The sequence below is a fragment of the Pongo pygmaeus genome, chromosome 5, assembly GCF_028885625.2.
Source record: "Pongo pygmaeus isolate AG05252 chromosome 5, NHGRI_mPonPyg2-v2.0_pri, whole genome shotgun sequence".
Lineage (NCBI taxonomy): Eukaryota > Metazoa > Chordata > Mammalia > Primates > Hominidae > Pongo > Pongo pygmaeus.
Genome location: NC_072378.2, coordinates 98,623,928 through 98,768,106, shown reverse-complemented (window position 1 = coordinate 98,768,106; position 144,179 = coordinate 98,623,928). Strand labels below are relative to the sequence as shown.

At 36.9% G+C, this 144,179-nt stretch overlaps 1 protein-coding gene across 2 annotated transcripts; it reads left to right on the top strand.

Annotated features, from left to right (window-relative positions):
* Positions 1-54,254: 54,254 nt before the first annotated feature.
* FBXL4 (F-box and leucine rich repeat protein 4) lies at positions 54,255-126,414 on the top strand. Of its 2 annotated transcripts, XM_063666441.1 has the most exons (9): positions 54,255-54,435; positions 72,527-72,644; positions 73,423-73,874; positions 82,624-82,969; positions 88,504-88,748; positions 100,807-101,020; positions 119,706-119,777; positions 124,608-124,920; positions 125,897-126,414. In XM_063666441.1, exons 2-9 carry the CDS (start codon positions 72,591-72,593, stop codon positions 126,058-126,060), a joined length of 1,860 nt encoding a protein of 619 aa, XP_063522511.1. In that variant the 5' UTR covers positions 54,255-54,435; positions 72,527-72,590; the 3' UTR covers positions 126,061-126,414. The 2 variants fall into 2 exon arrangements, with proteins under 2 accessions (XP_063522511.1, XP_054348095.1); XM_054492120.2 differs by lacking the exon at positions 54,255-54,435 and having other exon boundaries at positions 72,526-72,644; positions 73,291-73,874.
* The last annotated feature ends 17,765 nt before the right edge of the window (positions 126,415-144,179 follow it).

The window sequence follows — 144,179 nt, the reverse complement described above, 5'->3', positions numbered from 1 at the left end:
TGGGCCACTGAAACAGGTGTGTGTGAAAGGAAGGCTTCAGTACCTTCAGTGCAACTTGCCAGGCTTTCACCCACTGTATTCGTGATGACATTTCCTCATTGGAGATACCACTCCTTTAAGAATCACTCTTCCTGCAGTTACCTCCCCAACAGGATCCATCTCCTGTGGGAAACTGTGCCCCTCACACACATAGTAAGAGTAGCTTGCTATGGGTGGAAGGATGTTGACATAGACTTTAACTGAATGAATGGTGTACAGGTAAGCATTAAAATGATTTCTTGCTAATATTATTTCCTGTACCTAGCACAATGCCTAGCACATAGTGGGTTTTAATAAACATTTGTTCAGAGAAGTTTGGGTGTAGGGAGTGGAATTGTACAGAGGTAAAGAGAGAAGTGTTAGTCTGAGGGAAGCAAGGTATTGCTACTGACTGTAAGGAATTAGAATGGCCAAATAACCCAGTCAATTTCAGTTTTTATTGTACACATATAGAACTTGAGTTAAATGAACTGGATTTTGATGTGACAAGTACTATTGTGTCAGAGGTGTGTGCTAAAAGTTAAAGTATGACATCCCCATTGGTTAAAGGAAACCTTTTGATCTCTCTCTGTGATATGTGTCAACAGCCCCAAATAGGCATCATTTGATCCAACCCAAGCTCAACAAGAGATCACACTGGATCTACCAACAGACAACCAGGGAGCTGTCAATTTCCTGGACACTTCCCTTTGGTTGCTTGGCCCAATGTTCAGTCCAGCTGGAATGTTCTTACGAATGGGCTTGAACACTTGAGCACTAATAGCAGCTCCTCATGGATGAAAACCAGATTTTATGTCCATATCAAGGAGGTAATTTTCAGCAAGTGTACACTGGTTTGGTTGTACTGACTGTTAAGAGATCAAAATATTTTTGTACCAGTGGTAAATGTCTGCTGCCACAAACACTACCTACCCTCCTATACCGAGTGCTCCCAGCTTGCTGCCTTGGTTTCCCTCACTATCCAGCAATGCCTGACCCAAAAGGGTTCTTCCCAGACTCTGGACCATAGCTGCAGCCAGTGTCCATTCTTAGGGGTCAGTTGTTGCATGGTTTGAATATTGCTCCTGCCTATATCTGTGCTAGGCTCTTTTCAGTTACTCCTCAAGTGTTTTTGTGTTTCTTCCTCACTGATTCAGTCCAGAGAGGTTACCACATTCACTCCTGTTTATTAGAAGCATATAAGCGAACTACCTGCAGTTATCAATGAAGCAACTAGTTAACATCTTTAGCCTATCGACACAGAGACTGGGCCCAAATATCCCAAGGTGAAGTTTAGAGGTTATAGTTATCTGGTTTGTTTAGATGTGAAGGCAGTCAAACTAGTTTTCTTCATACCAAATACACTTTGCTGACTGAATTATTTAGGTTGGCTAGTTAGGGAGACTAAATAAATCAGATAGTTGACAATCTCACTTTGTTCTAGGTAAACCTCACTGTTAGCATTTTATAGAAAGAAATACAAGCACTTCAAACATTTTTAGCATTAGCAAAATTCCTTTGTTGATAGTTCATTTTTCTAAGCTATCAATTTGTTTTCTTTTCTTTTAAATCAATTTTATTCAAATTGTAAGAAGTAACCATGACCAAATTAGTTGACAAATGTCCATATTTTAAAATACAAAGCCCTTATCCTTCTAGTAAAACTTCAGCTTAAACTAAAGTTATTCTTCATGTATGGTGGCAGAATGAGCCTGAGCACAGCAGTGTTTTTTCCACTTCTAAGACTCAGCTGAGCTACAGTTGATAGGTTTTGCCAGAAGTACATTCAACAAATGCTGATTGAGTTCTTATTATGAGCCATGCACTTTTCTGGGTTATATGGATTCAGCAATGAGGAAAACGAAGTCCTTTCCCTCCTGGGGCTTAAATAACCCTAAACTACTATGCTATTGACTAGAAAAGAATCACAAATTCCTTAAGTGTTTTGAAGATCTTAAAAAAGATTCTGCTAAATTATTTTTTATCTTACTTTTCATTAATTCTAATACTTTTCCATTCTATATTATATCCCACCTGACAATGCATAAACCTGTAAAGAATTTTTAAAATTTTAGAAAGATCCTTCTGATTATATTTACCATTTACTTATGCTACAAATCATTAGATGTATTCCTACAACCTGTTAATAAACTGCTTTCCCCTACATGTTTCAGGAAAGGGCCACCTTATTTGTTGGCTTTAGTAAAATGTACAGTGCTTGGGAGGATGTATCCATCCTAGAACCCTCCCTGCGCTGTGCTGAATTAGCCCTCACACCGGCATCTCTGAATGGAAAGCTCTTCCCTGCTCATCTCCACCTGTGGAAGTTCTATCTTCCTGGTCATTTACAGAGTAACTTCTTTGCTCCACACTTTCTCCATTATACATGATATGAAGGGGGAAAAAGGCAGGGTATTACAGCTATCTTAGTTTGTCCATCTGCTGTAATAAAATACCATAGACTAGATGGCTTATAAACAACAGAAATTCATTTCTCCTAGTTCTGCAGGTGGGGAAGTCCAAGATCAAGGCACTGGCAGATTTGATGTCTGTTGCAGGCCTGCTTCCTCATAGATGACACCTTCTTGCTGTGTGCTCACATTGTGGGAGAGGCAAGCCAGCTTCCTCAGGCCTGTTTTTATAGAGGCACTAATCTCAGCCATGAGGGCTCTGCTCTCATGATTTAATCACCTCCCAAGGGCATTTAACCTCCTAATACCATCACCTTGGAGATTAGATTTCAACTTACGAATTTCAGGGAAGCACAAATATTCAAACCATAGCAACAGCTATGTGAAGACCAACCCTTCCTTCAAAGCCTTGCTCAAGCATTGGTTGGTCCAGGAACCCTTCTCAGATTCCCTGGGATGGAAAGCGCATCTCTCTTTCCTGTCTGCCGTGGTTCATTATTTGGTACCCTAGGGCTCTTTGCGTATGTGCCTGCCTCTTCCTCTAAAGTTGGCACTTGTAGAGGGCAAAAGCTGTATTTTAATCACTTTTGTATTTCCCAGAGTGCCTAGCACAGTAAGCTATACAAAATAGTCACCTAATAAATGCTCATAGAATAGAATAGAATAAGTTAGTGTTGATGCAATCCTTTATTACTCACTTGAAAAGATGGAAAGAGAAAAAATTGGGTTGAGCTAAACCATACTATGTTTGCAATATACTGTATCAGACATAAAGGTTGTTCAACGTATTTGTTTCAAGTTTCTTCTAGAACATTCCTTCAAATCCTAGATATACTGTAGACTGGAGTGCTGAAGTGAATTACACATGAGGTGCCCAGTCTTACGTACACAGGATTTACAGAATTCTCTGTGCTTTGTGGGACCCCCAAAATGAGGAAAATAAAGCCCATCAAACTTTTTTTGAAATCCACTGGAGAGGAATAAAATACAAAAAGGCAATCATGCAGTAGCAGCAGCAACCAGGCTCTCTAAGTTGTGTCAAACTGCCTGACTAGTTAGAGTCGTGTTCAGGGCGTCTCTCTCGCCTGATTCTCTAACTCTCCCTCTCTCCTTCTGCTGCCTTGGGAAGCTTTCTCTCATTAAAAGGGATGAGAAACTAGCCACATCATTATATTCACTTAAGGCAGAGTTTAGCTGGTCAGTTTTTGCCACTGTCAGTAATAGCTGCCACTTTGGGATTTTGAGCTCTTATTGGCATCATGGTTTGGGTTGGGATTTTTATTTGTCTTACTTTGAAATTTACATGTCTTCAGAACAACTAAAATTCACAAGAACAAACTAATTAATGGATTCCATTTTTGACAGCTACAAGAAGACGGATGAGAAAGTAACATGCTTCTGGCAGTGTGTTATCAATTGGGAGGCAACAGTGCATTCCCTCTATGTGGAACAGTGAGCTGGAACCGACACTGACAGATGACATGGCCCTTTGACAGTGACGCCTGTATAAGCTGACAGCTCCACTTGCAGTCAGTCAAGTCCATGCTTTGCAGTGAAATTTTAACGGGCTTGATTTGCAGAATATTTTTTGTCTACTTCTCAGCTTGTGGTAGAAGTGAATAAAAATTTCAAAGCATTCACATTAAAAGAGGATTCTAGGATCTGTTATCCAACCTTCTTTTCCCCTCAAAGCTAATAGTAATAATAGTAAATAAAGCATAATCTTGGGGGCAAAAACCTGTAGGATATCTAGGAAAAGAACAATTCTCCTCCTGAAAATTAGGTTTTCTATAATGCAAGGTAATTTATATATTAGTAAAAATCTTTTAGGAATGATGAGATACCAAATTTCCCAAATTAATTATAATTAAATCATAAAATATGTGTGTATGTATGTGTATATATATAAACACACATATGTGCATATACACATACACAAATCATATTAAAGGAGACTGATTTAATTATGCTTTTAAAACATATTATATGATCAAGTAAACTGCTTCCAAATACTAGAAAATATTTTTCTGTAAGAGAAAGAATCTTGCTCATTCACTTTCAGGTTTTGGGTCATGCTTTCCATTTTACCTTTTTACAATCTATTCTCTTTGAACAAGACATAGGCATGAAGCTGATTTCCTGTGTGACTTTTGTAAAGTTACTATTCTGTGTTTCAATTCCTTCACCAACAAAATGTAGCTAATCACTCTGTCACCACCAACATCCCTCACAGGCTAAGAGCAAGAAATAAGGTCATCAGGGGTTGCAAACTAGTGAGTGGAAGGCCAAATTGGACTGGCAGGGGTGTTGTGAATTTTTGCATTTGAATGCCCCGAGGCTGGGCAGGCACCTCCAGTTTACATAGCCTCTGCTCCCTGTCTAACACTGTATCTCTTTACACATTTATATAACTTGCTTGGGCCCTGAAGGCAATTGAATTTGTCATCAACCAATGTGTTCGCACTACTCATAGAAACACATAATAATTCTAACATTCTTGGTTTCAAAAGACTCACCATAAATGGATAAAATAAATAGAATGTAATGATGGAGACAGGCAAATACAAATGAAATAGACATACAATGACAAAGAACAGCTAAAGTTAAAAGCTAATATTGACATATAATGCAAACTCTGTTCCTAGGGTAATAAGCTAGCACTGCGCCACACACTCTGCAACTGTCCTAACTAGTCCTTCCTCTTGCTCCCCACTTCTCCATAAACAAATACAGCAGAGATCTGAGTCTAGCAATCTTATGCCAGGCAAAGATAAATGATTCACTTGTTATTGAGATTATCTAGCCAATTAAGGCGACTGATGCAACTGCTATGGTTTTAATGTTTGTCTCCTCTAAAACTCATGTTGAAATTTAATTTCCATTGTAACAGTATTAAAAGGTGGGACCTTTTAGAGGTGATTAGGCCATGAAGGCTCCACCCTCATGGGTGGAAATGGTGCCCTTGTAAAAGGGCATGTTCAACCTCCTCTTGTCCTCTTTTGCCCTCTTACCTTTGACATGGGATGATGCAGCAAGAAAGCCCTTGCTGCAAGATGCCAGCTTCTTTATCTTGGACTTCCCAGCCTGCAGAACTGTGAGCCAATAAATTCCTCTTTATTATAAATTACCCTGTCTCAGGTCTTATGTTATAGCAAAATAAAATGAACTAAGACACCAACCTTCATATATGTATAATTATAAATGATTAAAGAAAATGAGATGGAAAGCATATTAGGAGAGATGAGTTTTTGAAATGTCTTGGAAGAAAAATAATTCATAGATTGGGAGAGGAAAGGAAAAATCCATTTTATGCAGAGAGAATGGTTTATGCAAAGGTTCAGAGATGGGAAAGTCTTGAGTTATCATTGCTAGAATAGAGCACATGCAGTTAATAATGAGGAAAAGATAAGGTTGGGTTCCCTGGATTAACTACATATACAAAGTATTACAGCATATTAATTTGTAAGGAAACAAAATTCACAGACTGCATACAAAAACCAAGTAAAATATAATGACCTTCCATTTGTTTTATGGTAATTGGACATTTATTTCATAAAGTAAGTACTGCTATTATACCATGACCCATGATGAAAAGGAAAACTTCTCAGTTTACATTTCACCCATCATAACCTTGAATATTAAAATAAACTTACATGCTTCATTAACTAGAAAATAATTCTCTTCCATGCTTTGAATTTGCCTAGGGTGTGGTTCTCGGTGAAGACAAGTTCAATTGATATGCTTGAAGAATTCTAATTAAGAAACAAGGTAATTTCAAAGGTATGACATTTAATGTTTTACTAGCGACTTTTTAATGCCTACTTTTATTCCATCCTTCAGTTTCTTGAAACTTTATATGGTTTTTGAGATTTAACTTTGTGATTTCTATATCAATTAAACCTTATTGGCCACCTCTTATACCAGAGATGAAAATTATCATAGGCTGATAAAGAATATTTGATTAGTGCCTAGTATGCTTAGAATAATGTATCAATGAATATTTGTCAGATGTCTATGTGTTAGGTGCCCTGGTGATGAAGCAGTTGATAACATAAAATAGATAATTGTGGAAATAGATTTCCTCATCAAATTAATGCTCCTTGTCAGGTTTCTCTTTTTCTTTAATCTCTGAACAAACAATTTTTATTGGGAAAGCCATTGATCAATTATATGATAGAAAAACACAAAGTGGTTATACTATAATATCAAGTATTCAGGTTACATAAGAGTTTAAAATAAGATGAGTAAATTGTAAGAAATTATTAAACATTTTCCCATTATAGATTGAAAAATGGAGGAACCAAAATTCAAATGAATAACTCCACTCAGGTAGCAGAGAGGTATTTAAGTCAGTTGGGACTCTTACATACTCAGGACATGCAGCGCTCTTGTCAAATCTCTCATTGCCATTTCTGTGGACTACAGACCATTGCATTCCCTCAGTGGAACTGAAAGCCTATTTGTAGGAGAGCCACAACCAAACACCACATTGTATGGGAATGAAAAAATGAAGCCAGTCAGGAAACACATGGTGAGATAGATTACTTTTCTGTGACTGGATTCCTCACCCCTGCCATTTTTAACCAGGATAACAAATGTTCTTTGTTTGGACATCATTCTGAGCATATAAGGATTCAGGACAGGATTACAGGTGGCTAAGATCAGAAGTAATGGTTCCTGAATTGAATGAGCAATATGTTCAAAACATTAATCTTAAAATTAATTAAAAACTCTATTTGATTATTTCTGTATACCTAAATCAAATTATCTGTGTTATGAATTTCCAAGAAAATAGGTTGTGTGGAATTATGTTGGTTGGCATATTCCTCTTTCCTCATAAGTCAAGATAAAATTGAAAAATGGAACATTATCTGATATTAAATGACAATTTTAATTAATAAGAATTCTTTAATAGCAAATATAACTAGTAATGAGTATATTAACTACAAACAGTCTTTGTTTTTGAAAACCTATTGACTTCATTTATTTATTTTTTCTTTTCTTTCCTAAACATAATTTTGGACTCAATTTCTTCGGTGTTTGCCTTCTCACATCTTCTGGGACTCCACTCAGTCTGTCTTACAAGAGCCAGGAAAACCAAGACAACAGCAACTGAGTCGGCTCAGGCTACAGATATCTTCCCTTCCCCTCTTCTTTTCTTCATTCATTTAACAAACATTTATTGACTGTGTGCTGGACTGTGCTTAATGCTGAAGACAGTGATGAACAACATAGGCATGGTCACTGTCCCCTGGAGCTCACAGTCTCAGCAGAGGCAACTACTCAAGCAGTTACAATGCAATATAGGAGGTGCCATAATGGGGAAACATAGGAAGGGAACCCAACCCAAAGGCCTGGGAAGACTTCCTGGGAGAAACGACACTTAAGCAGACACCTCAAGGATAAAAGGGAATTGGCCAGTGAAGAGGTGGAACATGTTCCTGGCAGATGGTACAGCATATGCCAAGGCCCATAGGCAAGAGACTCTGAAAGAAATTCGATATGGCTAGAATAGAATGGTGGGGATGAGACTGAAGTTAGATAAGTAGGCAGGAGCTAGATCACGTGAGGCCTTACAAATCATGCTAAGTTAAGACTTCATCCTTAGAGCAATGGGGGAGCCACTCCAGGAACTTCTATTTGAAGCACATATACATTATCTATACTCCCCTTGATGTCACAGGCAAGGAGGGGAAGGGGGACGTAATTCCTTTCACTGACAAATACCATATTATCCTCTTTATCTCATTATGGGCTCTCTCTTTCTCCCCCCACCCCCCACCAAGTGTGTACGTGCATATGTGCTGGCAGAAAAGAATTTCCCATCTATCTGGCATTCTTTCTCCCCCAGAATGGTCTTCCAAAGGCCTGTCTGTCTTCTTTAGCCTCCAAACCTCCTGTAGGAAAACAGCCTGTTGCATGGCAACAGTGATGCCATCTGGAAGCAGAACTGCCATGATGACCGATGTTTCATCCCTGCATGCCACGGTATTCTGCAGCAAGATCTTCAAACTATGCTCATAGCATAGATAACCCCTCGTAAAGAAACAATACCTGTAGCATGGACAACTCTTCATGAAGATGCTTACTCCCCAGTGATCATGAGTTTCAAAAGAAAGTATGCAACACGACCACCTGCACATATTTCACCAAAAACACGACGTCTCCCAGCCACTGAGACATCGTGTCTGTTGGTAAGTCCCTATTACATGTTTCTCTTTGAGAAACTAGACTTGTCAGCCTCTTTCTTCAGCTTCTCAGCTTCTTTTGTCTTTGGGGATATGTTTGCATAGATCTGTCACCGTGGAACACCTCCTTTCTAAAGTGGGTCTTCATTGATGATACTATATTTATATTATATTATTATTGTTTCTTTTTTTTTAAGAGACTGGGTCTCATTCTGTTACTCAGGCTGGAGTGCAATGGTGCGATCATAGCACACTGCAATGTCGAAATCTGGGCTCAAGCCATCCTCCCACCTCAGCCTCCTGAGTAGCTGAGACTATAGGCATGTGCCAAATATATATATATTTTGAAGCCCCTACTATTGCCAGTCATTGTGCTAAGCAGGGAGATAAAATTGTGGGCAAAGACACACTCTGCCTGCTCATTTGGAATTTACATCTTTGTCACAGTTTCTTAAAAAAAACCCCACTAAGTTAAATAAATAATAGATATTTTCCAGCAATAAAGGAGTAAAAGTTTAGAAGCACAGAGCAATGTTTTTTTCCTAAAAAGAACCCTTCAGAGAATACAGATCTGGATTGAAATGAATTATTGGCTCATGTTTAAGCCCTGTTGACATGATGATAAATAAATATTTAGGCAAGTTATAAACTGATGTGTGAAGGCCACAGCAGTATCTTAACTTCCTCATCCCCTCTCCCTGCTTCACTCAGAAATGTTTTGTGAAAATGTTTCAAACTGCTGTAGAATACTGTCACACCAAAGGCAGGTTTCCAGGAAAAAAAAATGTGGCAGCAGCTTCTCTGCCACCACAGAGATGAATGTTTTTCAGTTATTTATATCCCATAGCATGTGACTCTATGGCAGGCCTGAAGGTGTTAGAGAGCAGGAGAGAATAGGGTACTTTCACCAAGGAGAACACGTGAGAGGCGATTGAAACACATGATGACAAAAAGAGAAGACATGAAGGCAGGAGAAAATAAAATGTATGCAGTTTTTCATAGGATTCAATGAAGATGATATTAATTAAACCTCACTTGAGAAATTCACATCCCATAGGTGATACGTATTTTGCTGATATGATGGGAGGTTGACTCTAAGCTTATGATAATTAGTCAATGAGTATGTATTGACCACTTTTGATTTGTACTGGATGGTGCAGGGACATACAGAAGAACAGAAATCCAGTGAGGATGTGAGAGAGTTTTGCTTTATCTTATTTCTATGCCACTCGTTCCCACTCTCTGGTGGGGAGGAGCAACTGATCCCTGGGGTGAAGGTACCAACACCTTGGAAGACACTCAGGGTCAGGTACTCTTCCCTCTGGTTTCTCCCATGCTGTTCTGGGACTTCCTCATATTGGCCAAAGCTTTAGAGAGTTAAAAAAAGACACTTCTGTAATGAGGCTGTAGATGCTGCAATATGGACATTCTTTATCCAGGAACACTTGGGATGCGGTTACCATCTATTGAAGGCTCATCTGGCTAACAGAAATGCTGGAGAAAACTTCTACTGAATTGAAAGTGCATTTCAAGTAATGTTCCAAAATCTGACTATCCATCAGAATCCCTGTAAGGGCTTTTAAAAATATGCACGCATAGCCTAATACCAGACCTACTGACTGATTCAGAAGATTCAGAGCACCAGAATCTTGATTTTTAAAAAGATTCCCCAGGTGAGTCTTATGCAACCTACACTTTGATGTGTTTGGGAAAGACTAAATGGCAACCCATACAAAGACTCTGCTGTTTAATACTAAACACTTTATCTTTTGAATTTCATTTCAATTCAACAATGATATTTTAAATATCTACCAGGTGCTATTCAGAAGCCATCCATAAAGATGTTTGGAAGTGTTTTTTGTTTGTTTGTTTTTGAGACGGAGTCTCACTTTGTCTCCCAGGCTGGAGTGCAATGGCACGATCTCGGCTCACTGCAACCTCCGCTTCCTGGGTTCAAGCGATTCTCCTGCCTCAGCCTTCTGAGTAGGTGGGATTACAGGTGCCCGCAACCACACCTGGCTAATTTTTGTATTTTTAGTAGAGACGGGGTTTCACCATGTTGGCCAGGCTGGTGTCAAACTCCCAACCTCAAGTGATCCACCCCCCTCGGCCTCCCAAAGTGCTAGGATTACAGGTATGCACCATTGCTCCCAGCCCAGAAGTGTTTTTTTTAAATGTAAATTAACAACTGTAATCCTTAGCCTCTACTGAGCCTATCACAGACATCAGCTAAACAGTTACAACAGCCCTATGAGGTAGATACTATTACTATCCCATTTACAGATGGAAACACTGAGGCTTAGGCAGTTTAAATATCTTGACTAAGTCACGTCAGGATTTGAATTCAGGTGAGTATAACTCAAGAGCCTTGAGCTCGTAACCTTTCTGCCTATTGAATCTCTCTATATACTTTACCTTAGAAAGAAATACTATTCAGTGTATTGTTAAAGTAACTGGAAAAATTATTGCTTTCTGGATAAAATGCTTTAAGTGGGCTACTTGCCTAAAGAACTATTTTTTAAAGTTAAATTAGTGGGTGAGCAATATGTCAGATCTACTCACAGGTAAGAATCCAAATTTATAATATTGCTGAATTAAATATTTATGAATACGAGTAGACAGTTACTTATTTACATAGATCGGTGTGAATATAGCCAAATATAGACGTCTGTAATTTTTTCCTCAATCAGCCTTTTCCTAGAATTCCTACTTTGATATATTTTAGCTGACTTATATTTACCTCAATGCTGTGGTGTTTATGCCCTTCAAAGTTGGCAGATTTTAAGGTATCTTCTAAATTTGCCTGTGTCCAAATTTAGACAAATAACAAAATGACCTTGATGCAAATGCCATACTTTATTGAATTATGGGAAATAATATATGTGACCACAGAAGAGGGTACATCAGTTTGATCATGCTTTTTAAAATTATCTATTTTTAGTACAGACCTATATAAAATAAATGTTTTCATATAAGGTTATGCTGTTTGCTAATGATTTTGGTTTGGCCAGAAAAGAGAGTATGAAAGATAAAAAAGCATTTATAATAAACCCATTGGAAACCAATAATATATGTCATAATCTTAGAAACTCCTTCACTTTTTAATTACATATTTAATTATGGTGTGACTGAGCAGGTTACTTAACCTCTTTGTACTTCAGCTCCCTTATCGGCAAAATAGAGTTGAGAGTAGTACCCTCCTCTCTGGGTGGTAGAAAAGATGAAATGAAATAGTGCATGTAAAGCTGTTTCAACAGTACTTGTCACAGAGTAGGCACCCAATATTAATGGCTCTCATTATTAATTCAATTCAGCAAATATTCACTGAATGACAATCATAAAAGCAATTGATCATTTTACAAATAATAACTTGTATCTCAGACACTAAGCCACACACTATATTCATATTATCTCATTAAATGTTCATAATAACTCTATGGAGTCAGTATACTTTTAATCCCACTTTACAGATGAATAGACAGGCTTAGGGAGGTGATATAGTTAGAAGATGCTGATACCAGTGTTTTAACGAGCAGTTGAACTCCCTGGCCCTCCTGACTACCAGACTGTGACTCTATATCTAGTACCACACCTGGCACTGGAAGGCAATGGTGAGCTGAAGAGCCAGGGTTGCTTACCCTTGGGAAGGCTACCGTCTAGAGGAGAAGGCAGCCATCAATCAAAACATTACAAAAATAATTATGATCCAATGCTTCTCTGAGGAATTGACATTTAAACGGATTACAGATCCCCCAAGGAGTTAGCCTAGTAAAGGAAGGGTGGTAGTCACTAGGGGAATATTTTAGGTCAAAGAACAGTACAGGCAAAGCCTAGAAGTGGGAAGGAACATGGCTCACTCCAGGAAATGCCATTTAGCTTCAAATAGCAGAACACTCGTGTGAGGAGATCCCTTTTAATCCAAGCAATAACAACAGAGGGAGATATTCCACAGAGGAAGAACTTCTGAGTAATGGGGCAAGAGAATCTTCCAAATCACAGTCAACACAGAAAACATGTAAAACCTAAAACCTGAAGAGTTATAACTCCATTCTTGTCATGGGCACCACAGACATTCATGGACATGAGAAACTCATAAATCTAACAAAAAGCAGGATTTTGTAGGAGGCATTTGCAAATAAATTTGCATATAAAGGGTCACGCCTCTAAGGACCAGCAGAATATGGTTGGTAAGCCAAATCCAATTGTCTATCTGTTCTTTTACAACCCACAAGCTATGAATAGTTTGTACATACATTCTTTCACAGTTGAAAATCATTCCAAAAGAGAATAATATTTCACAACATATGAAAATCACGTGAACTTCACATTTTAGTGGCCATAAGTAAAATTTGAGTAGAACACATCTACATCCATTTATTCATATTGTCTCTGGCCACTTTTATGATACACAGGCAGAGCTGAGTAGTTGTGACAGAGACTGCATGGCCTGAAAGACCTAAAGTATTTCCTAACACCTATATGGCCTTTACAGGAAAAGTTTGCCAAGCCCTAATCCAGCCTATCGTCATTGCTGGGAACTATGTAATTGCAAAAAGGAATTTAAAAAATAAGTACAAATGCCCCAATGTCTACAAGGCAAAAAGTCTTTGCATTTTAAAACCTAAACTTCGAACCATTGCAGACATTGAAGGAGCAATCTCAGTGCAATTAGTTTGTAATTTTCTATACAAAGAAATTGCCAGCCCAGCAAGTTCTAGTATGGATCTGTGATGCAAGGCAGAGTTAGTGGCTGTCTTGTTTGCCTTTGTCTATCCAGTGCCTAGACCAATGCCTTGTTCATAGTAGCATATGTTCAATAAATATTTGTTGGATGAACCATTGACATGTCAAATAGATGAGGCAGAATCAGTATAATGAAAGATAAGGCTTTTGGGCAGCATTAGAATAGCAACACCACCCTAGCCTCCTAGCTGAGAGCCTCACTGATTCTTTAGTGGTAAAAGACCATGGTTATACCTATAATCAATTGTGGAGCAGTCTGGTATTGATAGAGTAGAAACATAATCACTTTTTCCCTTTCAAATCACAGCTTTTAACTACAATCTGAAAAATTTTCCTTTCTCATCATTCCATAAGAACATTATCAACAGTCTCTTTCAATTAAAAAGTCCATTCTAATTGAAACTTCAGTCTCACATCTGATTTAGTGTTCACTTCTTCTTCCCTCCCCAGCATCAGCCTGGCATCAGCCTAGCTTTGATAGAGGGACTTGGCTTTTTCCCCTTTTCCTCTCACAGGTTTGCACAAGGAGGAGGATAATGGAAAGGGAACAGAATCTCTTATTTACCTGGGTGTAGCCATGGGCCTGTCAGCTGTCTCTGCTTTCCTGGCCAGGAATGACCCTCTGGGTGGCAGGTATCTACATCCTGTCTCTCTCATGAGATGAAGGTGTTCCAGGTGTTCGACAATGAGGGCTCTTGCTCTTTAGGAAACTTTGCAGGGATGTTGCATCTCCCACTGCACCATGCCCTGACTTTTGAGGCTCACTTGGCTCATCTCTTCCAATGCCCCTACTTTCTTCTCTAGGAATACACCCCACTATATCTTGATTCCAGTGTCCTCTCACTCTTGACTTAAGTTCAGCTACCTTAAGTTCAGCTAATTATCTCCTTTGTGTCCATTTGATCCATGGAGAACCCAGCCATCTTTGCCAGACCAAATGGTGGGAGTAAGGCCACTTGTATAGTCTTCTCCTCACCTTGCCATCTCTCTCTGTTCTTTCTACTCAAAAAGACACTGCGAGTAACATAAGTACATGTTCAACCAGAGAGTGAGAGGCCAGTCTCTTCTTTTGACAGACAATCTCTACAAGCAATCCTCTTAAAGCCTTCTTCCTAATTTGGAAACTGTTAGGAAAGAGGAAATAGAAAGAAAACTCACAGTGTTCCCCATTGAGTTGTTAACTTATGACTCCAGTAATTCCTTTGAATTCTCCCTCCCTGTTGTTTGGCCAATTCTTAATAAGCTCTGAGTAGGTATTTGTTTTTAATTGTTTTCTGATCTCTTTATAATATGAGGTAATTGATTCCTCTTTAGTTTCAGTCTTGGGTCCTAGATGCCAATTCCAGGGGAATAAAAAATATTTCTAATTAATATCTTATTATATCTTTCACATTTTCCAGTTTACTGTTCACAATTTCTGCTACCACCTGACATCTTGAGGGGAGGAGGGGAGGCATTTCCTCAAACCCCAGCTTCTGAACACAGGCCTCCCTTCTGGCTCTATAAGTCCTCCATCCCATATATTTGTATATTCTTTCTGCTGATATTTTTGTGGCTTACTAGTGCCAGGTGCTTTTTGGGGGATGGGGGCAATAAAGAAAACAGAAAAATTGGCTACCCCATGGAGCTTACGCTCTAGGTTAGAGCAAACATTCTCCAAACATTCTAGTTTAGAGCAAACATTCTCCAGGAGTTTAGCCGTAACTCCTTTCAGGTTCTAAGGTATAATAATCTACCTACATGAATGTCTTGGGCTGGCCCAGATTCTTGTTCTTCTTCTGTCTGTCTGTCTCTCTCATTGACTAATTCTTAATCTGTCTTAGCTATACTCCTTTGGCTACCTACAAGACCTCTTTCTTTCTAAAACTGTCCTCTGCCTCTTGATCCACTCCACTGAGTTTAATTTTGATCTCTTGTACCCTGAAACGAGAACCACTGAACTCCTGGGTGATCCACACCGCTTCCTCATCTTTTAGAATAGATGTCTCCTGCCCCTTTGCTCCCTGCCCCTTTGGACATGCCTCCATTAGAGCATTGACCATACTTGAGGTCAGGGACTAGGTCATTCCTTTTTGTAACTCTCTCCCCCTCACAGACGCACACATACCACCACCTCAACCTCCATCACCATCACCCCCGCCCATGCTACAGCTGTCAACACTACCATCTTTTTGTGTTGGACAGAGTAAGAATTCAACAGAAATTGTTTGAGTTGAACTGTTTATCTATTAGCAATTAACCTTTCACAATGCCAATGTAGTCTTTTAATAACTCTGCCAGGTCATGCAATATAGAGCCTCTTCCACTTCCAAGCTGGCAATGAGGACAATTTACTGCAGATGATTCTATGGGAAGTGACTGACTCTCACTGCTCAGCTCCCCAATAGCTGTGACTATTGTAAGAATAACCAGAGGCCTCCAAATTCCATGTCCTCTCATGATCCATGAACTCGAGAAAGATAGAGACATAAAGGAGAGGTCTGTTTCAAAAAAGCTTTGCAGTGTTAAGCCAGCTTTTGAAACCTTATTTATTGTGTTTCATAATACGTCAATTTAGGACTCATGTTTGGTCAACTCTGCTAAAAAATGTTAGAATTGCAATCTGAGCTTCCTTTGTTAGTTTGAATTTTCCATAAAAGAATTTCTTCTATAATGAAAATAACCAAAAGGCCTTTCATTCATGAAAATATTTGAGGCATCTGAAAGCCTAGTACATGTAGGAGTACTTTTGTACTGGTCTTTTTGAAGGAAATTTCTTTTAACTCTTTTTTAACTGTATCAAAAATGTTATGACAGCTCTCTCGGTACTTGCTTCTTTACAAATGACCAAAAAATAGATGCTAATTTTATAAAAATATATTTTCACTGGGAATGGACAAAATCAAGGTTAGTCACAGTCAAAGAAAATAAAGATCAAAAAGCCTCCTGGGGTAATATGCTGAAAAAAAATGAATTTTCCAATGCCAATTTATGGCAAATTTTCTATGTCAATTACTGATTAAACAAAAGAATAAATAGAGAGCTTTACATGCCACTTGTTCTCCACCTGACTTGGAGAAATTGTGAACCGTACACACTTTCCCTAATTTTCCCCCTCATTACGTGAAACTGAGCCAAAGCCTTGGTCGTTGAGTTAGAGAATTGGAAGAGCAATCCCTGGAACCTTTAGCCACTCATTGTTCATTAGTAATGTGGTCTTTCAGGAGATCTTGGAGGAAAAAAGTCAAGTTTAACATTACAGAGGAGAATGTAAAGGAGGATTACATGAGGGATAGACATGGAGGGGATGATAGTCATTAATTTAAAGTGGTTTAGAATAGAGCTGGCCGTTATTTGTTTCTACTTGAGAAAACAGTAGATGATTCCCCTGTTAATCCATTCAGTCATGTTACAAATATTTATTTTTCATCTATTATGTGTCGTGATGAAGAGTAATAGATAATTAAAGCTAGAGAAAAAAGCACTCAAGTAATAAAATTAAACTCATTTATTTTTAAATTTTTAAATTTTTAAATTCTGGCTTCCATGAAACCTTAAAAATTTTTATATTTCTGGGGTTTTCTCAGAATTATGAAAGGCAAAGCAGAGAGGTTATGTCAGTGTGTTGTTGAAAACAACACACTGACATAACAGGATTGGTGATTACATTTGGTGTGTCTCATAAAACAAAGTAAGTATCTAACATATTAGAAAATTAAAATTTTAATAATAAAATTGTTTATAATTGTAATAATATGTTAAGAGGGAGATTCTTTCCTTTCTATCCCTACAGAATAAATTCCAAACAAACATATATGAATAATTCAGTAGCTTAGTAATTAAAAATACAAATTAAAATAACAATGAGATACCTTTTTGCCTTCAAATTGATAAATATCATTTACAGTGATAGTGCCTGTTGTTGGTGAGAGTTCTTGAAAATATGCAACCTCAAATAGCTATCGGTAGGGGTGTGAAGTCATACAGGCTTTCTGGAGGACATTTTAATAAATATAAAAAGCTCTAAAAGTATTCATTCTTTTTAATCCCGCACTTCTGCTTTGAGGAATGAAAGCTATACAAAGAGATAAATATCCAAGGATGTTTATCACAGCATTACTAAAATAGCTCAAAATTATAATCATCTAAATGTCCAACAGTAGAGAATTGTTAAAAAAAATTAGATTGTATCCATATTTTGCTGTATTTTAAAGTAATTCAAATCACACTGTAGAATTGTCAATGCATGGAGAAATGTTCACAATGTATTAAGCAAAAAAACCCTAAATGTAGAAGTGTATTAATATGTGTGTATTAGTCTGCTTGGGCTGGGCTGGCATAACAAATACCATCAACTGGGTGGCTTAAACAACAGAAATTTATTTCTGGTAGTTCTGGAGGCTGGAAGTCCAAGATCAACGTGCCAGTTGATCTGGTTCCTGGTGAGAGCTGTCTGCCTGGCTCATAGATGGCTGCCTTCTAGCTGTGACCTCACATGGCTTGGGAGGGGACGTGGCAGGGAGTTCTCTGGTATCTCTTCTTATAAAAACATTAGTCCTATCAGGCTAGGGCCTTGCCCTTTTGACCTCATTTAATATTAACTACCTTCCACAGGCCCTATCTCCAAATACATTGGGGCTTAGGGCTTCAATATTTGAATCTGGAGAGTACACAAGCATTCAGTTCATAATAACACATATAGTGTCAAATATACAATGTGTGCTATATATATACGTGGGAAAGAAGCCAGAAGGATATACATGAGGTATATTAAAATGTTAACAATGTTTGTGTTTGGGTAGTAGGATTAAGGGTAGTTTATATTTTTTCTTTCTTTGTGCATTTCTGTCATTTCAAAATGTTCTATTGAAAATGTATCAGAAAACCACTATAAACAGCATATGTGTTTTTAATTTCGACACCATAGCACCAGCCCTCACTGAGCAGACCATGTGCAGAGCAGGCTGCCCGTTTCAGGGCTGGCCCCGGAATCGCTCTGGGCAATGTATGCACAGCACAGTAGGGAACAGAGAAACTTGCTGAACTTCCAAAGGAACCCATAAGACAAAGCTTTCATGGGATTTCAAGAAACAGCTACTTTTCCAGGAAAGCTTTATTATAAATGGGGTTTCCAAAGAATATGAAAGCCAAATAGGAATAACTAACGCCTGAGTGGCACTTTTAACTTTTCCAAAGCACTCTCCCATTTATTAATTCATTTGATCTTCATAACAACTATGCAGGCAGGGCGTCTATTAGTATTCCTATTTTAACAATGAAGACATAAAGGTAGAGAGCGATTAAGAGGCAAACTCCAATCACAATTAGCAAAGTGGGATCCAGATGTCCCAGCTCTCAGTCCAGCGCTCCTGCACCTGCCTGGGCACCCTCACACATAACACAGCCTCTGGGAAAATCTAGGATTTTTTCAGCTCTTATTAAAAGAAAAAATTTCCTTAGCTTTCTTGTGAAAAGAATGAAGCCAAATAGGGCTGTAAGAAATAATATAATTCAAAAGGCAAAATACAGCCTGCTATCACCCAGACGGAAGGCTTTGCAGCTAGCGTGTTATGTGGTTATTTCTGGTCTTAAGAAGGTGTCAGTTTTTTCATTGACTATATACTGTTGCTCATCTGCCCTGAGACCCAGACAGGTAACAACTCTTTGAAAGCTAAGTGCAGTGAATCCCACCATTGTAAAGTGCTTTAGGGACAGTGAATTGAGTGACTAGTTGTGTGATATAGAATTATGTGGTCCTAACCTTCATCTTAATTAAGAATGATTTCCTATCTAAGGACATTGTTTTCTATACTAGATGACTTCACAGTTCTACTTAAATGCAGTGTAAGAATATAATCTAAATTTTTTTTTTGTTTTAAACCCTCAAATATGGCAGCTTGGGAGATACTTTACAACTCTATTTTTAATGAACTGATTTAACTATAGATATTATAACTGCAAATAAAACACATTTACAAAAAGCTGTTGTCTTTAGAATTGTAAATCTGGCAAGGTTTTTAGCAGTAGAGTCTTAGATAAATAAAAAGTTGCATCTTTTTAAACTGTGGGTGTTAATTGGGCTTTTCTTATCATCATGAAGAATAAAAGCAGATGTTGATCTGAAACAATGCCTTATCATGCATAGTGGTCTTAAGGGAATGCATTTTCTTTGATGCCCTTATTTGTTCTGATTTATTATCAGCCAGATTTACCTGCTGGTCACATACTTATTCTGACTTGGAAATACCAACCAATGGTAATTCAGGAGATAGCTATTACTAGAGAGAAAGTATCCAACAAGAATGTCACAAACGTGTTTTGTCAGTGGACTATAGCCGTGTCAAGGTGAGATAAACTAATCGTTTCACCTTGACGTGCTAAATTAAGTAGTGTGAAGAAATCAGAAGACAATGGTGAATAAAATGAGCTGAGTGAATAACTTGCTATTTCCTTGCATAAATAAATTTTTTTGTGATGATTAGAGCTTAGTGAATAAGTTCAGGGGTGGGGGTGGGAGAGGCAATTATTTCACATAACAGAAGAAAGCATCTATAATTATTTCATGATGACTATTTAGAGTCAAACAGAAGTTATCAGAAGGGATGTAGTTGTATATTTATTTAGTGAGCTAGGAAAGGCAGACTTTGCCATTCAAACTCTGAAAAGTTGGATTCAAACCCATCTCTTTCCAAATGAAAAAGAAATACTATGAACATGGTCATTTAGGAGAAGATCAAGTATTAAGAGAATGAATGTAAATACTAGAACCTGTTGGGTGTAAAGCAAGTAGTAGAAGAATGAGCAAAAACAAGAAAGCTTGCTCTTGTCGTCCTGTCTTTCTTGATTGTACTCTTTTTCTCCTTCATTTAGTTCATTTCACTTCAAAGACAGTATTCATTGAGCATTTTCTAAGTTCAAGGTTCCATGCCAATGGGCCCTGTGAATGCAGCAGAATCAGTTACTACACACCGGGAACTCTAGGATAGAGAGGTAGTTCTAGTAGATGAATTTCTTGCTTTATTTAAGTGCTGCCCAACTGGGAGACTTTCCACATCAGATTGGATATGAAAAAGTAGCTTCAGAGCAGCTAATCAAGGCTGAACAAAACAAATACATATTACTAGATAAAATGTTGATGAGCAACAGCTGCTTCTTGGGAGTGTCCAGTTAGCCTCTCCCTCAGCTGTGTGTGCATATGTATGTACATGTACATGTTCGTGTATATGTGTACATGAATATGTGAGTGAGCACATGTCTATGTGTACATATGTGTGTATTTCTGTATATATATATATATATATATATATATATATATATATATATGTATGTGCCTCTAGTAGATCAACAGTCAGTATGGCATGGAATCTTGCAAGTTTAAGTGCATAAGTCCAGGACTTTAACAATTCTACTTTTATATTACTATTTATTCTATTTCTAAAGTTGGTGATTTTCCGTTGTGTATGTATTCTAACAGAAAACTTCCCCAAATTTCCCTCACTTACATTGTTCCCACTTGTGGGTTTACATTATGCCAACATTTTGGTTGAAACTTCTCTTGCCTACCCTAACTCTCTTCGGTTTATACTCTTTTTTTTAACCAGTACTGACTAAAAAATTACTTTACCAAAGCTAGTGCAGCACACATGTACTTGGAATTTTTTTGCTTTCCTTACAGAGGAGCAAGCTGACAATGTCACCGAGAGTTGTAACATTGCATTTTTTCCATTAAAATGGGGCAAAGCAAGGTCAAATGCCAAACCTATTATGCTTGGCTGCTGCTTACAAGAGTGTGAATTCAGGTTTCCTGCTTAGCACCATGTAAGTGTCATGACATGCCATTGTCATAGGAAGGGCACCGGGCTTAGGCTATGTAGTGAAGGGAGTCTTCCTGGAGGAGGCACTGTCTAAACTGAGATGTGAAAGATGAGTAGGAGCTAGTCAGGCAAAAGGGAGAGGGAGAGAAAGCATATTTCAGGTAGAAGGCCCAACAAGGGTTATTTCAGAGGTTAGAGAAAGTTATACGTTTAAGAAGCTTGTATTAGTTTGCTAGGGCTGCCATTAGAAAAGGCTGGATGGCTTAAACAACTGAAATTTATTTTCTCAGCATCCTGGCAGCTAGAAGTCTAAGATTAGGCTGCTAGCATGGTTGGTTTCCCCTGAGACCTCTCTCCTAGGCTTACGGATGCCTACGTCCCCTCTTGCTGCCTCTTCACATGGTTTTTTGTGTGCACACTCGTATCCCTGATATCTCTCCTTTTGTGTTTAAATTTCTTCTTCTTATAAGGACCCCAGACAGATTGGATTAAGGCCCATTTTAACAGCATCATTTTAACTTAATCATCTCTTTAAAAGTTCTATCTCCAAATACAGTCACATTCTGCATTTGTACTACAGTGCATAAATACTGGGGATTCAACATATGAATTTTGGGGGACACAATTCAGCCCCATAACACAACTTAACACAAAATTCAATATTATAAAAGCACTTATTAAAGACAAAATATATGCCTAAATCTCACAACCAAACCACAACATCAAACACATCAATATTCTGAGACAACTCAAGAGACTGCATTAACTATTTCACAAGGAACTACTGGTCTATCTCCTTTCCCCTCCAAATGGAACTGAAGACAATACTTTTTCTACATGAGTTGAAGATCTGGGGTTAAAAACATCTTAGCAACTTGATAGTAGCAGTTTCTGGAATATTTGTTAGAAAAACAAAACCTCTGCTTTAAACCTGAAGGACTTTGGGGAAGAACTAACAACACTACCACGTGTGATTCTTGTCCAAGCACCTAGAGTGACATGGCTGTGAAAAGGCCTGTTGGCCAAGAGTCACTTTTGTCAGCTAATGACACAGAGTGTCATCATTTTTATTAAGACTAAAGAAAGTCTGTACGTGTATAGAGCATATGCCTGTCTGGGTAAACTTGTAATGAAAAAGGTAATCACAAATAAGGTTTGGGCCTTTAGGGCATATCACGATGGTCTAACTAAAGAGAGTGACCTCTGCCTGAGCTGTCAAGAGACACCATTTGAGTACAACAAGTTCTGCTTACTGTGATCCTGATGTCACTTTTGGCACTGATATTCTGTGATTCTATATCCCTAGTATATCGAGTCATGTCTGAAAAGTATCACAGCTAAAGAGTTAATGCTGTACTTATTCTTTGTCAACATCTCCAATCACGAACGATGAGCTGATGTCAGAAAGCTGGCCTCACATACCCCCAGCCCTGAGACCGTGGGGATGGCACTATTAATGGTAGGACGCTTCACTTTTCTTTTCTGGGTCTCTGGGCACTAGGCAGTGAAACCGTGCAAAACTTAGAAAGCTCTTGCCTTCATGATTTATGGCTATAGCCACTTCTTTATTCCCTTACTTTCATAAGCACCAAATTCTGTTAGAAAACTTAGGGGAAAATCTGCCAATCCTGGGCTATTTTGAGGTTTCTTCATCACCTCTTGACCTTTGATTTGACAAGCCAAATAGCAAAATGAAAAATGGGCTCTGTAGTCTTGCCTATGATTACCAGCCAGGATAGGCAGCATCCGGAAGGAAAAACAAAAAAGCCACCAACCATTTGGAGTAAAAGGCTCTGAGCTAGTAGCAAAGGAGAAACTTGAGAATTTGGACACAATGTCCCAATAAAGGAAAGTAAATTATTTTAAGTTTGACAAATTATGTTTCTAATTTGCATCTATCTTTGTGAGATAGAAATGGAAGCTTCAGGAATTGCATGCTGTTTTAAGTGGCCGTCTGTATCAGGCACATCTTAAAGGGTAATTTTGACATTCTTGACTTCTGCGAGAGTGAGGCTATTGGGTCTATATAATCTACTTGGTATTATTAATATCTTTAAGATAGTCTGCAAAGTTAACATTTTAAAATTTTGCTTGCCAACAATCATGATTTTCCTGTATCGTGTTGTAATTTTGTATGAACATCAAGGTATTTCAGTATTGTTGACAGTTTTCCATTCTTGCTATATATAACATGTCTAAATTTGAAAGTGAAAGCAAAGTAATGAGGAAATTTGCAAAGCACAGAAATATATTCCACTCGTTCCCTTCCTGAATTTTTCCTTGCAGGTAAGGAAGAAAGTGCAATGTGCCAGTTAATCTATTTAAATGAAACCATAGCTTTTTAAGATTTGAGGGAAAATATTTTTCAGACATTTACATGCATAAACAATTGCTCTATGAAAGCTAAACTTAGTCATACAATCTACCTAGATCTTTAGAACATGCGCATATATTAAACCACTTCAAAATTAATAAAACTCTCTAAATTATGCATGGCGCAAAGGGTGAAAAAAGTTGATAACAGGAACTGCTGCCTGGCTGGTGCCATGCATTTGGTAATGCACTGAGAGCAACCCTATGGCTATGCACTAGAGAAGATCATAATAAGGTATAATTGTTGCTTGCTCATTTGTTCGAACTCTAAAACTATATCAAATAACACTTAATTATACACATAGAATACCATTACAGCAAAGAACTCACACTTGAATAGCTCAGTATAAGGGAGGACATTTAATATTATTTGGCTCCAATAGGTGCAAAAAAGATACAAAGTAGCAGCTGCTAATTAATCTGGAGTTCTAGGTTTGCAACCTCAAAAGAAAATCTAAAGAATATTTCCTGGAGTTTGAATATGTAAAGTTTTAACTGCTCCATCTGGTACATGCCCTCTGATTACCCACAATGTTGGCTGGCAGTTTGAGGGACGCATTTGATAGCCAGCCAAGTTTAAAGGTCTATTGGAGGTAAAACAATGCCCACCCTTTAACAAGAGTGCCATTGTTCCTTAACAATGAAGCTCTCTGGCTTATTTGAATGTCAACAATTCAGAAAAGTTGATGTTTGGAGCCATCAAATAAAATGTTTTTGTGAAACAGTTTATTATTTCAGTGGTAATTATTTGAATCATTCATGGTAAAGGATGTTTGCTAATGAGAGCTTGGCTGCTGTAAATTCCAGAGAGACTGAATGCTCTTTGTGCTGACAAAAAGACCCAAATCACTGGAGAGTGACTGACTGGACAAATCATTCATCTATGCAAATGCCAGCCGAAATGGTCAGATGCATTTATTACCCTCCTCATTATAGTAAACAAGGCAGGAATCGTGACTGGCAGTTATCAACTTGCCCTGAAGTATGATTTGTTCTCCTACCACTATTTAAATGAGAGGAAAAAAGGCATGCCACCAGGGACTTTGTTGGTTTATAAAAGAGTAAATGTCACATAGCCCAGTGCTTAAAGACTTTTGATTGACAAATGTTTTATTTGACATATCAAACAATGATGGTTTTCACATCAAATAGTCCATATTTGTTAGCAAAAATCTTAACCCCTTGAAGTTTGGCCAAAGCTTTTAGCTCGCTTCTGCCAATGCTTAGAAACTAGAACACAGATGGCAAGTTACATTAAAGGCAATACCAAATATCTCTACACATAATGTGCAAAGACCTAAAAATACTCTGCATTGGGTGACAGAAATGACACAGTGTTTTATCACAACACATATAGTGTAAAATGTTCTTCTGAACTGATAATGCAAATTAAAGTGATGTTGACCTACTTGCACTTACTAAGTATTCTTCTGCTGTTTAGTGCAAGATAAGCTAAACATTAAAGAATTTATACAGCATATGTCACAGTGAAATCTAAATTGTCTGGTGTAACTCTTCTTAAATGTCACAACAGTGTCACAACACGCTCAGGGTTTCAGGGCTTACAGTTAAAGCCACAGCACCCTTACATAACCCCTTGTTCTCATGTGCTCAAAACTTTTCCCTTCTTGTTTCCTGTGACTTAAGTTTTATATGCTTCATTTCAGCCTGGTTGATATTTACAAGTATACCTCGTAATACAGAAGCATGCCAGGCAGATATGTGAGCTTACAGAATTTGTAATCGAGGTCGTCACTTGATAAACATCATATGACAACTTGCCTGAGAGACACTTAGGGCGATGTGTTCCCACACATGCTCTCCTCTCCTTTGTTGCTATATTTTAGGCTGTCACCACTGCTGGAGTTTGGTGCCTCTTCATTCTTTGAACTGCGATGGAACTGTTCATTTTCAAAAGCCAGAAGTAACTACAATCACTGGAAAAGGTTCTAAACAAACCTAAAACTGTGGTTTGTTTTCCTAGCATAGAATACAATATGAAATTTTCATGGAAACGAAAGGTTTTTCAGGCCATTGTGTTTCATTCAGTTAAGCTGACGTATTTTTTGGCTTGTGTATTATTATTCGAAACATAAAAATACATTTAGTAGGCTTCACTGATATAATTTGAGTATTTATGCATTTTATCAGAAGGAATAATAGCATCCCTCCTTTAAATATATGATTATAAAAGTTTGGTGGTTCTTAAGTAAAATCATATCATCTTGGATTTGAACTTTGTCCATAGAAACATTTCTATTTTTATGATAAGTTGTAATCACAAAAAAGAATATAGTTGTTAGGGGATAACACTTATTCCTAATGCTCCTGCTTCCTTCCATGTGCGTGGGGGGCCGTCCATTAGGAAACCCTCGGCCTATGTTGTCCCCATCACTCAGTGGTTTCTGGGCCTGGTGCACTTGGGAAAAGACTAACCTTTTCTCTGACTATCACTTTGGGTTACATCTGCCTGGAGAAAGCATGAGCTCTGATCTGCCTCTGGAGGGGGAAGGTTGGATCTTCAGCTCCTCCTGATGCTGAGTGTAAATCTGCCTAATTCTGGGTGCAGCATTAGGAAGCCCACAGGAATGCCATGGTCTTCAGTAGTTCCATCAGAAATTTGATCGTTATCCCATTGACTCTTTTATCTCTCAGTCAGTTCAGAACTTGGATGAGCAGGAGAAGTATTTTAATATTAATATATAATGAAATTAATTTCATTAACAAGGTTTTGAGAACATATTTCTTCTGTACAAGATGGCACAAATGAATTAAGAAAGTCTGGACTCAGCTGGCTCTGGTAAGTTCAGAGATTTGGGGGTTGAACAAGAAAGAGATGGGATCATGGGAAGTAGCAGCACAAAATAAAGTTACTGGGTAGTGCCTTGATAGGGCTGCATGAGAGGGGAAGTCCCTTCTAGTGAGAGACCTTCCAGTAACAGCAGCAAGAGGCCACCACCTAAAAAAGGGTATAGGGCAGGGAAACTCACAAGGGAGAGGGGAAAATCAGAGAGGGGGCTTCCAGGTCTAAGTGATGTTGCTCAGCAACAAGGTGGGTGTTTCTAGGTCAGAGAACTCTGAAAGGCAACAGAGTTTTGGCATCTTTTATAGCTACACGCTTTGTCTTATCTATGGCGAACAGATGTTGGGTGCGGTTTCATGGAGTATATAAGTAGGTAGGCTCTGAATGGCTAAAAATATGTTTATTTGGACTATATTTAATGGATGTGAGGGAATTTGGGTTTGCTGTTGGCTTTGGGCTAATGGTTCCAGCCTACTGTGAGGAAGTAACATTGGAGCCATTCTAGGCTAATAAACAAGACCTGTCTCTGGCTCACTTATATAACACTGGCTCAGTCAAATTTCATTTCTTTTAGAGGATATATATATATATATATATATATATATATATATAAAACAAATGCACTAGGCTTTGTTCGCTAACTCACTAAAATTTCTCTGGGGTGGGAGATTTTGTCTTAAGTAGAAGGGAATATAAAAGGTCCAAAGTGAAAGCACTTTTCTGATCAAATGAAAACTTGTAGTCCTGAAATCACACTATGTACATGGCTACCTATTTCACTTTCTGTATGGGCTGAGAAGTACATTTCTTGATGGAAAGCTTCCTGAGGGCATACTGTTTCAGATCAATGGCATTTGCTTTGGCTCCAGCTATCGACTTTGCAGTTTTTCATTGACAGTGAGATTCCATGTATGAATTTGTCTAGTCAAACCTGGACTAAACCAGCTATTTTTCTTACACTGTCTATAGTCAAACCCTGTCTTTTGGTCTGTGGTTAAAGCTGCTCCTTAAAGAAATAATCATCTTTGTCACAGGGCTTTTGCTGAAGAAATGGTTTCATCTTGCACGGTAATTTCTGTGTACTGCTATTGATGATAAGTATGACATGGTGTTACTCTTCTGGTTTATGCCCCAAACACAGCCTTCACTTTCCAGCTATAAGAGTGTCTTCATCCAGTTGACTCTGCCGATTGAAATTCTGCCCTCTGAAGTGTTACCTTGGTCACCTTTGGATGATAGGATTATGAGCATTGAGATTATTTGCTATTTTAGCCCACTTTATCTTGTCTTTATGCTTTGCTATGTTTCATTTTATAATTAAGAAAAGGCTATGAAGCTATAAATAGAAAATACTCAGATTCAAATGATGTCATCAGTTGCTCTCTGGTTCCTCTTTCTTTACTGCTGGACTATGCTTTATTTATGTTGATCTTTTTCTCCGTCTTGCATTCTTTTCATTTATGCAAGATGGCTGCCCATTGTCCTTAGGGTTACAGTCTTCCTGGCTCATGCCCAACAGGAAAATGTGAGAATATTAGTTCCAGCATTCTCATTAAAAATCCTGAAATTTACTTTTTTGGACCAGGTTAGGTCATGAGTTTATTTGAACCAATCATTGTGGTCATAAAATATGATGTATTGATTGGCTTAGGCCTGGGACTACCCCCTAGGGCCAGGAGAGAGCCTCACCTCACCCCAACAATGAGAACTGAGCATGGGGGAGAGAAGCATCACTAGTCAGGAATTATCCAGTGAAGAACAAATGTCCACTCTGTGTTTCTGGCCACCTTCATGTGAAGTGGCCAAGAGAATAGTTACTAACACTACAATGTTGGTGGGATTCTTATGACTCTCTTTAACATACCTGAGTTACCTTTTCTGTGTTGGTAGCTATGATTTTTGTCATAAAGATTTTTAAAAGTTATTTCATTTTTCAGAAGTTCCATATAGTTTCATGTACAGCACCTTGAGTTCCAGTTATTCCAGAATAAAATTTAAAAATAACAATACATTAGCACACATAAAGTTTTGTAAATCATGCAGACCTGCTAAGGCAACCGTTGATAGATCTACAGTGGGAGACTGAATATACAAACAGGCATTAGCCAGGCTGTGTATGAAAATAGAACTCTGGCCCACAGCGTGCAGCAATCAGTCCACGAAACTAACTCATTATCTGCAATAACCAGCATGGAAGCCAGTCTGCTGTAAGTCAGATTTGTAGGAAGTAAGACCACCATCTCTAGCAATTGATTCTGGAAGCCAAATAATAACCTTTGTAACAATTGGCCCCAAATGGCCAAGATTTGATTAGTAACAGAGAGCTTCATAGTTTTTGTTCTTGCTCCCAACTCAGGACCAACCAGAGAAAGCCAAATTTGAACCCTTAACCAATCACATGGGATGTCCCACTTTTAGTTAGTCTGCCTACAGCTTCCCCATGCCAACAACCTCCAATCAGGGCACACCTAAAGATTTTTTTTTTTTTTCTCAACTATAAAGCTTTCCCATTCTTCTGCCTGCCTGTGAATCTTTGCCAAAATGCAAGTGATGGTGGCTGACTCCTTTGATATATTATAGCAAGTTCTGAATAAAAAGCCTTTGTTTGTTCTCTTATTGATGGTCTTTATTTCCATAAGTTACTTGAGAAACCACCTAATCAATTAAAGCATGTATCCTATAGTCTTTTGTATGCCTGCAAATAAGTTTGTAATTCTGTTCACTAAAATGGTATTTTTCAGTTACATAGTAGCAGATATTTAAAAAATATTAATTCTGGCAGGGTCCTCATATTGGTATCTCTATTTTACAAATGAAGTGACCTAAAACCGCTAAATTGAGTTACTTATAATGAATAAAAGGCAGAGTTAGAATTTGAATTTGACAGTTTTGTTTCACAGCTGATCTTTAAACAAACAGATAATAGAAACTATAAGAGAAAAATAGGGCTAAAATTAGATTTCTTTTTTATATCAATGTCTGAAGAGAGAAAAGATTGAAGTTTATGAAATAAAGAAATATATCTATACTATGGATATCCTCTGATATTTGAAAGGCAACATTAAGACAAATGAAATAAATTGCTATTTTGTTTGGATGACGTAAAACATATTTCTTAGTTGCTGTGTTCTTTGGACTGGTAAAGGATAATAGAAAAGTGGAAGAATTGTGTAGTTAAGCAAAAATCAAAGGCCTACCTACTTACTTCCCAGGACTGATTATACCCATCTTAGCAATCATGGACAAGCCACTTTACCTCTCTGGACCTCAATTTCCTCATCTTCTAAAATGAGGTTTGTAACCTCTATCTGCCAGACTATTGCAGGGATTAAATGAGGTAACATGTGAGAATATCCTCAGTAACTGGCATTTAATACATACTGGTTCCTTTTTCCTCTCTGTTCAGGGTGTTGTCACTATCAGAATCATAGCTGTACATAGATGGTATAGTATCATCATTACTGATTTGCCAGTCAGTCATTGTCTCTCCAGATTGGATTTCTCCAGGATAGGAATGGAAACTTAGTTATCTCTGTAAAATTAGTGCCTCCTTGGACATAAACACTCTGCAAATGATCACTAATGTAGATAATCTTGGACTTCAGGAAGGAAGTACGTATTCCACAAGAAAAGAATAATGTGTGTGATATGACAAAGGAATGACATAAGATAGCAAAAACTAAAGTGATAAAATGGAAGGCACTGAGTAAATGAACAAAAAAGAGTAGGTGATGTTGGGAAAAACATCATTAGAGATGGATGAGCCTTGAGGTAGACATTAGCAAGGGAGAGGATTTTGCTACTAAAAAAAGGTACAAAATGTAGTGCAAGAGGAATGTGTAAAGGCATAGAGGTAGAAATAGACATGAATGTCTTGGAGGGATGCTGAAAATATAAGCTTAACTAGCATAAAATTCATCTGACAATGAAAAGAAAAAGAAGATTGAATAGCTATGGTCACTAATGTAGATAATCTTGGACTTCAGGAAGTATGTACTCCACAAGAAAAGAATAATGCATGTGATGTAATAAAGGAATGACATGAGACAGCAAAAACTAAAGTGATAAAATGTGAGGCACTGTGTTTATGTCCTATCAGGCACTAGTGATACAGAGATAACCAAGTTTCCATTCCTATCCTGGAGAAATTCAATCTGGAGAGAGAATGAACGGCAAATCAATAATGATGATACTATGCCATCAATGTACAGCTATGATTCTATTTAATCTGTTAAATGGGGTCTTGAGTTTGTCAACAGGTATGTCTGAGTAGCTAATAATTGCCTATACTTGCAACAGCCTACATCCTCTGCCAAACAAACAAAGAAAGTCATTAACATAAAAACAGACTATTCAAAGAGTAGAGCCAGAGTCCTTAAAAGGGCTCCCAAAGCGCTGCTGATCTGATCCTCCATGGTGCTGCCCTGACTGCCTCTCCTTCCACTATCCTCCTGGCCTGCTCCACTCCACTTACACTGGCCTCCAGTTTCTGGAACATTCTAGGCAACGACCCACAGTAGAGTCTTTGCCCTGCTGTTCCCTCTGCCTGGAATGCTCTTTCTTTCTGGCATTTCCTTCACATCCTTCAGGTTTGTGCTCCTTTCTCACCTCCAGGAGGTTGGCTTGATCTCCACCTCTAAAACAGCAGCACCTCAACCCCACCCTACTCTCTTTATTCCTTCCTACCCTGCTCTACATTTTCTTCGTCTCAGAGCACCAATCACCTCCTCACCTACCATAGATGTACTTATTTGTCATTCTTATTGTTTTATATCACCACTCTGGTGTAAGCTTCATGAGTGAAAAGTCTTAGTTTTATTCACTGAGGTATACCGAGTACCTGGCACAGAGTAGGCCTCAACAAGCAATCATTCACTGAATACATGAAGAAATAGAAAATATTCAGTTTTACCAAATGAAAACAAGAATGAGGTTCCAGATTCAAGTAAACCCTCTCTCTGGAAGTCAGTTTTAGGATTATTGATATTTTAGCATTTCAATTTAAGATCCTGACCATTTTACTACTCAGACCTATACAGAATCTGGACTTGTATGTTTTTCATTCATTTACTCCACTGAAAGTCATTTGAACTTTATAGAAGTTGGAGAAAAGAAGAGAAAATAATAGATGGAGGGCCACAGATTTCACACTGACATTAGCTGCAGCCAAGGAGACAAATGCAGAACAGAAAGCCCTCAATCAATGAACTTGGTTTCAAATGTGTATTAAGAAATCCTGAAGTCTTAATTCCTTTTCTCAGAAATGTAGAAAGGTCAGGAACCTTGGTGACAGAATTTTGTTTGATCTTTCAGCTGAGGTTTCCAAGTGTTTTTCAGATATTTAAATGTGGATAAAAAGGTCAAACATCTTGAACTAAAAGTTATGACTAGGCTTTAAAACTTGATGCGTTAAACAGTTACACAAACTAAATCATCGTTCATCAGGGAGCAAGAGTAACTTAGAAACAAAAGCCATGACACTTACACATTGTCAGCACAAATGGTAATTTGGCAATCAGCTTAATTCTGAGCAAGAAAACTTCTTTTCCCAATGGGGATAATCGTTCTAAGTATAATGAGAATCTTGTGCCAAATGGAAGAAAATAATTTAATCATAAACTAAAAATTCAAAGAGAAGTTTCTTATTAGGATGAATAATATTATTTACCCATGGTACTCCAATCATGTGTCTTTGGTACTTTAGACAGGAATTAGAAATTGAAACACAGGAGTCATCTTTAACTTTTGTTTTTTCTTCTTAATACACTGTATTATATTAATCAATCATCAGAGTTTATAAACTTTTCTTTTTTTTTTTGTGAGACGGAGTCTCGCTCTGTTGCCCAGGCTGGAGTGCAGTGATGCAATCTCAGCTCACTGCAAGCTCCACCTCCCAGGTTCATGCCATTCTCCTGCCTCAGCCTCCCAAGTAGCTGGGACTACAGGCATCTGCCACCATGCCCAGCTAATTTTTTTGTATCTTTAGTAGAGACAGGGTTTCACCGTGTTAGCCAGGATGGTCTCGATCTCCTGACCTCGTGATCCGCCCGCCTCAGCCTCCCAAAGTGCTGGGATTACAGGCATGAGCCACCGTGCCCGGCCAACTTTTCTTTTGAAATAGAGTGGGCTGGGTCAAGCAGCTCCCTCTCCATCTCCACGTCATCACCATCTCTGTTCCTGTCCTCGGCCACCACTGCCGTGGACCATTTGCTGGGTCCCCACGAAGTGGCTAGGAGCTCTGACCCTCCCAAATTACTCTTTTGAAAATTCACTAATGCTTATACCTGTTTTTTGCTCTGGGCAGGTGGTGGGGTCTGAATACCTGAGATCAGTCATATGTCACTGCATGCCTACATGACTTCAATAGACTAAATATTCTATATATGGACACTTAATTCCTAATGTGATATATTTGGAGGTGGGGCCTTTTGAGGTGATTTGATCATGCTAGTGGAACCCTCATGAATAGGATTAGTGCCCTTATATAAAAGAAACCCCAGAGCACTCCCTTGCCCCTTTCTGCCACTGAGGTTAGAGTGAGAAGGTACTGTCTATAAAGATATTATGAACCAGAAAATGGCCCTTCTCCAGATACTGAATCTACCAGTGCTCTGATCTTGACCTTCCCAGCCTCCTGAACTGTGAGAAATAAATTTCTGTTGTTTATAAGTGTTATGGTTTGTCCCCACCAAAAGTCACATTGGAAGTTTAATTGCCAGTGTGGCAGTGTTGGGAGGTAGAGCCTAGTGGGAGGTGTTTGGGTTATCGGGGTAGATTCCTCATGAATAGATTAATGCCTGTTAATCTTTGAAGTAAGTGACTGAGTTCTCATTCTCTGGGGAATGGATTCATTCTCTCAAGAATGAGTTGTTATGAAGTGACTTGTTTAGTCCCTCTTTGCACATTCCACTTGCCTTTCTGCTTACCCACCATGCCTTGATACAGCACAGCACATGGCCATCACCAAAAGCTGAGCAGAGGCTGGCACCATGCACTTGAACTTTCCAGCCACCACAATCGTGAGCTAAAAAAAACCTATTTTTTTCAAGTAAATTACTCAGCCTCAGGTATTCTATTATAACAACACAAAATGGACTAAGACAATAAGCCACTCAGTTTATTGCATCTTGTGATAGCAGCCTGAACAGACAAGACAATGACTGACCCCCGGTAAAAACCCTGAACCCAAGACTTAGTTGAATTGCTTGTTTGGTAACACTCCATGTTTGTTGTCACCTATTGTTACTGGGAGAATTAAGTGTGTCTTTGTGCAACTCCATTGGGAGGGGACACCTAGAAGCTTGTGCCTGGTATTTCTTGAACTTTGCCCTATGTCTTTTTTCCCTTTGTTGATCTTTATCTGTATCTTCTCACTGTAATAAACCATAATTATGAGCATATTAGTTTTTTTGACTCTTGATACAGATGCATATGCACGCAAACCCACAAATTATTTTTTAAAAAGTAATCACATACTTAGATTTCAAATATCATCTTTTCAGTCAAATTTATGTTTATTACATTATAAACTATTTTCATCATCTACTATTAGCTTAATGCCATAGTTTTCCTCTAATTTATGGGACAGTCAGGAGATCAAAGAGTGAAAACATTAGAAAGTGACATCTGCTTTGGGCATTATCCTCAAAAGTACAACCAGCTGGGACATATCCAAGTCCTCAATAGGCCATGCTCTGTTCCATACAGGCAGCCTCTTTAGGATAATGGGGCAATGCCAGTGGCTCATATCAACCCTATTAATATGAAGTGAGTTTCTTGGTTGGTGAAAATGTTTTGTAGAAGGAAATGAGGGTTATAATGTATTCCATGAGTCAATGAAAAGAATTTATGGCAAAGGCATCAGGTGTCAAAGGTGGGTAGGGAAAGCAAATCCAAATTCAGAATAATTACCTATTCCCATAAGGACAAACTGCTCTGCTATCTATGATGAAAAGAGGCTAAAATGATCAAATTGTCAGCTGAAATCTGTCATTTCCCACCCAGTCTTATGCTTTAGCTACTTTGGTCTCTTTGTGGTTCCCCAGATGTATCACACTATTTTACATCTCTTGGTGTTTGTGCATACTCTCCTCTGTGCCTGGAATACCTTTCCATTGCTTCTCCACATGGGTAACTGCTACTCGGATATTATGTAGTTTTTTTTTTTTTTTTTAACTATCATGCTTAGCAGAGCAGAAACACAGTGAATGTTTTTGAATTAAAATGGAAGATGATATTACCAAAAGAGAATAGAGTGAGAATAAAACCTGATGAAAAACCTTGGAGAATACTTAAATTTAGGCCATATGATAACGTAATTCTCTATCCAAAGCCTAAATATATATATAATGATATATTATATTATATATCATTACATATAATCAATATATAATTATATATAATATGTATCATTATACTATTATATATAATGTGTTATCTATAATAATAAAATAGATTATATCAATTATATATATTATGTTATGTATAATATATAATACATATAGTATACTATTATATATCATTATAAACTCTATGTCTCCAATAATGCAACTATATTTGGCTATATATATGATGTGAAGTCAAAGAAGTGAGAATCTCAGGAAGGAGAGTTGATTGACTATCAGATATCGCAGAGAAGTCAGGGGACCTAACTGGATCTCATTCTCCAGGCTCCTCATTGGACTTTATTCTCAGACTGACTCTCTCCAATTCAATGTTTATATCCTCCTGTTTAAGAATTCCAGTGAAAAAAACAGCATCTGTTTCCTAATAACTTCTTCAAGAGACCTAAGTCTAACACTCACTGACTCTGATGAACCAGTCACTAGCCAGAGGGACACGGTGCTCTGCTGGGCCAATCCTGATTCAAGTGGCCAACCCAGAGCTATTGGGATGGGGTAAGCCCCATCTGAATTTCTTCAGTGGATTTTCCCTAAATAAAGTGCAAGTGGGCCAGGTGCGGTGGCTCATGCCTGTAATCTCAGTACTTTGGGAGGCTGAGTGGGGAAGATCATCTGAGCCTAGGAATTCAAGACCAGCCTGGGCAACATAGGAAAACCCCATCTCTACAAGAAAATAAATAATAAAGAAATTAGTCGGGCATGGTGGTGCAAACCTGTGGTTCCAGCTCTTTGGGAGGCTGAAGTGGGAGGATCACTTGGGCCTGGGAGTTTGAGGCTTCAGTGAGCCATGAGGGTGCCACTGCACTCCAGCCTGGGTGACAGAACAAGAACCTGTCTCAAAAAATTTTTTTAAATAAATTTAAAGAAAAGAAAGTGCAGGTGCTGTCACTAGAGGAAGGTGAATGAGTGTTAGGCAAAAACAATAGAAATCTACTCTAGCAGTACTTGAAGTAGCATAATTCTCAGTGTAATTAGTAAAATACTCTACCAACATGTAGATCATAAGAGGAACTACGGAAAGGAAAATTATTTTTAAAAATTCTGTACATATTTGAATCTATCTCCCTCTTTTGGTGTGGAATGGCAAAATGAGTTAAGTCAGCCCTTTCTGAATTGTGGATGGTGGAGAGCAGTCAGTGCCTCTGGAGTGACTGGAGGAGACCTGTGTGAATGCTTACCTAGAGTTCTGTTTTTGAGGCAACAAATTCAGGACATATGTGTGTGTGTGTATATGTGTGTATATGTTTTCCATACTATCCCTTAAAATTGGCTACAATATATATTTCAAAGTCATAGAAATTAAATTCACTATTTTTTCATTCATTAGTTATATTTTTATTTAAGCTTGAAATATTGGTTAGGAGAAGAGGGTACAACAAAACCATATTTGTATCTATCTTATTATTGCCCATATCTGGCTATATCCATGATGCATTACTTCAAATAATAAAATCTGGCCAAAGCACTTCCTATTAGTAAATCCAGCTCCTCATATCAGCATCACAAAGGTATTCTACTATCAGTGTAATGTGGATTTTAGAGCAGTAAGGGACTACAATTCTGAACTTATCATCTATCTGAGACTGGTCATTTTACAAATGAATAAACTGAAGGTCAGAGAAGTGAGTAAGTTGCCCAAGATCTATCAATGTCAGAGCCAGGTCTACAGCAGGAAGACTGGGACTAGAATTGTGCTTTTGTTATTATATCCCAACGCTCAGTGCTCTCAGACCCTAATGGAAACATCCATAAACATTTAAATACATGTTGCATTTTGATATATGTGGCCCAGTCAAGAATTCTGATCTTTATTTGAGTCTGTCTCAAAATTTGAAGGGTGAGATACTTAGTACACAGGAACTCATCTTAAATCATCCTCTTCCTCTTCTACTGTTTAGCCTGAAATTCCTAGGAGCTTATCAGTCTTTTATTCAAGATCTCTGTCTCTCTCTCTCTCTGTATCTCTCTCTCTGTGTGTCTCTCTCCCTGTCTCTCTCTCTTGTTCTCTCTCTCTCTGTCTCTCTGATCCTGAACCATCAGCATCCATTATCTTACTCTCTCAGTTATCTGTTTATTCCATGCGACCTTTACATGACACATTCTTGTGCCACTCACCACTATCTAGGGATTATTGTTCTTTCTTCTGCTTTGACTTTTTTATTTTTTAAAGAGAATCCATGTAGATGTTGTGCCTGTTTTCCTCTAAGAGCAAGGATGGGTAGAGAAAGTACCAGGAGAAGCTAAAAAGGGCAGTGTGAGGGAAGGCGTACATCTGTGGAGGTGTATAGTAGTGATACTGAAGAGCATATCCTTATTATATTTCAAATCTGGGCTTGCTCTCTCAATAAGCAGAACTGCAGCTCACCCTTGCTCACGACATCTTTGTTCTCATAAGAAACGATTGTGTGGATTTGCCACCAGTCAAGAAAGAATGCTCCATTTAAACAAGGTTTGGCTCCACCATTAGGTTGCCTTTGGTTCCTATATCAAACTCTTCTCCAATCTGCAGTGTTAAAGTGGCAGAGTTGTTTTGCTTGAAGCTGGAGGCATATCTCATGCCAGCTTTTGAGGAGGGATAAAACACAGTTTAGTAGACTCTCCTTAAAAAGTGGCTGAACATCCTGCAGGCTCTTAAGTCTTCATGGACTTTTGTAACATGACAAGCACACTCCTCCTTCCTTACCCTACAGGTTGTACAACGAACTTAACTATCAATAAATATTCAAAACTACAGTGCATACCCAGTATGGTTCCAGGTGTAGCTAAGGTTATGGTTTCTGTCCTGTTCTAGTTGGCTACTCTTCTTGTATTGAACTGGCTTATTGATTTTTTTTTTCTGTGTCCCACACTGTTCAGGTTCTCTATAGTCTGTGTGTTACAGATCACCGCCTCATACCAGAGCTGTTATTGTCAGTTCCAGAGCATGGGAAGCCTTTCTATCAGTATTTGCTTCTTTATCAGCTGTATTTCTCCCTGACAACACGTTCAGCAAAATGCCTGCTGTAGCTGCTTGTTTTCTAGGAGTGGGGTTTTTATATCTGTGCAGCGTTTTCTGCTTCCTACCTTGTCTCCCTGTACACTATACCCTCTCTGCTCCAGGGCAGTGCTGTGGGAAGCACTTTGCAACCCATTCTGAGAGAAAGGAATAGATAGAATTAGACCAAAACAAATTCCTCCACTGTACAGAATGTTTGGAGTTTATGATGCTTTGTGGAGTCTCAGGGTTTTATTGTTTAACCACTTCATACCCATTTTAAAAGTAGATGATAGTTACGGCAAACATGGAATATGCATGCATCTTCCTACTTCAAATTTATCAAAACAAATGACCTTTTTGTATCACAGGATGATGATATGATTTTTCTCTTTTGATCTATTAATAAATTTTCTACTATCAAATTAACGTTGCATTTCTGAAATTAATTTACTAGGTCATTCTCTAACATTTAAAAATATTTAAAATAATTAAGTGTATCTTTTGTTTAGGAGTTTTGAGTCAGTTCTTTTAAGGGCGATTGTTCTGAAGTTTGTGCTTTCTTTGTTAGATGGATGCTGACTTCATATAAAGAATAGAGACAGTTTCTTTCTTTATCTATGTTCTGGACCAGTTTATATAGCATAGAAACAATTTGTTCCTGGAAAGTTTGAAATAATTCATCTGTAAAACCATCTGGGTCCTGCACATTTTTGAGGAGTAGTTCTGTGACAACTTTATTTTTTCCATGAAAATTGATTTATTTAGGTTTTCTACCTCTTCAAGGGCCAATTTTGGTAATTTATTTTCTTAGACTACTGTTCATTTCTTTAAGATTTTATTAATATAGAGTTGTGCAAAGTATTTTCTTGGAGTTCTTTTAATAGTCTCTTGGTTCCCTTTTCATTTCTAAGTTTGTGTATAGGGCACTTCTGACAGCATAATTGGTTCTTGTACAATAGTTAGAAGTCAAGTCATGCTTAGGCAAATTCTTTTTATCCTATTTATACAATCTTACAAATTAGAGTTCTGGTTCTGTTCATACTATAAAAATAGCAGTGTTAATCACAGAAGCAAATGCAAGGAAAATACAAAATATACTTGTTAACTAGAAGCAAATATTTATAAATACATAAAGCAAATATTTAGAATAAAATATAGATTTCAAATATTTCAAATACTCCATTTGAAGGATTTTTCTCTGTGGAATTATACTAGGTAAGCTTTTTCAAAATGAATTTAGAAGGTTTGGATTGAGGGGTTTTTTTAAAATTTTTTTTCTTTTGCTTGAAAAATACTTTGAGGCACACAGAGGTACTGTTCGTTAATTCAGTGAAGATCTGCCTTGAAAATTTCTATGGCACAAAGTTATTGAATGGTAAATTCTGGAGGATGGGTTTATTTTCATGATAATTCTATATGGCTGATCACAGGATGACAAGGTAGAGGTGAATCTAGAGACAGAGGGAGGGAGCAGAGAACAATGTGTCATGGATATTTCGTACCATATATAGAATTCAGGGCCAGATCTTGTAGATCGTGGGAGGCTATTGAAGAGTTTTAACCATTTGTGTGTTAGGTGGGTGTAAAAGGAATCGTGGTTTTGCAATTACTTTTAATTGCAAGAACCGCAATTACTTTTGCACCAATCCATTTTGCACTTCATAAATACAACTCTGACAGCAATGTGAGGCATAGATTAGAAGGAAGAAAGCATGAAGGCAGGGAAACCAGTTATAACAGAAGGGAAATAAGTTAGAGGTCAGAAGGGTCAGATCCAAGTAATATTTAAAAGGCAAAAGGGCAAGACTTAGAGACCAGTTGAATGTGAGGAGTAAGGGGAGAAGAAACATTTAGATTGGTTTACAGATCACCCATGGCCTGAATAATTGAATGAAATTATGGTAACAATTCAATTACTTAAGGTAATTCAGAGAGACCCCTCCATTTTAGGATTATTTCCTCAATTTTTTTAAATCTAAAACTGCCACCCCCCTCCCTAGTGGGTTTCAGCTGGAGTACAAAGTAATGCCTAGTGCCTGTACTTGCATTCTCAGCTGAGAGACTCTTACCCCAGTGACCTCTTATGCCTTCCCAGACATCTTCTCTGTATACTGAGCTTGTCAGATGGTTACCAACATAGCATTGCCAGATGACTCACTTTTCCATTTTTTTGAGTACTCCGTAGACTCCCAGTGAATGTTTATAATGTCAGTGAATGCAATCCTCAGTTGTCCTGGGCAATTTAAAGAATTAAAATTATTGTGTATGTGCTCCTTAGAAAATCACTTTCTGATTTAGAATTTCTTCACATACCAATCTGTACTCAAAAACTATTTTCACAGTCTTGATGAAAGCAGGTGAAATTCTGGATAGAACACTTTGAGGAAGGAGAAGCTTTACTGTTTTTTCCATAATCCCTCTCTAATCACCAATCCCAAAATACTTCCAGCCTTTTTCTCCCTTTGTCTTAGTCTGTTTTTTGCTGCTACAATAGAATACCTAAGACTGGGTAATTTATAATGAAGAGAAATTTATTGGCTGACAGCTCTGGAGGCTGAGAAGTCCAATATCAAGGTGCTAGCATCTGGTGAGGGCCTTCTTGCTGTGTCATCTCATGGTGGAAAGAGGAAGGGCCAAGAGAGGACTGAAGTCATCCTGTGATAATGGCACCAATCTCATCCATAAGGGTGGAGTCCTCATGGCCTAATCACCTCTTAAAAGTCCCACCTCTTAATACTGTTACAATGGCAATTAAATTTCAACATGAGTTTTGGAGGGGACAAAAATTCAAACCACAGTACACCTGAATGCTTTTGTTCATGCTACTGTCTTTGTTGGGAAATCCTAGAAATTGTACCTATTTTTTTTAAGCTCAGTTCAATATGCCAACTCCTTTAAAAAGCTGGTCCTAGTGGCAATCTTGTCTTATTTTATGCTCCCATAGAATTTTATTCATGATACTTTTAAACCCTCTTCTTGTGGGTTATTTGTACACATGGATTATGTCCTTGGCTTGATAGTGAGGTCCTTGTTAGTCTTTATTTCTCCTACAACATTTAGCATAGTGCCTTTCCCATAATAAATCATCAAAACAAATTTGTTGAGTTAAATTTCTAACTGAAAAGGAATGGTAAAATATTATAATTAGGTTATAATATTATAATAAGGTTTATATGTTATGATAAGCTTTAGGTATTTTAAACTGATGAGAGGCCTTGACTTGAGACTAGGGGTGTGTGTTCATGTATATGTGTGTGTGTGTGTGTGTGTGTGCACATGTATATTTCATGCAATATATACTGATATGTCATTTCCTTCAGCATTTCTACAAAGTATTGTTCCCAGTATTTGGACTTAACTTTGTGTATAAATTTGAAAAGGGTCTGAAGGGCCTACCTGGGAAAAACCAAGGAATTTGAGTGATGGCAAGTTAAGACACACATCTAGTGTTAAATCTGGATAGTAACTGGAAGTTTATACTAATTATTCAGGTCTGATTACAAATTAATAAACCCTTATAGCAGCTAAATGTGAAAATTTGAACATCAAAAGTGATAGCAAATATTATAAGAAAGAGCAAGAAAGAAATTTCAATACTTTACTATAGTTCCTACTTTAATTTTAAAAATGTATTAGCATTTTGCTATCTCAAAATATTAGCTAGATATATGGAATAGTGTCTATTTTGGAAGAGAGATAAACCACATAAAATAGTTATTTAGAACAAGTACACATTTATGAATTATATCTCACTAACAATATAATATACATCTTCCATTCAATTATATTAATATCAATTATTTGATATTTGAGATTTTTTTTCAGTTGCAGCATTCCAACTAACGTAACCATCTCTTTCCATAAACAGAGATCTGTGCTAATTTTACACTAATTCCTAAGATGATTAATTGATATATTGGATGAAATGCTTTAAAAAATCTGAACCTTGATTGGTGCTTGAAGTAACAAGTCTCAAGCCATGGGTTAATCAAGAAAACTATACATTGGTCTTCATTAACATATCAAGAATCAGCCCACCAATAACAGAATCACCGAACATGTACATTTACTGTGGAAAATTCAATTACACTTAACTCAGCTTGAAAATATCAGTGTCTTAATAATCTCTTGTTTGATATAGACTAGAACTTTTCCTGTGGAGAGAGCATAGTTCTTTTGCACATTTTCTTTGATTAACCACATTTAAGAGCAGATACAATTATCCACACTTGACAAAATATCTAGAAGGTGAAGTAATTCAGCCAAGGTCACACTGCCAGAGAGAGACCTAAATCAGCTCTAGACATCTTGGCTGCAATTAACACTCTCCTGAATCCAGAAATAAGTAGGAGAACATATATTTCTATGCTTGGACAGTTCCAAGTTATTGTAAGGTCCCAGATGATGTTGTCACCAACCTCTGCTTCCCTCCTAATGCTAATGAAGGGTGAAAAGTGATGGAGGAAACATCTGACAGGAGTTTTCCTGGAAAAGGATACAAATGAGAACCTGAGACACAGCTATGTGTCCCACTATTGTGAGCTGTGGATTGGCAACAAACATTCTATAGTATGGTTTAAGTTTGCTATAATGTGGTCATTCATGAGTGTGGAATGAGTTACAAAGCCCCAAGGCAATATGTGTCCCTTTGAATATGCCGGAGAACAACAGTTGCCATGGATGTGTTCTGGGGAGCCCCTGGTGCTGGTTAATGATAAAACAAGAGGTAGGAGAAGTTTGAAGGTAAGGTGAAGTTGGTAGAGTTGTCTTAGGCTCTTGGTATAATCCTTCCTCAGATTTAATTTTGGTGCCTGGTTAATACTTTTATCTTACATAGAGGGTGCCAGATAATGGGGAAAAGAAAAGGAAAGAAAAGAAAAGAAAAAAGGAAAGAAGAATATGGAATAGAAGCTGTGGTTGGTATTAGATCTGGATTAGAAAATGAAAGGCACATCTACTTACATTTCTCTATCGTATGGCACTGGAAGTGAAACCTATTTGTCACCAAGGACTAGATGCTCTTTAGAAATCGTTCTTAGTTGTATCATTATTTTATGGCACTTAAGTAAAGAGCTTTCGAAAATTATAGAACAATAAAATTTATTCCCCACATGCCTTATTCTCATTAATTGCCCTCTGTGAATGTGCAGAAGTGTGGCTGTTTTTTTCAGACAGATAACTTAAGGCAAGTAAAGTGTTGACAGCAACAGGTAAAAGAGCAAGACGTCCTCTATTTAGATATAAAAACAGCAAAGCTCAAAGAGAATGTGAACTTACTGATTCAACGTGTTTTCAGAAGATGAAGGTCTGTTAGAGTCCTGAAGAAAACAAGACTGAGAAAACTTTGCCCATAAATCAGCAATTACTGGTAGTTAGTCAATATTACAGATTTGATAAAGTGCCAGAGCCCACTAATGATATGAGAACATTAAGTTTTTGGTCACAAAGTCACAGCAAGTCCTTGCTCAGATTTACTTTGGAGCTGTCTGGACTTGGAGCTCTTGCTATGAATAATAAATCTGATGTTTTTCTTATGCCCTCATTTCTGTGGCATTGTGCTGCACTCACACTTGGTGAAAACAAAGGCAGGCTGAAATGCAACAGCAGCTGGAGACGTGACATTACTGGTTTAGAATTTTTACATATAGAAAGTTAAACTGATGAAGCTCATATATTCTTGGTAATGCCAAAATTCTGTCTCCCAAATTCTGCTGATATTGGTTACTGGGTTGCTCAATTACTTGCAAGAAGGGTCAGGTATTTAGTCTTCTGAAATGAAAGGAATGCCCACTAGTGCCATCACCTCCTAGGTTTTTATCTTGCACCTGCCTTTACAGTAAAATGGAAATAGAATATGGAATACCTCTCTCCATTCCCAAGAAAATCCAAAAACTGTCCAAATGAGTCAACACAGATGTTTAACAAGATTCTATCCATTTGCTTTGCCCGTGTCTCCAGCTAAAGTTAAGGCATTGCTTTGTAATTTTAGTACCTGTTCATGGTCAGTCTTCGTAGTTCAGATAAAATATTCCGCAAGTGGAATGGCCTACAACTTTCTACTCAGGGTGTAGTTCTGGGTTCGGTGACATCTGTATCACCTGGGAGCTTGTTATTAATTCAGAACTCAGGCCCCACCCAGAATCAGAATCTGCATTTTAACATGATCTCCAGAAGGTTCATAAGCACATTAAAGTTTGAGAAGCAGTGGCCTATAGGTCTTTTATTACTTTGACTGCAAATGGTATTTATCAGGCATTTTATGTAAAAGAATGCCTGCTTAGATACCTATGATAGCAGTTGGAGGCATAGACAAATTGGAATAGAATATCATACCAAACACAATTTATATGTAAGATCTAACTTTTAGTTTAAGTAAACAAATTCTTATTAGTGAGTGAATAAAATACTAATACTGTTATTGTCAAAAAATGGCCTCTCCTACCATCAAAATGCTACCTTCAAAGAAAGTAGCTCAAAACTCTACTCTTCTGAGTTTCAAATACTTGTATTAGTCCCCTAAAGAGTTTTTTTTTTTTTTAAGTAATTGCATTAGGATTCCCTTCTAGCTGCACTAATGGCTATGGAAGAATATTCATTTTTAGGGAAATAGAACATACAAATATGAAATTAGCTCAAGACCTCTCATCCTATAAAATGGTCCAACACTATATGAATAGCAATCTACTTAGTAAATAGTAAATAAAGTGCTTGGTTCCATAATGGATCCATCGCACTGACCATCGTTAAATCTTGTCTGATCCAGCTCCAATTTGTTTATACTGCCCTGGCAGCCACAGGCATTCTCAAAGGGCAAGAGGCCAGGAGTCAGGTGGAAGGAAAAATGCTGCCTGCAGCCCTTCCTGGATTATCATCCTCTTGTAATCCTAGTGGCTTGCTTTGTGAGTCATCTGTTTTGGAGGAAAAGACCCCTACTCTAAAGCAATCAAATTTCTTACCATTAAAGGCTGAAATGATAAGCAAGAAAAAAATAGTAAGAGAATAATGTATAATAAGGAGCTTTATCCTTTGTCACTTTTTTTTTTATTATTATACTTGAAGTTCTGGGAAACATGTGCAGAATGTATGTGCAGGTTTGTTACACAGGTATACATGGGCCATGGTGGTTTGCTGCAACCATCAACCTGTCATTTACATTAGCTATTTCTCCTAATGCTATCCCCACCAACCCCCCAACCCCCTGACAGGCCCCAGTGTATGATGTTCCTCTCCCTGTGTCCAGGTGTTCTTAATGTTCAACTCCCACTTACGAGTGAGAACATGTGGTGTTTGGTTTTCTGTTCCTGTGTTAGTTTGCTGAGAATGATGGTTTCCAGCTTCATCCATGTCCCTGCAAAGGACATGAACTCATCCCTTTTTATAGCTGCATAGTATTCCATCGTGTATATGTGCCACATTTTCTTTATCCAGTCAATCATTGATGGGCATTTGGATTGGTTCCAAGTCTTTGCTATTGTGAATAGTGCTGCAATAAACATACATGTGCATGTGTCTTTATAGTAGAATGATTTATAATCCTTTAAAAGGTTATGTACCCAGTAATGGGATTGCTGGGTCAAATGGTATTTCTGGTTCTAGATCCTTGAGGAATCGCCACATTGTCTTCCACAATGGTTGAACTAATTTACACTCCCACCAACAGTGTAAAAGTGTTCCTATTTCTCCACATCCTCTCCAGCATCTGTTGTTTCCTGACCTTTTAATGATTGCCATTCTAACTGGCATGAGATGGTATCTCATTGTGGTTTTGATTTGCATTTCTCTAATGCTTGGTCATATTTTTGATCAGCACATTAAAGAGGCAAAGGCATTTGCACCTCAAAATTCTAGAGACCTTCTACCAATGTATAACCAGAAGAAAAAAAGGGAAAGAATTTTTTAAAAATCATTTTCTTTATTTCTTTTTAAATGACCTGAAACAGAGGAATTTTTCCTAACAAGGCACTGAAGAATCTGACCAAGAAACCCCTTAACAGTTATAGTATCACAAAGGATGATATTTAAAGATGCGCTTTTAGGGAGCCTCTTATCAGTTTACCTTTTTCCTTTCACAAATTATTCAGGAGAGATACAGGGCTGCCAGATGAAGGAAATGCATTATTGAAGGGTACTGGGTTTGGGGAAAACTTTATAATAAAGTCTCATTAATTATTATAATTATTTAATTTTGAAATACACAAATTATTCTTCAGTCGTTTGTATTTACTATGTACATTATATTACTTAAATATTAAGTATAAGGGGAAATATATTTATGGCTCAATAACAAAAACAAGATACACTTTTGTATGTTTCAAAGGAGATGGGTAACCCAGGAAAGCATTATCTTCCATTTTTTGTTTTAAATTCACAAGTCGTGTTAACATGGGGAAGGAACATTAACAGTTGTGCAAGGGCATGTATAAAATGTATATAAAAAATCCATATATATAAAAAATCCAGAGTTTATCTGGATAATCCAGCCCCCTCAAGTCTTCCACAGAGGACAAAATAATTGCAAGACGTTGAAGACCTTGAATTATATGGAACATTCATATTGAAACTCTCAGACAATCACTTGTCGCTTTTGAGTTACCTGTATGGACAGAAAATCCTTGTTTTTCTATAGATTAGCATGTCACTGTATGAACAGACCACAGGCACCTGCCTAATACAGATACACAGGAGCTCTTTCAAAAGCATCTCCACTTAAAAAAACGAAAAAATAGGGAGGAAAGGAATTGTAGCCTCAGTTGAGCTTACCCAAGGCCCTGGCGGTAAGCTTCATTTTCCTAGCTGTTGGTAGGTGTAAAGTTACCTCAGGAAGAGGGCTCTTTGGTCCTTTGTCTCTAGGTAGTATTTCTCCTGAATTACTCCTGACCCCTGACAATCTTGATTAATGCTAAGTTTTTGAGTATGTAGCCCAGGCTACAGAAAAAGGGACAAATCAAATCAAAACAGCATAAACAGAACAAATTAGAGAGGCTTTTGTTTTTTAAATGCATTTCAAGATATTGCTTGTAGGCCTGTGTAAATTCAGTTTTAAGTTTTATCATATTATTTTAAATAATCTTGCAATTGGTATTCACTTATTAAGGATATTAGAAATTGTTCAGTGTAAGCTGCAAGTTAAGAGACCTACATTCAAGCCTTCACTTTGCAAGCAACTTGTCACAAATCTTTGGGTAAGTCATCCAGTCTTTCTAGGCTTTTCTTTCTTCTGGTGACAATTGAAAGGGTTAGACTAGAATGAACTTGAAGGTTCTATTCTGACATTTTGTGTTGGAAAGGCTCAATTACTGATCTTTCACGTGTTTTAATAAATATTAATAAAATTCACACATTTGCATACTACCTTGTAGCTCACAAAGTACTTTCATATATATGATCTCTTTTAAATCTCTCCAGTACCTGTGAGTTAGGAACGTTTCATAAAAGTGAGAAAACTCAGAGAAGTTGCAACTTATCTAGGATCACAGAACTACTAAAATGGCAGAGCTGGACAGCAGGTCTTCCTACTTCTAAGTTCAATTTTTCCTTCTATTATATTCAGCTACTTCAAGGTTATGGTAATATGGGAGCATATTTAGTTAAGTTTATTGAAGTGTAAAGAAATATGACATCATTAAAAAAACCCAAATTTCTGGATTTAAAGTCACAGAACTAGATTTCATTGACAGCTGTGTCACTCTGATTTGGGGAATTCATTTTGCCTTTCTAAGCCTCAGTTTCCTCATCTATAAAAAAAAGCATTTGGACTCCATGGATTTGGGCTTCTTATTTGAAATTCTAGTTTTTGGGCCAGGAGTGGTGGCTCACCCCTGTAATCCCAGCACTTTGGGAGGCCCAAGCAGGCAGATTACTTGAGGCCAGGAGTTTGAGACCTGCCTGGCGAACACGGTGAAACCCCATCTCTACTGAAAAAACAAAAATTAGTGAAGTGTGGTAGTGCACGGCTGTAATCCCAGCTACACGGGAGGCTGAGGGATGAGAATCGCTTGAATCCAGGAGGCAGAGGCTGCAGTGAGCCGAGATCACTGCACTCCAGCCTGGGCAACAGAGTGAGACTCTGTCTCAAAAATAAATAAACAAATCGGTTGGGTGTGGTGGCTCATGCCTGTAATTCCCACACTTTGAGAGGCAGAGGCAGGTGGATCACTTGAGGTCAGCCTGGCCAACATGGTGAAACCCTGTCTCTACTAAAAATACAAATAATTAGCTGAGTGTGGTGGCACATGCCTATAACCCCAGATACTCGGGAGGCTGAGACAAGAGAATCACTGGAACCTGGGAGGTGGAGGTTGCAGTAAGCTGAGATCATGCCATCGCACTCCAGCCTGGGCGACAGAGTAAGCCTTCATCTCAAAAAATAAATAAATAAATAAATTAAATAATTAAATAAATAACAAAATAAAATAAATAAGTAAATACAATAAAATTATGGTTTTCTTTTTAAAAACTGTGACTATTTCTAGATCAACAAATATTAAGTGAAACCTTTTTATGGACAATAAGAGGTTAAAGAAAAAAGTAGACTCCAAAATTAGTCCCCCTGGCTACTGTTCATGCTCTTTGGCCACTGGGATATTAAAAATCTTGAACCAATATGATTGACTGAACTCTACTTTCCAGCAAAGCAGTTAACCTAAGATTTCACAGAAGGATAAATTATTTTAGCAGAGTTACGTAGAAAATGTATGGAGCTGCATTTTCTGAGAGGCCTTGACTTGAGAGAACTTTCTTAGAAACCAATGATAGAAAACCAAAGGGACTTATTGTAAAGACATTTTTGGCCCTCTGCAATGTTCTGATTCTCTACCCTCTGACATCGTCATGCATACTGACAGTCCTGAAAGTTAATAATTGGTAGACATTTTATTTTAAGATAAAGAAAAATTACTTGAAAATAGTAAAGGGGATGATGGTGAGTGTTTCAAGAGTTAGGGACAAAGAAGAGTTTTGAACCTGCTGCTTTTTTTGCCCGCCTCCCCATCTGAGTAGAACATTGCAACTTTTGAAGCTCACATAGAATAGATCACAACCAGCTTGCTGAGTTGGTGACTTTATGCACAATTAAGCCTTGTTGGGACTTTCTTTATTTGTGATAGTGCTGTTACAGCGTGGGATGCTATTCATTTCCAAACAACATTCCATTTAATAACGAGGCATTAGTTCACCCATTAAATCAGGGCCATCACTAACTGATAAGCATCGCCCTTTTTTTTTCTTTGGCCTCACTTGGCTCTCCTGCCCAGCAAACAAAGCATGGCAACAACATGGCCCTTGAGATGTAAAGGTTGGAGGAAGGGTAGATTGAGCAATGATGACCAAAATTCCATCTAGTCACAGAAATCTAACATTCCCCTAGGCCTTTCCTTTCTTTAAATAAGAACTTTTTATTTCTAAGCAGTACTTAAAGTGCCATTACAAACAAAGCTAAACAAAAAAACTAAATAAATAATAGCACCAACTTCCACATCTCTTAAACATTGAAGAGATGAAAATGTATGGAGGGAAATGCAACAGATAGGCACCCAAAAGATAAGCACAAGAATGTTAATAGCAGCATTGCTTACAATAATCAAAACTAAAAACAGCTCAATGTCTATCAAGAGTAGAATAGATAAATAAATTATGGTATATTTATGTAATAGAAACTCAAGAAACTATCACTACACTTGACAACATGAATAACACTCAGAAAGCTAATGTTGTGAGAAAGAAGCCAGACTCAAAAGAGTGTGTAATGTATGATCCCATCTACCTAAAGGACAAAACTTAGGAAAATTAATCTCTGGTGTTAAAATTCAGGTTACCTTTGGGCAGGAGTAAGGAGAAGATATTTAGGAGAGAATCTGGGAGGTTTCTGAGTACTGGTGATTACCTACTTTTTTATCTGAATGGTGAATACAAGGGTGTGTACACTCATCTTCTGCGTTCTTTTCTGAATATACTTTACACTTAAATAAAAACTTATTTAGAAGTTATCTAGGATTAAGAAACCACTGTTAGACTGAATGTGAGCATTGAGTTCATGCTTATCAAATCAATGAAGTCTCATCAGCCACCATAAACAGATCAGTCTTATTTACTTATTATATTATTTTTTAATCCAGTTTTAATTTTACAATAGATTTAGATTTACAGAAAAGTTGCAGTGAATAGACTGACATTTACAGAAGAATTGCAGTGATAATACAGAGAGTTCCATATATCACTCATCTAGTTTCCCCTTATTGTTAAGAGCTCATGTTACAATAGTATGTTTATTACAACTAAGAAATCAGTATTGGTGTGTTATTATTAAATAAATTCTACTCTTCATTCTAATTTCACTAGTTTTTCTACTAACGTCCTTTTTCTGTTCCAGGATCTCATTCAAAATATCGTATTAGATTTTTTGAAAAGATAAGTAAAATCAACAAACCATTAGCCAGACTAAGAAAAAATGAGAAATGACCCAAATAAACAAAACCAGAGATAAAAAAGGAGACATTACAACTGATACCAGAGGAATATAAAGATCATAAGAAACTATTAGCAACAATGATATGCCAACAAATTTGGTAACCCAGATGAAATGGATAAATTTCTGGACACATACAACCTACCAATACTGAATCATGAAGCTATAGAAAATGTGAACAGATCAGTAACAAGTGGCAGATTGAATTAGTATAAAAGGTCTCCTATTAAAGAAAAGCCCAGGACATGATGGCTTTACTTCTACCAAACATTTAAATAACAAATTGTAATTCTTCTCAAACTCTTCCAAAAAACTGAAGAGGAGGAAATACTGCCAAGGTCATTCTATGGGGCAGGCATTACCCTGATAGCAAAATCAGGCAAGGACACAACAAAAAAAGAAAGCTTATAGGCCAGTATTCCTGATGAATATAAATGCAAAAATCTTCAACAAAAGAGATCACTAACCATGGTCAAGAAGGATTCATAGCAGACATGCAAGAATGATTCAACATAAAGCAAATTAATAAATGTGATACATCACTTTAACAGAATGAAGGACAAAAACCACATTGATCATTTCAATAGATACAGAAAAACATTTGACACAATTCATTATTTTTCTCGATAAAAGCCCAATGAATTAGGTATAAAAAGAATGTACTTCAATACAATAAAGGCCATATATGACAAGCCCCCAACAGCTAATATACTGAATAGACAAAAGTTGAATGCTTTTCCTCTAAGAACTGGAACAAGACAAGGATGCCCACTTTCTCACTTCTATTCAACATAGTACTGGCAGTCCTAGCCAGAGCAGTTAGGTAAGAAAAAAATAAGGCATCCAAATTGTATAGAAGTTAAATGGTCCTTGTTTGCAGATGACATGACCTTATATATAGAAAAACCTAAAGACTTTACTAAAAAAAACTGTTATAACTAATAAATTTAGTAAGTTTGCAGGATATAAAATCAACATACAAAAATCAGTAGCATTTCTATACACAAAAAGCACACTATTTGAAAAAGACATCAAGAAAACAATTCCACTTACAATGGCTACAAAAACAACCCATAAAATAAAATACTTAGGAATAAATTTAACCAAGGAGGTGAAAGATCTGTACACTCAAACTATAAAACCTTGATGAAAGAAATTAGAGAAGATGCAAAAAATGGAAAGATACTCTATGTTTATGGATTGGAGGAATATTTAAAATGCCCATACCTACCCAAAGCAATCTACATATTCAATGCAATCTCTAACAATATATCAATGATGTTCTTCCCAGAAATAGAAAAAAAAATCCTAAAATTTGTATGGAACCACAGAAAATCCTGGATAGAGAAAACAATGTTGAGCAAAAAGAACAAAGCTGAAGTCATCACAATACCTCACTTCAAAATATATTACAAAGCTATAGTAATCGAAACAGCATGGTAGTGGCATAAAAACAGACACATTAACCAATGGAACAGAATATAGAGGCCAGAAATAAAGCCACACATCTATGGTCAATTGCTTTTTTTTACAAAAGGTGCCAAGAACACACAATGGAGAAAGGACAGTCTGTTCAATAGTGTTGGCAAAAACTAATGTCCACATGCAGAAAAATGAAATTAGAACCTTATCTCTCACCATATAGAAAAGTCAACTCAAAATGGATTAAAGGCTTAAATTTAAGACCCAAAAGTATGAAACTTCTAGAAGAAAGCATAGGGAAAAGTCTCCATGACATAAGTCTGGGCAAGATCTTATCTTTTTGGTTAAGATCTGAAACACATAGGCAACAAAAGTGAAAATAGACAAATGGGATAACATCGAGCTAAAAAGCTTCTGCACAGCAAAGGAAACAATCAAGCGAAGAGACAACCCACAGAATGGGAGAAAATATTTGCAAACTATTTATTTAACAAGGGATTAATAACCAGAATATTTTATATAAGGAGCTCAAACAACTCAATAGGAAAGCAAAAACAAAAACAAAAACAATCCAATTAAAAAATGGGCAAAAGATCTGAACAGGCATTTCTCAAAAGAAGACACACAAATGGGCAACAGGTATATGAAAAAATGCTCCGTATCACTAATCATCAGATAAATGCAAATCAAAACAATGAGATATCTCACCCCAGTGAGAATGGTTTTTATCAAAAAAAAAAAACCAAACAAACAAAACAGGGAACAAGAGATACTGGTGAGAATGTGGAGAAAGGGGAACCCGTGTGCACTGTTGGCGGGAATGAATATTACTAGAGCCACTGTGAAAAACTGTTTGAAGAGTCTTCAAAAAACTAAAAATAGAACTACTATATGATCCAGCAATTCTACTATTGGGTATAGATCCAACAGAAAGGAAATACATATATCGAAGAGATATCTGCACTTCTATGTTTATTGCAGCACTATTTACAATACCCAAGATTTAGAATTGACCTAAGTGTCCGTGCAACAGATGAATGGATAAAGAAAACGGGGTACATATATACAATGGAATATTATTCAGCCATAAAACCCTCCACAAAATCCTTTTATTTGCAACAAACATGGTTAGAACTGGAAGTCATTATGAAGAGTGAAATAAGCCAAGCACAGAAAGACAAATAATGCATGTCCTCACTCATATGTGGGAGTTCAGAAAGTGGATCTCAGAGACTGAGAAGTATGGGGGGGTGGGCCGTGGGAGAGCAAGGGGAGGTAAACATACACTTAGAAGAAACATACACTTAGAGGAAATAAGACCCGGTGTTCCACAGATCAGTAGGGTGACTACAGTTAACATTAATCAATAGTACATGTCAAAATAGCCAGAAGAGAACAATTTGAATGTTCCTAGCACAAAGAAAAGATAAATATTTAAAGGGATGAGTAATCCAGTTATGCTGATTTGATTACAGAAATGAATCAAATTATCACGTATACCCTGAAAATATGTACAGCTATTATGCATCAAAAAGTTGAAGAAAATAAAAATTTTATTTTTTTTGTATACAATATATACTGCATATCATATATTGATTCTGTTCATATATAAGTAAATATCCTTACTGGTTTGCCTCATTGGAGCATTCAGACAGCAAATAATGTGTAGTTCAACATTTTATTAAATATTTTCCATCTTAGTGGATATTTTGTAACAAGATAAATATAATGCAAACTAAAAAAAGTGCCAAGGCCGGGCGCGGTGGCTCACGGCTATAACCCAGCACTTTAGGAGGCTGAGGCAGGTGGATCACAAGGTCGGGAGATCAAGACCATCCTAGCCAATATGGTGAAACCCCGTCTCTACTAAAAATACAAAATATTAGCTTGGCGCCCTTGTAGTCCCAGCTACTCCGGAGGCTGAGGCAGGAGTATCGCTTGAACCTGGGAGGTGGAGGTTGCAGTGAGCCGAGATCGCGCCACTGCACTCCAGCCTGGCGACAGAGCGAGACTCCGTTTCAAAAAAATAAATAAATAAAGTGCCCTACTGAATCTACCAAAAATAAATCAAAATGAGTAAGAGAGACTGCCAGACCATCTTCTTCATCAGAGGTAATGGTCAGAGGCTTCTGAACGTTGGTATGGAAATGAGCCTGCAGGCAGGATTTGTATGCAGGGCAGAGGAGGTTTGTAAACTAGGTGAATTATACCTTCAGAGTGCATATAATGTATATTATACTTTTCCTCTGCGTATGCGTACCAGCCGTACGTATCACCTGATCCACCAAGTCTGGACTGAAGAAGTCCTAGTAGGACCACACTACACATGGCGAGCCGGTACTCGGAGGGGATTATTCCGAAGAGGATTTGTAGACACTACCCGCTGTGTATGACCTAGGCCCTTTACACGGGCACCACTGGAGCGGGGAAGCCCGCAGGAATCTCCTCCCCCTGGCCTGGGAGCGGGCTGTCCATAGGACCCAGAGCACCTCCCACGGGAAAAACGCCCGGCTTTGCTTCTGGCCCCGCCCTGCCTCCCTCCAGGCCCCGCCTCCCCGCCCCGCCCCGCCCCCTCGGCCCCGCCCCGCCCCTCGGCCCCGCCCCGCCTCCCCGGCCCCGCCCCGCCTCCCCGGCCCCGCCCCGCCTCCCCGGCCCCGCCCCGCCTCCCCGGCCCCGCCGCTCCTCGCGGCCTCCGCGTCTTCCTTCCGGGTCGCGCTAGGCCGGGCTTGCGGCGGTTGTGCCGCAGCCAGAGAGTCGGGGAACCGCCCCCGCACCCAGGCCTTCTCGCGCTGCCTGGTCGCTCGTGAAGCCCGCGGCGCGCGCCTCTCCCGGACCCTGCAGGGTACGGCCCTTCCTTTACTTCTCCCTCCCGTGGGTCTCTGTCTTCTTCCTTTGGCGCCGGGGCGGGGCCGGGGCCGAGCCAGCGCGCAGCTCCGCGGTTTGGGGAGTCTGGACGCCTAGCAGAGGCCCCCTTTGCCCGCCCTCCCCGCCCGCGCCCCCGCGTCTCCGCTTCACGCTTGCGGGGCATGCTGGGGCCCCTGAGAACTGCTGACGTGCGTCGGGCTGTTTCTACGCTACAGTCTGCTTGCAGGCTGTGAGGCGTCGTCCGGACGTGTGCGCGGCTCAGGGTTGTTTACACCGCGGGGGACTGCGGGTCGCCCCACACCCGCGCTCGGTGCTGCCCCGGCAGCCACGCGTTGGCCACATGCCCGCCTGTGCTTGTGATTCCTGTGCCTGCTGCCTTGATTTCCCTCTGACATCCGATGGTTTTTGCCTAACCAGGCCTGTTTTCTTTCTTCAGGACTGCTACAAGGTGCCCAGCTACAACCTTGTTTCTGTGTTTAGGTTTAGGGGTGCCCCTAGAGTGTGATGATGACCGTCTACTTGGCCTCCTTGTCAACATATTTATAACGGGTAGTTTTGGATTTCCTTGATTTCCCAGTAATCATTGCCACAAACCTTCGAGATGCATTCACAGATTGAAATACAGTATACAAATAACTATTATAGAAGGTGAAGATGGTATAAGCCTGTGGTCAGGTAGTTGCGTTGGCAGGATGCCCGTCTGGCTTTGTGCTCCGGAGGGCACATTACCACCAGGTGCAGGGATCTCTGCTTGCTTTGGTCTGTTCGCAGACACAAGCTGCCTTTTCTGCTTCTTGCGTGCACTCCTCGGTTTCTTAAGTTCAGCTATAGGTATATATTTTTTTCTTTCAGGCTCACTTCCTGCTTCCATTATCCTGTACCGCATATTGTATCTGTTGGTTGAGTAGAGAGAGATTCATCCAGAGTCATCAACGCTCCAATAGTCCTTTATCAGATGAAGGACTTGAGGGAAATGTGCATTATGCTCTAGTAGGCACTCTAAAGTTCCTTGAATTGGATTCGTCTTTCCACACTTATGTTCTGAGTACTAACTTTGTTTTAAAACTTCTGCGCCAAAAGTTGGCTTTTCTGAACTCTGCATTTTCAAACTCTTCCCTTCTGTTATTTGAAAATCAGATAAATCAGCTCATTGTAAGATGGATAATTTCTTTACTCATGCCATGATGAAATAATGCGATTATAGTACTCTGTACAGTGGTACATATGGTACTTACACATATGGTCAGTTAACAAAAACTGCCCCTTCTTTCTTTACTGTGTTAGTCTCATCCTCTTAATTTTGCTGTGGTTAACATTCTCGATCTTAACTTCGCGAATCTAACTCAGTGTCCTTTAAAAAAGGCCTTTATCTACATGAATTGTATATAAAATCCACCTCCGTTTTCTTCTAGTGTAGTTAATGATCTTATTCATATTTAATGTGAGATAAGAAGGCTCTAACTTTATAATTTTGTTAGTGACTCCATCATGATTTGTTGAATTCTATTTTTCCCTGCTGATCAGTCCTATAAATACCATAGGCCCTAAATTCCCGTGTATTCTTGGGACTTTCTGAACTGTCGTCTAGTATTCTTTGGCTCCCTGTGGTGATCCTGGCTTCTGTGATGCTCTTATTGCTCTAGGTTTATAATGTGTTTTAATATCTAGGGATTTGAACGATGCCTGACATATTGTAGACATCACTAAATATTTTTGAAATGAACACATTTAGTGGGGGCAAGTTGATTCCCTTTCTTTACCTCTTGCCTCCCTCCCCCCTTTAAAATTTTCCTGCCAGTTATTGAGATTCGTTTATTTTAGCTTGCTTTTTCCATGGTCAGTTGAATCATTAACTGTTAGTAAATAAATCCCTTCTGTTGCTCACTCAGAACTTACGACTAGAGTTGCTTCTTACAGTTACACAGAGAAGCAGCCTGATTAAAAATCTGTATGCCTTTTGACTTTGCATCGTGTCATAGTAACTGTAGTGTGTCTCTCCCCATCACCTGTGATTTAGGATGTTCTGTACCTGGTTTCTAAGAGAAAAATGGTTATCTAAGAGATAAATGACTGTAGAAGTGTTCCCTGGGACATCCTCATATCCATTTGTATTTTACCATCACAACTGGATATCTAAAATGTAATAAATTTTACAATGGACACTTAAAACCTTATTAGCTCATGAAATAAATGTATGCATTCTTTAAAAAAGATCAAGCAATACAGAAATCCTTAAAGGAGGAAGTGAAAGTGCTGTGTGCCCACCTACCCAGTAACCTTGTTCCATAAAGATGATCACTGCTTGCGGATTTTAAAAATACATATATTTAAGTCTACTTTTGTTTCATAAATGGCAGTGTACCATCTATAATTTTTATAGCTTCCACTTAATAATAATAATTGATGAACATCCTTCTGTGTCAGTGCATATAATAGTATCTTGTCTTTTTTGTAAGTCTTTTGGTATTTCATTGTAGGAATAACCCAAAAGTTATTTATCCAATCCCCTGTTGGCATTATTCCAAATTTATTACAAACAGAACTGCAAGGATCATTTTTGTGTTTATTCTGTATACTGTCATGTTTGCATGTTTATTTCCTAAGATATGGAATTGCTAGGTCAGAGGCTACATATAAGTGTTAAATTATGAGAGATTCTGCCAAAGTGCTCCTCAAAAGTTGTTGGTAAGAGTAAATTTATACAGTTTGTTAAAATGCTGCTTTTGCCATATCACATTGCCAAGAATTGTCAAGGATCTGAGATCATACCCTACTTGCAAGCTAACAGTTTCATGGAAACTGGCAGAAAATATGAGACTCCTGACTCAGAGACAAAGCACAACAGTAATGGTAGCCAGAGGATCATCTTATGCTGATTTGCTGGAGCCCTGATTTCCACAGGGGGATGTGACAAGAGCCCAGTGACACTAGCAGGTGAAGTAGGTTATGTTACAGGAGAGGAGTCCTTAGTTTAGGGAACCGGAATCTTTCATAGTGAGCTGCAAATAAACCTGTCTGATCTTTGCCAGAGAGGGAGACATTATCTTTATTTTCCCGCATGGTAAACAAACCTGCCCTCTGTACCAGAGGGAGACATCTCTTTATCTGCCAAGGATATTTGCTGTATAAACACCACTGAAAAGATAAAAAATAAAGGCCATCAGTGCCTCTACTTATATGATATGCAGAAACTTGAGAGACCTGCTAAGATGAAATGATTATTTTTTATATTTAGTAATTTTGTGGATGAAAAATGCTATTTTATTGTTTTAGTATTGCATTTCTTTGCTTATTGATGGGGTTGACTATCTCTATGTTTGTTGGTCATTTGTATTCGTTTTTACTTGCATGATCATATCCTTTGCTTAGGTTTCTGTTGAAATGTTCCTCTTTTCTAATTGATTTGTCATAGCTCTTCACATATTGTGGCTATTAATAATTTGGTTCACCATTTGCTAGTATTTTCTCATAGTCTATTCTTTAGTGTTTCTTGGGGCTTTTGCTTTATAAAAATCTTTAATATTTATGTTGCCAGTTCTGCTGTTGTTTTCCTTTATGGCCTCTGGGTTTCCACCCCAAGATTATTAAAATACTCTTTGTACACATTCTGTTATCATAGATATAGATTTTTAAAAATGGTTGCTATGGCATACTATTACAAATTTATTTTTCCAAACTGCTGGACATTTTCCTAAAACATTTATTTTGATAAACTGTCCTTTCCCTGTTATTTGATTTGACACATTTGTTGTAAGATACTATATCCTTAATTTGTTGTTTTTCTCAAAGCCGACAAATTAGTAAGCAAAGTATGTTAGATGTTTACTGTGATTATGATTTTGGTTGAATTCAGCCTTAAAGATAATATGTGTAATTTTTCTTAGTGGATTTTATCTTAAAGAATATAAAGTATCTTTTTTGCCCTATTTAGTGATTTTTTGGCTGGGAGTCTGCATTGTCTTATATGACTCTTGCCTCTCTGTCAGTTTTGTGTGTACCTGATAGGTCTTTTTTGCCCATATGTTTATTATGTTTATTTTCAGTCATTTTACACCATTTTGCTTTACTTGCCTTTCATAAACATCAAACATTCATGTAACTGAGCTGGACTTTTATTTCTCCCTGAAATCTTCCTCCTTGCCAATTTGGAAGTTTGTCTTCTTTTTTTTTTGAGACAGAGTCTTGCTCTGTCACCCATGCCAGAGTGCAGTGGTGTAATTTTGGCTCACTGCAACCTCCATCTCCTGGACTTAAGTGATCCTCCTGCCTCAGCCTCTCAAGTAGCCTGGACTGCAGGTGCACGCCACCATACCTGGCTAATTTTTGTGTTTTTTGTAGAGATGGGGCTTCACCATGTTGCCCAGGCTGGTCTCAAACTCCTGGGCTCAAGTGATCCACCCGCCTTGGCCTCCAAAAGTGCTGGGGTTACAGGTGTGAGCCACTGTGCCCGGCCTGGAAGTTTGTCCTTTTTTTTTTGTTTTGTTTTACATTTCATAAAACTTTTTAAAAAGATCATTGTAGATTCATATACAGTTGTAAGAAATAATACAAAGAGATCTAGATCCTGTGTACATTCACCCAGTTTGCACCTATGGTAACACCTTGCATAACTACAGTACAATATTATACTCAGGAAATTGACATTGATACAATCTATAGACCTTATTCAGATTTCACCAGTTTTACTTGTACCCATCCCTGTGCCTGTTTAGTTGTAAGTAATTTTATGTAGATTCCTGTGAACACCACCGCAGTCAAAATAGACAACAGTTCCATCACAAGGTTACCTTGTACAAAATTGGGTTTATCTCTTAATAAGACAATTTAACCTAGTCATATTAACTATTCTTTCCCCTCTCCTGCAAGTTGGGAAATTCTGAAACCATCTGTAACTGACTCTTTTTTGTCCTCATTCTTCCCATTAATAAGTTGAGACCTGGATCTCTTGCCTTCTTTACATTCTTGGTTTTATTGATTTGATTTCTTTTCTATAGTTGTAATATTCTGTTCCCACATTGCTATAAGGAAATACCTGAGACTGGGTAAGGTTTAATTGGCTCACAGTTCCATAGACTGTACAGGAAGCATGGTGCTGTCATCTGCCAGGCTTCTGCAGAGGCCTCAGGAAATTTACAATCATTGTGGCAGGCAAAGCAGGAGCAAGGGTCTTACATGGCAGGAGCAGAAGGAAGAGAGTGGGGGGTGCACTGTGTACTTTGAAACAAAAAGATCTCTTCAGAACTCTTATGAGAACACCACTAGGGGCATAGTGCTAAACCATTAGAAACCACCCCCATGATCCAATCACCTTCCAGGTCCCACCTCCAGCACTGGGGATTACATTTCAGCATTAGATTTTGGTGCAGACACAGATGCAAACCATATCAGTAGTTCTTCTGTTTGTTTGGGTTTTTTTTTCTAACCATTTTTTAAAATTTTACTAGTATCATATCACTTAGATTTAACTATAAGGTCACTGGTTACTTGAATAGTATGTCTTCCCTGTTTTTGAAGGATTTAATTCTGTTTTTTTTTTTTTTAACTGGCATACATTTTTAAGTAATAGTTTTAGGAAGAGTTATGGGACGTATACTTGCATATCTAGAATATTTTTTTTTTAATTTTGTTTTTTCTATGTGAATAAGAGTTTGAGCCATTTTTTTTTTCCTTTAGAATTTCCTTGAACTTAAATCAGCTTCAGTCTTTATCTTATATAGATGTTAGGTTTCTTGTATATGTGCTCTAGGTCATTTATTTGTCTCTTAATTTTCAATTTATTTCAGTCACCACCTCTTCTAAGAATTTTTTTAAGTTAGTTTGTGCTTATTTCATGGATCCTATAACCTATTTATTAACACTAAACAATGATTTTTTTAAAAAAACTATTGTCCTAATTTTGGCATTAACTTTTCCTGAATGCCATTTGCTGTAATTGCTTAACTTGTTTCCCTGTCTTTAAAATGGTTAATACTATTCAGACATATAAATGCAGATCTATGTTGACCATCTTGGTCCTGGTCTGAAATATTTCATGTCATAAGGGTCACTATTCTCTTTTCCAGACAGGTAGTTTCCTAAGGCAAGATGAGTGGTTGGGGCTGTGTGAGCAGGCTTTGCCCTGGGCAGAATAAGTGGCCAGAACATGCCAACTAGTACATATCTTTAAAGAGAACAGACAAGTAAGCTAGCATGTGCATAACCAAATCAATGCTAGAGTATCGGATTTACAGGTTGACTTGTTTTGATTGAAAACAAAAGCACAAAAACAAAAAACTGGAGGTGTCCAGTTGCTATTGCAGTGAGCTCAAATATTGCAGGTATCAGCTTCCAATGCTGTGTGAAGCTAATCATTGACACATGAGCAGTTTGTCTCTCTAGTAAATTGTGTATTACAGTAAGAAGTGATTTCTTGTGATTCTCACGTATTTTTGATCATGCTTAGTGTAATACCATAAACTTTGAATAACACCATGGGACCCTTAGAAAGTGCCAATGGTAATGTCGGAAGTGATTCCAAGAAGCAGACAGAAGTCATGACATTACAAGCAAAAATGGAATTGCTTGTTATGTACTGTAGATTGCAGTCTGCGGCTATGGTTACCTGTCATTTCAAGATGAATCCAGCAAAAGGACCACTGTGAAAAAAGAAAAGAGAATTTATGTAGCTGTTGCTACAACTATACCAGCAGGTGCAAAACCTTGCCCTTTTTGTGAAATACCACTTTATCTCATATTGAAAATGCAGCTCTTATGTGGGTGCAGGATTGCTATAAGAAAGGCATACTTGTAGACTCTAATTAATGATTTGAGAGAAAGTGAAGTTAATGTATGACAGCTTAAAGCAAAAGGAAGGTGAAGGATCTAAAGCTAGAGAATTTAATGCCAGCAAAGGATGGTTTGATAATTGTAGAAAGAAGTTTGGCTTTACGAATGTTAAGATAACAGGAAAGCAGCTGCTACAGTTCAAGAGGCAGCAGATGATTTCCCAGATACCATTAAAATAATTGAGGAGAAAGGATATCTGCTTAAATGGGATTCTTTCTCTCTCTCATTTCATTTTGTTTCGTTTCGTTTCATCTCCCTTCCTCTCTCCCTCCTGTCTTGTCTTGTCTTGTCTTTTCCTTTCTCTTCTCTTCTCTTTTCTTTTTTTTTTTTTTTTTTGAGACAAGGTCTTGCTCTGTCACCCAGGCTGGAGTGCAATGGCGTGATCACAGCTTACTGTAGCCCCAGCCTCCTGAGGTGGAAGCAGTCCTCCCAAGTAGCTAGGATTACAGGTGCACACCACCACACTTAGCTAATTTTTTTATTTTTTATTTTTGTAGAGGCAGGGTCTCCCTATGTTTCTTAGGCTGGTCTTGAACTCCTGGTCTCAAGTGATCCTTCTGCCTTGGCCTCCCAAAGTGCTGGGATTACAGGCATGAGCCGCTGTGCCCAACCTCAATCAGGTTTTGAATGCAGACAAAGTGCCCTATTCTGGAAAAAAAAAAGCCACAAAAGACATTTATTATTAAAGAAGTAAAGCAACCACCAGGATTTAAGGCAGGAAGGGATAGAGTAACTCTGGTGTTTTGTGCAAATGTATCTGGGTTTATGATAAAAACTCTGCTTATTTGTAAAGCTGCTAACCCCCAGCCTTAAAGGGAAAAGGTAAATGCCAGTTATCAGTCTCTTCGTTATGTAACAAGGCCTGGACAATCAGAATTCTTTTTCTTGATTGATTTCATCAATGCTTTGTCCCTGAAGTCAGGAAGTATTTATACCTTGCTATAAGGGACTGCCTTTTAAAGTTCTTCTGGTATCAGACAATGTCCCTGGCCACCCAGAACTCCACGAGTTTAACACTGAAGGTGTTGAAGTATATTCCGCTTGTCTCCAAATGCAAAGTCCCTAATTCAGCCTCCAGATCAGGGGGTCGTAAGGAACTTTAAGGCTTATTATACATGGTACTCTATGGAAAGAACTGTGAACTCTATGGATGAGAACCTCAACAGAGAGAACCTGTAAGTTTGGAAGGATTACACCATTGAATATGCTATTGTTACAGAAAAAACTGTGAAGGCCATCAAGACTCAAACAATAAGAAAACTAAAGAAAACTGTACCAATAGTGTACATGACTTCACAGGATATATGACAGAACCAATCAAGGAAATCATGAAAGAGATTGTAGATAGGGCAAAAAAAAAAAAAAAAAAAAGGGTGCAGGGGGAGGATGAAGGGTTTCAAGATATGGATCTTAGAGAAATTCAAGAGCTAATAGACTCCACACCAGAGGAGTTAACAGAAAACGACTTGGTGGAGACGAGTGTTTCCAAATTAGTGCCAGATGACGAGGAAGAAGACATAAAAGAGGCAGTGCCAGAAAACAAATTGACATTAGACAATTTGGCAGAAAGTTCCAATTATTCTGGACAGTTTTGACTTCTTTTACAACATGGACCCTTCTATGACGTGGACACTGAAACTAAAGCAAATGGTGGAAGAAGGATTGGTACTGTATAGAGATATTTTTGGAGAAATGAAATAGCAAAAAGTCAGGCCGAATTTATAGTATATTTCCACAAAATTGCACCGAGTGTGCCTGCCTCTCCTGCCTCTTTTTACACCTCCTCCATCACTTTCACCCTGTACCCTGAAATGGCAAGGACCACCCCTCCTCTTCCTTCTCCCTCCTCAGCCTACTCAACATGAAGATCAGATTGAAGACCTTTGTGGTGATTCACTTTCACTTAATGAGTAGTCAATATATTTTCTCTTCCTTATGATTTTCTTAACAATACTTTTCTCTAGCTTACTTTATTGTAAGAATAAATTATATAACTTACAAAATATGTTAATCAACTGTTTATGTTATTAGTAAGTCTTCTGGTCGACAGTAGGCTATTAGTAAAGTTTTGGGTGAGTCAAAAGTTATATTCAGATTTTTTTTTGAGACGAAGTCACCCCAGGCTGTAGTGCAGTGGCACAATCTCGGCTCACTGCAACCTCTGCCTCCCAGGTTCAAGCGATTCTCCTGTCTCAGCCTCCTGAGTAGTTGGGATTATAGGTGTGTGCCACCACAACCGTTTAATTTTTGTATTTTTAGTAGAGACAGGGTTTTTCCCTATTGGCCAGGCTGGTCTCAAACTCCTGACCTCTGGTGATCCACCTGCCTCAGCTTCCCAAAGTGCTGGGATTACAGGTGTGAGCCACTATGCCAGCCTATATTCAGATTTTTTACTGCATAGGGGGTCAGTGCCCCAATCCCATACATTGTTTAAGGGTCAACTGTATAATGGAATTTGATTCAGAATAAAAAGGAACTGAACTACTCTTACACATAGCATCATGGGTAAATTTGGAAGATAGGCTGAACAAAATAAGGTAGAGACAAAATAATACAGTTGATCCTCAAACAACATGAAGGTTAGGGGTGCTGATCCCCCATGCAGTTGATCCAGTTATAATTTTTTACTCCCCATAAGCTTAACTACCACTGAATAGCCTATGATTGACTGGAAGCCTTACTGATAACATATACAGTTGGTTAATATATGTTTTATATGTTATATGTATTGTGTACTGTATTCTTACAATGAAATAGGCTAGAGAAAGAAAATATTAAGAAAATCATGAGAAAGAGAAAATATATTTACTCTTCATTAAGTGGAAATAGGTCATCATAAAGGTCTTCATCCTCATTGTCGTCATGTTAAATAGGCTAAGAGGGAGGAAGAGGATGGGTCAGTCTTGCTGTCTCAGAGATCGCAGAGACAGAAGAAAAGGCACATATAAGTGGACCCACACAGTTCAAACCTGTGTTAAGGGTTAGCCATACATACTATATTATTTCACTTTCATATAATTCTGGAATAAAGGACAATCTGATTTGTAGTGACAGAAAGCAGATCAGTTTTTGCCTGGCACAGGTTGTGGATAGGTGATTGACCAGGGAACCTTTTAGGCTAGTGGTTATATTCTGTATCTTGATTTTGGTGGTGGTTGTGTTGGTTTCTGTCATTGTCAAAACTCATCAAATTATATGCTTAAAGTGGGGTACATTTTATACTAAAGTTAATTTAACAGTATTACACCATTTTAATTAGTTGCTATTTTAGCTATAATGGCAAGCTATGACAAGCGTATTGTCCTTGAATTTTTGTTAGGCAGGGTGTAAATCCACTATATTTTTTTCTAGGTAAAATGTTTTCTATGTTAATGTATAAAAATATATGGCTAGTATTTGGCTAAAGTAAATTCACATAATTAGCATGACTTTAATAAACAAAATATCATTTTTCTTTCTTCAGTAAGTTCCTTAAATTTATCCTCAACCAGATATCTCCAATTTTTAATATTTTAGTTAAATATCATTGCATATCTGCTAAAGATTTAGGGTTATTCTAGAGTCACAGTTCTTCTCATTCAGATGGCTTATTCTTACCCATCGTTAAACATTGAAGAAAAAGGTAATATATAGGTAATATAGCAGTGGAATCTATTTCTAAGTTATGTTGTATCATCGTACCTGTGTAATTAGAAACATATCCTTTCTTGTCACTTTGTGAGATAGCATGTTGGGCAGGAAGAGGGTTTCCAGATCCATTATATCAGAAAAAAAAAACAAACAAACCATTCCACTCATCCTATAGCTCTACTTTAAAAAAAAAAAAAGATTCCTTCAATTCCTTTTTCTGCTTTTCTTGCTACTAAAGATCGATTATGAAATATTTCAGAAGTTTAGATATGCTTGTTAAAGAAAGTCTAGGAAAGAAAAAACATATTCTGCAGAACTAACCTTTATCAATTCCTAGTTTAAATTGGTTCTAAATCTTATCTCGTTTTCTGATAAATTCATTCCTACTTGACTTCTTGGGTACCTCTTGCTTAGTTCCTGCCCTTTATTCATTAACTCACCAGAGGTTTTTGCAGAGTCTAATGTATTCCAGACTTTTTGCATTATTTCCTTGCATTTTTGAGATCTACCTTGATTCCTTGAAGAGAGTGGTACTGTTTACCTCTGGTTTTCGAGATTTTTGCTCTGCTTTTAGATTTTTCTTCCTGGCCTGGTTCCCTTGCCTTCTCCATTTGCTTCATTCGCTTGGATTGTCAAGAAGCTTTGAAGCGGGATAGGAGTCTCCAGTCTTCCTCTTGATCCATATGTTTTAGATAAGAACGCCCCCTATTTTTTCTACTTTGGGGCGTTATTGATTAAAAAATACAGTCATAATAAAAATGTTTTAACTGGGGAAGAATTTACTTACAGGAAGACAGAGGCACATAAAGCCTTAAGGTACCATCCTGAGTAGTTTCTATGCTGACACTGTTACATTTTTTCAATGTTAGTTTTTTAAGATCTAGTACAATTAGAATATCAATAATTATGATGAAGAAAAAGGGGAGCTTTTTCTAATGCTTGGCCTTTGCTCCTTTATATCATCACATCTAATACGAGAACAATATTAAGCTGTCTTGTTACCTTTGCTGTTATATTACGGCCTGTCTCTTCTGTCTCTCTCTCTCTTTTTTTTTTTTTTTTTTTGAGATGGAGTCTCGCTCTGTTGCTGAGGCTGGAGTGCAGTGGTGCGATCTTGGCTCACTGCAACCTCCGCCTCCCGGGTTCAAGTGATTCTCCGTCTCTTCTCTCTTAACTTGTAGGTTATCTCTTTAAGAAATTCTTTTTCAGCCATAGTTTTTCCAGTTCTCCATAATCAACGTACCGTTTTAACATAGATTTGGAGTGCAAAAACACCATTGTATTTGAGGAAATGGCTTTTACCTCTCTAATCATCTCTTTCATGAATCTTTCTTTAATTTCAATCAGAGTTTCTTTGTGACCAGAGTTAAGACTCTTTTATGTATTCAGAAGCTGCTTTTGTACTAACAGAAGTTACTACTTTTTTCATTCTCTTTGAACAGTAAAATTTCAATATATGTACTATTCCTTCTTGGATGGCTTCAAAGAAGTTCATACATTTGATTCTTACCTATTGCGTTTCAGTTTTTATTACCTATTTCCTCTCTCTTTTCCTCTGTATCAAGATATGGAACATTTCTTGCATAATTTTTTTGGTTTACGTGTGCCTTAGGAAGAGTTGCTGGTTTCTTCTCTGTGTTTATTTTAAACTTATTTATTTTAATTCTCTTATGCCATCTACTCTTCCAGTCTCCATAAAACAACAAATGTTTGTTGAGCATATATTGGCATGTGCTAGGCCCTAAGGGTATAGTTATAATTAAGGCATGTTCTCCGAACTTGAGGAGTTCATAGTCTATTCAGGTAGAGAAATATTTCAGCATGTAAGAAATAGCAAATAATACGAACATATAAGAGCAGAGGAAAGGTGCATGGTAGATAAAGTATGAACCTGACCTTGAAGGATGAGTAAGAGAGTGCCAAGCAGTGGAAGAGAGGGGGCATTCCAGAGCCATCCAGCCTCAGTTGAAGATTTCAGGATGCTGAGGCATGAAAGCAGGAGTGCTGCTGAGGGCATGGTGGAGGTTCTGGTGGGTCTACAGCAAGGGTGGTGGGTGTGGACATGAAAGGGAAGGGGAAGGCGGGCTCAAAGTTAGATTGAATGTTCTTGTATATCATGTTATCAAAAAGACAGCCTTCCTTTAATGGTACCTCTGTGTATATGAGAAGAATTAGGAAGAAGAAAACCTGGGAGGAGACTGAGAAGTTACCAGAGGCAAGAGGGGGCATAAGAGCACAAGTTGGTGTAAAAGCTAGAGAGGGCCAGCCAGGAAAGAGAGCTGATAGGAATTTCAGATGCTACATCAAATTCACATTATCATTCCCCTCTTTTCTCCATTGATGCTTTCTTTCATTCCCCTATGTTTTGATTTCTAGATTAAACCAGAAAAGTCCTTCCTCAAAATAGTATGTCTTGATCAGTTTCAGCAGGATTCAGAAATAATGAGCATTTAAGGGTCGTCCTTTTTTCTTGATTCATTACCACATTGAGCATTCTAATTACATTTTGGTACTATGTAGCAAAGCTGTCTAAACTTGCTCTTTTTTTTTTTTTCTATGACTTCATTGACACGTCTCTGTGGGCTCTTTTGCAAGTAAATATTGTGTTACAATTTGCCTTCTATGTATGCCTGTGCCTTATTGCCTGTCCTTTTTGTGTTTTTCCATGTTTTTTCACTTTAGTATAAGTTGAGAATAATCCTCTTTTGAGTTTTAAACTTGTTTTCAGGTTCTTTCATCTCACTGTGAACCTAGCCTTTACACTGTCCTGGCTCTGGTTCATTCTCATTGCTGCCTTTGTTATTTTATTAACAGTCCTTTTCCTTCCTCTTTTCCCCTTCGAAGTACAAGCCGACTTCTCGGCAGCTCCTGCCATCCTGCTTCTCTCCGCCTCATCGATTCCCCATCTCACTTCAAATCTCAGTAGTAAACATATGTTCTCCCTAGTCTATACCTCTTAATTTCTCTTTTCCACTGTTACTGCTTTCTCTGTAATTGTATTATTTAACTTCGTTAAGCATTTTATAATATGGAAGATGTGGTTTAAACCTAAGTTGTATTATAATAAAATCATGTTGTATAAAAGCAAGTTGTTTCCCAAGGAGTATGAAAGTCTCATGATACAAGTTAAAGTGGCTGTTGTTTTGGTATTCCTTGATTGTGCTAGTATAAATGTTCAGTGTAGAGAATTTCTCACTTCATAGTCATTGCTTAGATTAAGCAACAAATGAAATGAAGATCACCCTAATTCTGACTTATTCTAAATGGAAAATAATATTTTTATATGTTGTGAGTCCTTAAAATTAAAATGGCTCTTTGAATGAACAAAAAAAGAAAATGTCTCCCAGAAGGTCCATTTTATAATCACTCTTTTGGACAAATTAAGTGTTCCTGACTAATATTTATTTATTTGCACCAGGTGGGAAAAATAATTTTATCTTTGAATCCCATTCTCCTCATAAAATAGAGTTATTGTATCTTTTACACTTGGTTCATTGCCCATTGGGATATTCATTGGTTACCACAAATTGCCTCCATGCCTTGGCAAAAGTCCAGACAGCGCCTGGACAATTTGGACTTCTGCGTTTGAGTCCTGAGACAATGGCTTCATTCCTTTTTTCAGCTTCATTTCCCAGGGAAAAGTAGAGAGAGCTATCCTTTCTTCTCCATATGTTCTTCCCCACCCCTAAAACACTTTCATGTGTCATCTTAGTAGATTGGAAAGGAGTTTAGAATCAGTGAAGGACGTTAGCAATGGGTTTGTACATTTCTCTTTTTTATTTCTATGCCTTGCTTATTTTCAAAAACAGGTTTTAACTTCTATAGCATTTTCCGAATAGCACTGCTGGGAAAAGAATAAATATATTTGCTTTTTTGGTATATCAGACTCTGCATTTCCTTCCTTTAAAAATTTCTTTTGCCATTTTTAACTTTATTTCCTGAAAAAATTAGCATTAAATATTATTTTTATCCATAGTTGAAAAAAACTAAAGCATCCATTTTACATTTCTATATTGAAGAAGTTTGAACATATAACACATATATTTACAGTTTATAACTCATTTTTACATATGTTGCCTCAATGCAAAATTTTGCTTAACTTTAACATAGCTTAAACATAATATTGCCCATATGACAGTCTTGCTGCTTTTGATATTATCTTATAATCTACAATGGTAAAAGCTGGGAAACAGTTTCAAAGTTTGTGGCTTGGTATGTCAAACAGAATTTGACTTTCACAATTTGTCTAAAATCTTTTTGCCAAAAATGCACAACACAGTTTTATAAATAAAGGGGGAGGAGCTTGGTTGAAGCAATTTGTAGACCGTGGAGTGAGAAGTGATGTCCAGAGATTAAGCAGTCAACTTATTCATCCACTGTGGCAGATGGTTTTCTGTCCTTCCCTTGATGGTTTCCAGGAATAACACATCCATAGTCTTCTAAATTAGCTGATTTGTCAATTGGTTTGAATACGTGTTATAGGTTGTTCTTTATTTCCTAAATTTTATTTTTGCAGTTTAACTTGTTAATTCTTTTTCTTTTTGAAAAGAGGATACTCAAATGACTTCTTTGGAAAATGGTTCTTAATTTATCTGCAGCCCTATTTTGAAATAAAGTGTATATGATAAAGGAAAGATTTGTACCATTTCAATTTTTTTTGTTCAGGATTGAGACTTGAGTTGCAAAAAGTTGTCTGTCTGTTTTTGAGACAGGGTCTTGCTCTGTGGTCCAGGCTGGAGTACAGTGACACGATCATGACTCACTTCAGCCTTGAACTTCTGGGCTCAAGTTATCCTCCAGCGTCAGCCTTAAATATATATATTTTTAAATTTGACAAATTTATACTTATGGTAGGTGAAATGTTTGAATAAAGAAGTAATATAACAGGTAGTTATTTTTCCCCCAATTATAACATGACATACTTCAGTACTTGCTATTATATGTTCTGAGGTGAATCTGGTTCATTGACTCATGAGTACATCCATTAAGTGTGTGCTACAGAAACACCTTATTTATTTATTTGTTTGTTTGAGACAGGGTCTGGCTCTGTCACCCAGGCTGGAGTGCAGTGGTGCAATCTTGGCTCACTGCAACTTCCGCCCCGCCGGGCTCAAGTGATTCTCCCACCTGGGCCTCCCGAAGTGCTGGGATTACAGGTGTGAGCCATTATGCCCAGCCTATTTATTTTAATATATGCTTTGTTGCCCTTCTTTGGAAAAAGTCTTATTCTGGTTATTCTGTTATTTCTTGTTCTTGTGCTGCAAATCCCTCCATTTGGTGAGTCCACTGATTATCTCTCATCATGGTTCATTTTCTATTCTGGTCTGTAACTTTTTACTGTGATGCATCATTAGTAAAGGTTTAGTCTGTTGTATGTTTTGGAAGCATTCCTGCAAAGAGTTTTCACATTTGCTCTTCCCAGGTCCTAAAGTTTTACCAGTTCAGGACTACTTTTCTTTTTTCAGTTTTTGGCGTGAGGATAGGGTGGGATTCTAAACCATGAAGGTTGTGTGAATTTAGGCCCACACTCTATGCATGGTTAATGGCTAATATGGTTCTGATTTCCTCTGGTGACTTTCCCCCCAATGCCTACTTGGGCTTCCTGGCCAGTGAGCTAAGTTTTTATGGTCCTGGTTTCATGGATAGGGTGATCCTTTCAGAGTTTTGGCTTTATGAAGGTCCTTCCAACTGTGACCTGTGTTTTGAAATAATGTCTCTGAATGGGTGTTAGGGAGTCCTCTTGTAACCATTATGGCCTGTAACTGCTTCCATGAGTCATGTTAGCTTCAGCCCCTGACCTCTGTTCATTGACTTTCTTTTTTCTGCTCATTGACTTTCTTTCTTTCTTTTCTTTTTTTTTTGGTTTTTTTTTGAGACAGAGTTTTGCTCTTGTTGCCCAGGCTGGAGTGCAATGGCATGATCTTGGCTCACTGCAACCTCCACCTCTTGGATTCAAGCGATTCTCCTGCCTCACTCTCCTGAGTAGCTGGGATTACAGTCATGTGCCACCATGCCTGGCTAACTTTATATTTTTAGTAGAGACGGGGTTTCTCTGTGTTGGTCAAGCTGGTCTCAAACTCCTGACCTCAGGTGATCCACCTGCCTCAGCCTCCCAAAGTGCCGGGATTACAGGCATGAGCCACCATGCCCAGCCAACTTTCTTCTTAGTTTCTTACTACTGTGGATTCTCTGCACTTGTTTCAAGTTCAGTTATTTAGTGTTTCAGTGCTTATATTTTTAAATATTTCAGTGTGTTTGGATCTGTTTGGGTTTGAGAGGCAAAGAGATGCTGTTATACAATTTAAAATTATTTTAGATTTTTATAATTTTTTAGTTTGCTCATCACCTTTCTATCAACATGTCAAATATTTTGTGCCTGTTATGTACTGTGTACTTTGAGAAATAAAGATCTTTGGCTAGATTCCCTCCTTCAAGAGACTTATTCCTAATATAAACCCTAGTGGAACTAAGGTATATATCTCATAAAAATGCAGTGTCAGTAGGTATCAGAAAGTAAGGCTACTGATGTGGAAAAAAGTGGTTGGAAAAGAAATAGAGGAAGCGAGACAACGTAAAATACGAAGAGTGGTTAGAACTTGATTGGATTTGCTGGGTTAGACAAGAAGAGATTGGTCCAGCTTGAAGAGAGCCTTAAAATACCAAACCAAATAATTTAGATTATATCTTGCAGATAAGAAAAAGGCATTGGAGGTTTTTGAGTGGAAGGGACATTTAGTGCAAATAATGTTTTATAATCTTAGTGCTGAAGTTTTGGAAGACTAGTGCATTGCTCTATTAAAGAAAAGTTGGGGCCAGGCGTGGTGGCTTACACTTGTAATCCCAGCACTTTGGGAGGCCGAGGCAGGCAGATCACCTGAGGTCAGGAGTTCGAGATCAGCCTTGCCAACATGGTGAAACCCCATCTTTACTAAAAATACAAAAAATTAGCTGGGCATGATGGTGTATGCCTGTAGTCCCAGCTACTCAGGAGGCTGAGGCATGAGAATCGCTTGAAACCAGGAGGAGGCGGTTACAGTGAGCGGAGATTGCGCCAGGGCACTCCAGCCTGCGGGGCAAGAGTGACACTCTGTCTCGAAAAAAAAAAAAAGTTGGTACATCTCCCTTCTTAGAAGTTAAACTGAAGACTTTACAGGTACAAAAATAAGTTTGTTTTATAGTTCCTTGTTGTCAACAAAAGTTTACCTACTCAATGAGGATGGGCCCCAGCCTATGTTGTAAATGAGTGGAGCTGGCTGGGAATGAGAGTGGCCACTGAGAGAGCTCATGCCTCTTGGGATCTTGTTGATTGTTAAAGGTTACAAACTAGATCAAATTTTTAAAAACCACTGTTTGGCCTCAGTGAAATATGTATACAAACATAGTTTGAAACAAAAGCTGTGAGTTTGCAACCTCTTTATAGATAGCGTTCATTATTAAATCTTTATTATATTCTATCATAACATTTAAAAAATACATTATTTAAAATTGTGTACAAAATAGAAAAATGTGGCCTGTTTGATTTGAAGGGTTGAATAAGTGGCTATTTATAATTTTGGATATTTTGACTTTGTGACTTGGACATAAAAATATTTTCTAAAACTCTTGTCTTACAGGTAAAAGAATGTTACATGTCAGCATTTGTACCTGAAGTCAGCATGCAAATTTCAGGGTACATGGATGAATGCCAACTTTTGCATTTCCCATGTGTATCCTGTGACCATTCTATCTGGGGTGAGTAATTTCTAAGTGTAGCTGGCAACAAACCAGATGCCAGCCAGCCATGGACTGCCCTAACAAATAATGCTAAGAGTTATAAATTAAACACTAATCTGTGATCTGTGATGTGTAAGACAGTTAATTTAGTTCATCTGGATTAACTATCAGCACCAAAGAACTATATTCCCATCATGTGAAATCTGAATTTTGTATGTTTGGAAGAGAGTACTAATTAACAGTAGGGAATTTTTGTTAACATGTAAAATTACAGCAATGCCTAAGATTCTTTTGAATTTACAGCAGTATTTTAGTTGTTCACCATATAATTTAAATAATTTTAATTTTCAGATTCAAAGACTTAGTATTTCTTGAGTGTTGGTTATAATTTTGTATAAAATACGGCTTTTTGGATTGTGTATCTTCCATTGCCTTATAATATAGTTTTGCTTCCCATATTGTATGCATAACAATATTTAGGTTTCTTAAAAATACATTAGAACATTTATTTATACCAGACTTCACATTTGTATTTTAAAACTTGTTTTTTTAGTTTCATTCTGAGAAATTACATTGAGGGTAGTAGAGCCTGTTCATTACCTTATCCATGCATTTTTCTGCTTATTTAAATTATTTTACTTCACCAAGCCATTCATTTTTTTAGAACGTCCTTCAAAGAGTTCATGCATCTTACCGAGGACACCTGACCTTTTGAAGCTTCATAATTCACATCTAGATGTCACCGGTCTTTCCCATGTTAACAGTTCTGACCATGTTTTATTATATATGCCTTCGGCGCCGAGCCAGGACAGCTACAAGAGGAGAAATGATGAACAGCCATAGAACTATAGAATCAAACAGCCGGCCTTCCCCTCTCAATGCAGAGGTAGTCCAGTATGCCAAAGAAGTAGTGGATTTCAGTTCCCATTATGGAAGTGAGAATAGTATGTCCTATACTATGTGGAATTTGGCTGGTGTACCAAATGTATTCCCAAGTTCTGGTGACTTTACTCAGACAGCTGTGTTTCGAACTTATGGGACATGGTGGGATCAGTGTCCTAGTGCTTCCTTGCCATTCAAGAGGACGCCACCTAATTTTCAGAGCCAGGACTATGTGGAACTTGCTTTTGAACAACAGGTGTATCCTACAGCTGTTCATGTTCTAGAAACCTATCATCCCGGAGCAGTCATTAGAATTCTCGCTTGTTCTGCAAATCCTTATTCCCCAAATCCACCAGCTGAAGTAAGGTAAGACTAATTTTTTAATGACCTAAGTTATTGGTAGAAAGGTTTTGGTTGCTTTAATATTGGAGATCTTTTTTATTGCAAGCATTGTTTTAAGTAACTTAATTGAATTTGATTTTGAAAATTTTCCTTAGTTTTCTGATGGGGAAGAGAGATCACTCATATAAAGATTTAATGCAGGCTTTATACCTGTAATACCTCATACTATAATATTCATGGCTTACGATATTTGCAGCTCATAAAATTTACCAAAAGCAAAAAGCACAATTTGAACTCATAGGGACATGGGCCATTCTGAGACGTTAGTACAAAGTATGACTTTGAAAATATTTTCAAACAGGCATCATGTTACTACTTTTAAATCTTTTCAGCAACTCACAATAGGCCTGTGAGTGATACGTCAGAGGGGGTCCTTAGGGGATTTGGTTTAACGTTAGTTGAATGTTTTTGCAACACTCATATTCATTTAAAAATCAGTGTTGCTTTAAGTAATTCATACATTCTCCCTACAAGCCTATTTTGCATAACAGCTCCTTGGCTCTTGTTTTTGTCATTCAACCTCCTAATTTTAAAAAATATTAATGTAATGCAGTCTCACTTGTACCCTGTTCTCCATGTGCCTAGGAGAACATTCTTCCCTCGAAGAAACCACTTTTATCAGCTCATTTTCTATCTTTCCAGAATTTCTTTGTGCAGACACAAGCAAATACAAATATAATTTTATATTTTTATACACAAAAGTAAGCATATTTATCACATTGTTCTGCACCTTGTTTGTTTCACACAGTAGTATATATTGGATCTTTTCTTGTAAATACAAAGAGAGCTTCCTCATTCTTTCCTGCAGTTGCAAGTAATGCATAATGTGTATGAACCCCAGCTTATTAACTAGTCCCCCATTGATGGGCACTTAGTTGTTTCTAGTCTTTTGCTGTTATAAACATTAATGCAGGGAATGACCTTATCATAAGTCACTTCGCATGTGTGCAAGTATATCTGTGGGATAAATTTCCTAGAAGGCTACTCAACCAAGGATAATTTGATAATTTTGTAATGTTTAACATTTTTTTTGCATTTTAACAATTTATTTTTAATTACATTTAATTTTAATTTTTCACAGTTGTAATTTTGATATGTAATGCCAAATTTCTCTCCAAAGGGTCTGTACTATTTATATTCCCACTAGTAGAGCATGTACGTGGGTGTTTTGCCAAAGCCTCGCCTGCAGAGTATGTTAATAAATTTCTATATTTTTGCAATTTAATAGGTGAAAAATGTTATCTCATGTTAACTGTTAAAATTCTTTTATTATCTCTGAGGTTGAAATCTTTTCATATGTTTAAAAGCCATTTATATTTCTTTTTCCTTTAACTATCTGATCATATTATTTGCTCATTTTTTCTATTACTCATGATCTTAGCAGTTTCTAGGACTTTATATGACTTTATTAAATCACTCATTCATTAAATATTTTAGTGCCTACCTAATGTGCTAGGTGTTGTTCTAGGTATTAGAGATGTGTCAGCGAGCAGTGAACAAAATAAATAAAAATCCCCGCTCTCATTCTAGCCTGAGAGCATATCAGGGCACCTGTTCAACTGTAGGATGGCCAGCTGCCAGTGCAGGAGGAGGCGGGCAGGGGTCAGCTGCTACCTCTGTAACATGCAGCTCCTCTGATATCTCTGTCCCCTCATCTCTAAGGGAATACTTCCTGGGCCTGCCAGAAAACATACAGAGTACAGCTCAACTTGGAGATTGCTGGTATAATCTTTACTTTTTTTTCCAGAACTACCTAATAATTCATTGTGAATAATGTTATTAGTCATTTTTTAAACTCAGAAAGCCAGCATACTTTAATTAAAATCAGATTTGTGTTTTCTCCCTAAGAGGAAAAAATGGAGTAGGATCTTTTGTTTTGTTTTGAGACAGGGTCTCACTCTGTCACCCAGGCTGGAGTGTAGTGGCACGATCTTGGCTCACTGCAACCTCGGCCTCCCGGGTTAATGAGATTCTCCTGCCTCAGCCGCCTGAGCGGCTGGGATTACAGGTGCATGCCACCATGCCTGGCTAATTTTTGTATTTTTAGTAGAGATGGGGTTTCACCATGTTGGGCAGGCTGGTCTCGAACTCTTGACCTCAGGTGATCTGCCCGCCTCAGCCTCCCAAAGTGCTGGGATTACAGATATGAGCCACCATGCATGGCAGGATCTTTTCTTATATGAGAATTGTTTTATTAGGACTCTGTCATTCTTCTTACAAAGTTACCTGCTTTTTTCCAAAAATCTGAAAAGATTTAGGAAGGAGATCAATGGAACATGTAATGTGTTTTCTCCAGTCTAAAACTTAACAGCTGCATAACTAATTTTAAGTACAAATCATGCTCTTGGCTCACTGAGAGTTATTGGTATGTGATTATGATTAAAGTTAACACTTTATTTATACCTGTATCTCTAATTTTCTTTACTGATTTTCAGCTTTACTCTACTGAAAATACCATTACATTTTAAGAGAAAAAAAGGTGACCAATATATTATTAAAATATAAGAAAAAGCCTTTTTAAATTTTACTGATTATGAAATCAATAGATGTTTCATTGTTTAAAAATAATCTAGAAAATACAAAAAAAAAAGGAACATATATGTGAAAAAAAACTGTAATTCTTCTGCCCAGATTCAGTAACTGTTAACATTTGGGTGAATTTTTTATACAATCAGAAACATTTATTGAATACCCTCTCTGCCAGTTCACTGCTAGGAACCAAGTAGAGAGTCAGACAGAGATGGCTCTGTTTTGAGCTTACAGGCCAGCCTAGAAGAGGACCATGAGGAACATGTATTGGCAGAGGGGAGAACCTAATCTATGGGCTCAGAGAAGGCTTCCCTGGGGAAGTGACTTACCTGGGACCTGAGGGTTGAGTGAGGCTCCAGTGTGGATAGGAAAGGAGGAGAGACAACAGCACATTTGAAGGTGAGATCATGAGCTAAGATCATGGTGTTTGAAGAAGTGAGAAAAGTCCAAGAATGCAGAGAATAAGCTGTTGGCAACTGCAGACATGGGAGTAACATTCTTAAGATCTAAACTAGTGGTTTCTAGACTTTGGGATTTTATAGATTTTTTTGGATCCAGCTTCCCAGAAGAATATCTGGAGGTGACTATTCCTGTGCAATTTTTTATGGAAATTTTTGTGGAAATTTTTTATGGAAATACTCTGGGAGAAGCTAATAAAGGAGTAGGGAAAGCATGATGGGAAAAATCAAGCAAGGATGCAATATCATATGAAGTCCCAGTCTGCTGGGAGGCAAAGTTGCTAGAGAGCTGGGCCCTTATACTCCTGCACCAGCCAGATTTTGACCATGGGCTGGAAGGGTGGGCAGGGGGACTGTCAATCTCCTAGGCACATGTCACTCCCTAGATGAAGCCCAAGGTGGTTCTGTGAAGAAGGTTGTAGGTATAAACCCTTAGGAGCAAAGCAAGCCCATCTGCAGGGTGGCACATAGAACTGATGAGATGGGGGGTGTGCATGTGAATGGAGTTCATGTGGGAGGAGTCAGTCACAATAAACTAGTAACATAATAATGATCATAAAAATTAGGGAACTCATAGACTTGTCAGATTATTTACTTTGCTAAATTAACATACAGTAAAAAGACAAACAAAATGCCAATTTTGTCTATCATCACCATTATTTCATAAAAGTTTATGCATCTGTTTAAAAAAAATTAACCAGTGAAGAGCTTGGTCAATTCTGAGTTAAATGACAAAATCATGTTTCTTGGCCCACAAAGTTGAAAGGACCAGATCATGACAAATTTGTGAAATGATTACTTAAGCAACTCAGTTTATACCAAGAAATTAGCGTGATCAGAATCTTGAATAAAGATTTCTTTCAATGTTATAAGAACATATATGTGTGATAGGTGCATACTAAGTGTGCATTCTCACATTTAGTGATGGAAAACTCCATCATGTACTACTGTTTGGGAACCCACTGGGCTACAGTGCCTATTATTTTAATTTTATATCCCTCCCTTAGGAGTTAACAAACAAGAGTGTGTTGGAGTAGCTCAGGAATTTGCAGGAAATTGACTTCTTTTAGTCCCAGAACATTTAAAATTTAAAAGCAGTCTTTTCCTATTTCATGTGATTGCATTTCTTTGTTCAGTAAATGAAGTGGAAAAGTTACAGGTAGTTCTGCTAGATCTTAAAGTCTCTTCATTTCTTGCCTAGTACCTTATTAAGAGGAAAAGAAAAACGCTGGGCATGGTGGCTCACGCCTGTAATCCCAGCACTTTGGGAGGCCGAGGTCAAGAGTTCGAGACCAGCCTGGCCAACTTGGTGAAACCCCGTCTCTACTAAAAATACAAAAATTTGCCAGGCGTGGTGGTGGGTGCCTGTAATTCCAGCTATTTGGGAGGCTGAGGCAGGAGAATCACTTGAAACCAGAAGGCGGAGGTTGCAGGTTTTATAGAGTGCCCTAGTCCTGTGAATAATATCTTAATGGATGCTTATGTAAGACTCAGAAAATAGGCTAGCTCAGGGTTACCATTTGGAAGAGAGACACAAGGAAAAGGGGAAGAAGAAGATGACAAATAGAGGTCAGATTAAAGAAACCAATTGGATTAAAGTTATTTGGGAATGAAATTTAATGATGTGGAATTTTTTTTCAGTGTTCAAAGCACTCCAACTGTATAATATTGAAATTAAGAAAGCAGGGAGAAAAAAAGAGGCTTTCATAGAATTTGCTACCAAATCCAGTTGCTTAAGTAACGATTTCACAAATTTGTCATGACCTGGACCTTTGTCATGTGGGCCAAGAAACATGATTTTGTCATTTAACTCAGAATTGACCAAGCTCTTCACTGGTTAATTTTTTTTAAAGCATATGCTAGTTTATTAGTTTCCAATTAGAGATGGGCTGGGAGGCAGGGAGTGAATAGATAGACCTGTCAGAATACTTGTTACTTTTATTTCTGTTTTCCTATTATTCCTTCACTTTCAGCTAGTGAAATGGAACAGGGTTGGCAAGATAACTTTCTTTGCTGGCTACTAGATACACTTACTGGCTAGGATAAATTTTGGTTGCAGGGAAGCTTTTTGTACTCATCTGCCTGGCTTCAAGCCTGAATACAGGTTAGAAAACTTGCTTTCTTTGGTTTCCATTAATGAAACATCTGTCTTCCTCTCATCTACCCACTGCTTCCTGGTTGCCCTGGAGAAAGTTTCTTAGTGGTATAACAGCAGGTCAGCAGTCGTAGAGAGAGTGGTTTATTGTTTCTGAGCACTGGACACATAGTAGTCATCCAGTACAATCAACAGAAAGAACATTAAATGGGCTGTGTTGGTTACTATCCCAGAATTGAATGCTCCAGATGCAGACTGTAAGCCCAGTCTCAAAGACATTCCAGGCTGAATTTTGCACATGTGATAGTCGAGATTTAAAATACTTAAAGAGTACATTAGAGTTTGTCAGATTTGTCCAGTAAATAAATATAGTGTATGAGAATAATACAAAGCATGTAAATGTACATATTACAAAAGCCATGACTTAAAGGAGTTTAATCATATTAACACTGCCCTGGGGCTAGAGAATTAAAAGAGTTGAGCTTTCTCCAGAATGTGTGTGTGTGTGTGTGTGTGTGTCGTGTATATGTGTGTGTACCCATATGTACATGTGCATATGTTTATGTTTGTTTTCTTGTTTTCACTGACTAGTTTTTATTATTCTGGCTTTAGTTTTCCAGAATAAAAAGAAATTCTCATGTTCTCATGTTGGGTAAGATAGATACCTTTCTCATTTTAACTTAGAAATGATACATTTTAGCTCTTTTGGGGAATTTTAAACGAAAACTTTAATGCAGGTAGCAGAAAATCTATTTGTATTGGTCTCATAGTTAATTCAAGTGGCCACAGACCTATAAATAATTTTTCTGGTTTTTTTTCTTGTTACTTTTTAGGTTATCAAGAAAAATAAAAGCAAAATATAAAAACTAATAATTTACTTGGAAATTTTTAATATTTAGACATATTTTTAAATCTTTCTAAAAACAGATAAAATCCTGATATTCTACTTTAAGTATAATTTTTGCAGCTTCTGATATATGTGTAACTAATCTTCATGCGATATATAAGTCAGAAGCAAGAATGATGCTAAAATAACATTAATCCTAATATGTTTAAACATGCTAGAAATGTTAAGGAAGTCAGTTTAAAGCATCATCTTAACCCTATCTATTTTGCATGTTCTGCAAGGTAGCTAGAGAGGACTTTTTGTAGATTAATGCATTATTAAAATTGAATATTTATGTTCTAATCAATGTCTTTATGCTTATATTTCTAATTTTTTAATTTGATTTACATTATAATGTATTTCAAATTATACATGAAGACCTGTATTGTGTGCATATTTATTTATTGCTAAGAACTTGGCAGAGGTTATTTCTGTATTATATTTTCAGTGTTTTTCTTAAGCCTCACAAAACTCCCCATTGAAACTAAACAACAAAGTAGGCTGGTTTAGTTCACATGTGCTGTAAACCAGTATAGGTGGTTATTTCACAGGGTCTTGAGGGGTCCTTGTTTCTTGGAGATGTTCCTCCAGCATCGTCTGGTGTCAATTTGCAGTGGCGACAAAAAAGTAAGACTTAAATTTGAATTTCTTCATGTATTCTATAATTTACTCTGTGATTCTTGGAAATAAGGTATCCAAAATTAGGCATACATTTTCTCACCAGCATTGTTTTAGATGTTTCATGCTTCTGTTCCCCGGCACCTATATGGCTAGCTCTGTTTTACTGCATGTATTTACATTAGAGTATTCAAATCAATTCCTTTGTTAGGAACCCTTGATTTTAGCAATTAATATTTAGGGACATTCTTAGGTTCAGGATGGCACTCCAGGTTTGCCTTTCTGCCTTGTCACCAGAAGAAGATACCCAGCCTGCTTCTCTTTCCTCATTAAACCTGCCACAGCCTGCTCTATTCTTTGGAACTCTTTCCCTGCCTTGCAAGATTGGTTATAGGGTGTAACTAATTTATCCATTGCTACTTTAATGTTGCCTCTGAATACAAATACTCACAGGCTGTTTATGTTGATGGATTTTATTCCTACATTTCAGGAGGGAGTCAGCAAAAATAACAAGTATGGGATTTTAAAGGTTCTAGAAACTGTAATAAAAGTCCCTGCTGCTAAAGTTCCCTATTCTGTGGTTCCTGATTCCCTTCGTGATATGTTTATTAGAATTCCTTTGGAGTTTGCTTTTATTCCTGAAGGTAGAAATTGCCATACTTCCCTCTTCATTCTTCCAGGATTGTGGCTATATGCTTTTCTTGGTCCCTTCTGGGCCTAAAAACAGTTGGAGTACCTGTATGTTGATGGTTTCTATAGTTTTGGCTCTGATTTCTCCCTTGAGTTTCACATTCTTTTTTTTTTTTTCTTTCAGTTTCTTCTGTGCGTTGCCATTATCAGTTATTACTTAGATCTCAGTAGGTCATTGGGCCAGGGAAATAAATGAACAATTTATTGGTGGAAAAAAATCTCATATGATTAATGAATATATAAAAAAATTAAGTGTCATTAGTAATCAGTGAATTACAAATTACATCATAAGGAGATATGGCTCACTATGAAACTAGAGATTATTTTTAATGCTTTCAGTGATCATTCTTATATACTATTGGCATAAGCTTTTTTGAAAGCAGTTTGTAGTGTGTATTGAGAGACTTAAAAATATTCTTTGATGTAAAATCTTTATTAAAAAATTTTACTAGCAAAAGTAAATAATGAGAAATAGAGGAAAGATGATAACTGAAGTATTTTTAAATGTTTCTAATTTTCTCTTCTCTATTAGAAACAATATTAGAGAAATAGTTAACTGACATATGAGTATAAGTACCTGATGATATTATTATGAAGAATATTTAAATAATTTTGGAAAATAGTTTTATAAGAAGACTTATCTGGAGATGGAATATAAGTTAGGCCTTGAAGAATAGATAGGCAGATAATAGTAGGTTGGGCATTTCATGGGAAGGAAGATAACAAGAGCAAAGACATAAAGGTGGAAATAAGTTTATTGCATGGAAAATAATGATTAATCTGGCTGGGAAGCAGGAGTTCATTTGGAGGAATGTTATTCCCCTTTTATGTGTTTAGATATTTGCTAGATACTAAGGACATAAGGATAACTTAAATATAGCAAAAATGGGAATTCAGGAGAAGGGCATATACAAGAAACAGTTTCTTGAAAAATTTGATGAAACAATGATTTGATAAAATAAAGAGAAAAAGATAATATGAAAGTTTTGCATTTATATGAGGCTAGTGACAAAAATGGAAAAGCTGAAGCAGGAGACCTTTGTGAAGCAAAATGATCAGTTTAGTTTCCGCAGTTTGTTTAAGCCATGCACACAGGGAGCTTCTTCTTTGTGTGTTTTATTCTTTGGGTTTACTTATCTTGTAAAATGTAATGTTGTTCAGATACCTCTAACTACATGTTCCAGTTTTTAAACTGATCAATGTGAAATCTATAAAAAAGGACTATTTGGGGACTTATAAAAATAAATTAAGTAATAAGGCCTGTGGCATTTGGTTTTTTAAAGTTTTTTATATCTTGGGAACAATACTTATATTGGATTCTATTTATTTTGATGACTTTGTTTCACACTGTGACATATTGGGCGTGGGTCTATAACCTTAAGGGACCAGTAGATCTCATTCTAAACTGTATTATAGGGAAGTTTCTTTTTTTGGCAGATGGGAGATTCTTTGGTCAGAGAGACCTACGAAGGTGAATGCTTCCCAAGCTCGCCAGTTTAAACCTTGTATTAAGCAGATAAATTTCCCCACAAATCTTATACGACTGGAAGTAAATAGTTCTCTTCTGGATTATTACACTGAATTAGATGCAGTTGTGCTACATGGTGTGAAGGACAAGCCAGTGCTTTCTCTCAAGACTTCACTTATTGACATGAATGATATAGAAGATGATGCCTATGAAGAAAAGGATGGTTGTGGAATGGACAGTCTTAACAAACAGTTTAGCAGTGCTGTCCTCAGGGAAGGGCCAAATAATGGGTATTTTGATAAACTACCTTATGAGGTAAGCCAAAAATATTTAGCAGCAGTATTGGTTTTTAATCTTTAGATATTAATGTTTACTGAGCATCGGTAATTGAGCATTGGTAAGGTATATATAATTTGATGTGTTGTATATTTTGATTTTGGAAAAACTAGACAAAATCATGTTTTAACTAATTTCACTGCTTTTGTTTTGGTTTGGCTTTAATGTTCCTGGATAAACTATTAAGTATATATTTTCATATTGCTAATTAATAATAACCAAATACAAAAACCAGTAATAAGTAACAATCCACTTTAATTCATATTACAGTTTAAGTATGGGCAATACATGCTTAACTTTATATTAGTTATGTTAAAGATGATTTGCTATTAAAAATAATATTAATAAGATTGTGAGATGAATGCTTATTCTATTTAATCCGTAGTTTCTCTAAGTGTCATTTTTTTTTTTTTTCTATACTAACTCTATTTTATATTCTCCTAACTATAATTTTTGGTCTAGGCAGGTAGTGCTATTACCTTGGAATTATTAATTTTTTTTTTTTTTTTTTTTTGAGATGGAGTCTCGCTCTGTTGCCCAGGCTGGAGTGCAGTGGTGCCATCTCGGCTCACTGCAAGCTCCGCCTCCTGGGTTCACGCCATTCCCCTGCCTCAACCTCCCGAGTAGCTGGGACTACAGGTGCCTGCCACCATGCCTGGCTAATTTTTTGTTTTTTTTTGTATTTTTAGTAGAGACGGGGTTTCACTGTGTTAGCCAGGATTGTCTCGATCTCCTGACCTCGTGATCTGCTCACCTTGGCCTCCCAGAGTGCTGGGATTACAGGTGTGAGCCACTGCGCCTGGCCCGGAATTATTAATACTTTTTTGTGTGTCTAGTCTTAAGTCTTGTTTTCAGTGTGTCCCTACTGGAGTGTTTCTGAGGTATATTTAGCATCCCAGGTTCCCAGATGTCAAATGCTAGTAGCATTCTAGGGCCATGTGACACCAAAACCTCTCCCTACCAGTTTCGAAATATTCCTAGGGGTAAGAGTAGGGCCAAGCATTTCTGTCTCCCACTGAAAACTACTGTGTGGTTAAAACTGTGTATCAGTTTTCTTTTTAAGAAAACTTTATAGAATCAAATTTTAACCACCTTAGATATCCCTCTTCCAAATTGATGTGTATTTCAGATTTCATGGAAATAACACAAATAGCTTAACTTTCATGAAACAATAAGATAGCCTCTTGAATGTCTTAGAGTAATAGTAACTATAATGCTTCTCCAACATATTACAGTTAAAATGCCATGGCGCATCCTGTGAAATAGCTAAAGTTGCCACATAAAGATGAATTTAAGTGTCCAAGGTAATTTGGTCTTTAAGCCATGGGACCAGGATCCCACCCAGACCTCATGTGATGGAAAGGGAGCTTCACAGATTGGACAAGACTGGCCTTTACTGGGAGGAGGGAGGAAAGATGAAGGAAAAGCTGGATTTGGGGAGAGAGAGGAGCATGAGATACTGACAGTGTTGCTCCTCAGGTCTCTGCGGAGGGTCTGTTGTGGCATCAGTGGAAGCAATTCATCTGGAGGAGAGTGAATCGCTGCTTTGATTCTTACCCACTTGCAAAAACTGTAAAATAGAAATTTAATTTCAGCAAATACATTTTAAACAGTTCATTGAATTTTATCCAGACCTGATAAAATGCTTGACCCATAGAATTTGAATGAAGGCCAGAAGACACTTGAGGCAAAGGGAAGACAAGGTACAAAGATGAGAAGTGAAACTGTGTGACTTGTTTGGGAGCTCCAGTATTTCAGTGTGACCAAAACATAGGATTTGATAGGGGAAGCTGCAGGAGGTGGAATTGAATGGAGGCCCAGGGCTGCCTCAGTGCACAGCTCCATGCACATAGATGACAGTGATTGGGACTCCCTGTCTTTGGCAGTGTGGAGTCTATTCTGCTGCGTCATAAAGGGCTGTTTGGGTTTCACCAAGAGATTTGCATTTTATCCTTTCAGCCAGTGATCTTCAGGGTGGTCCAGTATACAGCCAAATTAGTCAAGGGGAGTCACAGATACTTTAGACTTTGCAGATAATTTACTTTTGCTAAAAAATTAGAACATGCCCTAGAGTAGGAAAATACAATAAAGTAAAAATATCAGTTTTCCTTAATCAGTGTATTCAATGAAGTCCCAATTAAAATGCAAACAGAATTTTTTAAAATTGAAAAGTTTGCCTAAAAATTGAAAATACTCATGAAAATTCTGGAAAAGAAGTGTGATAGAGGAGTATTAGTCCTGATTCTCATTTGCAGTCAAACAGTCCACGACATTCCAACACATATACTTTAAAAAACTTAGTTATTTTACTTGGAGGACTATTGATATGGGAGAAATAACATATAGATAAATGGAACAGAATAGAGTCCAGGAACAGGTCAAGAGGATAGAGGGAAATGTATTGACAACTCCCCTGGGAAAGTGTTATATTTCTGTCATTAAAAAAAAAAAAAAAGAAACACAAAAACAGTTTTATATCTTTTCTTCCTTTTTTGCCTTTCAGAATAAAAACGTTTTGATACCAATGTTGTCTAGGATATAAGCAAAAGGGTACTTTCATACAATTTTTATGGATATATAAATTGATATGAACATTGTGAATGGCAATTCTCCACTTGCATCAAAACTTTTAAATGCATGTAATTTACTATAAGGATATATTTTCAAAGTTTGCCAAGATGAACATACATGCATAATACATACACACAATGATATTGCAGTATTATTTGCAATAGGAAAAAAAGCAGGACATACATCAATGAGAAACTAGTTGAATTGTGTCACTTCTGTGAAATGGAAGGAGGTGGGTCTGTATGTGCAGATCTAGAAAGATCTACAAGATATATCATTAAATGAGAAAAGCAAGTTGCTGAATGGTGTATATAGTATCATTCTTTTAGTGCAAATTGAAGAACAGAATTTCATACACATTTATTTGGAAGAGATCAGAAAAACAATGCTTATCTTTGGGGAGAGGGATGGTTAGAACTGAGTGTAGAGAGGAAGAAACTTCTCATTTTAGACCTTTCTTAAATGTTTGGGTTTACTTTTTACTTGAAATTTTTGATTTTTGTGTAATATTTTACACATCAACAGGTGTATCTGGATGATGAGATTTGTTAAAGAAAAATTATTCAATCGTGCTAGGTATAGGGACCACTACAATGGGATTTTGCAGTGTCTGAGAGATTGGGTTCAACAGCATGGGCAAGTGGGAATTAATAGCCAAGGAGCAGGTTGGAAAGTCAGTAAATTACTAAGAAAATTACTAAGAAACATCAGGAGTAAGGGAGATTCTGGCTACACCCTCTTTAAACTCATTTTAAAGATCATGTTGTTGTTACTCTGCGTTTTGTGGTATTTTGGCTTAAAACAGTGAAATTCTGACCTGAAATTAATACTGAGCCTAGATAACAAAATAAATTGAAGAAGAGCATTTAGGTTAATTGCAAAACAAAAAGTTTAGCTAGATAAATACATGAAATAAAAAAAAAACCCTCTCTCATCTAAATAAGATTTTTAACATTTAGCAAATATTTAATATCTTTTTGTTTATAATTGTTAGTTCAGAATAGGCTATTTAAGCAGTAGTTCTTTGAAACTAGAAGCCCCCAACTGTTAAGAAAAAATAAATCTTGGACTAGTTCAAGAAGATAATTTTAATTAGAGATAACAATCTCTTGAATTCTGCCTTCTTAGTAATTCTTGTTTCTGTTTGCTACTCCATCATCACTGCCAGCTGCCTTAAGCAGACCCCTTATTTCCTATTTCCTAGAATTCTGTATTAGCCCCATGGCTGGTTTCTCTTCCTGCCTCCTTGCTTCCAGTAGCACCCCCCGCAATGATCTTTCTGAAACACAAATGTGAACATGTCACTCTAGTTTAAAACCCCTAGTTTAAAACCGTTCAGGACTCCTCATTGCTTTCAGGATAAATCCAAGCTCCTCTGTGAGGCTTTCATAACACAGTCTTTACCACTAGACTCTCTTTTCACCTGGTTTGTCCCTGACTCTCTGAAGCTGAATGTTCCAGCAAAAGAAACTATCATCAGAGTGAACAGGCAACCTACAGAATGGGAGAAAATTTTTGCGATCTATCCATCTGACAAAGGGCTAACATCCAGAATCTACAAAGAAGTTAGGCAAATTTACAAGAAAGAAACAACCCCATCAAAAAGTGGGCAAAGGATATGAACAGACACTGCTCAAAAGAAGACATTATGCAGCCAACAAACATAAGAAAAAATGTTCATCATCACTGGTCATTAGAGAAATGCAAATCAAAATCACAATGAGATACCATCTCATGCCAGTTAGAATAGTGATCATTAAAAAGTCAGGAAACAACAGATGCTGGAGAAGATGTGGAGAAATAGGAATGTTTTTACACTGTTGGTGGGAGTGTAAATTAGTTCAACCATTGTGGAAAACAGTATGGTGATTCCTCAAGGATCTAGAACTAGAAATACCATTTGACCCAGCAGTCCCATTACTGGGTATATATCCCAATGATTATGAATCATTCTGCTATAAGGACATATGTACACGTATGTTTATTGTGGCACTATTCACAATAGTGAAGACTTGGAACCAACCCAAATATCCATCAATGATAGACTGGATAAAGAAAATGTGGCACATACATACCATGGAATACTATGCAGCCATAAAAAAGGATGAGTTCATGTCCTTTGAAGGGACATGGATGAAGCTGGAAACCATCATTCTCAGCAGACTAACACAGGAACAGAAAACCAAGTACCGCATGTTCTCACTTATAAGTGGGAGTTGAACAATGAGAACACCTGGACACAGGCAGGGGAACATCACACACTGGGGCCTGTCGGTGGGTGGGGCGGCTAGGGGAGGGATAACATTAGAGAAATACCTAATGTAGGTGATGGGTTGATGGGTGCAGCAAAACGCCATGGCATTTGTATACCTATGTAACACACCTGCACGTTCTGCACATGTACCCCAGAACTTAAAAGTATTTTTTTTTATTTTTTATTTTTTAAAAAGCTGAGTGTTCCTGGCACAGGTACACTTTCACTTTGGAGCTAGGCCTGCTAGACTTTAGTAGCATTCTGTGTTTCTTTTTGTCAAAGCTATTAAAACGTATCATTGTCCTTACCAATCCCCACTGGACTGTAAGCATTCTGAGAATGGGCACTCTTTCTTTTCTGTCGCCAGTGTCTGGCACGTAGTAGCTGTTCAGTAATGCTGAGTATGACAAATTGTATTAGTCAATAGATTACCAAAGTGTGTATTTGCACCTAAGAAAATGAGTAGGCAATATGAGCTGAGTATACTTTGAACAATCTTGAAATGCACTACAGTCAAATGTATGTATGATTTCTTCTATTTGGATACTTCTGTTGGATGTTTATTTACTATATGAAATATTGTTATAAAATGTATGACACTTTTATTCCTTATTAGATCATGTTATATGTTTCTTAGAATGATACTGCTTTTCACTCTTGACGATCTTGGTTTCTCTGTCTCATTTAGCTTATTCAACTGATTCTGAATCATCTTACACTACCAGACCTGTGTAGATTAGCACAGACTTGCAAACTACTGAGCCAGCATTGCTGTGATCCTCTGCAATACATCCACCTTAATCTGCAACCATACTGGGCAAAACTAGATGACACTTCTCTGGAATTTCTACAGTCTCGATGCACTCTTGTCCAGTGGCTTAATTTATCTTGGACTGGCAATAGAGGCTTCATCTCTGTTGCAGGATTTAGCAGGTTAGTACAAAGCCTTGATGAAGTTTTTTTTTTCCCCCCCAGCAGCAGGCTGTACTTATTATGTAGTGGTTTTCATAATAAAAGTTTGAAATTATGTAACATGTACTTACAAAAATAAAAAGGAAATATATTTTGAGTGTCATGTTTAGAATGCTGCTGCTTATAAAAAATAAGTGTTTTACTATCCTCTTCAGCTAAATTTTATATGAATATGAAGGGAAACTATACCCTTTACTTCATGTTTTTTAAATCCCAAGTAACTTTCAGCAGAGCTCCTGTTTCTTCTTTCTCATATTTGCAGCACAGATGATTAACACATTTTAAAAACTATTTCCAAATCAAAATCTACCTCTCTAATGTGATTTGTCAGAAATGGAAAACAATTTATTATAGAACATTTTAAATTAAATCTTAATTACATGTGCAATACATCACCCAGATTTAGAAGCTCATTTAAACTAATTATGTTGAAAATGCAATTGCATGCTAAATAGACGACCACACTTGCAGACCTGCCCAGGTGTTTCCGCTCCTTTCTATTTAAGCATTTAGTTTCCTTACTATTAAATGTCACCTGTTAAGCATTTGAAAGCTTGCACAAGTGCATATTCATTTAGTAATGCCATAGTAATTTTTCTTAGGATACAAACAGGTGTTTTTCTCCTAACTTTGATCATGGTTTTTCTCCTTTTATGTTAATATAATCTCAGCATTTTCATGAAGTTAAATAATGAAGGAGTAGAAACTTTAGAGAAATTTTCTGTTATTTTTAATTAATGAATACTCTTGTATTCTATTTTTAAAAATGAAAAGTGAACTATAGCAATCCCTACACATATCCCCAGTGAATATATTCTAGCTAGAACAGTGGTTTATGAATTAGAAATTCGTATGTGGAGCCTTGTTTCCTTAACTCAGATTATAAAAATAAAGATGCAGTTCCAGAAATAAAGATTTGATATTGTTAGATTTAAATGAAGTAATGATGTTTGAAATAGTAACAATGTGTTCCAAATACTGAGCTTGATAGTTTATGCATCAAAGTGAAAAATAAACCAAGCAGTAATGACTAGTAGCACATGTTGAAACCGTGGATGCACTGAGTTTCTTTTCTGCCAGAAATTGAACCAGGGGAAGGGGTTCGTTGCTAGATATTTGGCAGCTGTCCAGTGAAACACAGTTTAGTCATTTCTACTTCCCTTTGCCCCAAACACACATATTTCAAATTCTTTTCTCTGCTAATAGGACCAAGAAAGAACTGAAGCTAATGAAGTCTGTGAATATTTAGAGTATACATTATCATAAACCAAGACTAACTGAATATGAAAACAGATAGAACAAGCGGTGTCAGTAAGCATTATTTTACATTATGTAGACCATTAGGGTATTTTAATTACCCTCATAGCTCTTTCCCAATGTTTTCCATTATTAAGAATTTATTAAACGTTTGTTTTCACCCTTTGTGTGCAAGGCATTGTAGTAGGTGTTGATCATATACAGAGACATATGAGATATATAATATAGTTCCTGCCTTCAGGCTACAGAGAAGATAAAGATACTAAGATAAACATATAAACATATCCCTTATTTTTATAAACAGAGTAACAGGGTAGTAACTAATGTGTAGACATTAAAGAAAATATTAGTCGTGAATGGCTGAAGTCCAGCTTCACTGGCAAAGTGCTGCATGTGACTGTGATAATAACGAGTAAAATATAAAGCTAATATTAATCAGTTTTAAAAACTTTATGCAGCTTCTGGCGCTTGAGAAGAAACATCACTTATAAGAAGAAAACTTAGCCATGCCATTTTTAAAATTTTTATACTAGTAATGGATAAGGATCTTTTGCAAAGTTAGAGTTTCTATCTACTTTCTAACCCACAATTTATCTTCCATTTTCAATTCACCCAGGATAGTTGCTGTAGAGCAGTTTGAATAATCAGAAAAAGCCATATATGAATTTAAGTTCTCGTATTTTACTGTAGTACTTCAGCCAGTAAAATCATAAATCTTGATGGCATTCCTCTAAGTGTAGTCACTATTCCCACCAAGAAAAGAAAAAGTCGAAGTAAGAGGGAGAGAGAACCTTTTCTTGGGCGGGGCATATTGGAGTTTTGCCTACTGGTTACTGTTGGCCCCCATGACTTGACTGCTGAATTGATAGTTATTATGGCTTGTAGGCAGCATTCCCAGAATAAGCAATAAATATGCATGGCTTGATTATTAATAAATAATCTATGAATAAGTATGGTCTATTTATGCTCATTACTATGAAGAAGACTTATTTGTAATACTTTAAAGAAGAAAAGCACGTTTAAAAACTAGAGACCAATGTTGATGAGCTGCTTTTTGAACAAATCTTTGGGGAAAAAGTTTGATGCAGTTTATTTTTGTTGCTTAAAAGCCTTATCTCACAAGTTAGAACTGTTTAACTGGATTTTAAATAACTTTTTAGGAATTTTTATTATTTAGAATAGTGGAGAAATAGGTTACATTGGAATAAAGATAACTTAAAACTTTTAATCAGTTATTAAAATCCTATTCTAGCTACAGATTTGTGATTTATTACTTTGAGTACTGTTCATGCATATCATTACTCATTAAAATCACATCTATTATAATTCCACTTTTCTAATATGGTTCCCCGAAGTCTTGGATGTTCCTTTCCCTGCCTGCCTGTTTGTGCTTTAGAACTTAATTGTATCATTCTGTTCAAAAAGCCTTAGGTTCATTTTTTCCCTACCATTTTTCTTCAAATATTTGCTGAATGGCCTTGATCTCCCCCTCAGTTATGTGTAGGTTTTTACTCTAAACTCCTCTTACTTGTTCTCAGTAGTTTATATTCATTCCTTTAGGAAACATTCTTGGATGCTTTCTAGATATGAGAACTTAAGTAGGTATTTTGACATAGAGCTAAAGTTTTATGGTATAAAGAGCTTATTTCCCACTAATATATTTATTCAGTTGCCTGCCTATATTTTATACAGTTGTGTCTTAGATTGTCAACTCTAGAAAGTAGAGACCATTTTAAGATGTTCTTTTCCCTTCTTTCTATCATTGTTGCATAGTACCCATATACAGTTAAGCAGGAAGTTTTGTTTTTAATGGCTTTATTTTGGATCTGCTGTATTAAATAATGTTCCAAGTTATTTGGGATTAAAATGATCTTGAATATATTGGTTTTTTTAAAAAATTATTCTTATTATACTTTAAGTTTTAGGGTACATGTGCACAATGTGCAGGTTAGTTACATATGTATACATGTGCCATGGTGGTGTGCTGCACCCATTAACTCGTCATTTAGCATTAGGTGTATCTCCTAATGCTATCCCTCCCCCCTCCCCCCCACCCCACAACAGTCCCCAGAGTGTGATGTTCCCCTTCCTGTGTCCATGTGTTCTCATTGTTCAATTCCCACCTATGAGTGAGAACATGCGGTGTTTGGTTTTTTGTCCTTGCGATAGTTTACTGAGAATGATGATTTCCAATTTCATCCATGTCCCTACAAAGGACATGAACTCATCATTTTTGATGGCTGCATAGTATTCCATGGTGTATATGTGCCACATTTTCTTAATGCAGTCTATCATTGTTGGACATTTGGGTTGGTTCCAAGTCTTTGTTATTGTGAATAGTGCCGCAATAAACATACGTGTGCATGTGTCTTTCTAGCAGCATGATTTATAGTCCTTTGGGTATATACCCAGTAATGGGATGGCTGAGTCAAATGGTATTTCTAGTTCTAGATCCCTGAGGAATCGCCACACTGACTTCCACAATGGTTGAACTAGTTTACAGTCCCACCAACAGTGTAAAAGTGTTCCTATTTCTCCACATCCTCTCCAGCACCTGTTGTTTCCTGACTTTTTAATGATTGCCATTCTAACTGGTGTGAGATGGTATCTCATTGTGGTTTTGATTTGCATTTCTCTGATGGCCAGTGATGATGAGCATTTTTTCATGTGTCTTTTGGCTGCATAAATGTCTTCTGTTGAGAAATGTCTGTTCATATCCTTTGCCCACCTTTTGATGGGGTTGTTTGTATTTTTCTTGTAAATTTGTTTGAGTTCATTGTAGATTCTGGAAATTAGCCCTTTGTCAGATGAGTAGGTTGCGAAAATTTTCTCCCATTTTGTAGGTTGCCTGTTCACTCTGATGGTAGTTTCTTTTGCTGCGCAGAAGCTCTTTAGTTTAATTAGATCCCATTTGTCGGTTTTGGCTTTTGTTGCCATTGCTTTTGGTGTTTTAGACATGAAGTCCTTGCCCATGCCTAGGTTTTCTTCTAGGGTTTTTATGGTTTTTGGTCTAACATTTAAGTCTTTAATCCATCTTGAATTAATTTTTGTATAAGGTGTAAGGAAGGGATCCAGTTTCAGCTTTCTACATATGGCTAGCCAGTTTTCCCAGCACCATTTATTAAATAGGGAATCCTTTCCCCATTGCTTGTTTTTCTCAGGTTTGTCAAAGATCAGATAGTTGTAGATATGCAGCGTTATTTCTGAGGGCTCTGTTCTGTTCCATTGATCTATATCTCTGTTTTGGTACCAGTACCATGCTGTTTTGGTTACTGTAGCCTTGTAGTTAGTTTGAAGTCAGGTAGCGTGATGCCTCCAGCTTTGTTCTTTTGGCTTAGGATTGACTTGGCAATGCGGGCTCTTTTTTGGTTCCATATGAACTTTAAAGTAGTTTTTTCCAATTCTGTGAAGAAAGTCATTGGTAGCTTGATGGGGATGGCATTGAATCTATAAATTACCTTGGGCATTATGGCCATTTTCACAATATTGATTCTTCCTATCCATAAGCATGGAATGTTCTTCCATTTGTTTGTATCCTCTTTTATTTCATTGAGCAGTGGCTTGTAGTTCTCCTTGAAAAGGTCCTTCACATCTCTTATAAGTTGGATTCCTAGTATTTTATTCTCTTTGAAGCAATTGTGAATGGGAGTTCACTCATGATTTGGCTCTCTGTTTGTCTGTTATTGGTGTATAAGAATGCTTGTCATTTTTGTACATTGATTTTGTATCCTGAGACTTTGCTGAAGTTGCTTATCAGCTTAAGGAGATTTTGGGCTGAGACAATGGGGTTTTCTAGATATACAATCATGTCATCTGCAAACAGGGACAATTTGACTTCCTCTTTTCCTAATTGAATACCCTTTATTTCCTTCTCCTGCCTAATTGCCCTGGCCAGAACTTCCAACACTATGTTGAATAGGAGTGGTGAGAGAGGGCATCCCTGTCTTGTGCCAGTTTTCAAAGGGAATGCTTCCAGTTTTTGCCCATTCAGTATGATATTGGCTGTGGGTTTGTCATAGATAGCTCTTACTATTTTGAGATACGTCCCATCAATACCTAATTTATTGAGAGTTTTTAGCATGAAGGGTTGTTGAATTTTGTCAAAGGCCTTTTCTGCATCTGTTGAGATAATCATGTGGTTTTTGTCGTTGGTTCTGTTTATATGCTGGATTACATTTATTGATTTGTGTATATTGAACCAGCCTTGCATCCCAGGGATGAAGCCCACTTGATCATGGTGGATAAGCTTTTTGATGTGCTGCTGGATTCAGTTTGCCAGTATTTTACTGAGGATTTTTGCATCAATGTTCATCAAGGATATTGGTCTAAAATTCTCTTTTTTGGTTGTGTCTCTGCCCGGCTTTGGTATCAGGATGATGCTGGCCTCATAAAATGAGTTAGGGAGGATTCCCTCTTTTTCTATTGATTGGAATATTTTCAGAAGGAATGGTACCAGTTCCTCCTTGTACCTCTGGTAGAATTTGGCTGTGAATCCATCTGGTCCTGGACTCTTTTTGGTTGGTAAGCTATTGATTATTGCCACAATTTCAGATCCTGTTATTGGTCTATTCAGAGATTCAACTTCTTCCTGGTTTAGTCTTGGGAGAGTGTATGTGTTGAGGAATTTATCCATTTCTTCTAGATTTTCTAGTTTATTTGCATAGAGGTGTTTGTAGTATTCTCTGATGGTAGTTTGTATTTCTGTGGGATTGGTGGTGATATCCCCTTCATCATTTTTTATTGCATTTATTTGATTCTTCTCTCTCTTTGTCTTTATTAGTCTTGCTAGCGGTCTATCAATTTTGTTGATCCTTTCAAAAAACCAGCTCCTGGATTCATTAATTTTTTGAAGGGTTTTTTTGGTCTCTATTTCCTTCAGTTCTGCTCTGATTTTAGTTATTTCTTGCCTTCTGCTAGCTTTTGAATGTGTTTGCTCTTGCTTTTCTAGTTCTTTTAATTGTGATGTTACGGTGTCAATTTTGGATCTTTCCTGCTTTCTCTTGTGGGCATTTAGTGCTATAAATTTCCCTCTACACACTGCTTTGAATGTGTCCCAGAGATTCTGGTATGTTGTGTCTTTGTTCTCGTTGGTTTCAAAGAACATCTTTATTTCTGCCTTCATTTCGTTATGTACCCAGTAGTCATTCAGGAGCAGGTTGTTCAGTTTCCATGTAGTTGAGTAGTTTTGAGTGAGTTTCTTAATCCTGAGTTCTAGTTTGATTGCACTGTGGTCTGAGAGACAGTTTGTTATAATTTCTGTTCTTTTACATTTGCTGAGGAGAGCTTTACTTCCAAGTATGTGGTCAATTTTGGAATAGGTGTGGTGTGGTGCTGAAAAGAATGTATATTCTGTTGATTTGGGGTGGAGAGTTCTGTAGATGTCTATTAGGTCCGCTTGGTGCAGAGCTGAGTTCAATTCCTGGGTATCCTTGTTAACTTTCTGTCTCGTTGATCTGTCTAATGTTGATAGTGGGGTGTTAAAGTCTCCCATTATTATTGTGTGGGAGTCTAAGTCTCTTTGTAGGTCACTCAGGACTTGCTTTATGAATCTGGGTGCTCCTGTATTGGGTGCATATATATTTAGGATAGTTAGCTCTTCTTGTTGAATTGATCCCTTTACCATTATGTAATGGCCTTCTTTGTCTCTTTTGATCTTTGTTGGCTTAAAGTCTGTTTTATCAGAGACTAGGATTGCAACCTCTGCCTTCTTTTGTTTTCCATTTGCTTGGTAGATCTTCCTCCATCCTTTTATTTTGAGCCTATGTGTGTCTCTGCACGTGAGATGGGTTTCCTGAATACAGCGCACCAATGGGTCTTGACTCTATCCAATTTACCAGTCTCTGTCTTTTAATTGGAGCATTTAGTCCATTTACATTTAAAGTTAATATTGTTATGTGTGAATTTGATCCTGTCATTATGATGTTAGCTGGTTATTTTGCTCGTTAGTTGATGCAGTTTCTTCCTAGTCTCAATGGTCTTTACATTTTGGCATGATTTTGCAGCGGCTGGTACCTATTGTGCCTTTCCATGTTTAGTGCTTCCTTCAGGAGCTCTTTTAGGGCAGGCCTGGTGGTGACAAAATCTCTCAGCATTTGCTTGTCTATGTAGTATTTTATTTCTCCTTCACTTATGAAGCTTAGTTTGGCTGGATATGAAATTCTGGGTTGAAATTTCTTTTCTTTAAGAATGTTGAATATTGACCCCCACTCTCTTCTAGCTTGTAGAGTTTCTGCTGAGAGATCTGCTGTTAGTCTGATGGGCTTCCCTTTGTGGGTTACCCGACCTTTCTCTCTCGCTGCCCTTAACATTTTTTCCTTCATTTCAACTTTGGTGAATCTGACAATTATGTGTCTTGGAGTTGCTCTTCTCGAGGAGTATCTTTGTGGTGTTCTCTGTATTTCCTGAATCTGAATATTGGCCTGCCTTGCTAGATTGAGGAAGTTCTCCTGGATAATATCCTGCAGAGTGTTTTCCAACTTGTTTCCATTCTCCCCGTCACTTTCAGGTACACCAATCAGACGCAGATTTGGTCTTTTCACATAGTCCCATATTTCTTGGAGGCTTTGTTCGTTTCTTTTTATTCTTTTTTCTCTAAACTTCCCTTCTCGCTTCATTTCATTCATTTCATCTTCCATCACTGATACCCTTTCTTCCAGTTGGTCGCATTGTCTCCTGAGGCTTCTGCATTCTTCACGTAGTTCTCGAACCTTGGCTTTCAGCTCCATCAGCTCCTTTAAGCACTTCTCTGTATTGGTTATTCTAGTTATACATTCGTCTAAAGTTTTTTCAAAGTTTTCAACTTCTTTGCCTTTGGTTTGAATTTCCTCCTGTAGCTCGGAGTAGTTTGATCATCTGAAGCCTTCTTCTCTCAGCTCGTCAAAGTCATTCTCCGTCCAGTTTTGTTCCGTTGCTGGTGAGGAACTGCGTTCCTTTGGAGGAGGAGAGGCACTCTGCTTTTTAGAGTTTCCAGTTTTTCTGCTCTGTTTTTTCCCCATCTTTGTGGTTTTATCTACTTTTGGTCTTTGATGATGGTGTTGTACAGATGGGTTTTTGGTGTGGATGTCCTTTCTGTTTGTTAGTTTTCATTCTAACAGACAGGACCCTCAGCTGTCGGTCTGTTGGAGTTTGCTAGAGGTCCACTCCAGACCCTGTTTGCCTGGGTATCAGCAGCGGTGTCTGCAGAACCGCAGATTTTCGTGATCTGCGAATGCTGCTGTCTGATCGTTCCTCTGGAAGTTTTGTCTCAGAGGAGTACCCGGCCGTGTGAGGTGTCAGTCTGCCCCTACTGGGGGGTGCCTCTCAGTTAGGCTGCTCGGGGGTCAGGGGTCAGGGACCCACTTGAGGAGGCAGTCTGTCCGTTCTCAGATCTCCAGCTGCGTGCTGGGAGAACCACTGCTCTCCTCAAAGCTGTCAGACAGGGACATTTAAGTCTGCAGAGGTTACTGCTGTCTTTTTGTTTGTCTGTGCCCTGCCCCCAGAGGTGGAGCCTACAGAGGCAGGCAGGCCTCCTTGAGCTGTGGTGGGCTCCACCCAGTTCGAGCTTCCTAGCTGCTTTGTTTACCTAAGCAAGCCTGGGCAATGGCGGGTGCCCCTCCTCCAGCCTGGCTGCCGCCTTGCAGTTTGATTTCAGACTGCTGTGCTAGCAATCAGCGAGACTCCGTGGGTGTAGGACCCTCCGAGCCAGGTGCGGAATATAATCTCCTGGTGCGCCGTTTCCTAAGCCTGTCGGAAAAGCGCAGTATTCAGGTGGGAGTGGCCTGATTTTCCAGGTGCTGTCAGTCACCCCTTTCCTTGACCAGGAAAGGGAACTCCCTGACCCCTTGCGCTTCCCAAGTGAGGCAATGCCTCACCCTGCTTTGGCTGGCGCATGGTGCACTGCCTCCACTGTCCTGCGCCCACTGTCTGGCACTCCCTAGTGAGATGAACCCAGTACCTCAGATGAAAATGCAGAAATCACCCGTCTAATGCATCGCTCACGCTGGGAGCTGTAGACCGGAGCTGTTCCTATTCTGCCATCTTGGCTCCTCCACGAATATATTGTTTTAGAAAACTCGGTGAGGGTCAGCTAAAAAAACATGAGATTAGGAATTAAGAAGTCATAGATATTTATATCTAATTCTTCTCTTACCTTTTATACTTCAGGCAATTTCTGAGGACTATTACCTTTTATTTTGTGGTAAGTAAACTCAAATCATTCATGTGATCTTAGTTATTTTAGGGTGCAAGTTACCATTTAGTAAATTATTTCTTATGTACTTGTATTATTTTGGACAAATTAATCACCTCATAATGATAAGCAATTTATTTTTCTCTCCAGAGATTCCTTTTCTCATAGCAGGAGACCTAGTCTGGGATTGTTTATCTGAACTTAGGTCCTCTCATAAAACCTTCAGTATAAAAAAATACTTTGTGGGCATTCACAGTGTAGAATGAATTGACTGCAGGAAGTAAACAAGCTGAGTTCTCCTTTCAAATGATCAGTGGCACAGTTGAGATGAAAAAATACATATATGTAATTATGCATTAAAATAAAACCTGCATGAGAAGCGTTAAGGAAAGAAGTAAGAGCTGTGTTCAGCTAATTGAGTCTGCCATTCTCTCTGCCCTCTTGGGATGTAGATATGAAAAGGTAGGTAGTATACATTTTGAAAATTTAAGTAGAGATAATATGAGGATATTAATCAAATAATCTGCTCAGAGTAAAAGTATGCAATATGGGATTCTTGAGAGAGAGAAAGGAAGTCAGAAAGGTAGTACAGGTATAGACTTTATCTTATTTTGCTTTCAAATTCAATCATTCATTAAATCAAGTTGGGAAGTTTCCTATTGTCTCCTAACAGTTTGCTTTCTGGTATAAAGCCAGTCTTTATAGTGGCACACACTATGTGAACTGTCCCTCATCTCTGATCTACTCATCTCGCCATCATTTTGTGCCTCCTGCATCCCCCGTCTCACTGTTCTTCACTCTGCTTGTTATCCTGCCCTGGACTGCCCTTCCCTTTGCCTAGAATGCTCTTCCTCCAGATACCTGCTTTGCTCACCCTCTCGCTTCCTTCAGGGTTTTACTCACCACATCTCTGAAGCTTCTCTGACTACTCTGTCCATCTTTGACACTTTCTATTGCCCTTCCCTGCTTTTATTTCCTCCTGGGCACTTTTCACAAATTTGCGACTTACTTTACTCATTTGGTTATCATCTCCTTCTCTCTTCAAAACATTAGTAAGCTTCATGAGAGCAGGGATTTTGTTTTGTCCACTGCTATCTCCCCAGTGCCTAGACTATTGCCTGGATGATAGTAGAAGCTCAGGGCATATTTGTTGAATGAATGAATGAATGAATGTGCTTCATGTGGACTGCAGTTTAGCTAATACAGCTAGCAAAGGAAGCAGCAGTGAGAGGGGTTGGAGGAGATCCAAGAGAGGGAGTTATGTCAGGAGTGTCAGAGTTTTAAGGAAGGAGTGTGCAGTTGTATGAAATGTCACAAATCAAATAATGCAAGTTTGAATTTAGAATAAACGGGTGTTCAGGTGTAAATAAGATGTGCAGGCTACTGGGTTATTTACAATACTTAAATTTGCAGCAACTGAATTTTTTTATTGTTTAAATGTGAATTGGCCAAGATTTAACTTATACTTAATGTTTATGGGGTGCTTTGACCTTTAAAAACTGCATTTGCATAGTATTTCAGCTTCAATCCCACGAGGCAGTGTGGTGAATGTTGTTACATACTTCAAGTCTGCATTTACAGCTGAGGAAATGCTAAAACTTGAGTAAATGCCTTTTCCAAGGTCTCTGCTAGGAACTAGTAGAACAATGCAAAAAACCCCATCTTTTAACCAGTGTTACTTTCTTTACACAACTAATCTGATTTAGTCAATTTTATTTTGTATGTGTATTTGTAAGCTCATTAAATCATTTAGGAATAAAGATGTGGCATAAATTGACTAACAGTTTATTACTGATGTGACACTGCTGGGAAGATGATATGTTAAGAGGGTTCAGTTTGCTTAGTTGATAAAGTTTCATGGATTCAAATACTCCTAGATTCATGTTTACTTTTAGATTGTTTTCAGGGGATGATCATGGACAGGACTATTTTTCCCCCAACTGTAACGTAACTGAGATAAATATTGTGATAACTACTCTGATAAAGCATTTTGTGACCTTCATCTTGGTTTATTTCTGTATATTTTATGTGAAGCTGCAATTGAATATTTTCAATATCAAGCAGTCTAGGTGCTAAATAGTAACAGCTGCAAGGACCATAACAGTGCTATAGTTAAACCCACATAGACATTTTCTGAGTTGAGAGGAGCCTAGTCTGATTTGTTTTGAGGTTATTTAATTAAAGTTGTCACTTTCGTGTGCAGTGGATGGGTACTGTTGAGGGAGAAATATCTCCCAAGAGTTTAGAGTTTTGTTATGTTTTGCTGCTTTTTTTTGTTTTTTGGCTTTACCAACTCAGATGTGAATTATAGGTAAGTAGGAAAAATACATCATCTACTTTCTTAACTTTCCACTTAGCATTAGCTGACTTTTTATATGATGTGAATTCATTTTGTCCTCTCAAGTTGATTTTTTTAGCCTAACCATTCATATTTCAGTATGCAGTGAATAAGAATTTAAGCAAAACAAATTTTACATTTTCCCTAATAGAAATCTATTCTTTCAAATGTATCTACTTAGAGTTGCTAAAATTCCAAAATTCTTGCAAAAATATCTTCTAGTTTTATAAAATTCACATGGAATGTTGTTTTGGCAGGTTTCTGAAGGTTTGTGGATCTGAATTAGTACGCCTTGAATTATCTTGCAGCCACTTTCTTAATGAAACTTCCTTAGAAGTTATTTCTGAGATGTGTCCAAATCTACAGGCCTTAAATCTCTCCTCCTGTGATAAGCTACCACCTCAAGCTTTCAACCACATTTCCAAGTTATGCAGCCTTAAACGACTTGTTCTCTATCGAACAAAAGTAGAGGTGAGAATAATTCATAATTTTCATCATTGCTATTATAGTGGCCAACTGAATATTTGGTTTTCTGTAATTGCTCATAATAATGTGTTTTTTATTTTTAAATCAAGGTTATGATGCCATCTGGCTACTCTGAAATCAGTAGAGCTGATTCAGTCATTGTGAAGTTATTTCAAACCTAATATGCTTTTAAATTATAAGGAAATGTTTTTATCTGTGCTCTTAAAATTTTTGTGATGCTATTTATGTTCCCAGGAAAAAAATAAGCAGTTGGTTGAGGTAAGCCAAAATGCTGGCAGGGAATGAATTAGAGAAAGGTAGGAGGATAGTATGTAAGAGGACATTTGCTTGCAGTGGGAGGAAGCAAAGTGGTATTTATTCTGGACCAGACTTGGGGGTTAAAATTTGTAATACCATAGTTAATAAGTCTCATTAAAAAATGGAATCATGTCATATATGTTAGTCTACTTGCTTTTTCACATAATATCTCTAGGACATGTTTCCAGGGTCAGTGCATATATTATCTAACTCTTTTACTGTAATAGTATATGTTATACCATAATCTATTTAACATTCTCCAAATGATCAACATTTAGTTTTTCCAGTTGTTTTCCTTTTACAAACTACCTAGCACTAACATTCTTCTGTGCATATTTTTTTTTTTCTCTTTTGAGACGGAGTCTCACTCTGTCGCCCAGGCTGGAGTGCAATGGCGTGGTCTCGGCTCACTGAAACCTCCGCCTGGCCAGTTCAAGCGATTCTCCTGCCTCAGCCTCCTGAGTATCTGGGATTACAGGCGTGTGCCACCGTGCCCAGCTGATTTTTGTATTTTTAGTAGAGATGGGGTTTCACCATGAGCCTGTGCATGGTTTTACACATACTTACTATTACTGCTGTTGGATAGAGTCCTAGAGGTGGTATTGCTAGGTTAAAGAGTATGTGCCTGGGCCCCTGTAGTACATACTGTTTGTCATATACTTTTTCCCTCTGTTCCATGCATATTGGCCTTCTTTCTATTCCTTGAATGTTCTGACCTGGTCCCAGCTCAGGGCTTTTGTTTTTTTGCCTGTCTGGAATGTTTGTCTAGCTCATTATGGCTGCCCTTTTTTCAGCTCAGTGTTCAACTTGCATATTTATTTAGAGATGGCTTCCTGGACACTGATAAAATATAGCACCCCTTCTAGTTTGTTCCCCTCATATCATCAAGTTTTATTTCCTTTTTAACATCCTTGTCACTCTCTGAAATGATACTTGTTTTCTTGCTTATTTTCTGTCTTCTCACATTAAGATATAATGGCAGAAACCTTGTTGGTCTTTTTCATTGCCATGTTTCCAGAATCTAGAATAGTACTTGGTAAAGATTGGCAATTCAGTAAATACTTGTTAAGTAAATGAATAAAGATAACCAAATTACTTTTCCAAAATGATATACCAGTGACTTGGGAGACTGGATTAGTTCTGGTGGGAATGGTTTGGTTCCCAAGAGAGCAGGTGGTTGTAAAGCAAGGATGCCCTTTGTGTTTGGCCTCTTTGCACTGTCTGCTTCCCCTTTGATCTTCTGCCATGTTAAGACACAGCAGGAAAGCCCTTACCAGAAGCCAAGCAGATGACAGTGCCATGCCCCTTGAAATTCCCAGCCTGCATACCTGTGAGCTAAATAAACTCTTTTTCTTTATGAGCTACCCACCCTCAGGTATTTTGTTATAGCAACACTGAATAAATTAAGATGGCATTATTCTCAATTTTGGGCAAAATATTTAGCTAGACTTTAACAGGTGACCTGGCAGGGTGGAAAGAAGACTTTGATTCTAGTTCTAGCCCTGCCAGCAATAAGCGTGGTAATCTAGGTGAAGACATTGCCTCAGATTTCCAGATTTTTTATTTGTAAAATGAAATAATTATTGTCCCTGAATGCCAGATGATATTAGCCTGTGTTTTCATTGGTCTGTGGTGAAATGACTCCCCATTTGTGTGGGTATAAAATTGCTAGCTGTCTTTTCTTGGGTAGGACTGTTCATTCTGAAATTATGCCATGCCTGTTTTTTACTGGCACATTTACTATTTTATGGGCCTGTGTACTATAAACTGAAATCCTCTGAGCAAGGAGGTTTTAAATGCCTCATTTAAAATTTTCTGATTGTTTAATAAGAAATATAGCATGCATAATTATTAAATGTAATTATTAAATGAGCCTTTGAGAAGAAAAATAGGGTAAAAACCAAAAAAATATTAACTTGCTAGGCATCTTATATCTATCGTGGCTTGTGAAAATACATCCCATGAGATGTTTTTGAAATGTTATATAGTAATGTGATCTAAGTGTCAGAGAATTATTAGTCTACAGTTTTCTTAAATTTGTTTCAGACTGATAGATATGACCAAATTTTTTAAGTGTGATTTATGAGGATTAAGAAGATTTCATATCTCAGGAGTGGAAATTTATGCATACTTACCTAGGTCTAGATAGCATAAGCTCTGGTTTCCCTCAGCTACTTAACTACAGATGTGAAATCATTGTATGAATATATTAAATAAAATTTAGGTTGTACCCTCTGTTACTTCCTATTAAATTTTTTTATTGGCTCATCTGGTAAAATATAAACACTGTGCAATTTTTCTGACATTGAATATGTAGAAAAAAATTATAAAACTGAGTTTTCATTGATCTATGGTTGACTTAAAATTAAAGATGCTGTTATTTTAGTGATATAAGTGGCAAATGTGAAATTTAGAGAATCTTATCGAGGCAGTGTTTACTTTTAATGCCTCTCAACTCATTGCTTTCTACCTATACTTCACTCTCTTATTATCTCCTCATTCTTGGGATCTATGTCAGAGTCCCACATGGGCACTAAGTAAATTAGAAAAAGGAGAGATGGCAAAATAATCAGCTGACTTCTTTGAAAACAAACAGAAGCTACAGCACTAGTATTCATGTCAATCTGTAAACACCTCCATTGTCACTTAAGCAAAGCGTTATGTCGCCTCCTTCTTCCTTTGATACACACACTCCTTTTACCTTGCACCTAATGATGTTGGTGGATGAGAGCAAACAGAGAATGAGAAGACAAGATGTAGGAGACTGGTCTCTCTTTAAATGTTCCACAAAATCACTGGCAGTATATTCTCATATTCTAGACTCTTGTTTTGAAGAAGGAGCAGTAATTGATTTCAAATGCCTCTGCTTGCTCTAAGGACATACGTGAAAAGAAAAAGAAGATAATAATTTTAGTTTTCTTGGAGAGGTTATTTTGTTTTAAAAGGGCTACAAATTATCTGGTACCACTTTAACCCTGTTTTCCTGAACCCTACAAAATTCTAAAATAAGCAAAAATTAGTATTACACAATATGGATTGTATTATAGCATATTAACCTCACAGAGACCAGTTTATGATACAATACTGTTACATTCTATGTGCCTTTACATAATTTGCATTAATAAATATAGTATATTTATGCCATTTTACAAGACTTAGACAAGTCCGTATGCATAGTGAATAAAGCTTTTGAGGATTTTGAAGACCTGGATTTTTAGTCCCAAAGTTTGGGAAAACCTACTGAATATACTCTGTTGGCTGTCCTAGACATTTTGCATTATTATTTCTTTACACCAGTCTGAATAGGGTTGGTGGTATTCTCATCTTTACACATAATTAAATTAAGGTCTCAAAAGATTAATAAATTGCCTACTGGCACAAGCAAGAGAGTCAGGATTTGAACTCAGGTCTTGTGGCCTTGGTGTTGTAGTTAAAATCATAACATATATAAAAGCATAGAATAGTAGTTATTCTGATAGCTTGGCTATTTATCTAAAACAAGGATTTTCTTTACTACTTACTATTTCTAATTTGTAGTTGGTAAGGAGATACAACATAGTAACTAACATATACAACGTTATAATCCATGATAAAATACAAACTATTAAGTTTATGTTTTATAAATATCTTCTGCAGGAAAATGGATTTTTTGTCTTTTTACTATGAACAAGCTTAGTTTGAAGTCTTAGTTCTGAATTTATAAATCACAATTTGTTATTCAAATTACATTTAGAAACATTTAAGTGAAAGTTTGTAGAATCAATACATAATTAACTGCTTTAAGTAAATAGTTTATATAGGCCTACTCTCAATTTTATACTGTAATGGAGAGCAGCATTGAGACAGATAATCCTCAAAATAATTTTGACATGTAAAATGATGTGTTGTTGATAGCTAGGTTATGTGTTCTTAAGTGGTTAGCCATAGCCAGGCATGCAGCGGGCCTGATGACTCAGTAAGAATGAGACCTCAGGAGAATAGAACTGTGGCAGGGTCAGAATTGTCTTGTATGCTGATGTGGTCCCTCCCTGCATCAGTGGTTGTTCAGAATTTTTAGCCTTATAAGATAGTAAAATATAGTTCAACTTGGTTTCTTAATTTATTTCATGAGATCTTTTTCTTTTTTTAGATGTGTTTAGGATTACAATGAAAAATGACTTCAACAGAGAAATAACAAATGTCTTATACATTTAGCAAAGAAAATTCACTAAGTAAGCTATGTGCAGAGTCAGTGGCATATATTTGTTGAATTTCATTAGATGCAGAGCATTAAATACATGCCTAGTAAAGAACAAGATACTATTACATTAATAAAAGAGTGGATGGGTATACAGTAAGCCCAAATATATGCTAGCATTGTCACAGGCTTGTCTTTAGTTGGAGGATGATCTGTGTTGGGAAACCTTTTCAGAAGAAATTACTCTTGAGCTGAGATTTATGCCCTGTTTTCTGTGTAATCCCAGAATTACTAGTGAAATGGGTTGGTAAATAGGGTAATTTTTTTTCCTCCTGAATTTGGTGGATCTTTTAGAGTTGAATAGACAGCACTTTCTGCAACAGATGGGAATTTAGACAGGAAGGACACTTTGGTTGTGCTTAGTTTCTTCTACCATCCGTGGCATGGAAATAATTAGGTATTATAATGATTTAAAGGACTTAAGTTCAGTCTTTTTGGTTCTTTTCTTCTCTATTCATAAGATTCTTATTATGTACGATAAAGCATTGATTGCAAGTACTTCTTTAACCATACATGATGATGTATTTTCGTGAAAGTAGACCTGTAAAAATCTAGCCCATTCAGCTGGGCTCAGGGGCTCATGCCTGTAATCCCAGCACTTTAGGAGGCTGAGGCAGAAGGATCACTTGAGATCAGGAGTTCAAGACCAGCCTAAGCAACATAGCAAGACCCCATCTCTACAGAAAATTAAAAAAAATTAGCTGGACATGCCACTGTAGTCCCACTCAGGAGACTGAGGTGGGAGGATCGCTTGAGCCCAGGAGGTCGAGGCTACAGTGAGCTGTGATTGTGCCACTGCACTCCAGCCTGAGTGACAGAGCAAGACCCTGTCTCAAAAATAAAATAAATCTGACTCATTAAATTGATTTTTAAATACTTGGAAAAAATCTTTTATTTTGAAATAATTTCAGACTTACAGAGAAATTAAAAAAAATGATTTCTTATGTACTTTCACCCAGGTTCCCCTACTATATGCATAATTGTTTTATTGAACCATTTGAAAATAAGTTGAAAACATAATAACCCTTTACCCCTGGGGCATTATAAGTGAAAGACATAATTTGCCCCTAAAAGGGCATATATCTGTAATGTACTTTCAAATACTTGTGTTATGGGCTGAATTGTATCTCCCCAAAATTCGTACATTGAAGTCCTACCCCCCAGTACCTAAGAATGTGACTGTATTTGGAGACAGGGTTTTTAAAGAGGTAATTAAGGTTAAATGAGGTCATTAGGGTGGAGCCTAATCCAATATGACTGGTGTCCTTAAGGAAGAGGAGGAGATTAGGAGACACACACACACAAGGAAGACCATGTGAAGACAATGGAAGAAGATGACCCGCTACAAGCTAGTAAGAGAAGTCTTAGAGGAAACCAACTCTGTTGACATCTAGATCTCAGATTTCTAGCCTCCAGAATTGTAAGCAAGTAAATTTCTGATGGTTAAACTACCTAGTCTATGATACTTTGTTATAGCAGCCCTAGAAAACTAATACACCTTGTATAGGATAGCATAAGAAAAACTTTTTAACATAGTACATGAGAGTGTCTTAAAGATGAGTCCCACACATATACTAAAACAATCTGGACTAGTGTTAGAAGTTTGAACCTGTTTACCTTTTCTCTGTTTGGGGAAAAAAAAATCTGGAGTCAGGGGTGAGAGTGGGGCATGATAGGTAGCTCAGTAAGAATGTTATTCTGTTGCTTAGCAGCAGACTAGAAAACCAGGAGTGTTTTTTAAAAGTTGGAGTTATAAATGGAACACCTGCATCCAGTTTTGATTGCCTCACTTCAAGAATGATAGAGCATAAATTGAAAGAATCTGAAGAAGTGAAAAAACTGATTGTAGGTATTGTGGGGGACTAGTATATGACAGTAACCCATAAGTATGGTTCAGCATCTGTTTACTTGGCCTACTCAGCTGTGTCGACAGTTTCAAGGACCCCTCTGCTTTTATCTTCATGAACTAGAAGACAGCAAAAGAAGTTGATCTTTACTTCTGTAGAATATTAACACTCTCCTATTTTTTTCTTTCTGTGCCAGTTTATTTGGCAGAGCATATATATAAGTAAAATTGCACACCACCCTGACTGTTGGTGAAAGTGGCTGGGCTTTCTACAAAAGATGTATTAACTGTCTTTTGAAAGAGTGTGATTTAATTTAGTGCTATGAATTTGTTTTCTGACATGTGTATATGGTAGTCTCCTTACTGCATTCTTATTTGATTTAAACAATACATTATTGTATTTTGGTAAGTAGTGCAGGGATGGCCTTTCTTTTAAAAGAGCCATTGCAACTAACGAAGTCAGACTATAAGACCAAACTGATTGGCAAATGAAGAGGGTGGCTTCTCACTTACAGAGCCAGTGCTGGTAATTAAGACCAGGGTGAGAAATTAAAATAGAAAGAACCGGCTTCGGTCACCTAAATTAACTAATGCAGGATGGTGTTAGTTGTTGTCTAAAATGCAGTCTGTTTAAAACAGAAATGTTAATACAGCTAGATAATATATAAAACAAAGATATTAGTAATTACTTCGTTCTTAAACACAATCAAGAATCAATAGTTTTAATAGCTGATAATAAGTTTAATTATCACAGATAAAACTAACAAACTTTCTTAGAGTCCTTGGTATGTGTCTCTAGGCTATATTTCTGTACCCTGATTGGCCTTGTAGAACTTTCAATGGGAATAGGCGACTTGGTGGGGTGAGTGTGTGTGCCCTGAATGAATGGATTGTAGTCCAGTTACAGTCAAGAAGCCTAACTTGTGAGTGCAGTGATGGGGGAGATAATCTTTTAATGGGGGCAGACTCCTTATCAAACACAACTATGACAGTGACCAATAAGCCAGGTATAAGAAATCTACCTGGAAAGGACACCATTCATTAGAGACGGCTGATTAACCCATCCTCTCACTGTTGGCATGTCCTGAGGAAAGCCAAATTAAAGTTATAGGACTGTAATATGTAAACTGCCATGTCTTTAAAATTTTTTTTTTTTTTTTTTTTTTTTTGTAGAGATAGGGTCTCACTGTGTTTCTCAGGCTGGTCTCAACCTCCTGGGCTCAGGTGATCCTCCTGCCTCAGCCTCCAAGTGCTTGGATTATATGCATGAGCCACCACATCCAGCCCCATGTCTTTTTGACTGCAAATCTCTGCATCCATTGTAGGTTGTTATGCAAGTTGATAAGTCGACTGATCAGTTGATCAGTTGAGTACCTGTGAGGAAAGATGTATTCGACTATATTCTTGTAGGAAAGATCCAATACAGTGATAAAAATAGGCTTCAAAATGGGACTGCAGGGCAAGGCAAAGGTGTATGAACATTTAATCTTAGATTTTGTTTCATCACACACAAGGATTTTAAGAATTTGACAAATTATCTGAACCTTAAACTGAAACTTGTATGTTAGAGCTAAAATTCTGAGTCTGTGGTCTAGGGTAGCTATTAAACATCTACAGTTAGGTTTAGAGAACTTTCTTCTTTTTCCTCAAAGGCAGTGTAAGGAACTTTATTAATTTTTATGATTTATGATATTTAGCCTTTTCTTTTTAGAGATCTGTCAGAATTCTAACTCCCCACCACAATGTTGATCTTAAAGTTGTGAAAGACAGTATTATTTTCAAGTTGTGATTATGTATCAGTGTATAATCTATACCATATTGTGTATTTGAACTGTATAAAAGAATAACTTCTAGTAGATGGTTCATAGCAAATCTGGATAAAGTAATTGAATTTAAATATTCTAAAATGGTGATTATTTCTACATATGTTTAGTTTCAAGTACTTTAAATAGTTCTTAAAATACTTCAACTTTTTTTTTGTTGTTTTTTTTGTTTTTGAGACGGAGTCTCGCTGTGATGCCCAGGCTGTAGTGCAGTGGAGCGATCTTGGCTCACTGCAACCTCCGCCTCCCTAGTTCAAGTGATTCTCCTGCTCCAGCCTCCCGAGTAGCTGGGACTACAGGCATGTGCCACCATGCCCAGCTGATTTTTATATTTTTAGTGGGGATGGGGTTTCACCATATTTGCCAGGCTGGTCTCGAACTCCTGACCTCAAGTGATCTGCCGACCTCAGCCTCCCAAAGTGCTGGGATTACAGGCATGAGTCACTGTACCTGGCTTTCAACTTTTATTCTATATTCTTCTTCACCAAGTTTATTGAAATTGGAAGAGTGGAGCAAAAAAAAATTTAATTAGAGAAAGATTTACACTTATACATGTATTTTACACTCCAGTAATTGAGTGGTTGTGTTCTTAGGATTTCTTTGGAGATATTTGTTATGCAAATTTATGAATTTTCATTTAGTGAATATACTTTTATAAAATTTCACCACCTTAAACTGAGATAGTGCTCTGATGTGTTTGAAATGTAGTATAATCAATGAAAGTACATTTGTTTCTGATCATATTATATAACTAATCTATATTTTAGCTAGTCTTTGTCTGTAATGTGTACACTTGTTACCTGTCCCTTATTAATATGCTTTCTAGGAATCATGTTTTAGAATGGAGAATACTAATTTGGAATCCTACTGTCCTATATTGAGTGTTATAATTAAGGGTTACATTCTTTATTAAAGATAACCAACAATTCTTAATACTGAGCAAAAAACGTCATAAACTAGTTGTAACAGCTAAAAACTTACATTAATGTAAAATAGCAAACATATTACTGCATACATTGATTATACAAGGTCTCAGTATATTATAAAATGTACAGGTATGCATAAATATAATTCTAAGCTATAAATCTGGACTATCTAAAAGTTATATGTGAGCATAATAAACATTGGTTATTTTTATTAAGTGGTTTTGCTTAGCACTTTAGAAGTCTAGAGGGTGGGAAGTTATGAAGTTTATGGATAACGTTTCTTAAAAAGCTGTCAATGAAAATTTGAATTCATGCCTTTTATCTATAATAAATTTCTTCATAACAAGTAAAGGCATTAATAATAATTCTTTATAACTGAATGGCACTTCATGTCTGCATACACCAAACTTCCACATCTGTTATCCATCATTTCAATAACTAAAACTGTTTTTGAAATTGAAATCATTGTTTTTTTTTTGAGACAGGGTGTCACTCTGTCATGCAGGCTAGAGTGCAGTGGTGTGATCTCAGCCCACTGCAACCTCTGCCTGCCAGGTTCAAGTGATCCTTCCAGCTTAACCTCCAAAGTATCTGGGACTATAGGCACGCACCACTGTGCCAGGCTAATTTTTGTATTTTTTGTAGAGATGGGGTTTTGCCATGTTCCCAGGCTGGTCTCAAACTCCTGAGCTCAAGTGATCTGCCCACCTCAGCCTCCCAAAGTGAAATCATTTTCTTAGCAATAGTCATTGTAGTCATTGTAGTAGTCTGAGTATTTGGAGGCTTCACTAAAGGACACTAGGGGGAATAAACTTGCTAAACAAACAAGAAGGCAGTTGTGAAAGTAGGGGGAAACAGTCTTCCTCCTGTTATAATCATTGGAGTATGGTGTTTATGGACTAATTCCTTTACAGTCCTTTTCTGAGTTGTATAGGAAGGTCCGGAACCCTGATGCTATAAGCGTGCTTTACAGTTGTTTTTGCCTAATTGCATTAATAAAAACTGTTCACGTTGAACTTGTCTCTTGCTTTTCTCTCCAGTTATAACTTGTTATAATATTTTGCTGTTTACTTCTTTACCTTTGGCATTTCACAATGGCTGAGTGTCATGTAACCCACTTGAATATTTAATTATGTGTTTACTCTTCCAGTTTGGTCCCAGGTTAAGAAGCGTATGCTTCTTATGTGTGGGGAGTTGTTGAATTTATTACTTGAAGTTATTCATTGGGTTTTGAAGCTGCTGAACAGGGTTAATAGGTAGATTTTAGGTGGAATGTAAAATAAATCTTTGTTTATGAACATGTATGCTACTGCTAGATGACAGCATGCACCTAGAGTATGTTTTGGTAATTCTGTAGAAGAAATTATCATGGACCCAGTCACTCCTTAGTGAATGCCTTGCCATAGTTGTTTAAGTAAGGTTGCCCTTTGTTTGAAAATTACAAACTCATTTGAAAATGAATCTGCTGCCTTGCACTATTAAAGCTGCTATTTTAATTATATTTTAGTTTTATAGAACTACTCTTGTACTTCTATTGAATGAGTTTTTGAGACCTAACCAGCAGAATGTGTAGACTTGGGGACCTGAAAGATACTTTATGTCTTAAATAAGAGGTTCATAGAATTTTTCACTTTTCATTTCCGAATAAATAAAATACTGTGCCATTTTCACAGTACACCTAATAACATAGCTTTGATCCATCCATTTGTGTGTTCTAGATATGTAGCAGTGCTGCATATACTCATTATAGTAGAATTGTTTTGTTCTCCTAAGTAGAGATTGGCAAACTTTTTCTGTGAAGGGCTAGGTAGTAAATACTTTAGACCTTGTAGGCCCTATGGGCTCTATCACACCTACTCAATCCTGCTGTTGTAGTGTGAAAACAGTCACAGACAATACATTAATGAGTGGGTATGTCTGTGTTCCAATAAAACTTTATTTACAAAAACAGGCAATAGGCTGGATTTGGCCTGTGGACAGTAGTTTGCCAACTCCTGCTCCAAACTATTGAGTTGGTGGTCTCTACAAAATCAGGTCCTTTTGTATCTGGAAATGAAGAGTTAATTTCTCCATAGTTTATTCTCTTTGCTTTGACATCAGTAACAACATTTTAATTCTGAATACTAATGGCATGGAGAAATAATATTTTAAAGATATTTTAGGAGGAAACGGGTTAACTGGATTTAAAGACATTATAAACTGATTCCATAGGCATGTTCTCTAAACCTGGGCACTCCCAGAGTCTCTGGCTTTTGCTGATGAGCTTTGCTGGAGAAAGCCATGAAACTGTGTTAATTTGTGCTTACTCACCTCAGTGCTACCTGTCAGCCCTTTGATTTGTCTCTGTTTGACCTCTTGTTAATTCCTCACAGTATCTCTTTCAAGGTCATCGTTGTTCTTTCCATTACCATCACCTCCATCTCGCAATATCTTGGTCTCAGCATTTGATCTCACATCTCTTATTCAGCAAAGATCAGTTATATCATTCAACATAAATCTCTTTTGTTCTATGTTAATTCCTTTTCAAGCCGAGGATTTTAAAAATGATAGTTTTAATATTAAATGATTTTTTTAATTCCCAGTTTAATGTACAGACTGATATGTTACTGTAAAATATTTGCTGTGAATTCCTTTTCTATGACTTGAAATTCTCCTGGAGAAAATAATGCATCTACCATTTCACAAATGTTTTCTAGACATATATAATTAGACTTTAGTTCAAAAGTGAGTTAGAAGGATATGCTGTTAGGTCTGTGCCTTAAAGTTACAATCTTTAAGATACACAATAAGCAAAAGTTGTGATTTCTCTGAAGAACAGTCCAGACAGGTTAATATAGTATTCTTGACAATAAATATTTTTTCTTACCATTATCTTACTTTGTTTGTTTGTTTCTTTTGCAGACAGGTTCTTGCTCATTCGCTTAGGCTGGAGTACAGTGGCATGATCACAGCTCATTGCAGCCTTGACCTCCTGGTCTCAAGTAATCTTCCCACCTCAGCCTCCCAAGTAGCTGGGACCGCAGACATGTGCCACTATGCCTGGCTAATTTTTTTTATTTTTATTTATTTATATTTTTTGTAGAGATGAGGTCACACCATGTTGCCCAGGCTGGTTTTGAAATCCTGGGCTCAAGCTATCCTCCCTCCTTGGCCTCCCAGAGTGTTTAGGATTATAGGCGTGAGCCACCACACCTGGCCTTACTCTTACTTTTAATTCAAAGAACTGATTGTATGGGGAATTTATCTCAAACTGTATCATGAGAATGTTATTGTCCCAGTCTGGGGATAATCAGCTAGGTGACAGTGTTCCACCCCACCCAGGAGTTTGGATGGAAGTCTTAGAGAAAGAAGAGATTTTGTTCTGGGCAGATATATCAAAAAGTATATAGTGACCTGGCATTGGCCATGCCTCCTGGTCAGAACTGAGCTAAGCCTTCTACTGGTCCTGCAGTATCCACAGTGCCACTGCAGAGCAGGACCTCTATACCTTCAGCAGAAGTCCTGGTTCTAGAAGGGAGCAATGTGCAAGACCCTTAGACAAGGAGGAATAAAAAAAGATGGGGTCAGGAGATGGCAGTTCAAAGAAATAAGTGAAAGTACCTTGTGAAAAAGAACTAGAAATTTTGAAACATAAATAGACTAAAACAAGAACACATAGTTGTGAAAAAAACTGATTGGAAATCTAGCAAACAAAGTATAGTTATTAGGAAATAATCAATAGATGTGATAAATTCTAAATTGGACACAGGATTGCTAAATTAGAAGAGAAGTCTGAGGAATGTACTCAAATTTGTAAAAGGTATGTCAGACACTGCTGTAAGTTTTATACACACCCATACAATCTCAATCAATCAATCTCTCTCTCTCTCATTTACTCCTAAGGCAAGGCAGTCCTACTCATTTAATAAATATATATTATGCCTACTATATACTAGTGACTCTGTTATTTATCTATTGCTATATATGAATTGCTTCAAAATTAGTGGCTTAAAACAACCTACATGTATTATCTCACACGTTTTCTGTGGGTCAGGAATCTGGGAGTGGTTTAGCTGGGTAGTTTTGGCTCAGGGTCTCTAAGGAGGTTGCAACCAGGTTGTTATCTGGTGCACCAGTCATCTCAAGGCTTGACTATGACTGGTGGCTCAGCCTCCAAACTCAGGGGGATGTTGCTACAGTTACCCTTCAGCTTGTGACTAGAGGCCCCTGTTCTCTCCACACCGGCCTCTCCATAGGCTGCCTGAGTGTCCTCATGACATGGCAGCTGGCTTCCCCCAAGGGAACAAGTTGGTAGGGAGGAAGCCAAGACAGGAGCCACAGCCTTTTTATAACTGTATTAGGAGGGTTCCAAATCAGAACCAATAGGAGATAAAGATATTTATTATAAGGAATTGGCTGACATGATAATGAGGCTGGCAAGTCTCAAAATCTGCAGGACGAATTGGCAAGCTGGAAACCCAGGAGAGCTGATAGTGTAGTTGTAGTCTGACAGGTAGCAGGCTTAAGACCCAGGAAGAGCTAATGTTTCAGTTTACAACCAAATTCAGGAAGAAACCAGTGTCCCAGTTTGAAGGCCATCAGACATTGTTTTTTTTCCTGAATTTGGAAGAATTCTCTCATTTGAGGGAGGGTCAGCCTGTTTTTTCTATTCAGGCCTTCAGCTGATCAGATGAGGCCCACCCACATTAGGTAGGGCAATGTGCTTTATTCAGTCTACTGATTTAAATGTTAATCTCATCCAAAAACAACCTCGCAGAAACACCCCGAATTGGCAGGGCGCAGTGACTCACACCTGTAATTTCAGCACTTTAGGAGGCCGAGGCGGGTGGATCATGAGGTCAGGAGATCGAGACCATCCTGGCCAACATGGTGAAACCCCATCTCTGCATAATATAAAAATTAGCTGGGCGTGGTGGCACATGCCTGTAATCCCAGCCACTCGGGAGGCTGAGGCAGGAGAATCGTTTAAACCAGGGAGTCGGAGGTTGCAGTGAGCTGAGATTGTGCCACTGCACTCCAGCCTGGGGACAGAGTGAGACTCCATCTCAAAACCAAACAAACACCCAGAATTATGTTTAACTAAATATCTGGGCACCCCATGGCCTAGTAAGGCTGATACATAAAATTAACCATCATAAATGTAATATTGAAAGTGACCTGTATCACCTCTACAATATACTGTTTGTTAAAAGTGAGTTGCTAAGTTAAGCCCACTCTCTCAAAGGGAGAGGAACTAAGCTCTACCTCTGGAAGGAAAGCCTATAGAATAACATGTGGACATACTTTTCAAACCACTCTAACCGCTGGTACTAGGAGACTCCAGTGTTATACTCCAGTGTTCATTGAATAGAAGTTACTGAAGAAAAAAATGGAGGGAATGGTAGAAAAGTAATATTTGAAGAGAGTTAAGAATCATTATCTTTCATGAAGAGAGATACGAGTCTTCAGATCAAAATGGGCACTTGGGGTTTTAAACAAAATAAATGAAAATGCATTTTTAGACAGATTGTGATGTAATTGCAGGAGATCAAAAATAAAGGGACAAGAGCTATCAGAGACAAAAGATATATTACCTGCAGAGGAAAACAATTAGATTGACAATAGACTTCTTATCAAGTAAGAGACTGATAAGCAATGGAGTAATGTTTCCAGAGTGTTGAAAGAAGGTAACTGTCATCTGAAAATTCGAAATCTAGCTAAACTTTCGTTCTAGATTGAGGAAAAATCTCAAATATGCACAATAAAATTTATTTTAAAAAAAGATTGAGGGTAAATATTAAACTAAGTTATTTAACTTTCTGTCTTTCTGATTCCCCATTTATAATGATAGGATAGGTAAATAGTGATATTTACCTTATAGGTTGTTAACTGTTCTGTTCACTGTTACATCCCAAGTGCCTAAACAGTGCCTAACACATAGTAGGCACACAATAACTGTTTATTAAATGAATGGATGAGTGAATAGGATTGTTGTGAGGATTTATATATATAAAGAATTTACAGCAATGCTACCTGACATGTTAATAAGTACTCAATAAATGTTTGTTGTTAAGATTTTATCACCTGTAGACACTCAGTAAAAGAATGATTAAAAATATTTCTCAACAAAAAGACAAATTCTGTAAGGAAGTATCAGATATAAAAACAATTATGACACAGAAATTGATAAAATGCTAGTAAATTAACTAATGACCATGGAGGGGAGATTAAGAAAAATTAATCTTTTTATATTATTTCTGAAAGGTAAAAACTAAAACCTTTAAGGTGATTCTAAAGTTCACATGAAAGAGCAAAGGGCCAACAGCAGCTAAGAGATGTTTGAAGAATGAGGAAAAGCTATTTGCCATACTAGATTTAAAGACTTATGAACTATAATAATTAAGACAGAAATGTTGGTGCAGGGAATGGAAAATAGACCAGTGAAACAAAATGACCCAGAAGTAGACTCATGCATATATGGAAACCTTATATATGACAGAAAGCATTACAAATCAGTGGATACAATGAAGTCTTCAATAAATCAAACTGGAACAATGTGGGGAAAATGAAATTTGATATCCTACCATATAAGAATCAATTGTAGTTGGGTTAAAAACCTAAGTGCAAAAAAGAAAGACTCTAAAACTCTGATTTAAAAAAAAAAGAATCTTAGATTCTTCCTTAGCTAAAGAAGAACTTTTTGGAAAAAACAACAGAATACAAACATAAGGGGGAAAAGGATTAATGACACATTTAATATAGTCATATTAAAATTTAAAATGTTCACGTCTCAGAAAATCCAGTAAACAGTGAAAAGACATGCCTCAGAGAAGGTATTTATAGCTGATATAACTGACAAAGATTGGTATCCAGCCTGAATAAAGAATTCCAGAAGTCAAGAAGGAAGAAACAACCCAATGGAAAGAAAAATCAGCAAAGGATGTGATTAAGCAATTTACAGAGCAGGAAATATGAATGGCCAATGAACATTATGAAAAGATCTTCAGTCTCACTAGTAATCATACTAATGCAAATTATACCATTCTGTGCTCATGAGACAGGCAGACATTAAAAGGGATGAAAAGTCTACGTATGTTGGTAAAGATGTGGGGACCTAACAGTCTCACAGTACTGATGGGAGAATAGGATAATTTAAGCACTCAGAAGAGCTATTTTGCAAAGCCAAATAAAGTCAAAGAATACATAAACACCTGGAAATTCTCCTTCTGGTATGTTCTCGAGAGAAATACTCTTCTATAAATGCACAAGGAAGCACATAAAGGAATGTTTATTCTAACACTGTTTGTAATGGTGAAAATTGTAAGCAACTAAATATCAATCAAATGAGAGTGTATGCTATAATATATTTACATAATGGAATATTATACAATTTCTAATGTTAATATTATATGCTACTTATGGATACATAACGTATAGTAAAATTGTATATTTTCAAGCATGTTTTAAACACCAAGTCATAATAAAGTTTACCTCTGAGGAAGTACGTGAATGGATGGAAGGATACAAAAATATAGTGAGGTAAACAAAATATTGAGTTGATAAATTGAGTGGTGGCTACATGGTTATTATGGGCATTCTTTTGGACCCTACACTTGTTTGTATATTTGAGATTCTTCATAGTAAGTAATTTAAAAATAAATTACCAAACAAGTTTCATTGAAGATTAGTGGACTAGAGCTATACATGTCAACATGGACAGATCCCTCACACTGATGAAGAAGATGCAGAAGTATATTCACATTGTAATACCATTTATATAGAAACCATGTATAACAATATTATGTGCTACTTATGGGTACATAATGTATTGTAAAATTATATATTTTCAAGCATGTTTTAAACACCAAGTCATGATAAAGTTTACCTCTGAGGAAGTATGTGAATGGATGGAGCCATACAACAATGTAGCCAGATAAGCAAAGAATATCAAAATGTTGAGAGTTGATAAAACTGAGTGGTGGCTACATGGGTGTTATATTGGAACCTATACTTGTTTGTGTATTTGAGATTCTTCATAGTAATTTAAAAATAAATTACCAAACAAGTTCTGTGAATTATATGTATGTGTATATTTATCTGTATGTATGTGTATTTTTTTAATTTAAAATTTCTTACCAACAAGAATTTATGAGATTCTTTCTAAAAATTCTAATATTCTCTGGATCTTACTTAAGGGAAAATCTTATAAAACAACCTTTTAATATGGATATGGTCCTGTAATTAAAAAAAAAAAAACAAACCTAATGTTATGTTCCTGTCTGTTAATTAGTTAACATGGCTAAGTATTGTGAAGAACCTGAAAATTAAATTATCTTAATATACCCTTTCTAATGTTAACATTCTGAGAGCTACATGGGATTGTTTTGTAAATGTTGTTATCTTGAAACTTAAGTATAAAATCAATATAAACTTTTTGTTTAAATTCAAAGAAATGCTCAATAATGAAATAATTAGACTTAAGTATAATAGTCCTCTGTGGCCTATTGTAACTATTATTATTTTTGCTTTAAGTAACCTTACATTTTGAGAAATATTTTATTACTTTATTTTCTCAATGAGAATCTTTATCTGGGATTTGACCAAATGTTTTACATTTTCATTGACACATTCTTCACCTTTCCCTCAACTGATATTTTTTAGTTTCTAATCACTTGGAACAGATTTTTACGGAAGTTGTATAATATCTTAATTTTTAAATATATTTAAAAATGTATAAGATATTTTGCCATGTAAGTTTGAATAGTTTTCTCCTTCATTGATAAAAGAAAAATTAGAAATTTGAATATTTTGCATTATTTTGTTTTTCACAATTTTTCATAGCAGACTTGTTTAAAAAAATATTTTAGGGTGCCATGATTATGTAGCAGTCTTTGGGTTTCTTTAGTGGTGAGACCGTTTTCATTGCACAGGATAGATGGGCTTAAATGGCAGGAACATGACTAGAAAGCTCATGTTATATATATTTCAGTCAGCATGTTGCTACTGACAGGTGCTCAATGGTTGTTGGTATCCTTGTCAGCAAAGAGAATCTTTTGACATTAAAGTCACCAGCTCAATCCTGATTTGGGGTGACTCTATTGGCAGTTCCATCAGGCTGCAGCTGATCAGTGAATGTCAGAGCTGCAGCCGTTCTTCAGGCGTGTCACCAGCCTGCTGTGGGTTTTTGTCTTTTTGTTTTTGTTTTTGGAGGGAGGAGTGGTTTAGCTTGTCTTGTTGTTCAATCTTAGCCAGACTTTCAAATTGCTTACCTTTGGGAAATGAACCGAGAGGTCATTGGGAATATAGGTATCTTTAGGGCATCCAAAACCATATACAAAGTGATTACTTACATGGAGACTAGTAATGATTACCTTGACTCCAAGCCAATCAATGGTGGAACCTCTGGGGACTCATTAAATGGCATTTGTGGACTCTGTAACCTAGCTTTTGAGCTGCATTTCAGGAAAAGCAGTGACAGCCTTTAATGTCTAATTGACCTCTTCTCTTTGTTTCACTTTCATTCACTTTCCATATTTGCCTCTGATGTGGTCCCTAATGGCAGCAAACAGCACTGCTCAGCATTTTGAACTTCTGTTCAGAGCTTCAGCACCTCAGTTTGGGCAGTTGTGTCATGGTAAGTGTTTGAGAATTCTTTATACTACTCAATTACTTGTTCTCTTTTTCTTCCGGTGGGTGAAATGTGTCCTGACTCACCCTACCCCACACACACCCACAGTTTTTCAGATTTATGGTTCTCTTCTTTGTCCCTTGCTTTCAAACATTTTTCTTAAATTGGAAAGTATGTCTTTGAAACACTGACATTATTTATCCAGGAGAGCAAGGAAAGAAGTATAGTATGGTGGAATAGAGTATAGTTCTGCCTCAAGCCAGATGTTGTCTCCGACAAGCTAATCACCTCTCTAGGTTTCTTCACAAACTAAGGTGTCAGTCATACCCAACTGCCAATAGTTCAGTAAGTTTTTCACTAAGCTCATTTTAGCTTTTAAATCCTGAGATACTTTTCTTGAAATTTTAATGATAATAGGTAGGTTTATTTTATCTGTTTGTTTTTGTGTTTGTTTTACTGTCCTTACTGATCAAAACAGAAAGATTAACACCCTATGTTGGAACTCTTTTGTGTGTGTGGAAATTTTACTGGTCTGTGAAATATAAAAGCCTAGGGACTGTTGGACTAGATAAACTTCAAAGTCCTTCCAGATTTTTTTTTTCTTTTTTTTTTTTTTTGAGATGGAGTCTTGCTCTGTTGCCCGGGCTGGAGTGCAGTGGCGCGATCTTGACTCACTGTAATCTCCGTCTCCCGGATTCAAGCAGTTCTTCTGCCTCAACCTCCTGAATAGCTGGGATTACAGGCATGTGCCACTACGTCCGGCTAATTTTTTTGTATTTTTAGTAGAGATGGGGTTTCACCATATTGGGCAGGCTGGTCTTGGGTTTCACCATATTGGGCAGGCTGGTCTTGGGTTTCACCATATTGGGCAGGCTGGTCTTGAACTCCTGACCTTGTGATCTGCCCGCCTTGGCCTCCCAAAGTGCTGGGATTACAGGTGTGAGACACCACGCCCAGCCTAGTCCTTCCAGATTTAAAATATGATTTCATGTGCCCTTGAAAGAGCTCATGGGAAAAATTAAATCTTTTCATCTAAACCGCATAATTATATAGCTTTTAAATAAAACTGAGATATAAAGGACAATAGAAATCTTGTGTGGAGAAGGTGTGCATGTGTGTGTTTGTGTGCACACATACCGTAAGTGAATCTTCCAGTGTAACTGACTGGAAGAATTCATTCCTCCTCACTTCCTCCCCTGTTCCCTAAAACAATGTAGGTTTAGGAGATCCCCAAACCATTCCATTTCTGCCTTGCATTCACTTAGTAGGAAGACTTGAATAAGCAAAATGATTGCAAGATTCTAGATAACTTCTGGTATGCTAGGGAGTATTTGCTTTAAGTAACCTTACATTTTGAGAAATATTTTATTAGAGTCAATAGACAGGGTCCCTGACCTAAAATAAGTACTATTTGAACACCTCTTAGAGCTCAGCGTGGCTTCAGAAATGCCCCAAGATTTGGCAGTGTAGACTAAGTAGGCCTCTTATGATGACATATTTATCTCTGTGTCCCCATGGTCTTTAAAATCTTATGGTTAGGTCTTACTAAACCCCAAGTATGGGCTCAGGCCATCTCAGTCTCTAGAAACAGGCTTGGGAGCCCACTAGATTTTCCTCACTTCTGGTCAAATTCTTTCCATAGTAAGCCATTTGATAGGCTTCTGTAGGTCTCTCTAGTAACTCTTCTTGATGGGCCCAGTGACATTTGATGGCAGTTTCTGTCACAACAAACCAGCCAGTTACTGCCACTTGGATCTTCCTTATTGCTAGCCTGCCCTCTTTAGATTGGTAAGGACCGTTTAACTTTGCTTAGACGTACCTTAATTCTGCTTGTTATTTACCTCCACTTAAACTGGAGCAACATTCCTTAGAAAATCAAGCCTCTGGCCATAGACTCTTTACTGTTGGAATTATATATATGCTTATAATTGAAATTATATTAAGTTAGCATTTTCCAGAGTTGACCCATGGAAAATTAGCTCTAAAGGATAATCAATTTTAAAGGCTGTGTATTTGGGGGTGGAGTGGAGATTCCTAATGAAATTAGGAAGCCAGGTATGGTTGCTCACACCTATAGTCCCAGCTACTCTGGAGGCTGATGTAGGAGGATTGCTTGAGCCCAGGAGTTCGAGGCTGCAGTGAGCTATGGTTATACCACTGCACTCCAGCCTGGTCTTAGAGTTTTACAATGGTGTGTCCTACAACAAAGAAACTGTTTACCTTTGCTAAAACCAGTGTTTTCAAACCTTGCCTGACTACTGAACTCATTTTTCTATATTACATTTTCCATATTACATTTTATTGTTGACTGTCAATATAATAGCAATTTTTAGATTTGTGATATTTATGAAGCAACTGTTCACAGTATACATACATAGAGCACTGTGCTGACTTTCCCATGGTGATTGTGATCTATTATATACCTTCGCTGAGTATTCACCTCATGGCATACTTTCTCTGTAGTGAGTTTAATGTAGATACTAAATTAGTTGTGTCACTTTTTTTCTGAAACTAATCTTTGTGCCACAAGTGCCAGTTAGACAGATTTGCAGTGACAAAAACTTCTGAGGAGTAGTGTCTCACCTGTAATAAACCTGAATATTCTAGTCAATGCCGTAAACATGTTTTTAGGACTACTTAGAAATATTTATTTTTCCTCTTGATTGGGAAAGAGACAAATTTTATCTATTTCTTCTTACTTTTAAAAATGACTTTGAAAAGTTTAAATTCCACTATTATATAATGCTGATTGAAGTAATTTAAAGTTGCCTAAATTAAAGAATCCTAAGACCTACCTGCTATTTTCCTAAGTTTCCTACTAATTATGTGATCCTGGTCAGGTCACTTAAGTTCTTGCCGATAGTTCCTCTGTGACATTTGCCCTATTTTTAAAATTAGATAATGAATAAGAAAATAAATATGTCTGATATTTTTGGGGAAAAAAGAGTCCTGCATAATATCTAAAATTTAGAAGGAATTATGGTTAATAAAGGAGGGATAGGTTGCCTTTGTTCCAGTAAAAAGTATTTAGTTTCATTTTTATTTTCCCAGCCCTGAATTTGGCATGAGTAGTGCTGCGAAAATTTCACAACAACAATAAAAAACTCTTGAAGGAATTTCTCACTGTGTTCTATGCTGGTAGAGAATTTGTTCAAATGCCACTGAGATTGCCCAGGCACAAATTGGGCACAGTCAGAATCATGGGTTTCAGAAAGTTTTTTAATTGTTTTTTTTTTTTCTAAATAAGCTAATTGGCTGCCCTAATTATCAAACCCACAGTTTTGTATTGTTCAGGTATACTCACTTAAGGAGATATGTTTCCCCAAACCTGTTTCTCATAGACTTCTGCACGATTCCACCATACATACACTGACATCCAGAACCTTAGAAATCATTACCCCTATATCTAATCTGTCAGCCTTTTGTTCTAACTCAAAAATGCAGCCCCGAATCTGTCGGATTTCTCCATTCCACCATTGCCACCTTAATCCAAGTCCCTGTCATCTGTCCTTTACACTGTTGCAGGCCTCTTCAATGAGCTTTCTCCTCCGTTCCTCCCCACTATAGGCCCATCCTCCAGACAGAAGCCAGAGGTGGTTTTGTGTCAGTTTTTATGTAAATAATAATATGTCACTCCTTTGCTTAGAACCCTCCATTGACTTCCTTAGTACTTGAAAGAAAAATCTAACTCCTTCATGATCTAAATGGCCTGGCCACTGCGTGACTCTGCCCTCCATAGCCCGTCCTCTCCCTCACCACCCTTGGACTATAGGGATCTCATTTTTGTTCCTCGAATGCATCAGCCTCATTCATGGAGATTTCAGCAATTACTACCTCTTCCCTCAACCCCTGACACTCTGATCACTCTCACATCACTCTGTTTTATAATTTTCCCACTGTATGTCACTCTTTGAATGTATTTTCTCCTTAATTAGTCTGTGTGTCTTTCCTAAAAATGTGGACAGTGTCTCCTTTTTTCAGTTTACTGCTGGTCCTAGCATCTGAAGTGATGCATAGATGTTTGTTGAAAATACAATTAAACAAAAGAACAAAAGGAAATAATCATTATAATTGTTTACTGTTTACTATTTTGTTTCCTTTTGATTTCTTGTGATAATTTTAATATCTGATTTTAGCAAAATCAAATGAACCTCTTAAAATAACCTATTTGAAGAAACGTTATTAAAGCATGTAAAGCCCAATAACTGAAATGTTTAATCCTTGATTAGTAGAGTCTTATCCTGTAATCATGAGGTAAGCACTGGACACCTCCAATAACTGACAGTTGATTAACATATTGTAATCTAAATTATTTTCATGTTGTATATGCAGTCCCCAAATGCCTCATTTAACCCAAAACTAGTATCCTTATTAGTATTATCAGCATTTCCACATAGTGTTTTAGAGCCTACCAGATGCACATCAGGGAGATCTTATATACCTGCCAAAGTATATTAGCCATATATAAAATGGAGGAAAGTAGGTGCTGTCAATGAGTAGCAGCAGCAAGGTTGAAATGGTGGGCATAAAAGAAGAACGCGTAATCCTTTAATTCTTCGTGAGAGACCGAAGACATCAGACTGCTTTGGGATTTTATTCATTAACATCTTCTGTCTGGAGTTCTCTTAAATGGATTTTTAAATAAATGAGTACTCCTGGCTGTTTTATGAAACAGTGGCAGATCCGTGAGGTCAGTGGGCAGATCTGTATTAACAAGGATGTGGATTTGTTTACATGGAAGCAAAGCAATAGGTTATAATTAAGAATCTGACTTACTCTAAACAGTTTGCATGTCTGAGCATAACACGTAAAAGATTGGAATTATTTGATTTCCAGATTGAAGACTATGATGTGATAGCTAGCATGATAGGAGCCAAGTGTAAAAAACTCCGGACCCTGGATCTGTGGAGATGTAAGAATATTACTGAGAATGGAATAGCAGAACTGGCTTCTGGGTGTCCACTTCTGGAGGAACTTGACCTTGGCTGGTGCCCAACTCTGCAGAGCAGTACCGGGTGCTTCACCAGACTGGCACGCCAGCTCCCAAATTTGCAAAAACTCTTTCTTACAGCTAACAGATCTGTATGTGACACAGACATTGAAGAATTGGCATGTAATTGTACCAGGTTACAGCAGCTGGACATATTAGGTAAGGTTACAATATATAAATTTGTTTTAAATGTCTGTTTCCTTGACGTAAAAGCCAATCTCAGACTTTGTAAGGAAAAAGAAAATTTTTGGATACAATAAAAATTTTGTCCTGATAAGACTGCTTGGTTTGATAGGAAATGCAAGATAGATCAGTTAATATAGGGAATAATTATATATGTACTTTAATAAAATAGTGAGGACAATAACAGAATTTTATAATTGAAATTGTAAAAAACTATAACCATTAATTCTTGATCTACTTGTAAGAGTGAGAATTTACATGAGCTGCGCTCTCCATTTTTATTAAGGAGAGAAAAGAAATTAATTCATTTGTATAATGAATTCAAGCTAGTTTTTTTAAAGTTTCTTAATTAAAATTCTTGATTAAGGAATATCATGAAATCTTTATCCCTGATAATTCTAGCGTTTAGGAGTAGTTCTACCCCAGGCAGATCTATTGAAAATCTTTTCCAGATCTGAGATTTCTTGAATCCTTCCTGCATTCATCAGAAAGGAACCCTGTGTAATTTTGTTACTTCTTTCTTTTAGCCAGGGGTGCTAGCAGTGTCACAGTAGTTATCATTGTCCACACAATTGATACTTTGTGAAGTCACATCGCACTTGCACATTTTACATCAAATGCATGGTGAAAACCATTTTGAACTGGGGTGACAGAAATAGGAAAGTCTGGAGGAGCTGATTTGAAGGGGTAGGAGGTAGGAATGAAGATAGTGGGTAGGATATTGGCAAGATTCAGGTCCTAGATGCTAAATTGGCTGGAAAATTCAACTTTTACTTTTTTAACAGAACCATTTCAATATGAAGTCATGTTTGAAAAAATGATTTTAATTTGTAAAGGGTTATTTTAAGTTCATTACAAACAATAAATCATGGATGGATTCATTGTTAGCACATTATATAAATATTATACTTAAGGTGTTTTGTTTTGTTTTGTTTTGTTTTCCCTTAAATAGGAACAAGAATGGTAAGTCCGGCATCCTTAAGAAAACTCCTGGAATCTTGTAAAGATCTTTCTTTACTTGATGTGTCCTTCTGTTCGCAGATTGATAACAGAGCTGTGCTAGAACTGAATGCAAGCTTTCCAAAAGTGTTCATAAAAAAGAGCTTTACTCAGTGACTTAATATATGTTCTGTATTAAAATTATGTGCTTTGTTGGGGTTTAAATTTGGGATGGGTTTTGGGTTTTGTTTTTAGTTGTTTTAATGGTAAGAATTAAGACATTTGTAGATTTTAAAGAAAAATATGAAATTGTCCATTAAATCAAGTAAAAATGTGCACAAATGTTTTCATAAAATACTGCAAGCACTTCTCTTCAAGAATATGAGTGGATGATATTATTTTTACCTTATGTTAATCAGTGATATGCTTTAGTCAATAATATGATTGATAAAAGAATAACATGGAAACATGCTAACTTATTTTCAAAGGAACACTGAGCAATAAAGTATCGTGGCATTTATGCAAAAAAAAGTTAATTTTTTACACCTCCGTGTAAGGATATCTTATTAAGCCTGTGACCTGGCAAGTGTTTTGTTCGGTATGTACAAAATGGTCAGAGCTAGTTGGAGAAAGAGACATGCTTTTCCAGCTGTTTGGTTATTTCTCTGGATTAACTGTTCAACTGGAAAATTTGTAGTTTTTCTAGCCAGGTGTGGTGGCACACACTTGTAGTCCTAGTGACACAGGAGGTGGAGGCAGGAGGATTACTTGAGATGGGATTTTGAGATTCCAGTGTACTTATGATTGCACCTGTGAGCAGCCACTTCACTTCAACCTGGGCAATATAGCAAGTCCCTTTCTCTTAAAAAAATTGTAGTGTTTCCACTTTTCTTCTGATATTTTTGTCTATTTCACTACTGGATAATGCCAATATAAAAATTTGGGTATAATCAAGAATAAGAGGTAAACTACTAAATAAAAAAAGCTTCCCAACTGTTAGAAGCAGATGCCTTAACATTTTGTGAAAGCTAAAGTTTTGAGGTTTCTGAACTATATGTGGATCTTCTTTATATACTAAAAAAAAAGTAGAGATATATATTATATATAATTATATATGTATATATTATGTATACACATATGTGTGTATGTATTATATATACACATATGTGTGTATGTATTATATATACACGTGTGTATGTATTATATACACGTGTGTATGTATTATATACATGTGTGTATTATATATACACACGTGTATATATGTGTGTATAATATACATACATATAGATTATATATCCACATTTATGATTTTTTAATATATATAATATATACATGTATTATATATATTATATACATGTATACATGTATATATTATATACATTATATATAATATATACATATATACATATATACATGTATACATGTATATATTATATACATTATATATAATATATACATATATACATATATACATGTATACATGTATATATTATATACATTATATATAATATATACATATATACATATATACATGTATACATGTATATATTATATACATTGTATATATATTATATACATGTATACATGTATAATTATATACATATATTATATACATGTATACATGTATATATTATATTTATATTATATACATGTAATATATAATTATGTAATACATGTATGTAATATATACATGCATCTAATACGTGTAATGTATACATGCATCTAACACATGTACGTAATATATACATACATCTAATATATATTTAAAAATCATAAATATAGATATATAATCTATAATATGTATGTATATATTATATACACATATATGTGTATATAATATATACGTATATATATTATATACACATACTATATATTATATAATATGTAATATATACATAATATATAATATATATATTATATATGTATAATTGTATAATACATATAATTATATACATATATAATATAATTATATATATTATATATGCTATATAATTATATAGTATTATATATATAATTAATTAGTATTAATTATATATAATACTATAATTATATATATAGTATATTATAATTATATAGTATATATAATTAATTATATATAATTATAATGAATTATATATAATATATAATGAATTTTATGTATTATATATGTTATGTATTATATATAATATATATAATCATATATATTATATATATAGATATATATATCATGCTAGGGTGTGCGATTGCTGGGATATAACCATTTTGCACTGAACAGGACAATGAATTTTGTTATACTACAGTTAATATTAGTTTTCTGTTCAAAACAACTGTGCCTTTTCATGCCACAAAATATTTTCTGTCTACTTTCTGAGTAGCAGAATTAATTCATTTTTTAACAAAACAATGTATGTCAAGTGTTCCGTAGTCACATGAGGAGAATGCTTCCTTTGTGCCTGGCACTATTTCTTGTGCTTTGCATTTACTAATTCAATTCTCACAACAACCCTGTAAGATAAATGCCATTACTTACCCCCATTTACAGATGAGGAAACTGAGGCAAAGAAAGATTGAAGAATTTACTCATGATCATACAGCCACTAGTGGCAGAGCCATCATATAAACCCAGGCCATCTGGCTTCTGAGGCATTGCATTAAACCTGTGCTTTTAAGTGTTCAGGGTAGCTTCTGGCTCTAGGGCAGAGGTCAGGAAACTTTTTCTATAAAGGGCCAGATAGTAAATATTTTAGGCTTTGTGGGCTAAGAGGTAAAACTGAGATTGTTATGTAGGTACTTAAATAACTAGAGAGAAATAAAATTTGCACGAAAATTTTATTGACAAAATTCAAAACAATAATTGAGAACAATTTTTTTTGTAATATGGGTTTACTAATGAAAAGAATTAAATATTTACGGGGAGGATCAAAGTTAATGTTTCATGTCATTAAAGTTGATTATAAGTACTCATTTGTTAATGCTGATCTGTAGTAAAATTTTATGTATTTTACTTCTGAAAATTCCTTGCAGATGGGTATTGTCAAATACTTAGTCCATGAGAATATGATTTTTGTTGAGCATATTCGTCACTTGGAGGGTTACTTCGTCTCTGGATATTTTCCTTTTAGCATGTTATTACATTGCAGCTTAATCACTTCCAATTGAAGATTAGGTAGAAGCTCCTCAATTGCACTGTTAAATTGATTTTGAAAAATGGAAATTTCCTTTATATTCACAAACTCCAAAAAATACTGCGGGCACTATAGTGTGAGCTACAAATTTGTGTGAGAATGGAGATCCCACTTCTTTGTCTTACCTTTTGATAGCACAAGAAATGTGTAAAGCAGCTTGTTGTTACTTGTAATTCAAACAATGTTGTCATCAAAATGACTTATGTTTCACATGTAAACACTTGTTTTGCCTTGTAATTTTGGCTTGAATTCATTTCAAAATTTTATTAAGTCTTGAGCAAACGCTAAATTCCAAAGCCATTCAGTGTTCCATAATAGTGGTCGAGGACATGTCTTCTTTTTCAGCAAAATGTCAGTATCAGCCCTGAGTGCAAAAGCTCACAATAGAACTAACACTATTATGCCAATGTGGTTGGGCAAATCAGCATATTCATCTTCTGTATCTGACAAAAGATAACTGAACCATTGATGTTTAATCTATCAGAAACTATGAGAGCAAATGAAGCTCACCATTGATACTAGTAGTTCAGTAATACAAAATTGAGTCAAATATATCCCACAGAGTACCTGCTGATGAATAATACAGTAAATAACCATAGATTTTAAATACCTTCTTACCTTTTCACAGGCTTTATAAATTTGACAAATGTAATCATTTTGCTTCACACATTTTTAACACCACCAGTTGTAACACATCTTAGCAGAGTCTACTTCAGGTTGCATGAAATTTGTGTTTTCTTCTTATAAAATATTCATGCTTGTAATTGTTCCACACAGATAATTTATAGAGACTAATTTCAGTCACTTCAACATTGGCATTGACTTATCAAATAAGCAATAACTAGGTAGTATCAGTAACATCTGTTGACTCATCAAGAGCGAAGGAAAACCACTCAGGTCATTTGCCTTGTTTTTTATTGACTGTTGATGTTGTTGCCAGTGTTCTCAATTCTTTAAACAACCATTCTTGCCAAAAGGCTAATTAAATAGTCTTAAGTTTACTTTGGACACAGTCCTTCAGCCGATGGAATCAAACATAATTTAGTCATCATTAGTAAAATGTTTTCCTTGCTTGGTTAACATCTGAGTCACTTTGGCTGCAACTTTATTTTCATTTTTGAGTTGTTTTTTTTTTTTTTTGACACTGAGCCTCGTTCTGTTGCCCAGGCTGGAGTGCAGTGGCACAATCTCGGTTCACTGCAACCCTGCAGGTTCAAGCGATTCTCCTACCTCAGCCTCCCGAGTAGCTGAGATTACAGGCACACGCCACCACGCCTAGCTGATGTTTATGTTTTTAGTAGAGATGGGGTTTTACCATGTTGTCTAGGCTGGTCTTGAACTCCTGACCTCAAGTGATCCACCCACTTCAGCCTCCCAAAATGCTTGGATTACAGGCATGAACCACTGCACTCTCCCTATAGTATTCTTTAAGAACAGCTATAATGACATTGCATATTAAACATCATACTCTGACATCTAATCTGATTTTTAAAAATTCATATACTAATGTGCCTTAAAAATGTCACTTTAAGTCTACTTTTCTTTTTTTCTCTTGTTTTGATGGTACAGGTAAGCACTAGTAATAAAAAATTTAAAAATATTGTGGTATGACAATATATGTGGCACTCAAAATGCTGGTAACTGCATTACTGCAATTTTTAGTGTGCCAAGTAGCAGTGCAAAATGATGACAGCACCACATAAGTCTCCTTTGTGTTTGTTCAGCTCTGCCATTCTAATGTGAAAGCAATCATAGACAATACCTAAATGAATGAGTGTGGCCATGTTCCAATAAAATTTCATGAGCACTGAAAGTTGAATTTTACATAATTTTCATGTGTTACAAAATACTACTCTGTTAGCCATTAGATTTTTTCAGCCATTAGGAAATGTAAAATTATTATTATGAGCTGGCTGGATTTGGCTTGTGGACCAAATTTGTGACCCGTATTCCAGAGTATTTTCGAGTCAGTTAATCCATGTTTGCCCATTCCTAATTTTATAAACCACATTCAAACCTGTTAATCCGCTGTTATCATTCTCATTTTGCCATTTAGATTTTAAAATGAAGAGCAGTGTTTTATTAGAAAAAACAAAGTGTTTACCATGACAAGAAAGATATGTAGACAAGATATTTATGTAGACTCTTTGTTCGTTAAATTTTGAAGCCAGATGATGCATTGTTAGCTTTGACAACTGACTTAAATTTTGTATAATTATTTATCTTTGCATTTTGCTCAGGTAAATTATCTTCCCAGAGTCTAGAAATAAAGATATCCCTGATCCTGTTTAAGAGCATAAATAATACTCTCAATGTAAATTGTTTTGAAATAAGATCTTAAAAATACAAAATGTAGACAATTAATATTCAGGTGCTTACTTTTGAGCCAATATGTAGCAGAGAAAAACTAATTTCTCTGTGGCAGTATTTTTATTTTTTGGCATTTCCCAGGAATTAACTGAAGACTAAAACTCTTATGTCCAAGTGTAATGACACTAACCAAAGAGTCAGTAAAAATTCCATTTGGCTACCATGTATGTGTGTATATATGTATGTATGTATGTGTGTGTTACATATTTGAGACAAGGTCTCACTCTGTTGCCCCAGGCTGGAGTGCAGTGGCATGATCTCAGCTTACTGCAGCCTCAATCTCCCAGGCTCAAGCAATCCTCCCACCTTGGCCTCCCGAGTACCTGGGACTACAGACACCACCACGCCTGGCTAATTTTTTTATTTTTTATAGAGACACAGTCTTGCCATGTTGCCTATGTTGGTCTTGAGCTCCTGGGCTCAAGTAATTCTCCCACCTTGGCCTCCTGTAGTGCTGGGATTACGGGCATAAGCCACTGTGTCAGGCCCCATGTATGTTAATAGTGAATGTTTGGCTTTTCATTTGTTACTTTCAGCTATTAAAGGATACCTATTACAGACACAGGAATTTTCATTTTCAAAGTCATTTTTGACACATCAGTGCTGCATCTACTTTTCTCCCTTTAGCACATTTGATATTGACACTTCAGAGAAACTTTTTTAACTACCCTTAAAATCTTGTCAGTGAACATTAACTGCCAATCATCACCTCATTTGCTTTTTTTGACAACATACTACTAGAAACGTAGGCTGTGAGTATAAAACCATGGCTGTTAGTATCATTTTTTTGGCAATAGCTCACATTCTGTTAAGAGTCATTTGCTTTAATCAAAGATCATGATTTATTATATATTTTTTATAAGTAGGGATGGGGCCAAGATTATTCCTTTGGCACAGCAGTAAGTGTGCTCAAGATCTTTGCCTGTAAGCTTGAATATTTGGCTTAAATTTTGTACATATGAATACTTTTAAAGGTATATTTGACTACATTTTGAAAGGAAAAAGGTAGTCCTGCTAAAATTGACATTTAGGGATATTTTAATCTATGTATTTGGTAAAGTAATTAGTGAAGTATTAGTTATAAAAATTTTAAGGAAAACATTTAAAAGCAAAATAGTCATATCAGATAAATAGACTACACCAAAGATAAAACCAGTCTCTGTTACAAATGAAGTTGTCTGTACAGACAACTGAGATATTTTATTTACATAAAAATGCTGTTCAATATCTAATGATTTCTGTTGTTTGTATTCTGTACTTTAGAGTAATAAAATAAGTTTGAGTATCTCATTAGTTCACTTTCAAAATTGATCATTTCAGGACACCGCTGAATATAATGGAAGGTTTGGGTAAATAGGTTTGCGTCACAGCCCCTATGAAATTACCAGCCTAGATGAGGAGCCATCGCCTGTGTACAGAACTCTTAACAATCCATCCACATGCTATGAAATGACATCAACTTGGGTGCATTTTAAGCCCTGAGATTACAGGAGTCTGCAACTACACTGTTATTTATTTCTGCCTTCTCAATAATTCCTCCAAATTAAGATTTACTTAAAAGTTTGATTTGCTACTTAAACCAAAATTTGATACAGGGTTTTCCTCCTTTTACTCCTAAAGTATCATGTATTTGCCTTTTGTAGAAACCAATTCCTTCATTACTATAGTTCTTCAGTTGTTCCACAGTTCTTAGGCCCAAACTACTTTTGGTGAGCTAGGATGGAATGAATGACACAAGGTAAAACACCCGTCCATCTGTTTAATCGGTATATATTGACAACAATAATACATTGATAGCTTTGAGCTAGGCACAGATTGAGGTAAGGGTGCTGGGTATAGAAAAGGCATATAAACAACCACAGAGCAATTTCCCAAAATGGTTATGTATGAAGACATTTAGGTTTCTTTACTGCTGAACTTCAGGGACTTTAAAAGGCTAATGGACACTGTGAAGGTGAGTTAAGATTTGTACTGTTTCCCAGACTTCTGTGAATACCTATCAACTTCTCTTAGAAATTAGTTTTTCAGAGCACAGTTTGGAAAATGCTACTAACAGCATTATAGGATGTATTATAAAAAGTATTCACTAAGGTCACTTTTAACCTTCTCGTTAAAGATTCTGCATTGTAATTTTGTTTCTTTTAAAAGTATTTTTTATTAAGAAGAATCCTGGAAGTCACTAATACTTTGGTGATGTGATTTTAAAAATATTTTTGAGCATGATTACTTTTTATTTTGACCCTTAATTTCTAAGTCCAATTTTTATTAATGTATTAGATTTTTAGAATATTCATTTACTTTTAGTATAGTAAAATTCTGTGAAATACAACTCATAGTCTAGTAATTGGGAATACCTTAAGGGCCTGCTGTTCCAGCTGATGATTTTAATATGAATATCTGTATGTAGGATTTAACTGTCAAGTTGCTTTAATTAATATTTATATGTCGTGCTGGTCCATAAACTATTTCAACCATCCATTGTATAGTAATGGAAAAAAATAGAAATTTTAGATTAACTTCTGATAAGTGACTATTTTTAAAATGTTTAATATGTAACTTTTAAAAAAACGTATAGTAAAAATTCACTGCTAGCATGTTTTGTTAAAGTCTGAGAATGAAGGAAAAGGGGTAGTTTATCATGAGAATCATTTCTTTACAAATGAATACTTTAAATGTGAACCCTATTATATGTATAGTCATACATATATATACACACGTATATATACACACCTACAATTACTTATTTCTTCTCCAGTAAATATATGCTAATTTTGTTAAACTTTTTTTTAGTGGGAAGTTATATTTCTATAGCATATTTATAAATTGCTGCTAAGATTACAACCACCAAGGCAAGAGAATTGTTAATACTAACATAAATTCTGACACACTATTCTTCTTACTTGATATGTTTTTTGCTGACAGATAACCCACATAGAGTCAATATTGTTGAAGCCCAGTAACTTCATTTGAAAGTCATAAAATAACTCCATCCAGTAAAACCTAAAATAAATGTTCTTAAGTCCTAATAATCAGAAGTATTCGTCAAATTGAAAGAATTTACAATGTGTGTCCCTATCATATGTTATCCAACTGTCAACAGGGTATGTCTGGACATGTGCACAGAAAAGAGAGACACTTAGATTGAGGACGGTTCTGCCTTTGTCTTTCAAAGTGCCTTCCGCTTTACAATCTATATACGCTCCTTGCAAAATCAAGAGTCTTATTCATTTCCTGCTCTAGGTGCATCCATTTTACCAGGGCCTAGAGTATGAATGGAAAGTGCTCCTGGAGCATCATCAGGCCACATTCCTCGGTGCGTTCAGCCCTTCTAAACCTGCGTAGCAAGCCACTAGCCTCAGTTCTCTGTAGCCTTAAATCTCCCCTCATAAACCATCTGGGCGATTAAAAAAATATTTTAAACATTAAAATACGAAGTGTCAAGGCGAATTTCTTAAGCCTAGTGGTACACTGATAAGTGGTTAGCTACCAACTCTTGGGAGAAAAAAAGCTCCAGTTTGTAGTGCTTCCCAATTTTTGTCATGTAATACTCCCATCTGTCTGATTTCAAGCTATCAATGTGAAGTCACTTAATGCTGAGTTGGAATGAGACGCACATACTTTGCTCTTTTGAGATGATATGAACTGGCTCCAGGTCCCCTCTGCCAGATAAAGTTATTAAACATTGATCCCATGATTTCTGAAAAATAGGCATAATAAGCTATAGCTAGCTTTCCCTCAGAGGTGGTATAATGTGTACTTAAATGGTCCTTCAAAATCTATGAAATTCCTATTTGCCATCGAATACATTATAAAAATACAATTAAAAGAAATTTTCTAAACATTCAATAATCATGTAAGAAAAGCATATTAAGAAAAGCTTTGAAAAATTTTATAAGAAGCAAGTTATTTTGCTGATGTAAATCTGACATAAATCATATACATTGATAAGCATTGTATGTTTATGGGATTATAAGTTTTTAAAGAGTTTCCCTGTATTTCCATGGCTTTGAAAACTATATCCCCAGATAAATTGTGGCATTTCCTTTGTGCATGTTGGTGCAATTTTACATTATGAAATTGTCATGTAGATTCATTACACCTATTTTCCAAACAAAAATGACCATAATTCAAATATGTACCTATCATATACCAAGCTCTAAACCGTATAAAAACATTCTATCACTAATGTATTTGCAGGCACATTAATAAGATATTTACCCATTTTTATAACAAAGATTCTTGGTCAGAAAAACCTCAGAATTTTTACTGTTGATAATCTTTCTGTTTCAGGTACCAGACTTTTGATCCAGATTTGGGAGCATATATGTATTAGCTTTTATTAAAGTACAATGGGTAACAAACTACCTCAACTGTTTCAGTAGCTTTCAACAACATATATTTTTCATTGTGCGGCTTGTTGGCTACTGTGGGTTAATTGCTGTGGCTGCACTTCAGGATGTGATTCAGGTTCAGGTTTACTCTATTCAGGCCCTGGGCTGAAAGAGAAGGCCCTACCTGGGCTATGCCCTTCTAGTGGCAGAGGGCACTAAAGCAAGAGAACTGGCAGCATTGTGAAATGCATTGAAAAGCTCATCAAGTCTGTTTGCATTGTGTTGACCAAGCAAGTCATGTGGCTAAACCCAGTCATTGGTCAGCAAAGCTACTCTTCCTATAGGGAACCATTATAAGTCACATCCAAAGGTTTTGGGAACGAATAATTCTGAATAATAATACCCGAGGTACTACAATGTACTACAAATATTTCAGCTTTCTGTAAGTAGCCAAAATATCTCAATATAAAACAAAATAACATCTTAATTTTTTAAAAAGAAGTATAATATTGAATACAGTGGTTTAGGTTCAGAATTTTTAGAAAGAGCCTCACTGTTGGTAAGATTTTCCCAAATAATCACCTAATTCCATGGGAAATAAAAAATAGGATAAACTAACAAATATTTCTGAAACAAGAGTCATGAAGAATCCATAATCAACTGTGCTACCTTTTGACTATTTTGCATCTCAACTTCCTCGTCTGTAAACTAAAAGTTGTTCCACACTTTTACACTGTTGGTGGGAATGTAAACTAGTTGAACCATTGTGGAAGTCAGTGTGGTGATTCCTCAGGGATCTAGAACTAGAAATACCATTTGACTCAGCCATCCCATTACTGGGTATATACCCAAAGGATTATAAATCATGCTGCTAGAAAGACACATGCACACGTATGTTTATCGTGGCACTATACACAATAGCAAAGACTTGGAACCAACCCAAATGTCCAACAATGATAGACTGGATTAAGAAAATGTGGCACATATACACCATGGAATACTATGCAGCCGTAAAAATGATGAGTTCATGTCCTTTGTAGGGACATAGATGAAGCTGGAAACCATCATTCTCAGCAAACTATCGCAAGGACAAAAAACCAAACACTGCATGTTCTCAATCATAGGTAGGAATTGAACAATGAGAACACATGGACACAGGAAGGGGAACATCACTCACCGGGGTCTGTTGTGGCGTGGGGGGAGGGGGGAGGGATAGCATTAGGTGACATACCTAATGTTAAATGACGAGTTAATGGGTGCAGCACACCAACATTGGCACATGTATACATATGTAACAAACTTGCACATTGTGCACATGTACCCTAAAACTTTAATAATAAAAAAAAAGTTGTCCCAAAAGCTTTCTGAGGTCATTCTCAGTGTAAAGGTCTCATTCTAATGCTTTTTTATTGTCACCTAATTAACAAAGCATATCCTTCTGCAATTTTTATTATAGTTTAACTCAGTTTTTCTTAGAATTATGGCAGAGCAATAAAACTTTAATTTTCTTTTATTCATATCCCTCTATTCAAAAATGGATTTGAGATAAAGTAGTAAGATATGATCTGCCTTGTTTTTACTTAGTATTCAAATAGTGGAACCTAGCTTTAAAATAGTCAAGTCACTAAAATACTCTTCTTTTACCATGAGAGTCGCTGATTTAAACATGTATGTGTAAGAATCATATGGAAGCTTGTTTAAAATGTAAATTTCCAGTCCACAAACCCCTGGAGATTCTGATACTACAAAGAACCCAGAAAACTACATTTTTAACAAGTACCCCAGGTTTCCAAAGTAACCTAAGCAGTACAAACCATATAAATTATTTTGGTAATAGTGGGGAAAAAAAACTTTCACATGCTGGGATACTACATACTTAGTATAATTAAAATTAGTTGTTAATACCACGTGCCTCATTATTTGGTGTTTGTATTTTATCTTTATGAATTAATTTTTGTCACTACATTTAGTGTATTGGACTATACACTAGTCCAGTGCTATAAATTACCACTGTAAGTGATGGTATTATGTTTGTATATAAATTTTAAAAATGTAGAAACCAAAATACCTTAATGTTCCTTTGAAATGAAAGTTCTTTGATTAGTATTAACATTCCCCAGAAACATACAGGGTAGGTCAATCTCAGAATGAAATACGATGAAATGAGAACTACTGTTGAGTTATTACATCCAATCTCTTTGCTTCTTCCTTGTTTCCTTACAATCTAGTGCTCCTTTTAAAACATAGTCAGATTATGTCATTTCTGTGCCTAAAACCCTTCGGAATAAAAACCAAAACCCTTTATCTTTGCTACCTGTAAAACCTTATGTCCACAGCTCCTTCCCCTTTCCGCATATATCTTCACCACTCCAGGTCTCACTTTTTTCAGATGTCTGCTCAAATATTGCCTATGCACAGAGGCCTTTATTGACCACCCAAAATAAAACAGCATATTCCCCTCTCCTCATCAATCACTAGCCCTTGTAACTTGCTATATTTTTATTTATAGCACTTATGACTATTTGACATGTATTCATTTGTGTCCACTCCTCTATAATTTTACGCTCTTCAAGCACAAGGACTTTGTCTTGGCACTGCTATATTGCCAGGACTTAGAATAGTATCTGGCACATAGTAGATACTATGTATGTAGTAGATACTATGATAGTAGGTACTCAATAAATAATTGTTTGACAAATACTGGTGATTATCCACAGGTTGGCCTGTCTCCAGTATAAGGCAAGGCTATTAAAGTCCAAATTTTATAAAGTAGGCAATGTTTTTAAAGGCAGTTTTATTTTCTGTTAATTTCCCATCTATTTTGAAAGTCATTTTAATTTATTTCAGAATTATCTCTTTTGCAAACTCTATTCTTTCCATCTTTTTCTTGTCTGTTTTTCAAATATATGAGAATTTATTTTGAATTATCGCAATTGAAAGTTGATATTTAATTTCAACAGGTTTTAATTACTTATTTGAAATATGAAACTCCAACTATGAATTCAATGTTGGTGAAAGGCACCAGATTTACATTCCCATAAAACTGAGCACTTGACTTTCATGGCATACATATATGGGAAAGGTGTATGGATGGCTAATAACATTCAGGATTTCCTCTGAAAAGTAGAAATCTTCTTGATTAAAAAACTGACTAAAAGAATAATTTGGCTAGGTGCAGTGGCTCATGCCTGTAATCCCAGCACTTTGGGAGGCTGAGGTGGGCAGATCGCTTGAGCCCAGGAGTTTGAGACCTGGCTGGGCAACATGGTGAAACCCTGTCTCTACAAAAAAATACAAAAATTAGCTGGGCCTGGTGGCACACACCTGTGATCCCAGCTATTCGGGAGGCTGAGGTGGGAGGATGGCTTAAGCCAGGAGGCAGAGGTTGCAGTGAGATCACGCCACTGCCCTCCAGACTGGGTGACAGAGCGAGACCCTGTCTAAAAAAAAAAAAAAAAAAAGAATTTGTTCCTCAGCATCCTCTGATACATGCAGTCTAACACCAACATATGTAGTGGTAGAGGTTATATGCCATAAAGATATTCCTGTCTGTAATAAAACTAAGGTTATTTAGACAAAAGGTTCAAAGGACTTTGAAAATTGAAGGGAAAAAAAAGTAGCTGTTGTATGAAATATTTTTAGTAAAGTAAGATTGAACCACATTAAAATGTAAACTTTTTAGGACATTTCTCCCTCTGTGGCCCAGACTTTTCTGCTTATTACTTTACACCTGCTCTAGTGCTTGGAAATGCCCATGTGTCTATACACTGTCAAATGACCTACAGATCTGCTTGGGCTAATGCTCAAGTAACACCTGTCTTAAGAACTTAAGCTCAGCACCAAACAGTTGAGTAGTGGACCCAGCAGTTTCTCCAAATGATGTACAGCTTTAGGGTCCAATGAGACCCAGCTATGGAATCTCCTATGTTTAGCACGCGAAAAGTCAATTCCCTCAAAATATGATTGGTTCTTGTGTCATTTTATTACCAGTAGACGTACCCTAAATTATCATGTAAGATTCCAGCTTTTATGTAATCATACCTAGTGGCAGGTTCATTACATTGGACCACTTCCATCATAGAAGGGGCAGCATTTTGTTCTTTCTGGAATAAACACTTTGGATATGGATTTGCCTTCCCCGCACACAATGCTTCTGCCAAAACTACCATCTGTGGACTTACGAAATGCCTTATCTGCCATGATAGTATTCCATAAAGCATTACTTCTGATCAAACAAGGCTCATGAGATTCACTGGTCTTACCATGTTCCACACCATCCTGAAGCAGCTGGCTTGATAGAGTGGTGGAATGGCCTTTTGAAGGTCAGTTACAGTGCCAGCTAGGTGGCAATACTTTGCAGGACTGGAGCAGGGTTCTCTGGGAGGCTGGGTATGCTCTGAATCAGTGTCAATATATGGTCCTGTTTCTCCCATAGCCAGGATACACAGGTCAAGGAATCAATGGGGGGAAATGGAAGTAGCACTGCTCACTTTTACCCCTAGTGACCCAATAACAAAATTTTTGGTTTCTATGACCTTATACTCTGCTGGCCTGGAGGTCTTATTTTTAAAAGGAGAACAGCTTCCACCAGGAGGAACAACAATTATTCCATTGAACTGGAAATCAAAACTGCCACCTGGCCCTTTGAGGTTCCTTATGCCTTTGAGTCAACAGACAAAAAGGGGTGTTGTGATGTTTGCTGGGGTGATTGATCCTGATTACCAAGGGGCAACTGGACTACTAATGGAAGTAAGGAAGCGTATGTCTGGAAGACCCCTTAGGGCTGGCTCTTAGTATTACCAGGCTCTGTGATTACGGTCAATGGAAACACAAAACAACCCAATCTAGCAGTACTACTAATATCCCAGACTTCAGGAATAAAGATTTGGGCCACCCAAGCAGGTTAAGAACTATAACCAGCTGAGATGCTTGCTGAAAGCAATGGGAATATAGAATGGGTAGTGGAATAAGGTAGTTATGAATACTAGCTATGACCACATGACCAGTTACAGAAATGAGGACTGTAACTGTCATGTCTGTTTCCTCATATTGTTTTGAATATGTGTATGTGTAGCAAATATCTGTGTTTTCTTTCCCCTGTTATCTCCCTATTATGTAATATAAGATGTATTGACTTTATTATCATAGTATTTAAGTAGTGTTAACTTTATAGCATTTAGGTTATGGGATATGGAGGAGAAGAGAAAACATCATCCAAGGACTTTGCATCCTTTTCTGAGGAAAGGCTGTATTTTTGGTTGTACATAGGGTAGTTTTATCATTTTAGGTGGAAGTATGATGATATAGTTTGGATGTCTGTCTCCACCTAAATCTCATGTTGAATTGTAATCCTCAGTGCTGGAGGTGGGGCCTGGTGGGAGGTGTTTGGGTCATGGAAGCAGATCCCTCATGGCTTGGTACTGTTTTCGTGATAGTGAGTGAGTTCTCTTGAGATCTAGTCGTTTAAAAGTATGTGGCACCTCTCCTACCCCACCTCTCTCTCTCTCTCTCTTGCTCCTGCTTTTGCCCTGTGAAATGCCTGCTCCTGCTTTGCCTTCCATCATGAGTAAAAGCTGCCTGAGGCCTCACCAGAAGCCAAGTGATATTAGTGCCATGCTTATACAGCCTACAGAACTGTGAGCCAGTTAAACCTCTTTTCTTTTATTCAGTCTCCGGTATTTCTTTACAGCAACACAAGAACAGCCTAATACATATGACTTTGTTATTGTCTTTATATGATGATTAAGTGTGATTCAAGGAGATGCATATGGGTGCCAACTTGGCAAGGAGTGGACTTGTGATGGTTAATTTCATCTGTCAACTTGGCTGGACCATAGGATGCCCAGATAATTAGTCAAACATTATTCTGGGTGTTTCTGTGAGGGTATTTTGGATGAGAGTAACATTTAAATTGGTGGACTTTGTGTAAAGCAGATTGCCCTCCATAATGTGGGTGGGCCTCATTTAATCATTTGAAGACCTGCAGAGACCAAAAAGACTGCCCTCCCTAATGCAAGAAAGAATTTCTCCATCAGCCTGCCTTTGGACTTCACTGCGACTTTGACTCTTCCTGGTTCTACCAGACTGCCTTCACATGCAAATTGGAACACTGGCTCTCCAAACTGCTGGCCTTCAGACTGGAACTTCAGAGCATCAGCTCTCCTGGGTCTTCAGCCCACCAACCTTCCCTGAAGATTTTGTACTTGCCAGCCTTCATAATCACAGGAGCCAATTCCTATAATAAATCTCTTTCTCTGTATATACACATTCTATTGGTTCTGAATAACTAATATTCTTCCCAATAAAGCAAAAAATGCTAGTGACCTACAAATTATATACAGGAAAAGAAAGATATTTTATTAACTGGATTCAAACACTTTACAGGTACTAAAGTCCATGACTCAGAGCTAACAGAAGTTTGCATTATATACACTTTATCTGAGAGATCTAGTCATTCATTGGATGTTAAGTGTGTAGACTTTTCTATTACCATGCTCTTGCCTACCTTATAAACGTCTACTTAATCTTTTTAATAAACACCATTTTTGTAGGACTTTTGCTTAAGAATATTTAAGTTAAATATTTTATCACTGCATTTTAAAAAACTCTGTAAGCTAACATAACACTGATAGACAAATCTACTTTCGACTCTCATTTATTACTAATAATGGTAATTTAGTTTCTTTTTTTATAAAATGTTTTTGATGCATTCAGCACTACCTAATATATGTAAGCTGAATACAAGCTAGGAAGCAAAATAAAAATTACATTAAATATCTTGCTACTGCATTCATTAAGTCAATTATATATGATCCTGGGCTACAGAAAAAAATTACAAAATTATGGAATATGTTTTGAAAATAATCTCAGAAACTTTTGTGAGATATTGAGGCTCTGTAGAACAGTTTACAAAACAAAATGCAAGAAATTATGTATAGCATTCGTAGGCTTCTTATAAGAAGAAAAGCAATTTTTGAAGTTCCTTCAAGGACAAAAGATAATGGATGTTTTTATAGTTTGCATCTGGACTAACTCTATTAGCATCATTAGTGGTAATGTATTCCAGAAGCCATTTAATGTAATTATGCAGATAATATTTTTTCATTAAGAATGTTGTGGAATTTCAAATAACATTTTTAAGATGAAATATTTTAATATTTTAAGAACAGTTTTCTCAAAAGATCTATTACCTATACAGAAAGAAATAGGAAAACTGTAGGTTAAGAGACTACTAAAAATCTTCACTTTTGTAACTCACCTACGTATTGGTACAACCAATAAGTTGCTAAGTCAAGATAGAAAGGAAAAAGTTCCTTTACTTTTATGTCTTAGCCTAGAGAAGTTTAAAATATAAGCATTATCATATTAAAAGTATGTTAATTATCATGGACATGATTCTTAATTCCTTTTTTTTTTTTTTTTTCCCTATTCAGCCACCTTTTAACCTTTCTTGAACTCTATCCTTTCTTTGGAAAAACACCCCTCTCAGACTCTCAGGACATGTGGTTTGGGTGGGCTATTTCCTTGGTTTTAAAGATTGATAGATGATGTGGAAACTGGGCAATCAAAGCACCTCCCCACTTCCACACTCCACGCCCACGTGCTTGCATGCGCACGTGCACACACACACACACTCAAAAAGTTTTCTGGGCCTTGGGTGGCTGGGACTTCTGGTAGTACCAAATAGATGCCTAACATACTACCAAGCTTTCTAGACATCAGAATGAGTTCACATGCCAGGAAAGGAAGAGAGCCAGACTCAGTTCTGATAATCTAATTTGTCCTCATGGATAGAGCCACTGCAGAAGTTGCATGATCTAATAAATCTTCTTTGTTTGAGTTTTTCGTTTGTTAAGCCTATTTAGTTTCAGTTGTTTGCAAATGAAAGAGTCCTAATAGTCATACAGTACTATTTTTAAAAAATACATTCTTATAAGCAACTCTTTTTCCTACCCATTTCTTAAAAAGGACAATACCCCTTTGTCATTTCCAGTTGTTCCCCACATCCTACTTCTTCCTACTTCTTCCTGCTATCATCCTACTTCTTCCTGCTAAATATCACTTTCTCACATTAATAAACTGTAGAATTGTTTTCTTATATTACCCCTCCTAGGTTTGAGTTCTTTTCCAACTAAGAATTTAAATTGAGTCAGCTTGCACACCTAATATTCACCTGCCTCTGTTCTTCTAGAGGTTGGTATGAATTTATGGACTTGGATTATAAATTCCTTATGGCAATTACAAGTAAGATTGATATTTGAGTAGTTCAGGGTTCCCTACACACTTAGAAATAAGTGTCAAGCAGTATCATTTGGACTGGTTAGTTGAAAATTGTATCTAGTGTAAAGTCCTTCACTCACATTTGACATACCTCAGAGGATTGTAAGTTGGGCAGGAATGGCACCTCAAGAACCTTTAAATGTTGAGTTTT

What these genes read in the sequence shown, in the direction of transcription:
- FBXL4 (XM_054492120.2), top strand. Translation starts at nt 73,363, where the DNA reads ATGTCACCGGTCTTTCCCATGTTAACAGTTCTGACCATGTTTTATTAT. An exon ending in TCTATCGAACAAAAGTAGAG is followed by an intron (nt 101,021 to 119,705) that starts GTGAGAATAATT and finishes CCCTAATGGCAG; the next exon opens with CAAACAGCACTGCTCAGCAT. An exon ending in ACAGCAGCTGGACATATTAG is followed by an intron (nt 124,921 to 125,896) that starts GTAAGGTTACAA and finishes TCCCTTAAATAG; the next exon opens with GAACAAGAATGGTAAGTCCG.